A 118,800-nucleotide genomic window follows, 5' to 3' on the forward strand; every position below is an offset into this window, starting at 1 on the left:
GGAAGCCAAACGTACTTATCAAGATGTCCTCACCCTTGTGACTGTAACCACAATCATAGATTTGTTGTGGTACAGAGAGGCTTTCGACAGAGAAATCTGGTTACACCCTCTTCCTCACTCGTTCGCCTTAGCCTTGTAAATTATTCCTTTTAGTGCCAATCCATTCCCTTATTGAAAGCTCTGCCACAGTAATTTCAGTTGGTTAAAGCCAGCTACACATTTTTAAAGTGGATTATTGATCTCTAAACTTCAAGGAACCTTGTTTAAAAAAACTATTTGAAAATTGTGTGTCGATGTGGCAGAGATTCACCTCGTTGCCTTTGCAAGAGATGTTATCATAACATTTCAGCTACACCCAATAGCTGGACCTCTTGACTCTAGTCTCTCCACGTTTTACAACTATTTAATCAGCTTTTAAATTAATCATAAATGTTATGTGTCAATGCGATAGAAAAATTACTAAATCTAACCCTAACCCACCTTTCTGGCGGAAAGAGAGTAGTAAATTTGCATCTTATTGTAACTTGCCTCCAATATAAAGATGTAAAAAAAATTACAGAATGGTGTTAATAGCACAGGCTAAACACTAATAAACCATGCTGTTTAGAAATAAAATGACCCTTTATGCATTTCAACAAGACAATAATCTTCCATCGTATTAAACCTCAGCTTATCTCTGTGAAACTCCAAAAAGGATGCAAATGATATGAATTTTAATAAAGACCATAAGCAAGAGACAGGAATTATATCATGTGTACGGTCAGTGATACAGGATTTAAACTCTCAGAGCACAAAGTTATCCCATTTTTAATGTATTTCTCAAACTTAGCAGTGTTGTGGGTTTCCTCCCGATGCTCCGGTTTCCTCCCACATTCCAAAGACGTACCGGTTAGGAAGTTGTGGGCATGCTATGTTGGCGCCAGAAGCATAGCGGCACTTGCGGGCTGCCCCCAGAACACTCTACGCAAAAGATGCATTTCACTATATGTTCCGATGTACACGTGACTAATAAAGATATCTTAACATTGGGCAGATCCTCACTGAAATTTGTAGTAAGTCATTTCATGCCCAAGGTGTTTATTTGTATGTGAATGCAACTCAAAACAGGAAGTTATCAAAAAAACCTGGTCTACCCAGACTTTAGGTTTGAGTCACACATCTATAATTATCAACACAAACAGGTGATGCATCCTGCTAACTACAGAAAGTAGCACTACTGGTTCATCAGGAAGCACCTTTATTGGGGTCTCCCACTTGGAACAGAGGCTATAGCGTATACTAGGTCCTCTCAAAATAAGTTTCTCCTTAATTCCCATTTAGATTCCTTTGTGACCATCTTGTATTGATAGCCTCCAGTCACGTCAGCTCCTCGAAAAACTCAATTAGGCTCGTGAGGCACAACCTGCCCCTTACAAAGCCATGCTGACTATCCCTAATGAGACTAGGCGTCTACAAATGCTTGTAAGTCCTGTCCCTAAGAATCCTCTCCAATAACTTGCCCACCACTGGTGCAAGACTCACTGGTCTATAATTCCCAGGATTATCCCTATTACCTTTTTTGAACAAGGCATCCTCCAATCCTCTGGTACCACTCCTGTGGCCAGGGAGGATGCAAATATCATCGTCAATGCCCCAGCAATCTCTTCCCTTGCCTCCTGTAGTAACCTGGGGTATAGCCCCTCCGGTCCCAGTGACTTATCTATCCAAATGTTTTTCAGAAGCTCCAACACTACCTCTTTCTTAACCTCAACATGCTCCGGCACATTAGCCTGTTCTACACTGACGTCACATTTGTCAAAGTCCCTCTCCCTAGTGAAAACTAAAGCAAATTATTCATTAAGGACTTCCCCTACCTCCCCTGCCTCCAGGCACGTTTCCCCCCTTTATCCCTGAGTGGTCCTACCCTCACTCTAGTCATCTTCCTGTTCCTCACATACGGGTAGGACGCCATGGGGGTTTCCTTAATTCTACTCCCCAAGGCCTTCTCATGTCACCTTCTAGCTCTCCTAAGTCCCTTCCTGGCCACCTTATAATTCTCATAAGCCCTTTCTGATTTTTACTTACTAAAGCTTGAGTATGCTTCCTTCTTCCTCTTGACTAAATATTTCACTTCTCTTGTCAACTATAGTTCCTTCACCATACCATCCTTTCCCTGTCTCAGTGGGACAAACCTATCCAGAACCACATACAAGTGTTCCCTAAACAGCTTCCACATTTCTTCTGTGCATTTCCCTGAGAACATCTGTTCCCAATTTACACTCCTAAGATCCTAATACTGTCATAATTAGCCCTCCCCCAATTAAATACTTTCCCATATCATCTTCTCCTATCCCTGTCCATGGCTGTGCGAAAGATCAGGGAGTTGTGGTCACTATCTCTGAAATGCTCGCCCACCCAGAGGTCTGTCACCTGACCAGGTTCATTGCCTAGTACTAGATCCAGTATGGCCTCTCCTCTAGTCGGCCTGTCCACATACTGTGTCAGGAATCCTTCCTGGATACACCTAACAAATTCTGCCCCATCTAAACCTCTTGCACTAAGGAAGTGCCAATCAATATTAGAGAAGTTGAAGTCCCCCATGACAACAACCCTGTTATTTTTGCATCTTTCCAAAATCTGCCTACTTATCTGCTCCTCAGTGTCCTGGTGGCTATTGGGGGGGCCTATAGAATACTCCCAATAGAATGATTGCTCCCTTCCTGTTTCTAACTTCCACCCACACTGACCTGGTAGACGATCCCTCCAATGATGTCCTCCCTTTCTGCAGCTGTGATACTATCCCTGACTAGCAATGCCACTGCCCCCCCCCCTTTTTACCTCCTTCCCTGTCCCTTTTGAAACATCTAAACCCCGGAACATCAAGCATCCAATCCTGCCCTCCTTGCAACAGCCATGTCTCTGTAATGGCCACAACATCGTAACTCCACGTACTGATTCGTGCTCCAAATTCATCACCCTTATTCTTAATACTTCTCGCATCAAAGTAAACATTTCAACCCATCCAACTGACTGCATTTATGACCTATCCACTGTCTATCCCTCCTCACAGTCTCTCCACATAATGCATCTACCTTTACACCAACTGCTCCATCATCTAACTAATACTCTGGTTTCCATCCCCCTGCCAACCTAGTTTAAACCCTCTCCAACAGCTCCAGCAAACCTGCCCGCTAGGACATCGGTCCCTCTTGAGTTCAGGTGTAACCTGTCCCTTTTGTACAGGTTATACTTTCCCCAGATCCCAGTGATCCACAAATCTGAAACCCTGCCCCCTTCACCAACTCTTCAGCCATGCATTCATCTGCCATATCTTCCTATTCTTACCCTCATTGGCACGTGGCACAGGCAGCAATCCAGAGATTGCCACCCTTGAGATCCTGCTTTTCGGCTTCATTACTAACTCCCTATATTCCCTCTTCAGGATCTCATCCCTTTTCCTACCTATGTCGTTGGTACCAGTGTGTACCACGACTTCTGGCTGCTCTCTCTCCCCCTTAAGAATGCTGTGGATTTGATCCGAGACACCTCTGACCTTGGCACAGAATCTCCTATCTGTTCCCCTAACCAATGAATCCCCTATCACTACCGCAGTCCTCTTCTTCCCCCTTCCCTTCTGTGCCTCAGAGTCAGACTCAGTGCCAGAGATCTGGCCGCTGTGGCTTTCCCCTGGTAGGTCGTTTCCCCTCAACAGTATCCAAAACAATATACTTGTTATTGAGGGGAATGGCCACTGGGGCACCCCGCACTGACTGTCTATTCCCTTCCCCTCTGCTGATGGTCACCCAGCTACCTGCATTCTGCACTCTAGGTGTGACTGCCTCCCGGTAACTCCTACCACCTCCTCAGTTTCCCAAATGATTTCTATGATTCATCCAGCTCAAGTTAACACGGTCTAATGACTCCACATTCTTTGTCAGTGATAAGGTTCCCAATAACAGATCAAAGCCTTCACTTTAAAGAAAAAGGGTGGCACATTGCTTATTAATAACCATTTCTCTACAGTTGTAAATCACACTTTCCCTAGCAATTAAGTTTGGTAACTTCCAACATTCAGATATAAATATTTCTTAACCCATTGGTAAGATGTTCATCCATGTGATGAGTGCAAGAAACTGCCAGCACTTGGAAGAGAAGGGGATAATGTGAGGAAGGAGGGCTTCATTCCTATAATGAAATAAAATTTACTTTCTATAAGCTTAAAAAAAAGCCATGCATTCATGATGTTAACAGTGCTCCCTGCGATAGTGGATTTGATTGAAAGAAATTAAAATCTTGACTGTTTTCTGTTTTTTTCTGTTGCTAATATGCCAAAATGTGCATTAATTAATTTCATTAAAATGTTCTTGCACTGAGAGGGCAAAATGCCAATGGTGTGTTGGAGTAGCAGACCAAGAGAGTATACCAGTCAAGAACGTGAGGGGGTTCTGCCATACAACAGCCAAAGCAGACTTTGGTTTTAGTTTGGATGGCAGAGTGATCAGCCAGTCAGCTGCATTACAGAGATCCTCAATTCCATGTTGTCCTTCAAATTGTTTAGAAGGATTTCTGAGAAAGTAAATCTGCTTAGCTGAATTACAAGAAGATTACAATTATGATTAAGCAGCTTTGTGTCTAATTGTCAAAAATCACTCTCCAGCTCCTCAATGATCAATTATTCCTGAATTAAACATGGGATAATCCTTTGGGGTGGGAGCAAGGTCATGCAAATTCACAAAATCCTATAAGTATACAGCTCCTTTCATGACCTTTGGACATCACAAAGCACTTAAAAGCCAATTTCAACACAGTTATTGTTGCAAAATAGGAAATATAGCAGCCAGTTGCCATACAACACACTCCCACAAACAGTGATCAGAATCAAGTTTATTATCACTGACATATGTCGTGAAATTGTTGTTTTTCGTGATGTGATAACGGCTAGATGATCTGTGTTTGTGTTGTTGGTTGACCAGGCACTCAGGAGACCTCTCTACTTTAATATCTCATCTGCAAGTTGGTACTTCCAACAGTGCAGAAATCCCACCAACGTACAAGGTTGTAAGGCTAGATTTTTATTCTTGTCAAATAAAAAATAAGGGGGACGTTCCTAGGTTGCCCTTGAGCTGAGGAAACTTGGTTGAGGAACTGAGTAATTTTTTCAAGGGGTTGAGGAAGTAAATGGCAAGAAATATGGTCATGAGTAAGCAGATTGTTGCAGTGCCACAACAGATATGTCACAATGTCCAGAGAAAGTAGAATGACTAAAAAATCCACAAGGGTAGTTTCTGTAAAATATAAAACTATTGTTAAGTAGTTGCAAATTAAAAAGGGGAATAAACTTTTCCACCCAAAAAAAAACATTATAGTTGGACTAACTTTTTACCTTCACAGTGGTCAGCACACTGAGTGACTCGATCATGAGAGTCAGTGGAAGCTCCAATACTACAGCTTGTTTAACAAATTGTTTAAATAAGGTCACAAGTTTTAATCCAAATATATTGCCAGAATAAAACTGTTCATTTTAGTCATGCCAGTAATATAAGGATCTTAAGACTGCATTCTCTTTTTAATATTGAATCCCAACATCATCGATAATGTGCACAGGAATATTCTTTAACATATAAAGAATTAACACAGCTTTAGGATTCCTTTTTATTGTGTCTCATTGATAGAGCATCGAATAATACACATTTATTACAAACACACAATAGAAACAAAAATATACAACAGTTAAACTACTTTACTCACAAGACACATAATATGCGGACAGTGAGAACATTTTCTCCAGTGTGTGCCATCTGTTTATCTTTAAATATAACTAAAAGTATAGAACTCTGCTTTCATCTTGCATTTTTTTTTGCTTCAAGATAGTAGCAAAAGATCACATTTGAATCAAATACATGCACATGTCGAGAAGGTGCAGCTCAGGAGTCAGGCTGCACCAAGTAAATACAACATGATTCACAAAAAAATCTTCATTGGAAAAAACTTAAAACAACTTTCTTGTTGCAGTTATTTTACATATTAATTATTGGCCACTTTTAGAACTTTGGAAGCAGAAAGCATTGTCAATACTACAATGTCCTCGTGTTATTTGGCCAGTAAGAATTCTAATTAAGCTGCCTTTTGTTTTACTTATTTTAAAATATTTTAGCCAAAACACATTTAGACTTTAACAAGACAAATTCAAGTGACAGAATATCAGACCAATAACATATTAAACCAGATCTACATGATGATTTGATAGTCACTAAATCTTTATATCAGAGAAATTTCACACAAGTCAAAAGTTGCTTCTAAACAGAAGATAACAATAAGTAAATGAATGATGAATTAACATGATGCAAAAAAATGTGGCCACAAGCATAAAAAGCATCTTTAATAGTCTCATTATTTGTCATAGCCAAATCAAAACCTATCACACGAAAAACTTACTTCCTTTACATAATGAAAATACAAAGTATATTTGGCAAAGATATGAATATCAAAGCATTTACACAAAAAAACCTTGCTTATTTCAAGTATCTACGTATAAAAATGTAGCAGCGTCATATGGCTAAAAGAAAAGTGCGTTATGCAGCACAATACTAATAACCATAAACTGTGTGAACACTTATGGTTATTGTGTTGAGAACACAACACACTTTTCAGCTTCTAATTTCTACATGTTTTTCTGGGGCACAACATTAAATTATAGCTGCTAGTAATTTTACAACTAAAACTGTTTCTCTTTCAAAGAGGAAACACATGGGGAATATTTAAGTTAAGTTTATCTTTTATTTTCTTAAAATGATACTTAGCTGCAAAAGTAAACAATTATTTTGTATGCGCACATACTAACCTGAAAATAAGTGAACTAAATCAGACCACATTGTAAGATATCAGGTATCATGCTACAGGTTTTAGTAGCAATTCCATTAAGAAAGAAAATCTGGATACAGACACAAACCTACCTTAATCTTCAGGATTCTGTCTTGAATGTCTCCTGGTAGCTGTGGTTCACTCACATCAACAGAGCATGCTCAATAGTCTCAGTGCACTGTCACCACTCAGTGTTCCAGGCCATGTTGTATCAAATTGCAGTAAAATACAGTAGGTGTGCTGGATCCTCATAATTATATCAAAAACTATCAAAGGGATGAACTATAAGACCAAAACTAGTACACATGATTAACTAGAATACACAAAATGGAACACAATGTCACGGGCAATTATTCATATTATATATAGATATATTTTTATACATATTTGCTGCCAAGAGATAATTTATAAAACTCTTAAAATGACACCCTTAACATCTGGGTGTTTCACTGTTACATAGAATGAGTCAAAAAGCTTCTATTGCTTTTTGTTGTAAATGCCCTTTTAGCTACTTGTTTATAAATCATCTTTATACTTGTGTCCTGCTGTGTTAATGTTTTATTCACAACACTGTTACTACACTCTGACTATGGAACAAGCGTCAACTACTGAAACAACATCATTCTGCAGATACAAGAGTCTGAGAAATTTTTTTGACCAAAGAGACTGATGTTTGAAAATGAAGTGCTTCAGTTATCCTACACATAAACACAAAGAAAACAGTCTTCTTCAGAAGCATTGGCTTCAAAGTAAACCATTAATTTTCTCAATTTTCTAGTATTCATCAGTGGTCTTTTCCAGGAAAAGATTTCGAACGTCCAAAATGGAAGCCAGTTCCAGAATGTGATTCTGAAGAACAGGGTTCTCCACACTGTCTTCTTTCTGCAACTGTGGGTACGTTTCTGGGTAATTTCGAGTTTCCTTTCAATTGATGAGGGAAACAAAAGCAGGAGAGTAAATAGCTGTGCAAAGAATCAAACTTAATGTTTCCCTTTGAGCTCCCCATACTGTGACATATCTGAGGCAGATGGTTTCAAGTTAATTAATACAAGACTCAATTTCATAACTAAAGGATTCAAACAAAAGGAGAAATGCAAGTGAATAACTAAATCCAGAGTGCAAAATAGGATACAAGGCTTGATAAAATTATCAAGTTTTAATACAATCAACACAGAGGTAAAACTGAAGAAAAGTAACATGGGTAAAGGCACAAGGATCTAACATCTTGAGCAACATTGGCAAGGAAGGCTGCAGCAAGTAAAGATATGGCTCACGTGCAAATGATCAGAAGCACTACATACATTCTCAAGATCAATATGCCAGCAATGTGTACAGTGGAGATAGATTGATGCTGACAAGACAGAGTGGAAATAAAAACTTGGTGTGAAGCAGTTCCATCATGGTGAGAAAGATTCATCTGTGTAAGTAACTCGTTTTGAATGTCCACCAAATGCCTATCTAACCTCCCACCCTTTATTTCGTTGCAATGAATGTCAATCATGTTTGAGGAACAGCATTGTATTTTTCTATCAGACAGACTGACTAACATTGATTTCAGCATCTCAAAGCCTAAACCAATGCTTCCACTTCCTTACTGCAGGAACTGTTGATGATGCAGGGTGCCAGCATTTAGAGGGTGAAAGGACATCGAGGGTGGGAACCTCTCAGTAGAAGGTCTAGCCAGTAGCCCACGTCCTCCTTTATCAACCCTTTATTCCTCAGCCTCTGATGTCTACTCTATTTGCAAATACTTCCTTTGAGCCTTCCTCTTACTGCCCATGTTTTGGAGGAGGAGATTTGAAAAGAGGTGAGTCTCCGTGCTTGTGCTTGGGAGTTTTATCTTGCCGGAGTCTAGAAGAGGCACATTTGCAAGGTGTTAACAGTTGATTGGCTGGTTAACAGCAGCCAATAAAAGAAGCAAGGGTCAAGCAGAGTGGCCATTTTGGAGCAGCCGTTGTGTGGGTGGGCCAGCATTAGAGAGGAGAGCTGAGGCTTTGGCTCAAGAGGTGGCGGCTAAGAAGTTGGTGACTTAGAGCAGGAGAATCGAAAAGAAGTGCATCTCCTTGCTTGTGACTTTCACTTGCAGGAATTTAAGAGGTAAATCAGCTAATTAATAGGTTAGTTAGTTAGTTAAATCAGTTAGTTAATAGGTGATTGGCTAATTATCAGCAGCTAATAAAAAGAGGTTAGGGTCGTGAGGTGGCCATTTTGGAGTGGCCATTTTGGAGCTGCCATTTTGAAAAGGGCTGTTGTCTAGTCAAAGTGCTGCTGGTTGTCTAAGTGTGGGTTTTGGTGAATTCCAGGCTTCAGTGAGGAGGGTGAGCAACACTAAGGGAAAGTGAGGGTAGGTACTTATTCTTTTTTTTCTGTCTCTTTATTTTCCCTCAAAGCTTTTTAGTCATGGCAGGTGAGCTCAGACCCGTGTCATGCTCCTCTGCGCAATGTGGGAACTCGGAGGCTGTCAGTGTCCCTGATGACTATGTGTGCAGGAAGTGTGTCCAGCTGCAGCTCCTGAGAGACCGCATGACAGCACTCAAGCTGCGCATGGATTCGCTTTGGAGCATCTGCAATGCTGAGAATGTTGTGGGTAGCACGTTTAGTGAGTTGGTCACATCGCAGTTTAAAGGCCTAGGGAAAGATGGGGAATGGGTGACCAACAGGTAGAGCAGTAGCAGGAAGGTAGTGCAGGAGTCCCCCTGCGGTCATCTCCCTCAAACAGATACACTGGAACTCTGTCTAAATGCATGGTTTCAACAAATGCAGCAATTCAAAGCAGCTCACCAGCACTTCAAGGGCAATTAGAGATAGTATTAAATATTGGTGTTGTCAGTAACACTGTGAATAATAACATTTTATAGTGAATGTTGGCAGAATCCCTGATCACAGAAAATATCAGAGCTATCCCTGTTCTCATGAGTGAGAAACTCTCAAATTAATGGGACAGCATATATTTTATAGAAGCTATACCTGACTCAGTTTCAACAATCAATTGTTGTTGTATTCCTGAAGTCAAAATTAAAGAAAAAAAATCTTACCCTAAACATTTTTGTGCAGTCTCATGGTTGCAGAGCAGAGAACAAAGCGGGTCAAAAGTAGTCGAAGAAATCATCACCAAAAAACTGAAGAAATGCTTGATCTGCAATTGGAAACAAAAGAATGGAAATTGTTCTGAACAGGTAATTTGTGATGTTCAGTCAGCATTCAAGGTTGTGAATACAAGAACATAAAAAAACACAAGTAGGTAGTAGCCATTTGGGCCTTTTATTCCTGCTCCCACCATTAAACAAGATCATGGCTGATGTTTTTACCTCAGCACCACTAACCAATACCTGATAGGAGATGCTAACAGGACTAGACTACAACTTATTTTGAGTGTTTAATGCAACCATGCAATGATGAGATTTGTTGAAGGCTTGTTGCATTTTTATCCCCTCTGATTAATTTTTGTAGTCATGAAAAAGGCTTCATTTTACAATCCAAAATCCTTTGAGTCCAACGTTTAAACAATTGTAATCTCAGTCTCGTGGGAAAAACATGGTGATGTGACAAGAGAGTTAAGACACTGTAACACAGGACAGCATTCATTGTGTAGTCATTATGGAGAATATGAGACAGCCTTTGCTTTTTTTTATCATTTCAAATGTAAAAAGGTGGTTTAATGTTGTATGAGAGCTCTGGCGTACGACACTTGTACTTAGCTCAGTGAAAGTGTCTTTTTTTTGATAATTTACCACAAAAAACTGACCACTGACCACTTAACCACTTGTAGTGTCAATGTAATTTGTCAAATTAAATAGAATTGCAGCACAGATGTTTAACCCAGTTTGAATGCTCAGTGAACTTATTAAATTAGCTTCTGTAAGGAAATAAAACTTAAAATACCACCAAGCACGAAGTTAGAGTCAAAGAATCATACAGCACAAAAACTGGCCCTTTGGCCCATCATGTCCCTGCTGACCATTGTACTTGCAGCCACATGTACCTGCTTAAGGTCTATAGTCTTCGATGCCTTGGCAATTCAAGTGCCTAGATGCTGCTTAGATGTTGTGAAAGTATCTGCCTCCTCCACCTCCTCAGACAGCTCAATCCACATTCCAACCACTCTGCATAAAATTCCCTTTCAGATCCCTTCCAAACCCTCTATCTCTTGCACTTATACCACCTTGTTTTAGATACCCAACCAAGGGAAAACGATTCTTACTCTCTACCTTATTTATCCCCCTCATAATTCTGTACATCTCTCAGGTCACCCCTCAGCTTCATCCACTCCAGTGCATCCAGTCTCTTCTTACAACTGAAAAGCTCCAATCCAGGCAACGTCCTGGTGAATCTCCTCTGCACCCTCTCCAGCATAATCGCATCCTTCCTGTAGTGTGGTGACCAGAACTGCACACCATAGTCCACCATCTGCACAGCAGTAGTTCAACTTCCTACAACTTAATCCTTTTGAGGGGTTATCCCTGAAACAATTGCATTCTTTACAGACACTACCTGATGTGCTGTTTGTTTCCAGCACTTTGTGTCAGAGTTCGAAGATGGGTGTATTTTTGGAACAAGGGTACTTTCCACCAGTAATCAATGGCAAAATCTTGATTCAGGGTATGCAAAATACATCATGGGATCTAATCAGGAGAGCTGAGAGACTGAAGATGCTGGAATCTGGAGCAAACACACAAAACGCTGAGTCGGGCAGCATCTACGGAGGGAAACGGACTTGAGATCTGAGTCCAGATCAAAAAGTTGCCAGTCCGTTTCCCTCCACAAATGCTGCTTGCCCCGCTGAGATCCTCCAGCGTGCTGTGTGTTGCATGGGGTCCATCAGTTTTAATAGCCTACATAAGCATTACCCAACCTACTCTTAAAATGTGTGAAGTAAATTATTATTTATTCTGAAATGTTATTGAGCATTGTAGTGATGAAAATGCTAAAGCTTTACAGTGGCACAGTACAGCAGCAGGTGGTATTGCTGTCTCATAGTTCTGGCAATCAGAGTTCATTCCTGACTTTTGGCGCTAGGTTAACTGACTACTGTAAAGTACCAGTAGGTTGGTGGTAGAACAATCAAATCCAAACTGATGGCCACATGGGAATAATAGGTTACAAGAAAGTAAGTTGGCGAATGGGAGTGATAGGAAAGCAAGGAGCCAGCATATACTCCAAGGGCTGAATGGCCCTGAGTAAACAGCCCATGAGAAATGCACGCATTATACTTATCAACAGAAAAATCAGATTCTGTCATGTACAAGTTCCCACTCTGGAACTAAAGTAGAATTCAATGCCCAAGAGAAACAAAACCATGCAGAAGTTAATTTGGGCTATCAGTACCGAGAGTAAATGATTCATTTCATTGCCAAGTTAAATGTGTCTGCTTCCCACATACCCATCACCCCCTGAACCCTGGAATGAGCAAGTAAACCTCCCAGATATCTCGCAAGAAGAGAGTCCATGAAGACAGCCAATCACCACACCTTAGAACAGCTGCAGGTAGGGAATAAGAATAGTTTACCAACTTCAGCTACATCTGAAGGACAAATTCTAAATGCAATAACTGTGTATCATTGGGAGTTGTTGGGAAAGGAATGAAATTTCCCTCAGTTCAAAGAACCCCAAATTTATGTTTCCTGTACAGAAAATGGCTCATCAATGTATCAAAATGGTACAAGCACCAATGGACACGTTTCAAATACCTGTCTAATTTTGGGAAGAAAAGTACAGGCTTTTTAATTAATTGCTGTATTCAGGTCAGGTGGAAAGCTGTATTATACCATCGAGTCACAATATAATTGAGTTCAGTTTCAAATTTTGAAAAAGGGAAGCTGATAGCAGGTGCATCAATATTTCAGTGGAACAAAGGAAGTTACAGTGGCATCAGAGAGGAACTGGCCCAAATTGATTGGAAAAGTAAGCTAGTTGGAGGGACGGCAGAGCAGAAATGGATGGAATTTCTACAAGAAATAAGGAAAATGCAGGATAGATATATTTCAAGAAAAAAGGTTATGAATAGAAAAATGGCACAAATGTGGATAACGAGAGAGGTGAAAGCTAAAATAAAAGCAAAAGGGAGGGCATACAAGGAAGCAAAAATTACTGGGAAAACAGAAGACTAGGAAACTTTTAAAAACACAAAGAAACTAAGAAGGTCATTAGGAAAGAAAAGATGAATTATGAAAGGAAGTTGGCAGATAACATTCAAAAGGATACTAAGAGTTTTGTTAAATATATGAAGAGTAAAAGAGACACGGGTTGATATAGGACCAATTGAAAATGGTGTGGAAGAGATCGTAATGGATAACAAAGATATGGTAGAGGAACTAAATGAGTATTTTGCATCGGTCTTCACTGTGGAGGACATCAGCAATATACCTGATAGTCAGGGGTCTCGGGATAGAACTGAGTTCAGTCAAGATTACTAGAGAGAAGGTGCTCGAGAAGCTAAATGCACTAAAGACAGATAAGTCTCCCGGACCAGATGAAGTGCACCCTCGGGTTCTGAAGGAGGTGGCTTTAGAGATAGTGGAGGCAATTGGTGACAATTTTCCAGGTAATCAATAGATTCCGGCATGGTTCCAGAGGACTGGAGGGTCGCAAATGTAGTTCCGCTGTATAAGAAAGGTGGGAGCAGCATAAAGGGAAATTACGACCTATTAGTCTGACATCGGTGGTTGGAAAGTTATTGGAATCGATCCTCAAGGATGAGGTTATGGAATATCTAGAGGTGCAAGCGCAAGATAGGTGGCAAGGCAAGATAGGTCCAAGCCAGCATGGTTTCATGAAGGGAAGATCCTGCCTGACCAACCCTATTGGAGTTTTTTTGAAGAAATCACAGGTAGGGTGGATAAGGGAGAGGCTGTGGATGTTGTGTATTTAGACTTTCAAAAGGCCTTCGACAAGGTGCCGCACAAGAGGCTGATTAATAAGATGAGAGGTCATGGAATTACAGGTAGGATATTAGAATGGGTGGAGCATTGGCTGCTAGGCAGAAAGCAAAGGGTGGGAATAAAGGGATCCTGTTCTGGTTGGCTGCTGGTTGCCAGTGGGTGTTCTGCAGGGGTCGGTGTTGGGGCCGCTTCTTTTAACATTGCTACATCAATGATTTAGATTATGGAGTAAATGGTTTTGTGGCTAAGTTTGCAGACGACACCAAGATAGGTGGAGGAGTAGGGGAGTATTGAAGAAACAGGAAGGTTGCAGAGAGACCTAGATAGTTTAGGAGTATGGGAAAGGAAATGGCAGATGAGATTCAATGTTGAGAAATGTGCCGTTGTACACTTTGGAAAAGAAATAAACGGCCAAGATTATTATCTAGATGGGGAGAAATTCAAAGTACAGAAGTGCAAAGGGACTTGGGGGTCCTCGTGTAGGACACCCTAAAGGTTAACCACCAGGTCAGATTGGCGGTTGGAAAAAAAAGCGAATGCTATGTTGGCGTTCATTTTGAGAGTATAACGTACAAAGTAAGGAAGTGTTGATGAGGCTTTATGGGGCACTGGTGAGGCCTCATTTGGAATAATGTGTGCAGTTTTGGGCCCCATATCTTAGGAAGGATGTACTGATGCTGGAGAGGGTTCAGAAAAGATTTACGAGGATGATTCCGGAATGAAAGGGTTTACATACGATGAGCGTTTGTCAGCTCTTGGACTGTACTCACTGGAGTGCAGAAGAATGAGAGGGGACCTCACAGAAACATTTCAAATGTTGAAAGGACTGGACAGAGTAGATAAGGCTAAGCTGTTTCCCTTGGTGGGTGAGTCCAGGACTAGAGGGCACAGTCTTTAGAATTAGAAGGTACCCGTTTAAAACAAAATGAGGAGAAATTTCTTTCACCAGCCTATAGCGAAATTATGGAATCCTTTGCCACGTACAGCTGTGGAGGCCCAATCATTGGGGGCGTTTAAGGAGGAGATTGATAGGTATCCTAATTAGTCAAAGTCATCAAGGGATATGGGGATAAGGTTAGAAATGGGGGCTAGGTAGGAATAGTTCTAGTTTAGCTCATGGAGCAGACTCGATGGGCTGAACAGCCTACTTCTGCTCCTTTGTCTTGTGAGTCTTATTACTGGAAATAATTACTTTATTTGATCATGAATTCATTTGATCATAAAATATCAGATTGTAACTTACCCACAGTCCGTGACTTAGTCAGCAGGTGAGCTATGTCTCTATAAATCTTAAGAAGGTATTCCTGACATTTATCCCACAATCCCTTTCTCATACTTGTGAGTCGGCACATAAAGAGAAACGCCATCAAAGGATTATACAGGAAGAGGGTGAAAAGACTGCCTCGTTGAGTTTGATCTGCAAAAAGAGGTGCAAAATTTAGGGAAGAATTTTTCCATCATGAATTCTTAACACTACCATGACCATGAAAATTAAAAATGAATCCATCACTTTCAGTGCTTATAATGTGACTAAGACACAGTTTCATTCTGTTTTCCCAGTTTACTTGACTTTACTATAATTGTCTAGTTGCCAAATAAGTTCCCCAAATATGTATTTCAACATTTATTTATTTACAAAGTAACCGTGTCAGGTAGTGCACATCTGATAATCACAAACCCCATTGATTGGGAAAACACTGGTGGTTTGTTGAAGCCCACTGAGCAACATCTTTCCCACCTCTTCACCATCCTACATAAACTCAGGAAATTACAAACCTCAAATTTCTATTTCACTACAGGGTTAATTGGATCATACTACCAATAGCAAATAGTAAAATGGTATACACTATTTGTGAGCCACAAATTTCTTAAGATACTGTGGGAAAATAATGGCAACTGAGAAAGGTAGGTACTGCTCTGCATTAGTAACCATGTGCAATAGCTAAATGGCATAGTAATTAAGTTGCGTTTTAAACAGCGTTTAAATGCATTCATACCTTGTAAACCTTTGGGATACGCTGTTGGCGAAAGTAGGCAAACTAAAGGCTGACCAAACAAGTTGATAAAATTCTGAAACACAAAAGGGAAATCAGAAACTTCAACACGAATACCTGAATATCCTTATGAAATTGCACTGGGCAGCAATGGTCAGCACATTTGACTAGCAAGGATATAGTGTTATAAAATAACAGCAATTTATTTGAGCTCTTCATATTTAGTATTTGTAGTTTCTCAATTAACACCATGACTAATAAGTGATGTCCTACAGCATGGTTATAAAGCAGTATGTTCAATACTCAAAACTTTCACACTTATGAAGTTCCCAAATCAGAATGATTTAAAATTTTATTTGACCTTTTATGCATCATTCTCTGTTCTCCCCCCCTAATGTGGGTCAAAATTCTACTTCACAACCCCACTTAAGCTTAGTTTTTCCTCTTTTTCTTTCTGAAATAGGCTGCATTTTCTTCTTCATTCCCTGGAAATGTTTTTATTCTCTTCTGGAAATGGCATCTTTTAACTGTTTTGCAGTGCTTTTGTTTAAAGCCCTGTTATATTGTACTGTGTGCCATGTTCTGTTTAACAGCATACAAACGATGGAAATTCAGTAAATGGTAAAATGTATGACGTAGACAAGAACACAGCAGGAGCAAAAGCTGAACATGAAATAGGTGAAATGATGGAATAATGGCTTATGAAAAAGATAGAGGCAATCAATATCAGCACGCTTTATAGAAAAGCAACAGGATGACATTTTTTTATTCTTAAGCAACACAAGAAATGCACCAGTGCTCAGTACCATCTCCGTAACCTAATTGAGCTGCACTGTAATGTGCAAGGGCTTTTATTCCTTGAGGTGCCCATCTTTTACAGAGCCTCGCTAATCATTTCTCCAAGTGGTAAGTTGCCAGAGTCAGCACAACTGCCTGTGCACATCTGCTTTTCCCCCTCCCACTGTTCTTGCAATGAAGCTCTATTGCTCCAACATAACCTCTGCCTCGAAACAGCCTCCCTCTTAAACATGTGTCGGCCACATCCACATACATTTGGTACTTGGATTTAATCATCATTGACTGTTGAGATTTAAGCTCTGAAATCCCCTCCCTAAATACCTCCATCTTCCTCTTCTTTTCTAAGAAACTTTGAGCCAACTTTTGGTCATCATTCCTGCATCTGCTTTTGTTTGAAAGGTGCCTGTGAATTCTCTGCAGAATTACATTAAAGGTACTGTATATTCACAAAACAGAAGGTACAATTATTGAAGGAGGAGCTAAACCTCATCTCTGCAGTTCCCAGAAAACTTTGACTAATAAATCCTACATTGATATCGAAGAGATAGTGTAATCAGTAAATGAAATAAACTCATAATATGCAAAAGCCTAACCAATTTTGGGAGTCGACTGAAGTAAAATTATGACCCAGGTTTAAAAGTAACAACAAGGTTTGGTCCACTGACCTCTTATCCAGAAACTCAGCATTTGAGTACACAAAACAGCAAAGCTGGGTATGTACTAGTAAAAGTTAATTACCACTGTAGAATCTCTCGCAATTTTTAAACAAACACAGAACCTCATTCTTTTTGATTATTAATTATTGTGGGGAAGTTAAAGAAATTGTTTTTAAACCTAGACTGTTAACTCTCTTAATTCCATCCTTCTGTCCCTCACTTTGCTATTTACAGTGAAGAAAATAATGTTACATTTCATGGTTTTGTTTCCTATAAAGGATTCTGCAATCTGAGCAGTTGAGAAGAAACACTAACTTTTTGCTCTATTGTCACAGATCTCTTGTAGATGACTCCATGCTATTGTGCATTTCCAACTACAATTAATCACGATCTAAAACTACTGCTGCAGTTACCCACCAAGGCTACTTTGACAGCGTGAACACCGTAGAACAACTACACCAAGCAATGGGAACACCTGCGCACTGTAATTTCCTTCCTGACCCAGACAGCATTCTGAGCTGGAAATATAATCAACAGCCCCTAATTTCACTGGGGTTAAATCCTGGAATCTGCTTACCCAACAACACTGTGGGAATATCTCACCGGAAGGACTGCAGTAATTCAGTAGTGCACTAGATGGCACAGTGAGTTGGCACACAGTGCTTGGACTAACATTTCATATGTAATTAAATGTAATGGTTCAGTGTCTTCCCCCAACTGGACCTTAAATGTCCGACATGGAGCAAACATTTTGGAGACTTGAACAAATTTGCAGAACAAAGGACAAATGATCCACAAGTCAGTATTAAAAGGGGAAACTACCACAAAGTTGGATGCTAAATAGAAAATTTACACTGACACATATGGTGAGTCCTTCTTTTAAAGCTGTGGTTGAGAAACGTTAGAGTTTTTACTCTGCATCTTGTCTCACTGTGCTTCACCCTCCAGTGCTCAACATGTACATGAGTGATGAAAAGAAAAATATTTCTCCTGCAAGCCTTTGACATTTTGCACCTTAATTCTGAAAATTTATCAAAGATTTAGGAAAATTTAAGGAAGAATTTTTGTCATTTTTGCACTTGCAATAGAAACATTATGACAACAGTCAAGGACCAGAGGAGCTTCAAATACTGTCTCACAGCTAACAAAATATATGGAATGTGCAATGAATCGTCCAAATGTGCCAAGATTAGAAAGATGCAAAGTGCCTACATTACCAAACTAATTACTAAAGGAATGGACTAAAGATATGGAGATGTGTTTAAATTCCACTGTGGTGGCTGAAGTATTTTAAATTCATTTTAGGTGAATTAAATTCTGGATTAAGAAGCTAGGATCAGTTACAGTAACTACAAAATACTAAATTGTTGTAAAAGGAGATAGATATCTGAAATCGTGAGCAGCACCAGCTTTTGTGATTGCAAAACCACAGTAAATGTGTTTTGACCCTTAATTGCCCTTCTACAGCAGTCTATCAAGTTATTTAGTTTAAGCGTAATTGGGAATGGACCATAAATACTAGCCTTGTCAGTGATACCCATATTTAGTGAATGAATAAAAGTTAAACAAAACACCATGGCCATTTACATTTAGACATAAATCTTTGAAACAGCAGTTACAAAGTGCATAAAAATCACTATATAATAACCTTCCTTAATGTAATCAAAAGTTGATTTCAGACAAGACCAGAGTACATTTGTTCCTTCTATTTTCTGAACAGCACTTTAAGATTTAAGGACTGAATGACACCATTCAATTTATTTTTAACCAAACAATGTAGAAAACTACAAACAATCCTATCATGGGTGATACATGGTATTAAATTTTAAATTAAAATAACGGAGTATAGCTCTGCACACAATTAAATTCTTGCAAAGCCACAATAAACTTGTTCTCAGACACCATGGCTTAGATTTAAATTTTAAATTAGGTACCACTAGCACTAATTTTAGGTCAGTGACCAGTTTTATGCACGAAACTGAAAAATGCTGGAGGATTAAAAGCCCACATTTAAATAATGAGAAGGTATCTAAATACAAATGAAGAAATATTTTTTTTCATAAAATTTTAATTAAAATTATTAATTTTTTTAAATAAATCGCACTTGGAAAAATGGGATCAAAACATGGAAGATACACAAGTTCCAGCAAGACTAATAAATAATCTGAAAAAGTCTTACTACCCATTCAGATCCAATCATCAACCTCTTTAAGATAAGGTAACCTTATTAGTCACATGTACATCGAAACACAGTGAAATGCATCTTTTGCGTAGAGTGTTCTGGGGGTAGCCCACAAGTGTCGCCACGCTTCCAGCGCCGACATAGGCATGCCCACAACTTCCTAACCCATGCGTCTTTGGGATGTGGGAGGAAACCGGAGCACCCGGAGGAAACCCATGCAGACACGGGGAGAATGTACAAACTCCTTACAGACAGCGGCTGGAATTGAACCCGGGTCGCTGGTGATGTAATAGCTGTAATGATATTACCTGATTTACAAACTATAGTTGCCGTACATACATTTATGATTAGAAATATGCCATGAAATTGAATACATCATTCACAGAAGAACAACACAGAGTTAGAACACAATAGGCTTTGCAAATATAGACTCCATGGGCCAAATGGCCTTCCTCTGAGGCTTTTAAACTGTACTAACTCAATGCACTGTGTAACGAATTGACCTGTATGATCAGTTTGCAAGACAAGTTTTTCACTGTACCTTGGTACAAGTAACATTAATAAACTAATACCAATAAAGTAATATTTTGAATGTCAAAGCAAAATCCTTCAAATTTCTTTGCTGTGTCCAAATGCTGGAGTGTACAATTTTTGAGTTGTTCTGGTGATATTAGAAAATTCCATTACAATGCTTTGGTAATCATGGGTTAAGATTAGGTTGAGGACGTGATATAATCAGCAGCTGTGGTCACATTATAGCACATTGAGTGAAGGAGAGGCACAGTGGTGCAGCTACAAGAGCTGCTGCCTAACCGCACCAGAGACCCAGGTTCAAACCTGATCTCCGGTGGTGTGTGTGTGTGGAGCTTGCACCACACTCTGTGACTGCATTGCACGAGTTTCCTCTGAGTACTCTGGTTTTCTCCCACATCCCAAAGATGTGTGGGTTGGTAGGTTAATTGGCCGCTATAAATTGCCCCCGGTACGTCAGCAAGTGGTAGAATCTGGGGGGGAGTTGATGGGGAGAATTAAAAAAATCTGGGATTAATGTAGGATTAGTGTAAATGGGTGGTTGATGATTGAGGTAGACTTGTTGGGCTGAAGGATCTGTTTCTCTCTCTCACTCGAAGTGAAGATAGCAATGCTTACTTGGGAATAATGTAGTAAAACACTTTCAATTGAAGCATAGGAATTTACACCATAAAAAGAGTGTTAAAATGGAAATTAGAAATAATGGAAAGGGATTGGCTAATTGTTAGTTTTAACACACAGACTCATGAAGCTTGAAGCTTTTAAACAATTAATAAGAGATCTTTGCACAATATCCCAGCACCAAGAAAGACGATATAAAACATTCTTTCCTGTCAAAAGTTAAAATGCATGTTTTCCCTCCCATAGCAGTTAAAGTACATGGCACAGAAAGAATATAATGTCATGAGTACAAGATGGGAGAATGGAAAATTAAGAAGTTTAAAAAAAGAAAAACTTATCCACAACTGTTATGTTATGTTACCTGGCCCAAAGGGTGAGGGACCATAAACTGACAGTGGGACACATTGAAAAGCTTTAGGGATTCTTGAAGGAAGTTGTTATTTCTAACAAGTTTAAGTTCTTTTGAAGTAGGTATTGGAGAATTGGAATAAGGATATCAACTGATGATGAAATAATCAATAAACATCAAAGACATTTAGACCACATTGTGATTTATAATATCCATTGGCCGTACGGAACTACAAAAAGGGAGGGCATAATAGAGCAATAGTGGTCCAAAATTCTTGTTAAGTATCACAACAGAATCAGTTATTTGCAGTCAGTAGAAGAAAGAAAAGATCACCAATGAGCTTGCCTTCTATCTGATCTGGTGGAGGACGGTACTTTTAATATATACTTATTTCAGATGTGCTTCCACTTTACTAAACTGTTTGCTTTTTAAACTCCCTTAACAATACAATCATCGTCAAACCTTTAGAAAGTCCCAGTAATGAAACTGGACCCTTTATTTTTCTAAAGTATGGTTTTGTATGAAGTAATAAAGTGGAGTCTCATTCCTTCAGATCTTAACTATTGGATATTTACATTTATAGATGTAATTCTCTCTCTTAACCAAATCTTTTCTCCTCTTCACTATTTTATTTTCTATATTAACTTGACATTGAATTTAATATTCTGAGTCTGAATGCTGTAATGCTTATTAACAGTTCTTTAATCTGTGGACACCATTGACCTGTTTACACTGATCCCAGATCCCTAATAGAGGTCTCTAATTACTTAAATTCCAATGCAATTCCCAGAAAATATGTGCAATATAATGAATGCTTGTGTCCTTTATTCAACACAAAGACCAAATCTGGTTCTTTATTTAGTTTAAACCCACATTTTTTTTTTAATGGAATCCATCACTCTTCAGGTAAAGATTCAAACCTGTTACCCCTCTAATTTTTTATTTAATATTAATCATCCCATAAAATATGATGATAATTTCCACGCTCTAAGTTACATGTTTTGGAAAGGACAAATACGAAAGGAGCAATTATAACTTCCTAGAGTTTCGATATCTGTATCTGTAAAGAAGTTATGAAATGTTGGGAACTGAAGTCAATGCTCAAGTCTCTTCTGCTTAGCAAGTGACTTTAATTTTCCATCCAGAAACACGCTTCCAATAGACTTCACGATACAGCAGCCCAGCTGTTCATTACAACAGTTCCGTTATATCAGAACAAACCGAGAGAAATCAGATGCAAGTATTGTACATCCAAGCACATGGGCTTTCTTAATCTCAACAACTGATGTCTCTCAAGGACTAAAGGGCACAGAAAAAAAACCCAGTTCAGACCTATCCCTCACAAATGAAAGTCATAAAAAATCCACCTCTGTGTCTCAAACTGAGCTTGCACTAGAAAATAAAAAACAAACAAAATAAATCAACATTCACAGGCAATCCATCTCCCTATGGCTTAATACAACATACAGGTGTAGGACCACTCAGCCTCTCAAGCCTGCTCCACTACTAAATAAAATCAGGGCTAATCTGGTTGTAACTTTCAGCTCCACATTCCCACCTACCCATGGAAACTTTCAGCCCCTTTTTTGATCAATAATTTATCTGTCTCTGCCTTAAAAATATTCAAAGATTCTGCTTTCACAGCCCTTTGAGGAAGAGAGTTCCAAAGACTCGCAAGCCTCTTGCAGAAAAATGAGTGCCCCTTAGTTTTTTTAAACAGTAACCCCTGGTTCTGCAACGCCTCTCAGACTCAATGCAAGACAAATAATTAGATACATTTTAACCTTTAGGCTCCAGAAACAATACAAGGTCCTTCCTGATCTCCAGTTAACATGCCTACATCTCAGGCTACAGCTATGGATTCAAACAACAGATAAAAGTAGCAGAAGCAAAAGGAAAATCAATGGCATGATTTCATGGTTCCTCTTATTTACCTTATAAACAGTAAAATAATCTCAAGATTAGATCATTACACTTTTTACTTGAGACCAATGTCAATGTACTTACTGTGATGCCCAAACATGTACACAACTGTTTGCCCAATGAAGGTTCACACAACCCTCAGCATCATCTCCTTGCATTCAAAGTTTCTAAAGTAAATTATTGAATCCACAAAAGGCAAAACAGGTCCAATGAACCCAAACTGGTGAGAAATTGTCCTTTCCTCCTCATCCTCTCAACTTTTCAAATTATAAAAACAGCAGTGCTACAAGAACATAAGGAAATAGACATAAAAGTAGGCCACTCAATGTGATCATGGCTGTTCTGCCCCAGGGCTCATCTCCTCTTCTGTGCTACTTCCCATAACCCTCAATTCATTGTTATTGCAGACATTTATCTATTTCCTCTTTAAATATCCACACTGGTCTAACCTCCACAACCCTCTGAGGTAGAGAGTTTCAGAGATTCACTACCCTCTGCAATAAGATGTAATGCCTTTAACATATACAGTACAAGTAGCCTGTACTTCACAGAAGAACAAGTAAAATATAAACATTATAGGGACACATTATTCCAAAAAGATGGAAGTGATGGTCAGAGGTGAGTTAGTGCCTGTTGTGAATAGAAGTGGTTTAACACACCTTATGACAAACTAGTTGACCTAAAATAAGAAATAAATCTCCCTCCCTTGGTGGGAATAGTGTGTATTAGAGGGCTTAGTAATGCGGAGAGATTGAATAGGCTGGGACTGATTTCTCTGGAATGAAGGAGGCTGAGGGATGATTTGATAGAAGTTATGAGGGGCATAAACAGGGTAGATATTCATAGTTTTTTTTCCCCAGGGTAGAGGAGTCTAAAACTAGAGGGCACAGGTTTAAGCTGAGAGGAGAAATATTTAAAGGGAACCCGAGGGGCAAGATTTTCATACAGAGGGAACGAGCTGCCAGAGGAAGTGGTAGAGGCGGGTACAATACCAACACGTAAAAGGCGTTTGGACAGGTACATGGATAGAAAAGGTTTAGAGGGATATGGGCCAAATGCCAGCAAATGGGATTAGCTTACATAGGCATCATGGTCAGCAAAGGGCCTTTTTCCATGCTGTATAACTCTATGAATCTATAACTGAGATCAAATTAGAGAGATCTGTTGCTCATCCACTCATAACCACATTTGTCAAACTGAGAAAGCGCAAGGGTTTTTATTTCCAGTTGAGAAATGATATGAATAATAACACAGCAAGAGAGTCGTGACTCATTCAGTCTTAGTTTTGCATGTTCAATTTATCCTCCCCAGAATTGTGGGAGGGCGGAGGTGGAGATGGCAGAAGTGATGATTCAGCATTAGCCTTCCAGAGCTCTTTATTTTGTTAGAATCTGACAGCATTGCATAACAAAACTCACGACTGAAAACAAGGAGGAAAAAAAACTTGCAGAAGATACACAAATTCAAATATATGGTCACCATAAGTTGGTACATATTTGAAAAGTTTTGAACATTTTTACCACAAATTACTTCTTAATAATTCTGCTTATTAGAAGTAGAAGCAAGGATTACAGTGTACAAACAGGTCATTCATTCCAATAAAACTGCTTGTGTATATTTTGCTAATATACATTATCTTGTTTAAACTTACTCTTCAATGTCATTCCATAGTCTGTAGCGAAAAGAAACACATTCTGATCACTGTTTAAAGATAGCTTTCCTGCTTCCCTCTTATTGACCTGCCCTGTTTCTAATGGAAATAATTCATCTTTATTTACTTTATTGCACTGCTTCTCAGATCTTTGAAATTTTCTCAAAAACAGAGTAAAAAGTCTTAATATCTTAAGTTTCTCTTTATTACTCTTGATAACATCCTAGTGAAACTGCATTGCATTTTTTCCCATTAATTTTGTAAATTTCCTACAGTGGATACCAAAAATTAAGGTTTAATAGCATTACCTTCTTGTTTTGTAGTTAGGTCTCCAAAATATAACAAAAAAACAAGGAAAAGCAGGAGGAGAGATCAGAAGGAGCAGAAATTGAAAAAAGGAAAAATAAAAAATCCAAACCAGATTTATTAGGCTTACGTACATGGTTTCTTGAAAACTTTATGTACATTTAGCAGCAAGAGCACATTACTAACATTTTGAAAGTTAGAGCACCAGATATTCTTTTTAAAACAATAGCATGTAAGTGCATCAACTCAAAAACACGGATTTAGAAAGATTATACCTGTGCTGACAGTCATTCCAGCAATTGGAGTTACATGCAAGAATCACTTATGCAGATTTAGTTTCCGAAAACAATTTAAAGAAGCATTTTTAACTTACCTTATATGCTATACTATTTGAAGAGTCCACAATTAGAAACAATGGTTTCCGTGTAAAAGGGAAAAAATCACCAGGATGAAGGCTAATGAGGAGAGAAAATACAGAAGCATTACAGCAATCTGAAAAGTAATTTTACCAAGAAATTATGCCTTTATATATTAGGTATTCAGTGTGCCTACAATGGATGTTTTGAGGCCCAAATGAAAGAAATAGTTGTGGATTTATCTTCATTTTAAAAGACTTGCAATGAAAATTAAACAATTAGTGAACAGATTAATTATTACAATGCACATGCAATACAGAAAACAAACCCTCCAATAAAGGTAATTTTTACTTGCATTCATGGTAAATGTCAACCACATTGATACCTATCTGGAGTCACCATACTGGCCAATCATTAAGGGCAAGAATTCCTTCCCTAAATGACATTAATAAACCAATGGTGCTTTTTAGCAACATTCCCCACAGTTTCAATTTCAATTCGCGAATAATAAGACCAGCTTTTCATTCCAGGATATATTTAATTAACTGAATTTAAATGCCTCAACTGGGATTTTGAATCCTTGTCAGTCCAAGCCTCCAGATTGCTAGACCAGTAATTTAACACCACATTCAAATCATAAAACCCTGCCTAATGCAGATTAAAACATTTGGGTACAGGGGACAACCACTATGGAAATCATGACAAGACTCAGATGATGATTCCATAAAAATTCTGTCAGAACAAGTCACCAATGGTTTAAGAAATGAGAGGCAAAGATAAAGCTGTAGATGCTGTAGCTTTTAATATTCATTGACATAAAATACACCAGTGCACTAAAAATTGTTAGCAGGTTTCCTTATTTGGTCAGGGTATTTTAATTCATAGGCAATTCTGGTCCAAGTCTATATATCTCAATTATACGGAAACTAGTGATTGCTGTACACTGCAGTAAAGACTTTTTTTTACCTATATAAAGTTTGAACTGCTCAATACCTGCACTAAGATTTATTAATATTGTCCTGACATACCAGTGCATTTCTTTAAATGAATTGCTGCGTTTTTGTATTACTTCCATGCTTCCTGTGTCACGATTATTGTTGGTGAGCACTCCACCAAAATCATACGGGCCTAAACGGGAAAACAGACAGGCATTTATGCGAGATGTAGTCAGATTTTACAACATTCCAGTCTGATCCTTACTTCCATTCTCATTGCACACAAACCCTGTTGCATTAGATGTTTGCTCATCACAACATTAATCAGAACAGGGCTTCATGGACAATTTTATAATTACTACATTCTTCATTTACAAAATGAACCCCTGGGCTCTACAACAGTGTCATTGATGACTTCACTACTCCCCTTCTCCACAATTATTTAAGATCTCTCTGTCCATTTAATTCAACCTTTCGAGTTTCCGTCATTTCCATCATCCATCACTGGAGCCTTGCCTTCCAATCCAAAGGTCCCAAGTTCTGGAATTCCTTTCATAAACCTCTCTCCTCTTTTAAGACACTCCTTAAAATCTACTTTTTTGACCAAGCTTTTGATCACCCCTTCTAGTCTGAACCTCTGGCACTGCTTGATAACACTGCATTCTGGATACATCAAAGACACAACATAAATGAAGGCTGCTGAAAGAAAATAGCTTTAATGACATTGATCTTGAATGCAATACACAATCTGAAGATAGCAATGCACTTCAGCTAGCATGATCTGGAACACACTGCCTGAAAAGTTGGCAGAAACAGTTCCAGTTAGTGATTAAATACATAAAAGGTTGCTGCAAAACTGAACTAGAGCAGAAAATAGTGGAAATACAAAGCAGATCCATGAACAGATATAAAGTTAACAATTTAAGTTGACAACTTTGCACCTGAGTCATCCACCTAAACCATTACCTCTCTCTCTCTCTGTAAAACTTAAGACACAACAGGGAAGAGCAGGAGAAATGGAAAAATTGCACAGTTCTTTCAAACTGCCACCATAAGTAAAATGAGCCAATGACCCCATATCACTTTATGGTTCCATAAGGGATGCTTTATAATATTCTCTCAAACATGAAGAGAGCAGGAATAATCAGGATATGCACCATGGTGTCACAAAGGGGGGCCACTTCTTACCAACCTGCTTAAATTCTTCAAATAGATAACCAGAGTGATGGATAGAGGTAGCTTTATAGCCAGAGTATATTTTGAGCTTAAAAGATTTTGATGAGGTGCCACACTAATGTAGGTTTAGAATAGGGCTAAGGACACATCCCATGTAGGACTCGCTGTGGTCTCTTGGACAGGAAGAGGTCATTCATTCTAACAGGTCTGCTTTCAGACATGCTACACATGGAAAATAAAAGGCATTCTTTCTAGTGCATACCAATATTCTGGATGTAGACACTGGATGGCTCTGGCGTTGTTTGACATGAATGCGTATGCTGGTTTCAGAGCTCCAAAACAGAACAATTACAATCTAATAAGTGATGGAGAATAAGCTTAGATCTGACAGATGACACCTTTCTGACAAGTATTGTGTAATGTCCACAGGAAAGGCTACTATATACGTATATCCTCAGAGCCCAACTACATGCTATGTGAAAAAATTCTTGTCTCTTTTGGTTCTTTGGCCAATCCCCTTCATTTTTATGTCTCCTAGTTCCTGACCCTTCTGCCAATGAGGTCCACCTACTGTCAGTACACCTCATGGTTCTAAGTATCTCTCTCAGTTCCTTCGCAACCTCCTCTGCTCCAAGGAGAACCACCCCAACTTCTCCAGTATATTCACATAACCAATGTTCCTCATCTCTGGAAACATTCCAGTAAGTATCTTCCACACACTCTCCAAAGCCTTCTGTTGCCTCTGGACAGGGGATACCAATTTAAGGTGAAGATCAAAGATACAGGGGGATACAAGGAAGAATTTTCTTTCTCCTGCAAAGAATATAGTGATCTGGAAAGTATAGGTGGTGGGAACGGTCAAAGCTTTCAAAGTGGAACTGGACTGGCAGTTGAGAGTAAATAATTTACAGGGTATGTGGAAAGGGTGTGGGGAAATGGAACTAAATGGTTTCCTCTAACAGAACTCCAGCATGGACTTGATGAGCTGAATGGAGTCATTCTGTGCTGCAACTATACCACGAACAAGCCAGTACAAATTTAAGAGTATGAAAGTGCCCCTACTGGAACAACATCATATGATTGCCATAGAAGCCCTTGAAAGGGGCAGCATGGCTCTATAACTTTAAGACCAATACTAAGGATAAAAGTCTTAGCTCCCACTATAGTGTTAGGGACCTTTTATTCTTGACAAAAAAAAAACACCCAGGGAAAAATTAGTTACAGTTAAAAAGGGATCATAATGGTCTCTTCTACAAAATGAAAAGAAAATTCTGGTCCAATTTCAACTCAAGAGTAGACTAATTTAAAAAAAAGTCAAATTTTCAGCAGATTGATGGAAATTATTTTTATGCTATTTGTGCAATACAAGTATCTCCTATACATAGAGATAACGTTTGAAAATAATTCTCCTGGCCCAACCACATCTCCTACAGTTTAAAATGCCCTCAAAGCAATTCAAGCTCGATGGATGACTAGAAACGATCCTTTAAAATACCTTCATAATCACAACGACCTGTGGGGAAACACACCAGTGGCTGACAGGTAAACCAGCAGGACACTATTTCCAGGCAGCTCCTGAAAATGAAAATAAAGGAATGGTTCATGTAGCATTACTGTCATTGACATGCTCCTCAATTGATTACTGGACGGTTACAAAAAGTAAGGACTTGCAGTTAAGAGCCACCATAAATTTAAACAGTTGGGAATAACTGTAATAGCACAACAGGTTGAACTGAAACAAGAGATTTTAAGAACTTTCTTGACAGGTTTAAAGACATTTCCATGTAAAATCAGACGTTCACCACTTCCATTTGATTTTTGCATATTCTTACAATCATTTAATTCAGGTTTCTGTGATAATTACAGATTGTTGTCAATTATAACCTTCCCATTTTAACCAAATTGAAACATATAAACAGACCTTAAATGATGCAGAAAGGAACGTGTAAAGTTGACTGAATGTTGGCTTGTATAGCAAATATTTGTGTGGATTTTCTCGTTTTGATGGTTTCTCTGTTGGCTCCTGGAGAAAAAAGAAAAATAGTAGAAATTCTGTATTGTCATTTTTATTGAAGTATTTCATCACTTTTGCACCTCTGACAACATCTTTATGATTGCCTGTACACTATTCTCAATTCATATAACCTGCTCTCAGCCAAATAAAAAGTAATTTCTACATTGAAGAGTTTAAACACTGATCATTTTGCAGCGAAATTTTAAAATTAAAATATTTTTTCACCATACTGAAATAACTGTTTCAATACTCAACAGGACCGGTCAAGATTTTGTGGAGAAATGCCGGAAGTTTGTACAGAACTTTGGGCGTTTCCTGCATGGGGTGCAAGTTTGAAATTCTCAAACACAGGTGCATGAACACCAAAGGCCAGCCTCTCCATGACTGCATTTGACATTAGATTCCCCATGGAGTCCCATTGCACAGCGCTAGGTTGGGCAGCTGTGCTGGAAATTCAACTGAAAAACCTGCACCAACCTAGATTTGGCAGAGGAATAGTATCTCCGCTAATCTGAACAGAGAGGAAAAGCAGCAAGTCCCAAGTATGCAGTAATTTACATATTTCAGTTAAATGTTCTCAATCTGGTTTTGTTGTCCTTGAATGCTTGTGCTCAAATTTATTTTTAAATTTCTTAATAATTTCAAATGTTTTAATTTAGTAGCTTTTAAATATTTCTGAATATATCCAAATCCAATTTCTTTCAGTTATTCATTTTTCAGGATTTCTATTTTTGTTTGTGAACTCAACATTTCTTGCCCATCTCCATTACTGCCTTTGAGAAAATGGCACAGAGTGGCCTCCTTGCATCGCTTCAGTCCTTCTGCTGAAGGTGCTTCCTCAATGCTGTTGGGAAGAGAGTTCTAGGATTTAGACCCAGCAACAACAAAGGTAAAGTTAGGTCAGTGTGCAGCTTGGAAGGGAAGCCGCAGATAGTGGCATTCTCATGCATTTGCTGCCTTTCTTCTTGGTGGTAGAGGTTGCATGTTTTGGAAGAGTAGCCCATGCCTGAATGTTGTCTATGGCTTGCTGCATGCCAGCATGAATTTGTTCATTTGCCAAGGAGCTGCAAATGGAACTGAACATTCTGCAATCATCAACAAACATCCCCACTTCTAACATTATATGGAAGGAAGGTCATTGTTGAAGTGGCTGAAGATCAGCTCCAGCGACTTGGATTCAACTTTGACCTCCAGTGCTGTCACATTTTCCCTGTGACTGGGTGGGCAGGGGAGAAACAACAGGTTGTAGGGAAATAATTGGGAGAATGGGGTTGATGGCATTGTTCTGAATGACTTCCTTCTCTTTTGTAAAGAAGTAATATGGTTGGGCCTAGGACACTGCCCCAAGGAACTCCTGCAGAGACATCTTGGAGCTGAGATGATAAAGACTTCCAACAACCACAACCATCTTCCCTTGTGCAAGGCATGACCTCAACCACTGGACTATCATCCCTTTGATATCCATTGACTTCAGTTTCACCAGGGCTCCTGGATACTACTTTGGTCAAGTGCTGGCTTGAAGTCAAAGGCAGTCACTCTCACCTCACCGCTGGGATTCAGCTCTCTGCTCCAGTCTTGGACTAAGGCTGTGATGGAGCTGTGGTTCCTGGAGGAAACCCCAAACGGGCACGTGTGAGCAGATTATTGGTGTGTAAGTGCCCCCTGAAGCTAGGTGGCTTCTATCATTTTACTCATGTTTGAAATTACCTGGATTGGATACGTGTATGTAAGTACATTCTACATGACTGCATTCATGATTAAATGACACTGCTGTATTAAGGCCATATCACATAAGACTAGGCTGTGACTTTTCAGGATATTAACACAGTGGATCAGCAGGAAGCAAATCTAGACCTGGTGCATGGGGTCAGGGGTGACCACGGGAGACTTACTACTGGCAAAAATATCAGGCTATTGATAAAGGTGCACAATGCCCAATTGTTACTCTTGGGACTCAAAGTACATTCACTTGAGGTGAAACGTCAATGGTTTCAAAGAATGGTAGTATTTTTTGTTAGAAATATTGGGGGAGTCTCACCCAATGAGACCAAACAAGTTTACTAATGGATTTGAAGCCAAACCCACTTAAACTACTTACTTAACAATCTCTTTTTAAATCACCAATATTGCCAGCTGAGCTCTTTTGATTTTTCAAGTGGTACATAGTTGTGACTCATAGCAAACCTGGGTTTTTCCTGGCCTTCTTTCCTTTTGAAGGGGTTGCCTTAAAATTAATTTGTCAGATCTCTCCACAGATCCAGACAGGCCTACAGAGTTTCCAGTATTTTCTCTTTTAGAACTTAGTCAATCCATTCGGCACCACCTAAACATTGTAACAGTGTAAGAGATTGGAACTTGCTTTAGATATTCCAAGCAAAATCAACGAGAGTTATATTGGATGTGAATCAATCATTTCTAAAACAAAACAACTGTTTTTTGCCTCAAACTTAAGAAAAAAAATGTATAATATTAAACTGGAATCATCTCTCACCTGTGATCCAGTCTTGCCTAATTGTGAGGTCAAATTAATAGGTTCTCGTTCCAGGGCCTGCAGCATTCTGAACATGTCAATAGTCAATTCGCTGAACTTAACCTGAAGTTTAAAAAAAACAAAGCAAATCAAAAATTCATAGAAGATGACACTTCTACTTTATAGCATAGATGTCCACAAACACAGAAGATCACGCAAGTTTTAAACAAGAGCCCAAGCTCAGTTTTCCATTGGCCCAGAGCAGTGAATATCACACAGGCTGCCCAGTTTCTTCAATAAGAAGATCAAGTACAAGTTACAGCCTATCAAGATCCCACTATGTGTTCTTAAGGAACTAAACATCTAACAGATCAAAGTCAACTCTACAAAAAAAATCATTTTGCACATCAAAGCAGGCACTGCACAAGGGGCCTGGGGCCAGTTCTGTGCAAGGCTCCTGTATCCTAAGATGTGACATGCAATCCCTCATGCTAATTGGAATTGTAAAATTCAGGGCTTCTGTGCATAACAACATGCAGGCAGCAGAGTCTCAGGTGAATGAAGGGAGGAGCACCACACTGGCTACAAGGAAGCAAATGCTACCGGTGATGGCCTTCCAGAACAGGAAATAGAGGTGGTTGAGGTCTCACGATCATCTGGGAATCAGGCTGATGTTCACCTCAGCAGATGCATTGCACTTCACAATATCACAGCAGTGACCACAATTGCGCACTGCACGAGACACTAAAGCTGTATGACAGACATCAGTGCTGCAAGCTCATCAGCCTCTATCAGCAATTGCATCACCTGCAGAGAGGACCTCAGTGTATCCTCCCAAAATATGCTGTGCATCTAGAGTTGCTGATTGCTTTTAGCAGTCGTGGTTTCAAGTTAAATTCTACTGTGTAGCAGATACAAATGACTTGCTACTCTGCAGAAAATATATCTTAGTGTTACATGTTTCCAATATCCTATTAAATAATAAAGATCAATATGTTAAGAAAATCAAAAAAAACTGCAGATGCTAGAAGTGTGAAATATAAACAGAAAACATTCAGAGGGTCAGCTAGCATCTGTGGAAATAGAAACAGAGTTAATATTCCAGTTTAAAGATCCCTTGTCAGTTCTGATGAAGAGTCTTCAATCTGAAAGATAAATAGGTTGTAAATTTAAGCTCTTAGAATATTCCATATGGGCCAACCAGATCTCTTGCAAAACCTGATACACTTATTACCTTGGCTGGCTGTAACAAAATAGATTTTCTAATTTGCTTCTATTTACTGATTTCTTCACTCAGTAGGGGAGGTGTGATAGCGTGAGCTACTGTCATTTCCTGGCTTGTGAATCAGCAGCAGAGCTGCAGAGCAAGCTAGCCCTGGAGGAGAAAACAAGTAGAGGAAATTGCTCTACTACCATGGGTCACACAATGCTCCTTACAATAAAAACAGAAACATCCAGCAAGGATAAAGGCTGGAATTTAAGGCTACAGCAATTGATAAGGTGGACCGTGGGACAGAAACTCCATTGCATAAACGTGCACCATCGAATCAGTTGTATGAATGCAGAAACCCAAGACAGCAAAAATACAGAAAGATGGAGGAGGAATACCTGACTGCTGCAGTTTCCAATAATTAGTGCATCTGCTAATGCCAACTGGCCAGCTACCATCCCTTGTTCCAGTGGTGGGACGACTCCCTCTGCCAGGCGATTGGAGGTTACCACAATGCTGTTGTCATCATTTAACACAATTGCGGGATCTGCCTATAGACAATGTTTAAAAACTGATTATTGTGCATATCCTAAACCAAATAGGCAAATTACCCATGTATTCCATCATGTGAAACTTGTTAACAAGATTTTCCTGGGAAAAGAACCAAAGTTATCCAGTTCCAAAGTTTAACTGTCATAATCAGTTAAAAAATAAAATGCCAACAAAATATCTAACAGTTTTACAACACAAGAACTCAGTTAAAATATAAACCAAATGTGACCATCAACGCAAGTCAGAATTGTAGTAGAGGGCTATCAGTATGGTGCATCAACAACAACTACAATTTACAATTAGAAAACCCTCGTGAAAGGATGGCACAAAAGCAAAAGTGAAAATAAGGTGCAGGATGACATGGATTTGACGTGAGTAAATGTGATCTACAAACCTTCCAAAAGGTCAGCTGGTAAATGCACCATCAAATGTGCAACTAAACCATTCAGATGAAGAAACTTCTGGGCAGCGCTGACTGAATTGACCATACTGTATCAACAGCTGAGAGAACAACTGGCATTAGTATTTCTGAGTATGAGACAGTGAGGCTGAAAAAATGTGTGTGGGAGGGGACACAAAGGGCGGGGAGGCAGAGGAGGAGAAAATTGGGAAAAAAATAACTTTCTTTCCTTATAGATACTGCCTGGGCCTGCTGAATATTTTCTGTTCATATTTCTTGTATTAAACGTTATTTTAAAATTATTTCCATCAGTTAAATAACCAAAGGATAAAGGTCAGTTTGGACAGACACCCAAACACCCTCAGTAGTAGTTCCGGTATTATAATTCAGACTACTGCTGAAGGCATCTCTCCTCAAATAATGACAACACTTTCAGTACCTTTCACACTTCAAAATGACTTGGGAGGCAGCAGCTTGTTACTGTTCACTCATGTGCGAACACATTACACATTGGAACTGAAGGGTGAAATGGCAGGCTACAAATTTCAAATGCCGGATCTACTGCAACAGACGAGGTCAAGAGGAAAATTCAGACAATTCCCCATCGGGAAGAAATCATGGAAACAGGTACCCATGTAAAAATGACACAAATGCCACTGAAGATGCTTCTCAGATACAGCAGGAGCAAGTAAAGGCTTACAGGCATTCAGAAAAATGTTATGTTGGGCTTTATTTAAAATGGAATCTTAGTCAACCATCTTATTAAATTATCTATCCAAGCTAACAGTTTTATTTTACTTCCATCATTTGCACAGATTTTCTAACCAAGCTGCACGCTCCAATTTTTCCAGTTTTAGGTATTATGAAAAACGTTTATGCTATTAGTTTAGAACGAAAAAAAATTAGTAGATGAGAAATATTACTATGGCCCTATCTAAACAGTGGGTGCACAGGAGCTGGGGGTGGGGGGGGGGGGGGGGGGGGGGGGGGGGGGGGGGGGGGGGGTGGGTGGTGGTGTCAGAGGGTGCCATGAGAGAGAGCAGGAGTCTAAGAAGAGTGAGGGAGAAAGAGATGGTCAAGGTTCTGCAAGAGCGAGTGAGAATGTGGGGCAAACAGAGTTTGAGAGAGACAGTGAGAGATCAAGCAAAGGGTAGTGAGCACAATGTGAGTAACAGTAATTGGGTGAAAGCCAACTGACTTCTGTTAATCGCTGTTATTAATAAATCAAAAATTACTTTTCCATAATTTTGCTCAGTTTCTCCAGAATGCAACCGCAATTTTTGAATCTCATCCTATAATTTACTTGGGCTTCCCAATCATGTCCATTTAATTTGGCTAAATTAATAATTAATTACAGTTTAATCAAGTTCTTTGTATAAAATGTGATTGGATAATCTGAAGGCGACTGCCCATCTCCAACTGAGAACAAGCAACTAAAAATAATAGACCACAAGCTTTATCAAATTTAGTGATATTTCTACTGCAGGTCCTCCCCAGCTCATGAAACACCTGACTTATGTACAGCGCCATAATGTACAAATGAGCGTTTTGGGAGACCATTACGATGGATTTGCCGGCTGCCTGCAGGGCTACAGGCATCCTCTGTTGTGTGGGAACCTCTGTTCACAGCCCTATTTCCAACTTGCAAACTGTTTTGGGTCACAACCAGTTCAGAGGAATGGAACCCTGTTGTAACCCAGGGGAAGACCTGCATTTACAAAAAGGAATTTTCCACTATTTCTGCTCTTCTCCCATTTTACTGGGTTTGGATTGTGCCACAGAGTTCCTTAATAAAAAGCAAATTCTGCCAGCTAAATAGACAGGTACATTTTGCACCTTTGACAGTGACAGTAAATACTGCACATAAGCTTGCAGAAAACATTACTTTTTTTTTTAAACAGGTTACCTAAGCAGGTGACACCAAACAAGGCAAGAACCAAAAGGGTACTGCTGAACAACAAAGGGGATACTCCACTATGTGCAAAATATTTTATGACAGGGTGTACAAAATTACCATTAAGTGATTCTAATTTCTTCATGGTATGTTTGAAAAACAAAACTGATGAAATAAAGGTTTCTCCAATGCCTGTCTCTACCTTTGGACTTGTGTTAAACAGTGAATTTATTACAATAAAGACATCACATATTTCAGCAAACAGATGAAGTTCCAATTTAAGTTATTTTTAGGACATAACCAATTTTTACCTTCACAATCCTCCAAATGAATTTAGAATGAATGTACAGAATGAATCTTGTTCATAAATCACTTTAACTAAATGGGAATTAATATATTGATTTAATGAGGAAAAAAATTTGTACTTTATTTTACACACACCATTTGGTCTCCGCTACCATTACTTAATTAACACACTTCCTTCATTAAATAAGACAGAACAAGTAGTGGTAATAATTGATAGCTATCCAAATGGTTTTCTATTACTGGAGCAGTTCAGTAAAAACCTGTTCTTCCACTTCTTCCCTTTGGCAATCATCCAACTAAGCACTGATAAAACTCTATCCAGCTTCAATGGACGAGTTTGATTATTTGTCAAGATTCCAATACTCTGCCTTAGGACTTACCACTGCCATAACCTGCCATAACAGGCATCAACTGCATTAACATCTTTACTGCTACAGCACTATCAGCACTAACAGAAAATATTGCAGTAACACGTAGCAGTAGATGATAATACTCATGTGATATTAAACAAAGAAATGACACGGTGATGTAAATTCTTATGTTATACCAGTTACGATTACCTCAACAAAAGCTGCCACTTCTTGTAGTACAAGATTCCACTCTAACTGATCTTCAGTGTTGAAGCGATGTGTATAATCTTCAATTTCATCTGACAATTCCTGTTAAAATTAGAAACCACTTTAGTGTATGCTGTAGCACCATAATAACGAGATTACCATTTTCAAAGCGATATGTGTAAACTTAAACCAGCACAATGGGAAAGAGCAGAAACAATTGTAAACAGATCACTGTGCCACCTCTTTCCCTGGCAAACAGCATCAGATAGTAATTGCACTCAGGAACAAAATGGTAATTGCAGTGGTGTAATGAAATGCTGTTCTGCTTAGATTTGTTTTGTTCAAAAGGCTGGCAGTGGTGGAACATTATCAATTCAACCATGAACAATTCCAAATTTCCAATGAGAGAAGGCTTTACATGTTAAGACTGCTCTAAAATTTAACTGCTGCAAATCTGTCAGATAAAACAAATTTTATGTCATTTACAGAAGAAACTATGAGATTGATTTTTTAATCAGTATAGAAAAATCATGGAGGAAGTGTGTTGGGGTAATTCATGGAAAGCTTAATCAATTCAAACAGGTGATTTTTGAAATCATTTAAAAAAAAATGAAGGATGAAAAGCTGAAAGATACCAAAGAGGGATGGTCCAGGACTGTAAGGGGATTTAAAGTTGAGGACATAGGTTTTAAATTCAGTACATCAGCAACGACAAGGTGAAAGATGGGTGGGTGGGTGGGGGAGCGGACCCTGAAGAATGGGATGCCTTTGACCGAGTATTGTTCTTGCTGTAAGTTACAGGTAATGGAGGGCAGGGGAGAATAGATAGAAGACTCACTGAAAACTGGTTCCCAGCAGGGGTATGGGGTGAAGGAAGGACTGATGAAGAAATAAACTTAAGCTAGAAATTTATAGTTTACATGAGGATAGCACAAGTTTGAAATTCATCTATTGGTCAAGAAGTATGCCAGGGTTTTGAATATTTTGGCTGAGTCTTGGCAAGAAGCCAGGGGGAAGGGGGCTTGCAGAGTACTGGGGTCTGCAATATTGGAAAACAGAGAAGAAATTGAATCAAAAGACAAAGAAACAGATCTAAAGAAATAGATCAAAAGGAAAAGACCAAAAATAGTTCAAAACTATAGAGTTTAGTTAAAAAAAATTAAGAGCATGATTAATAAAAGCATCATGTACAATTCACAAAAAGAGCATACCTTAACAAGATCTCTGACGAGGTCCATTTTGTTGAGCAGAAGACAAACTACTATGTATCGAGCATAATACCGAAGCTTTTTAACTACAAGCTCAGGCCTACAAAAGAGTAGTGCAACTTGAAAACTCAAAACCAGGAAACATTGGTGACTCATTCAACCAAGAAACAAGTGAAAAATGTTTATAAGTACAGATAAAATTAACAAACTGAATTATCTGCAAGTAATTTAGACTGTTTCCAATTCATTACTCTAATTCAAGAGTATTTGTTAAAATTCTAAAAGTTACAATCCATAATGGAAAACAAAGACGAAGTTCTGTAAAATGAACCACACGAAAAAAATCAATGTATAACCAAGTACATAACAAATTATGCCTGTACCACTTTGTGGTTATAAATATGCTGAGGTTACTTATGAAACTAAACCACAGATCTAAGCCTCCTTATACGTTGTGAGGAAATTGCAGAAACAATACAGGTATGAAACCTTACCTATCTTCCTTGGTGACCTGGGAATAATAGGCCCTTTGCCTTATTGCAGAGTAGAAGGAAAATGCTTCATTAAGATAACTGGTCTCAGAAGTACGCAAGCTAGGTAAAAGGGTGGCAGGAAAACAAAAGAGAGACCAGATCATATTGGAAACAGAAGGGAAAAGTTAAAGTTGTGCAAGAACATAAAAGTCATGAGAAAAAAAAATCAATAAAAATGTTAACTCCCCTTAAACTTGGTCTTTCAAGCTAGACTATTCACCATTCGCTTCTAAGGAAACAAGTACTGTTGCATCTGGCAAAGAACCTCTTTTTCTTCAAGTTCTTCCTCCTACCCTCCTCCATATCCTCTAAGTTTTATGTTAAAGAATCTGTAACAGGGCACTCAGAAAAGTCAATGTGGATTTGAGAGAGGGAAATCACATTTGACAAATCTATTGGTGTTTTTTTGAAGCTGCAATTAGCAGGATAGATAAGGATGAACAAACAAGATAATGTGATACATTTGGATTTTCAGAAGGTTTTCAAGAAAGTTATTACAAAAATATTAGAGAGTATGGTAACAGAGTAGAGAGATTCTGCAGATATTGCAATCTGGAGCAATACACACAAAATGCTGGAGGAACTCAGGAGGTCAGACAGCATCTATGAAGAGAAATAAACAGTCAACGTTTCAGGTCAAGACCCTTCACCAGGACTGGAAAGGAAGAGGGCTGGAGCCAGAATAAAAAGATAGGTAGCTTGTGGACTGTGAGGAGGATGGTGAGAGACTTCAGGGGAATATATAGACGAGGACATAGTAGATAGATTATAATGCGGAAAATTGTGAGGTCAACTACTTTGGTAGAAGGAAAAGCAGATTATTCCTTTTAAATGGTGAGAGATTAAAAGGTACTAGTGTTCAGAGATCTGGGTGTTCTTTTAAACAAATCACTGAAAGCTGACTTGCAGGTACAATAGCCTTATTGGGTAAGAGGATTTAAATACAAGAGTAATGATATCTTTTCCAAATTAGAAAAGTCCCTGGTGAGATTGCATTTAGAATACTGTGGGATCTGGTCTCCCTGCCAAAGGAAGAATATACTTGTAATAGAGGTACAACAGATTGATTTCTGGGATGACAAATTTGCTGTACAGGGAAAAATTAAGCAGAATTTCAAAGAACTCTCTTGAAGAATGAGAAGTGATCTCACTGAAATTCACAAAATTATTCTACTGCTTGACAAGATGGACGCAGAGTTGATTATTCACTGACTGCATGTCTAGAAGCAAGGGTCACAGCCTCAGCATATTGTCCCAGTGCGGGCAGATGTAGGGTAAACAGGTTGGCATGGAGGTGATGGCCCAAAGGGCCCATTCCCTAAGACACAGGCAAGAAGAAATTTCTTGACCCAGAGTGGTGAATCTTTGGAACCAAGAAGACTGTGGAAGCTCAGACACTACTGATATTTAAGACAGAGATCAATATAATCTTAGATATTAAGGGATATGGGATTAATGGAGGAAAATCACAATCAGGCAAAAGGTTATGAATTGCCTGAAATGCTGCCTCTGTGCATAGAACTCAACAGCAAAATTCAGGCATTTAAAGCACTAACAGAAAAAAACAGTGCTTTAAACAAGTGATTTTTCCAAAGTTTCATACTCTTTGATTTGCTTTTGAACAATCCAAAACTCATGCTTACTAATAATGGTAGTAGAGTTGTCCTATTTTCGAAGCAATTTCTCCAATTTGCCACCGCTTCAGGCCGTACCTATTATCCAGGATTTGCCTAGGATGAAAGGTAGACAAATAAAATATCCCATGCTCATTGTGAAGAAAGCATTTGATACATTTTATGATCTAAACCTTCAAAACAAACTCCATAGATACTTTTAGCTTGAGCTATTTTTATGGTCCAATAATTATAAGACCAAAATGAAAACTGAGCAGGTGCAATAATGAACAAAATACAAATAATTGTTTGATCATTGTAAAACCCACTCAATATATTGATAGTATATATTTAAATAGGCATAAAACATTAAACAAGGAAACATTATATTTTAATGAAAATGACTAGTTTGTTACTGATACAACAATGCAAGTTGGACGGTATGCAACAAAGACCCTCATATTGGTATGACAGTATGATTTAAGTGACTCTTTGAATGAAATGGTTGATTTTCCATCTGTTTCTTTTAGACATTTCCATTATATACATTATGGTATCGGGAATTGAAGTAACAAGCTTCTCACACACATATTCAGAATGCAAAGAACAAATCCTGTGGGTAAACAAGGACAAACATTTTACCATTGCTGATTGGTCTATTTAATGGGTCTTTGGACAGTTAAAATTAAGCCCTATAAATCTATTTCCAGACAAACTGACAAAATACAGAAAATTGCAATAAAATAATTATGTTCTGATAAAGATCCCCTACCCAAACTTTCACACCATCTTTAGAAGAACGTCTGAGATACACAAACTGAGATCTGAGATCTCTAAATTACGTTAACTGGGAAAAACTGCAAGGATGGGACTCTGGTTGGTGCCAGTACAAAATCACACGCCTTGAGAGATTGACACAGGCCAGGGCAGCACACATTTGACCCGAACCATCAACAATTCCTTCCTCCCAACCCTCCCAACAAATGCTGCTTGACCTCCTCAATTCCTCCAGCAGATTGTTTATTGCTTCTAAAAAAAAATTGTGACAAATAATCCTAGATGCATGATGGTGGCCATGAAACACCACAGCTCAAAGATCTGCACACCAATGGTAATTTCACCAAGTCTTTTATGCTAGAATTACTTCATGCAATCAAACCCACAAAAAGGGTGACAAGATTATCAATTATCAATTTTCTCTATGACAATAATTTGTTGAAAACAAAATACTGAAGAGTCTGTAAAGTAAAATTTCTCTCACCTGTGCTGCTGTTGAAACTTCCAAAGTTTGGTGTAAACATCGAAAGTCCGTCCAAAATATGACTGCCACTGCTTTTGCCCATATTGCGGTAAATCCCTGTTAGAAGTTAATGATCTAAATTTAATGGGTTGAAACTTGAGCCAGTGGACAATGACAAGTGATTGACGAAGGCAGAAGACAGATTTAAAACTAGAACTGTGCACTTATGCTATCAAATGAGTAACTAAATTAATATTGTTAATGTCATAACTGAGTCCCAGAGTTATATAGCATGGAATGAGGCTCTTTGCTCTATCGTATCCATACCACACATCAAGACCCCATCTTATTAATCCCATTTTCCAACCCTCATCCCATAGCCTTCTGTGTCTTCAGTGCTTATCTAAATACCTCTTAACTGTTGCGAGAATACCTGCCACCATACCCCCTCACGCAGCATGTTCTAGACTTCAACCACCCTCTGGATGAAACACTCTTCTATGGTTACCTTAAAACTATTCCCTCTAGTTATAGAAACCTCTACTATGCATTAAAGTCTCTCACTATCTACCTCGTCCAAGCCCCTCAATTCCACCGTCAGTTCCCTCAGCCCCCTCCACTGCAAAGAAAACAAACCAGTCGATCCATTCTCTCCACACAGCCGAAGCTTTCCTTCCTGGTGAATCTTCTATGCAGCCCCTCCAGTGCAACTTATTTGGGAGCCTTGCTCAAAAAAATCCACACTGCCTTCATCAGAATTGCTTCAGTTTCATTATATTTGTCCATTATCTCAAATGTACAAGTTTGAGATAATGTAACCAATACATGAAAGAATTAGAGTTTAAAAGATTACCAAATGATGAAATTAGGAAGAAAATTTGATCCATCTGGTTAGATTTTGTTCCTTGGTGAATCTACAGCTAATTTGCTTTCCATTAAATCTGCACCTAGTTGCTTTGTTCACTTGACCATTCCAATAGTCACTTTGATTGTTTTCAATTAGACGGGGATAGTTCTTAATAGTTCATTTGTTTTACCCAACTCAAAATGGAGAGAAACAGAATTGTTAAATATGGATAAGTATATCCAGTATAGGAAAAAAAACTGCAAACTGAACTGTTACAATTATTTGCTGGCAATTTTATTTCAAGTTATTCAATGCACTCATTGCTAACTTGCCGGAGCCAACATTAAGTCTACGAATGTCAGGGTTGATGGTTTCCTGATGGAATGCAAGTGAATGATTTCAGAAATTCTGAGTAAAATTATGATTTAATGTACTGAAATTTTGCCTCCTTCTAAAGACAATTACCAAAGGACAAAAAAAATTTCCAATCTTTGTTTGTTTCCTGGAAACCATACTTGGTATTTGAGGAGCACTGAAGTTCACTTAGTTTGTGTAGTTAATCTAACTCGAGCATTATTCCCTCAGGATTTGGGAATTACGGCAGTTGAAATATTATAAATTTCAGTGAACAATATAGCATACTAATGCAGAAATATTGAAAAATAAATGCTGGAATTTGGGTATCTTGGGTATATTTGACTTTCTCAGAGTGGTCTGAAATGCATTTGAAACAGTGCAATGAATACCAAAAGGATACGGTACAAAAGAGGGAATAATCTTTCTGTTAAAAAGGAATATATAATGAGACAGAGGGTGAAGATTTTGATACACAGAAGGAATTGGAAATGTTTGCAATGGTCTAAGATCATATTCTTTGGTGCAACATTGGTACTTAACATGCCACCCCTCAGGGCAACTGCCCGAATCCCCAATTAAAAGACAGCAGACTGGTGTTGTTGGAAATCTGCCACCAGCCCAGAAAACTAAAGCAGGAAATGAAGTTCAGGCAAAAACACTTCTTGATGCAGGCAACAAATGTTTCCTTGTTTTTTCAGACAAAATACCAGAATAAGTATTTTTTTTTTAAGATTAAGCAATAATCCTGGGATAATAATCTATCTGGGCAATGCCCAACGTTGTACGGACAAGGATTACATGTGAACAAAGTAAACCAAGTGAAGCAGCAGTTTCGTCTCTGCTTTGTGGTAATCTTATCCTTTTGGCATCTGTACCTTTCCAAATCACTCATTAATATTTCAAATATATCCAACGCCGTGGCAACTTTTGACACCAGTACTGCAGCATTGGAAAGGTACAACTACAGACGTCTATTTGGCTGATGGTGCTGAGGGCAAACATGGGACTTAAAAATCACAATCAACTGAATCTTGGGTTATCATCATTCCCTCTGGAATCCCAACAATGGAATGGAGGGAAATCAGCAAGTTCAAAATGTCTGTGAAATTATTCCCCATGGTAACACAAGTATGAACAAGGCAAGATTAAAATTTACAGCAAAGAAACCTTTAATCACCAGAAAACTGTGAACAAACATCATTGCAAATCCAGATGAGCAGAAACAAAACAGATTTTCATCCTCAAGCATAAAAATGTTAACTCAGGGTCCTGCCAACTCTATCCACGCCACCCAAATTATTTTGTAGTCTGCTCTTGTCGTCCATTCCCTTCAGTTATCGTCTTCTCCCGGGCCAAGAGAGTTTGCAGGTCATTGCCTCCAAAATTCTGCAGTTGTTTTGTTTTCCACCCCCGCCCCCCACCCCAGAGATATTACTGTAGAGGAATGTAGTAATTACTTAGTACTACACTTCACAAAAGACTTCTAAATTATTTTTTGAATATGTTAGTATCTTTGCAAAAGTTAGCATTTGGTCTTTACAGAGGTTGCAAGTCAGTCATCATCAGCTTGTAAATCAGTCATCATCAGCTTGTAAATATTTCCACATGGTTAGTTGCAAGACAAGTGCTGGTCATGATTCTTCACCAATTTCATTGCAATACATTTTCTCTGCCATTAACGGCACCATGTTAATGGTGAGTTTTAAAAGTACAAGTAACAACTGTTTCCAAACCTATCAACGGCACAGAAAATTGCATTACTAGTCAGAAAAGAATATTCCTCTAATGCTGTCGTTTTAATTAAATAATTTAACTGCAAGAATAATTGGTATATTTAATATTTCAAACATCAACTGAAATATTAACAACTTAAATTTATCAAATTGGTGGTGGGCAAAACACACTAATAAATTACATCTGTTTTGCAAGCAAGTTATTCGGCATGCCGTGTGCAGTAAAACGCACACAGCACGCTGAATCAAGGCAACAGTCATGTTTTTTTTTAAGAAACTGCACTTCTGTAAATATAAAACCAACCAAAAAAAAATCTGAAATTCTGCCAAATTACAAGTGGCATCTCATACCAGTGAGGTACCAAGATAGTGCAAAACAGTTGGAGATGCTGTCTTTCAGATGATATCTTAACAAAACCCTATTGTGCTCTCAGATATACAAAGGTCCGATGGAACTATTTCATACAAACAAAAAAAAGCAGTAGGAGCAAGAGCAGGCCATTCAGCCCCTTCAGCTTATTCTTCCTTTCAATGAGATCACGGCTGACCTTTCTCCATTAAAACTAATTTTCGTGCCTCATCTCCATACCGAAGATTCCGTTAACAGTTAAAAATGTATTGATCTGTGTTTGGCAAGGGAATTATTCTCAGTGTCCAACTCAATGTTTTTAAAATGTCAATTAATGGGGCAAACATGATCTGCTCATTATCAGATTACTGTTTGTGGGAGCTCAGTGTACAAATCTTCACAAGTGCCTACACTTCAAAGTACAACTGTAAAGCACTTGGGGAACATCTAAAAGTCATAAGAATCACTTTATAAACACAAGACTTGATAAATGTGCATGTTAATATACAAAACTCCAAAGCGAGGTAATTTGAGAATTGCATTGTGACGACAGCCAATTGATAAAAAACGGTGGGTCATAGTGTGCAGAAACAGGCCCTTCAGCTCACCATGTCCATGCTGATCATTAAGTGCACATACATACATACATGCATGCTGGATGAAAACATAGATGGGTGGGTTGGCAAGTTTGCAGAGGATACAAAGATTTGTGGTGTTGTGGATAGCGTAGAAGACTGCCAAAGGATAAAGTGGGATATAGATCAGTTGCAGATATGGGCAGAGAAATGGCAGATGGAGTTTAACCGGGCCAAATGTGACATGGTGCACTTTAAGGGATCAAATGTAAAGAGACAGTACACAGTTAATAGCAAGACCCTTACCAGTGTTGATGTGCAGACGGATCTTGGGGTCCGAGTCCACAGCTCCCTGAAAGTGGCTACACAGGTTGGTAGGGTGGTAAAGAAGGCATACGGCATGCTTGCCTTTATTAGTCGAGGAATTGAGTTCAAGAGTCGGGAGTTATGTTGCAGCTTTGCAAAACTCTGGTTAGGCCGCATCTGGAGTATTGCATTCAGTTCTGGTCACCACAGTATAGGAAGGATGTCAAGGCTTTGGGGAAGGTGCAGAAGAAGTTTACCAGGATGCTGCCTGGATTAGACGGCATGTGCTATAAGGAGAGGTTGGACAAACTTGGAATGTTTTCTCTGGAGTGGTGGAGGCTCAGGGGAGATCTGATAGAGGTTTACAAGATTATGAGGGGCATAGATAGAGTAGACAGCCAGTATCTTTCTCCCAGGGTTAAAATGTCTAATACCAGAGAGCATACATTTAAGGTGAGAGGGAATAAATTCAAAGGAACTGTGCAGGACAAGTTTTTTTTTTTACACAGAGAGAGATGGATGCCTGGAATGGTGATGGTTGGAGGCAATTAAGATAAAGGCAGGTGTTCATAATGCTCTTAGATAGCCCCATGAATGTGCAGGAACTGGAAGGATATGGACATTGTGTAGTCAGAAGGGATTAGTTTAGTTGGGCAGTTGATTACTAATTTAGTTAGTTCAGCACAACATTGTGGGCCGAAGGGCCTGTTCCTGTGCTGTACTGTTTTATGTTCTACTATGCCTGGCCGATTCAAATGCTCATCCTGACGCTTCTTCAATTTTGTTAGAGTGTCTGCCTCCACCAAACCCTCAGGATTCCAACTACCCTCTGGGTGATAAAAATTCTTTGTATGCATATGTTATAAGCGAATAAATACCAATGACACCAAAAAAGCTTTTTTCAAAATACAAACAATGGTAGAGTATTAATTTATCACTGTTTTTATTTTACAAAACTGAGTTGAAATCTTTTTCTCAGTCTCCAAATGCTAAATGTTCAATCTTTGTCTGTAACGTATGTAATCAATATCAACAACGGGAGCAGTGGCTTGAGAAACATAAATGGATTCTTCTTTCCCAGTAGCCAAGCGGATGGAGGACCTGCTGAGTTCCTCCAGTATTCTGTGGGTGGTACAGGGCTGTCAGTATCTGTATCTTAAGCACAAATCCATGTGTTTATGAACCAAAAACAATTATTTTAGGACTTTAAGTTTCCAGTATCCACATGTTATATGTTGTTTTAAATGTGCTTTAATCATCTCTAGGAGAGAAGCAGGATAAAGAATAAGCAGAAATTACTCGGGTATTCTATTCTGGTTCTTGTGCTACCCATGTTCCAATCTGCAATAGAAAGTTAATTTATTAAACATACACTTGGATCTCTCTCTTAAGGTACTGAAGGACCCTGGCATGAATGGAATCAGCAATTTTTATTCATCTTTAAAATGGGAAAAATTGCCTCCAGTCACTATTAACTAGAAATTCATCCCAATCAGTGGGACTGAATTTCAGAGGCGGAGTGCACGACCCCCTTCACTACTATAGAACAGGTCTACTGCTGCCATCTGGGGAAGAGTTTCTAGATCCACATGTCCATGAGTTCATAAACAGAAAGAATTTCCTGGTTACTTCAGAAGAAATCACAAATGTTTTAAAGACATCGTTTATGATCTAGTTTGACACACCAAACTGAATACTAAATTAATGCTATTTGCAATGTCACTAACACAGTGAGAAATTTCTCTCTGACTCTGAATTCTACGGCAATAAAATGCAAACAAAATAAATACTGTAGAATCTCTTAATTTTTTGTAAACATAACCTAAATAGAAGCTGGTGAGAGAGATTTAGGACTGAGACAGATTTGTAATATCAGACTATACAAGGAGGAAAAGAATCAACGATCTCTCTCTTCTTTGTGCAATACAATAAGCAAATAAAAATGGCACCCAAACTCTCAGAAGCTGAAAACAAAGCAACCAATCTAGCTTTTCAATTTTTAAGTTATTGGCAAGTTCACTTTTTGTCAGTCACTGTGTATATCATGTGCGCATTATTGCTGTCTGAAAAGATGGGAAATTAATGGGCCGTGGAATGAAATTAAATCCTGTCTGATGATAGCCCATCAGCTAAATGACCTTGTATTTCACATCAAGCAAGGACGTCTTTGTGATGAATTCACTGTATTACTCAGTCCTCTTCCAAACATTTTCTTGTATTTCTATTTTATCCTGCACCATTATGCTAGAGAAAGCATTGAAGACAAGGACCATGCCATCCAACTGGGTCATTTCAAAAACAGGCTTTATATTTGCTATGAGTGACAAGACAATGGCTCAGAAATTCTCTGCCACAGCACAACATTTTTGTGCACCATGCAAAGAAATGTAATCAACAGTTCAATTGCTAAATTGGAAAGGGCACTTAATGTACAGCTATCAGGAGGTTAAATTGGCTCTGGGTCAGCCTTGCACAGAAGGCATTCAGACATGTGCAGAATGGCATTGCACGGAACTCTTTCATGGATACATGGTCCGCAAACAATGCGGGCCACTCATGTAGAAGCACGCCTGCACAAGGTCTGCTTCAGTGTGACTTACAAGGAGACCAGCCTAACGTGATCAGTTATGGCATTTGACACATGGACCTTCCTACTGGTAGAACTCTTAAGCTTTCTGCTTAACCTACACTCACCAACCCTCATGACTTGTGGGCTCTCACTAGTGGCCTCTGTGCTGATCCTACAAAGACGTCACCCATTATCTTAACTATTCAAATGATACATCTGCAAACCCAACTCCCACCACCGATTCCCCCCACCCCACCAATTCAACTTAATCTTCCAGGTCCCAATTCCCAACTGAAACTTCGTCCTTCCCTACATTCATTCCCCTAGTAACTGTAATCTATTAAATTCCTCCAGTAGCTCCGTAATTACATTCCGAATTACATTAAGCACAATGCTGGGGCGGGGGGAACGCAAGCATAAAAGTGGCAGGAACCAACTTCCACAATCAGTTTATCATGCCTCTTCAAGCCAACATTATTTCACTGCTTTCCACGTTTTGTTGCCATTCTGGAATAATCAAACCTACCATGTTACGGACTAGGTTACTATTGGTGAATGTCCCTTTAAGATAGAGCATAGTGGTGTGTGTGTGTGTGTGTGTGTGTGTGTGTGTGTGTGTGTGTGTGTGTGTGTGTGTGTGGGGCGTGGTTACGACAACAGAAAATAAAGGACATAATGACGTTTTTGAAGCAGTCAGTCGCAGTCAGTGGGAGGAGAGAAGAGAGAGAGGGAGACATCAGCCTGCTAGTCTCTATCGATGGATGAAAAAAAGTAACTGTGTCTGTCACTAAAATCCACGTATGGATTATTGGAGTAATCCGGTGGAGTCCACTTTGTCGTTAACCTGTAGAGGGAAACAGGTATTTGTGTGGACGGCCACATCTCGGATGCCTTTCGGGGTGGCAGATACTTTGGAACAAAGCAGTGGAGTTCACTTTGTTGTTGACCTGTAGAAGGAAACAGGTATTTGTGTGGATGGCCACAATTCAAGAGCCTTTCAGGGTGAGGCAGATGCGGTGGAGTGGTCACTGCTGAGTAAACACTGAGGTGTCCTTTGGGTTCCAAAGTGGAACATTTAGATTTCATAATTACTCTCTATTTTCTCTCTACATTTCCTCTTCAGTCAACGGTGGTTGCTGAAGAAGCCTTTGCTCATGTTTCACCTTATGGTTTGCTGAACTGAACTTTAAGAACCATTCCTGGACGTGGAGTTTGGGGAGTTGCCACACACACACTATGAGTTTAGTTTTTGGGGTTAATGTTTAAGATTCTAACATTATTACTTCTAACATTCTAACATTTTTACTTTTATTTTTCTTATTATCATAAGTAGTTATTAATAAAGTAGTTTTTAAACACTGAATCATGACTCGGTGTGTTTCTTTTGTTGCTGGTTCGTAACAACCATATGAAAGTAGCTCACATCTGCAAAGCACATTACAAGTCCTGGGGCAAATGACCAATTATATAATGGAAGTGCAATTCTCCAAATTAGTGAAATTCACAGGAAATTTGACTTCATTAAGTCTTACTGAACTGCATTTGGCCCGTTATCCATTAGAGACCCAATGTGTTAACTTTTTTTAAAAAAATGATAGTCTTACAATTGGCAATGAAATACGCAATCACATAGAATTTCAACTTAGATTTTAAGCATGTACTTAAAGGTTTAACTCATCTGTTAAATCTCAGTACTTGCATTAATAAATAAGTGTTCGATGTTTTATCTAACACTATGCTACAAGTTATTTTACACCCACTCTGCCACAGGACTCCTTAACAAAGCACGTGGGTAATCCAATGCAAAATGTTTGGGCACATGCTTGCATCTTCAAATTCCATATAGGTGGGAGCTCAATGCAAAGGCAAAACACTTTCACAAGGGAGAGCTAAAATAAACAAAAAGTGCCCTATATAACTTCCTGAGGAAGAGGCAAAAGTTATAAGAGTATTAGCAATTTTCTGTACTTTCAACCCATGCAGGGTCAGAGGAAGAAACAATGGAACATAATTTTCCTGTGGCATGACATCTAACAGTATTTCCATTAGTTAGACCTGTCTATTTAGGTTTTTAATTAGAGTGTGTGAAAACAATTACAAAAGCAAAAGAACAAAAAACAAAATTTAAGGAAATACTAGATAGAGAGAAAGGTCTACAAAACACAAAACTGTGTACTTTTAAATAGGCTACAATTAAAACCTGAAGAAATAAAACATTGCACTTCCAGTACCGGAGAGGTTGGTTGACTAATTAATACATGTTACATCATTAAAGGGCACTCAAGACTTGAAAATGGTCAAGATTTAATTTTACGTGGCAAGTTTAGTTTTCAACCACTGCACAAGTACATTAACTTCACACCACTAGACAAACTACAACAGAGAGCTCTCTCCAGTTCTCAAAAAACCAAATAGTTCAACCTAAGCAACATATTTTGATTTGAGTGTTACGCCCCCTTGTAAAAAGTGAATGCGCTTTTTGCCCATAAACAATGGTGAACCATTATTAGCCTCAATGATAGCAAACTTCTTTTTGTAAAATATAAATTAACGATACAGCAGAAATATCACATTCCAAACACCTTTGATGAGAAAGTTTTTAAACAATCAAGGAAATTTACTTTAGAAAATCTTATCAAAATTTTAGTTAAACTAAAGGTTTTAGAAATTAACTTAAGTACTTAAATTCTACCAGCTTTACTAAAAGCTAAGTAACTAGATTCTCAGGGACTGAGAACACGTGTTGTGTGCTTGAACATAGAACAGTACAGCACAGGAACGGGACCTTCAGCCCACCATATCTGTGCTGACCATGATGCTAAATTAAATTAATTCCATCTGCCTGCACATAGTCGATATCCCTCCATTCCCCACCTGTTCATGGGCCTGTCTAGATGCCTCTTAAAAGTTGCTATTGTATCTGCTTCCACCAGCTCCCCCGGCAGCCCATTCCAGGAACCCGCCACTCCCTGTGGGGAAAAAAACTTGCCTCTTAAATCTCCTATAAAACTTCCCCCCTCTCACTTTAAATCTATGCCCTCTTTTGACTTTTCCACCATGGGAAAAAGACCATCTACCCGATCTATGCCTCTCATAATCTACCAAATCATTCTGGATCCCACGTGCCTTAATCTTCTGGATCAGCCATCATGAGGGATGTTGTCTATGTAGACAACATCCACTGCCCTATCCTCACCAATCAGCTTTGCCACCTCCTCAAAAAAAACTTGATCAAGTTCATAAAGTATGACCTCCTCCACACAAAGCCATCCTTAATAAGTTCATGCTTTTCCAGATGTGGGTATATCCTATCCTTAAGAACCTTCTCCAATAACTTCACAACCAATGATGCAAACTACGAGCCTATAATTTGCTGGATTATCCCTATTGCTCTTCTTAAACAAAAGGGACAACATTGGCTACTGTCCAGTCATCTGGGACCTCACTATGGCTAAAGAGGATGCAAAGATCTTTGTCACGGCCCCAGCATCTCATTGCTTTTACAACTTTCCATGGTCTCATATTTGTTCCTTCACCTCCCGGTAGCTATTGGCAGCCCCAAAATATATCATATAGTAGAATGTTTACATCTCAAAAATTGTACTAAGGTCTTTTAAGACACATACAGCCTTGAGACAATTCCTCACAATGTTATGCCATCAACCTCATTAAAGCCTTTGATTCTATCAGTCAGAAGGGATGTGGAACATCCTCCTCAAATTTAGCCGCCCATAGGCATTGATCACCATTTTGTGCTCACTTCCTGACGGTGGGCAAGCAATGATCCTCACAAACTGGGTTACAGGAGTCAATATAGTATGGAAACAGGTTCTTCAGCCCACCTCGTCCATGCAGAACAAGATGCCCCCCTCAGCTAGTTCCATTTCCCCACATCCCTCTAAACCTCTCCTATCCATGTACCTGTCCAAATGTCTTTTAAATGTTGTTATTGTACCTACCTCTACCACTTCCTCTGGCAGTTCATTTCATATACGCACCACCCTCTGTGTGAATAAATGACCCCTCAGGACCCTTTTAAATCTTTCCCCCCTCACCTTAAACCTATGCCCTCTAGTTTTTGATTCCCCAATCTGGGGGAAAAGACTGTGCACATTCACCCTGTCTATGCCCCTTATGATTGTATACACCTCTAAGGTCACCTCTCAATCTCCTACACTCCAAGGAATAAAGTCCTAGCCTGACCAACCTCTCCATACAACTCAGGCCTTCGAGTCCTGGCAATATTCTCGTAAATTGTCTTTCCTTCTTTCCAGCTTAATAACATCATTCCTGTAACAGGGTGACCAAAACTGTACACAATATTCCAAATTGACCTCCCAATATCTTGTACAACTGCAACATAACATCCCAACTCCTATACTCAGTGCCCTGACTGATAAAGGTCAGCATGCCAAACACCTTCACCATCATGTCTACCTGTGATGCCACTTTCAGGAAAGTATATATTTGTACTCCTACGACCCTCTGTTCCACAACACTCCCCAGGACCCTACTGTTCACTGCGAAAGTCTAACCTTAACCCTGATTTAACTTCCCAAAATGCAACACCTCGCACTTATCTGAATTGAACGCCATTTGCCATTCCTCTGCCCACTTACCTAGTTGATCATGATCCCCCTGTAACTTTTAATAACCTTCTTCACTATTTTAGGTGTCATTGGCAAACTTACTAACTATGCCTTGTACATTGTCATCCAAATAATTTATATAGATGATGAACAACAATGAGCCCAGCACCGATCCCTGTGACACACCACTAGTCGCAGGCCTCCAGTCTGATAAATTGCCTTCCACCATCAACCTCTGCTTCCTACCATCAAGCCAATTATGTATCCACTTAGCTAGTTCTCCCTGGATCCCATGCAATCTAATCTTCCAGAACAGCCTTCCATGCGGGACCTTGTCAAAGGCCTTGGTAAAGTCCATATAGACAATGTTCCCCACCCTGCCCTCAATCCTCTTGGTTAGCTCTTCAAAAACTTTAACAGGAGAGTGGACGTCAGTGGGCAACCAAACAAAGCTGCATACATGGTCTGACATTTTCTTGCCACTATGTTGCACCTCAACTTCAACAAACTTCCCGTGGGAGCAGAGCTAATCTATAACCATACTGCACCTCAACTACACTCCAAAATCAGTAGTTGAGGTGCAGTAGGCAGGCGATGCTTGTGTTTGTTCATGCCCGGACACTAAACTCCAAGCCATCGTTGACTCATTCAATGAAATATGAACCTTGCCCTCAACATCCACAAGATGGGCCAGCTTGCCCCACCACACAGCACTGCCTTCTGATAATGAAGATCGTGGCAAGGCCTTGGTATACCTGGACAACTTCCTATATCTCAGGAGCCATCCCTCAGCAAGTGCAAACATTGATGATGAAATTTGCTATTGCCTTCAACATGCCAGCACAGCTTTTGAACAACTGAGGCAAAGCATCTTTGAAGATCAAGACCACAGACCTGCCTGAAACATATTAGTCTACACTGCCCTCCAATGTACTTCTGAGACTTGGACTTCCCAGAGCAGGGACTTCAAAGTAGTTGAAACATGGTACCAATGCTGTCTCAGCAAAACAGCCCAAATTCACCAGAAGGATCAACAATCTAACTTCAGTGACCTCTACCAGACCAACATTCCTTATATTGAGGCCTTAATTACACTCTGTCACCTTCACTGGACAGGCCACATTGCTCACAGGCTTGATACCAAACATCCAATACCAGATGCCCAAAACACTCAATCCAAAGAGATTACCAGGCGGATGTGGAAAAGATTCAAAAGAGCTGCTTAAAGCCCCCTTGGGGAAAAAAATTGCAATGACCCTCACTGATTCTTGGGACTCTCAGCCCCACAACTGTTCAAATTAGAGGAGTATTTAGGATAGTATTGAGACCTTGCATTTATGCACGAGGAACACCCAGAAGCCCTGCGTAAGTGGTGGGTGAAGAACACCGCCTCACAATCTACCCACCTGCCCAACCTCCTGTCCCATTTGCGGAAGAATCTGCAGTTCCCACATTGCTCTCAACAGTCATCCAATCCAGAGTGGAAACAAATCATCCTCAGTTCCGAGGGACAACCAAAAAAGAATTAGATCTGAACCTTGAACATGTTAGAAGCTATCAGGACAAAATGTCTTTCTCTCCCACATTTGGTGTGCTCCCCCTTGCCCCCCAACTATCTCTCCCACCATCCCATTCCCTACAAATCCATCACATTTCTCATCAAACAGAAACAGCTCCAACTTTACTTTTTTAGTTCATTAATACTAAATTTGATCTACTGAGATCCTGACTGACAGCTTCAGTTGATGATTCTTTGATGTGGATGAACTTTAGGAAGAACAGATTTACTTGTGGAATACAGGTTTTACTTCAACACACAGCTGAAATATGCAAGGTAAAGCCAACTCCAATAAATATTTATTGAAAGTTCTCAGTAGCTTATTTTAGTTGAAACTCCACAATATCATTTTGAGTAGTCAACACATTACAGTTCAGGTTTTATTTGTCAAAAGAGTTACACATTGTATGTTATAACAAGGCTAGACAGTGGGGGGTTAAAGGGTACAGCAGTCAGCAATAATTTACATCAAGGAGATGACCCAAGGGAATTTTTCTTCATTTTTCTGTGCTCTCATTGACTGCGATTATCTTTGTGCCAGCACTCTAGCTGATCTGAAATTTGGTTTTCAAGATGAATTACAATTACACTCCTTCACCTCACTTTATTTCAGTTTTCTATCATTTATATGTAACATACAGATTTCACAGCTGGTTGGCTAAAAGTATCAACTATAATAAACTATATTTATGTTGTCCCTGGAAGAAAGATTAAGAAGGATTCACTAAAACCCTAGTTATACCGACAGGGTTTAAAACATGTTCAAGAGGAGAAGGGGGAACAGGGAGGAAGGGAATGAGTTTGAGCACCTGGGATTGAGGTACAAAAATGCACAGTTCTCAAACAAACTATAAAAAGGACAAAGCCTCAGGAGAACCAAGATTAAGATCATAGAGGGTTGAAGAAATAGACATGCCAACGGAAGATGATGAGAATCTAAAATAACTGCAATCTACAGGATGCACCCTTTTGAGCATCAGAAAGACAAGTAATGATCGTGAATTAAGGCAACAGGCTTTCAGGCTTTGCATCTTCTGTCTCATTTTTTTCCCAAAATGTGATCTATTTTAACATATTCCTTGTCAGCCTATATCAGCTTTTTCTGCATATTTAGGCATCAAATAGTGAATGTAATTAATTCATCACAACCTCTAACTGCAGCTACTTCATTAGGCCTTGTGCTGCAAACCAGTTTTCAGCAGAATTTTCTAATGTCCAGTAAGAGATGTGCATGTGCACTCCATCAAGTCTGTATTATTGCTACACTAGATATTTACTTCTTTTTTAAATTGAGAGTCTAAACATAGTTTTGATATTAATATGCCAGACTTCAGATCAGCAGTTCCCTTTATTCTCATAATTCCATATATAGATTTCTTATATAAATTATTTCATAAGGATGAACAAATCACCAGCTAACACATGTATGCAATAAAGTGTGATAATGGGTGGAAATTTATTTGAACATTTTTGAAGCAGTATTGTTACAGAATTAATTAGGGTAATGTTGATACTGCAAGATGAACAGAGTATACAATGCAGTGCAATTTACCCCTGGAAAACTTCTGAAGAGAAAGCAAACTTTTACATAAACTATAAACATTAATGGCCACAAAGGAAAAGAGCCATTTGGAAATTTAAAGAGAAACCTCCCGATTTAAGCACTGACCTTAAGCCATTGAAGAGCTGTTTAGATTTATCAAGTAGGTAGCAAAAATCAGTTACAGTCTTCCTCTCTCCCAATGGAATATCATCATCAGTTCCCCCTCCTGCTGTCATGGCTCCTTCCAGATTCAATACTGAAAACTAACAATAAAGGTTAAATTAGGAGATTGAACTATAATTTTTGCCTTACAATTCAAGGTTAAGTATTTAAACCTGCATCCATCAAATGATTGAAAAGTAGTTCCAAGCATTCCATCCATGTGAATGGTAACAAGTAACCAGGAACTTGATTGTTTGGGAGACATTGCCCATTTGTGAGCCACACCAGTACAGCTATTGGATAGTGAATACACTGTTTTAAACCGAGTTATACAATATTTTCAATTACATTTAATTTCCCTGGACGTATAGTTACTCTGCACCATAGGTTAAATAGGTGCAAGTACTATTATTTAAACATAAAAGCCCATCATTTCTCAACTGTTCAATTCTATTTGAGCCACCTCCAATTTGCAGTATATTAAATAATGAAACTATATCTTATTCCACATCTACTTTTATAAAGCTTTCCCTGATGGCTCAGTTGGCTTTTCCATTAAGGAGCTAAATCAGAAAGAACAATGGGATCCCAAGTTTAGTTCCTGGTTGTTGCCACTTTCACCTAGGGATGTCGTGGGAAGACTGCACTTAGACTGGCGAGGAGATTAAAAAACATAATACTAATTCCATAACTGAACACTGTCCAGAGACCTGTGCCAGATCTACCATATGAGCACCATGAAAGGATCTGATTCAACTGTGATGGCATCCTTCACTGTCAAACAGTCTGCCACCACGTCAAGATAAGATTTAAAATATCTTTATTAGTCACATGTACATCGGAACATACAGTGAAATGCACCTTTTGTGTAGAGTGTTCTGGGGGCAGCCCGCAAGTGTCGCCACGCTTCCGGCGCCAACAGAGCATGGCCACAACTTCCTAACCTGTACATCTTCTGGAATGTGGGAGGAAACTGGAGCACCCGGAGGAAACCCACGCAGACACAGGGAGAACGTACAAACCCCTTACAGACAGTGGCCGGAATTGAACTTGGGTCGCTGGCACTGTGATAGTGTTATGCTAACCACTACACTAAAGCATTAGGGCCATTCTTGAGAAAAGTTTCAATATCTTTTGTACAAATGGGTACCCATTATCAAGCAGAACACAATTAAATTAAACAGTGAATCAGAAATTTTAAATTAAAAAACTTTGAAATTAATTTCAGAATACAACTTGAAAATAAAATTGCCATTAAAACAGCACTATCAACTATCACCAGCCTGTTATCAAAATAGCACAAACGTAACAAAAACAGAATCCAAAGATGTCATGCATGTTAATAAAAAAGCCATTACTTCCACATAATGATGTTGCACACCACTGCAGCTTTTAATATTACATCATGTGTAAAACCCAAAAAGTACTGTTTGCTGGGTAGACCACGTACCCAAGTAGACACAACTAATATCATAATGCTCAGCTTGGCATAGCATGCTGAGTGTCCATAAACAGGATTATATTCATTTGTTAAATTGCAAACCAATTTCAGAAAACAAAATAGAATTAATCTACTCTCCCACATAAAAGAGGCTATTTAAAAATAAAATCCATGAAACAACATTAAAGAGCATATGGTGACAGGATGCCCCAATGCCAATGAAATCTTTCTTGCTGTAATTTAAGAAATAGCCAATTTTTTTTTTCACAAAGCCCCACAAGCATAATGAGATAAATAATCAGAAGATCTTTTTATTGCAAGTAATGTGTCAATCTTTTAAAATGTGTCAGGTTCCTTTTAGAAAATTAAGAATAGACCATTTAATATGATCATGCCTGATCCCCTGCCTCAATACTATGTTCCCACTCTTTCCCCATACCACTCAATTCATTTTGTGTTGAAAAAATTATTTATCCATCTCTTTCTTAAATACATTCAGCCACTTGGCCTTTATAGTCTTCTCTGGTAGAGAATTCCACAAGTTCGCATCTCAGTCCTAAACGTCTTAGACCAAGATCCCAGATTTTTGACTCTCTCAGCCAACGGAAATATCTTTCCTGCATTCAGCGGGTCAAGCCGCATAAGAATGTTGTACTTTTCAAAGAGATCTCATTCTTCTAAACGCTAGTGAATACAGGCCCAGTGAACCTAATCGCTCTTCATACAATAGTTCTGACCTCCCAGGACTCAAATCTGTTGAGCCTTCATTGCATTCCTTCTATAGCAAAGATATCTTTTCTTACTTAGTCCAAAATTCACACAATATTCTGGGTATGATCTCACCATGATCTTGTATAATTGTGGGAAGATATTCTTGCTTCTGTACTCAAAACATCTGCATCTACGTATCTGCTTTTAATAACTGGTATCCAAGGACACACAGATCTCTTTGCACCTCAACATCTCCCAATCTATCACCACTTAAGTAATATTCTGCCTTTGATTTGCCACCAAAATGAACTAACATTACATTTAATGCCGTCATACTACATTTGCCATGCATTAGCCCACTTACTTAACTTGTCTAAAACACTTTGAAAACTCCTTATATCCTTCTTGCAACTCAGTCCTGCCCAGTTTTGTGTCATTGTCAGATTTAGAAATATTACATTCAGTTCCTTGATCCAAACCACTGGGACCCAACCACAAATCCCTGTAGTACCTGATGAGTCACCGCCTGCCACCCAGAAAAACAACCATCTATTCCTACTGTTCCAGGTCAGTCAACCAATTCTCAATCTTTGTCAGTTCCATGTACTTTAATTTTTCATACTAAACTCTTACACGGGACTATATCATAGGCCTTCTGAAAATCCAAATGTACCATATCCACTGGTATTTCCCTTACCCGTTCTACTAGTTACATTCTCAAAAAACAAATTCCAGTAGACTTCTCTAATACTAGTTCCTTTCATAAATTGATGCTGTTGTTTAATCCCATTCCATAATCTATGGAATTTTAGAAGATGACAACCAATGCATCCATTATTTCCATGGCTGCTTCTTAGTACCCCTGAATACTGATTATTAGATCCAGATTCCTTTGCCATTTTTATTGTTCCACATTATACATTCTGTTTGTAAGGGACCTACATGTTTTCAGCAAACCTTTTCATACTTGTAGGAACTTCTATGTCCCAATCCTCAAGCTTGCTATTTTTTCTACAACTTAGTATGACTACTCTTTGGATCTAATACTATTCTTAATTTTGTAAGTATGGTTGGATTGCTTTACCTTTCATTTTTGCATCAAACAAAAAAGAATGTGCAACTGTTGCAGTCCCTGTATTTGTTTCTTAAATGTTAGTCACTGGCTATTTACTGCCATGCCTATCAATGAAGCTCCCGAATCTACCCAAGCCAACTCACTCAGCATACCTATGTGGGATCTTTTGTTTAGATCAAGGATCCTAGTTTCAGATTGAACTACTTCACTTTCCATTTTAATGAGGGTTGGAGGCTGAGGGGTGACCTTACAGAGGTATATAACATCATGAGGGGCGTAGATACGATGGATGGTCACGGTCTTTTTCCTAGGGTAGGGGAGTCTAAAAATCAGAGGACATAGATTTAAGGTGAGGGGGTAAGATTTAAAACAGGACTCGAGCAGAAACATTTTCCCCACACAGACAATGGTGGGTATGTGGAATGAACTATGGTGGTATGGAGGGTATGGGGCAGATACATTAGGGACATTTAAGAGACTCTTAAATAGACACATGAATGATAGAATAATAGGGGGCTATGTGGGAGGGAAGGGTGAGAGAGATCTTAGAGCAGGATAAAATGTCAGCACAACGTTGTGGGCCCAAGGGCCTGTACTGTGCTGTAATGTTCTATGTAACTACTAGAGGAAGCTGTAGAGGCAGGTACAATTATAATGTTTAAAAAAATATTTCGATAGGTACATGGATAGGCAAGGTTTAGAGGCATAAGCCTTTCCTATCCATGTACCTGTCCATGTGTTTTTTTCTAAACATTGTAATTGTACCCACCTCTATAGGGCCAAATGCAGGAAAATAGGACTAGCTTGCACAGACTTCTTGGTCGGCATGGACAAGATGGGCCAAAGTGCTGTATGACATTATGTCTCTATGACATCTAAGGATTCCGTGTATGTGAAATACTTCTTGAAGAATAGTCATTGCTGTAACAGAGGAAACAAGGCAACCTGCTTGTGAGAGCTGCAGCATGCAAAAAGAGACGATGATCAGATAATCTGTTTTAGGGATCTCAATGAGGGATTGGCCAGAACACAAGGATCAAGTTCCCTGATCTTTTCCGAAATGATATCATGGGGTCTTTTGTTGCCTGTAGAGCTGGCAGGTCTCAGTTTTGATGTGCAGCTTCTGCATCACTTGAAAATCCTCGATGAGAAATTCTAAAAGGAACTCAAACTCAAAACCTTGCAACTCAGAGCCAAGAATTCTACAGCTGATGCTAAACAAGATCACTCATGGAGAAATGAAAAAATAAACAGGAATAGAAAGAGATGTTGGAAGGCTAAAATTAGGTGGATGGAATGGAGACTCATGTTCAGCATAAACATTAACAGAGACCAAACAGACTGTTTCCACACTTTTATTCCTTGTAATTCTGTATATAAAAGCCAATGCAAGCTGATGTAACAGTGTTTTGGTTTTGAGCAGACAGATTGATAAGATTGAGGAATGAGTAGAACCTGTGAACAATACAGAGGTCAATACAATTATTGCACTATTTTGGAAAATATGGAAAGATTTTTTTTAAACTTTAATAATTCATGAATATTTTAACAACTCCTCTACAATGCTAGGGAAAATAATTTGTAATTTTGTGTGTGATAGAAGAAAAACATGCATTAAAAAGCATCTAAAGGTCAAAATGCAGTTTAGTAAATCATTCTTTTTCTTGCAAGTGCCAACACTACATGACTGCTCTGTGATGTCACAATATTGCAGTCACTAAGAGACAAATGACTTCAAAATCATATTAATTTGAGCAAGTTGCCCAGCATTTTTTAAAATAAATATACATTGTCAAAACAGGACTAAAATAAGCACTCTGTGTGAAGAGAGGTAGTTACTTTTGAAAAGAACTTCTACAAGTTCCTCTCAGGCTTTACAAAGACATTTTTTGGTGAAGCATTAAGAGTATAAAAATAAGTTTAAAACCGCTATTGATCTTGGATCAGAATCCACCAGGGCAAAAAACTGAGGCCATCTTAGCACACAGAATAAGTTTTGAAAAACTTGATCTGCTGCTTCATTATCTTAGAAGATCCTCAACCGCCACAGATCAACAAACAAATAACTGGGACAACCAAAGCACCACAATTTCAAGTTTGACCATTAGCCCACACTAAGTTAACAGATTTCAGCTGAGACAACACAACTTAGCTCAACATTCCAAAATTTAGGGAGATTAGAGAGATATTTATATCTATTATCATTAAGTTCTAACTGCAAGAAGATCACCTTGTTGAACACAAAATGAACCAGCCAGAATCATCATGCTCCATTGGCTCATTAGCTCAAAACTCAAACATTAATAAAATGATTGCTAAAATGGAACAGTAATCCAAGCAAGTCGATGCCTCAGTAGTTGGAAAATGTGGCAGTAAATGAGCAATAATTTCTTTACCTTGCATCAAGGTTTCGCAATCTTGGGCCATGATAAGGGCAGAGAGCAAGAGAGAATGGCTGGGCAGGCAGGGTGAGAAAGAGAGAGATGGTGACAGGCAGACAGAGGGAAGGGCAGTGACTAAGAAAGACGGAAAGTTTGTAGAAATTCACCGCAAAAATTCTTTGATCACTCAATTGTTTTAAATACTTAATAGATCATATTGAACAACTACATTTTAATACATGCTTATTTTGCTGCCCTAATGCACAATACAAGATACAATCCTTCAAAAATATTAAACGGATGAAATATCTAATACCAAGATGCAATAATTTGCTCCTTATACAATGTGAATTGAGGATTGGATACATTGTATGTAGATCAATTGCAAGCAATCTTTCCTTCAAGTTAGAATAGTCAGGTTCCATTCTACAGCTCAGAATATTAAGAAATGGACTAACACTCCAGTGCAATGAACACTTGCCATCTTCCAGATGAGATGCCATTGCCTTCAAGTAAATGCTAAAGAGCCCAAGGAAACATCTTGAAAAAAAAGCAGTGGAGTAATCACCTGTGCCCTGTCTAATATAATCCTAGAATCAGCATCTTTAAATTTGATTTTTTGTCATTATCATATTGCTGCTTGTGAGAACTTACTGCGCACAAACTGTCCACTGCATTTCTTTCATTGGAACAGTGACATTTTGGCTTTAAAGTGTGCAGGAATGCCCTGAGAGAGAATTGACAAGTGCCACGGAAATAGAAATCTTTTCTATTCTTTCTGAACATAGTATTGGGTGATAAAATGAACTTTTTCACGTTCTTCTGTGTTTAATAGATGACCATCAATTTGAAAATGGTACAAGTGAGCTGAGTAATTTCCAGGTTAAAAACCAGGAGACAATAATCGAAAACACGAGAACAAAATACAATCAAGTTGGATCTAACATTGGTACAGTTCAATAACTGGAAATATTGCACTGAGCTTGCTCAAGCCCTTATTTTAGGCACATTTATAGTGCTGTGGCAGGGGATATAATCTTGGAGATAACTCCACCAGAGGGGAGCAAATAAAAAAAACATGTTTTAGGGCTTTTATAAAGCAGTGTGGGGTCAAGAAATAAGGAAATTACTATTCAGAAAGCCCTCCTCTTCTTCTTATTATCATCATCGGGTTGTCCCTTGGGATCAAGGATTATTTACTCCATTACAATTTTGAGAGTTCTGGAGTGGCTTCTGAGGCCAATGTGGGAATCACAGACTCATCCACAGATGGGGCACGTGGCAGCTGATGAATTAGGCAGGTGGGTAGTTTGTTACGGACTAGGTTACTATTGGTGAATGTCCCTTTAAGATAGAGCAGTATGCATGTGTGTGTGGTGTGGTTACAACAACAGAAGATAAAGGACATAATGACGTTTTTGAAGCAGTCAGTCGCAGTCAGTGGGAGGAGAGAAGAGAGAGAGGGAGACATCAGCCTGCTAGTCTCTATCGATGGATGAAAAAAAGTAACTGTGTCTGTCACTAAAATCCACGTATGGATTATTGGAGTAATCCGGTGGAGTCCACTTTGTCGTTAACCTGTAGAGGGAAACAGGTATTTGTGTGGACGGCCACATCTCGGATGCCTTTCGGGGTGGCAGATACTTTGGAACAAAGCAGTGGAGTTCACTTTGTTGTTGACCTGTAGAAGGAAACAGGTATTTGTGTGGATGGCCACAATTCGAGAGCCTTTCAGGGTGAGGCAGATGTGGTGGAGTGGTCACTGCTGAGTAAACAGTGAGGTGTCGTTTGGGTTCCAAAGTGGAACATTTGGATTTTGTAATTACTCTCTATTTTCTCTCTACATTTCCTCTTCAGTCAACGGTGGTTGTTGAAGAAGCCTTTGCTCACGTTTCACCTTATGGCTTGCTGAACTGAACTTTAAGAACCATTCCTGGACTTGGAGTTTGGGAATTTGCCACACACAGAGTTTAGTTTTTGGGGTTAATGTTTAAGATTTAACATTTTTACTTTTATTTTTCTTATTATAAGTAGTTATTAATAAAGTAGTTTTTAACCCTGAAGCATAACTCAGTGTGTTTCTTTTGTTGTTGGTTCGTAACAAGTTCATTAGGTGACCTGCTGTCTATGCAGGGCCTCTGTGTGCCAGATGCATGGTCTCAATACTATTCTGAATGCTCCTTCTCTACTTTGAGCAATAATGGGCCAGGAGTCAGTGGGGAGTTTGCATTTCTTCAAGGCAGAATGAGCTTGGACCACAGACTGAGTTTGTTGGAAATCTGGTGTCAGGCGTTCAAACAAGATGGCCTGCCCAACATGACTGAATGAGTGCATTTTGACCCTCAGTACTGGGAGAGGACACTGCCATCAGTTTGCTTGTCCTTCCAGTGAATTTGCATCAGTGTCTCCAGAGATCTGGTAAGGAATTGATGTTTCACATGGTCTTGTGAACCTTTATCGTCAGAGGGCAACGTGGTACAGCAAGGGCAGATTGGTAGAAGGACCTTTGTCTCACAGTTGTTGAATGTTTAATCCATCCTCTTTCACTTAAGCATCTGAGAGTCAATGGCTTGCACGTCACCTTCAATGTATACAAAAGCAAGTGCTGTCTGCACTCTGCAGCTCAACGACCAAGTTCGGCTAACCTTGCTTCTAGAGCATAGTCACTATAGGTCAAAATGCTTCCCAGGAAGTGTAGACTTTCAGGTATATAAATGAAGTTTCTAAAATAAGAGAAAGAGAATCTCTCTGAGTTAAAACTGGGGCCACAAGTTAGGTAGAATGCCAGGAAGTATTTATTTTCATGAAGATTCACTGACCTATGGAATAGATTGCCAAATTAAGTGATATCAATTTACCATTGTCCTTCAAGGACAAAAGGCAACCTGAGAGCCAAGGGCAATGAATTACAAGGTAGTAGAGAGACAGCTAGGCTTCTTAAGATGGTTACTCAGTTGCTTGCTCAAGATCCTTATGAAAGAAATTTACCCAGTCTTTTCCTTAATGGTACAAAGCACATTTCTTCTCATCAATGGACAGTGATTGTTGGAGCAATACATCTTAAAATGAACCAGTTTAAATGTGCTATTAGTTCTATTTGGTCTAAAATGTCACATGGTTACTAATTTTCCAACTAGTGTATCCTTTGACAATATCCTTTTGCAGCTGCCCCCTCATCAAACACTTGAATAGAATTCAGCTTGAATGAAAAGTATCCAAATTCATAATTTTCCCTCACCTGAGCTTCAGTAAAACATTTAAATCGATCACTTTACTCATCCACGTACAAGGAAACTAGTCTAAGCTTACAATGCACAGTATCAAAAAAGTTAAGAGTTCAGAATTCTACAGGTATTTAAAGAGAGGAGAGAGTTTGTGAGAGTGTGCACATGTGTGAAGAAAGGTGGTTAGAATAATGTTGAATGCAATTTTAAAGGCCAATTAGCAGCAACTTTTATTCAAAAATTTCAAAGACAATTATATCCAGAGAGAAGTATGGATGTATGCATTTAATCTTTTTTCACATATACAACAGGAAAAAAAAATCCACTGATTTGGTCATTAAGACTGAAACATGGTAATCAATTTAAAACAATAGTCCAATACAAACTGTGGATGCTTGAAATCTGAAATAAAAACTAGAACCAGGTTCTGAGAAAGGGTCTTCGACCTGAAGCATCAACTCTGTTCCTCCTTCCACAAATGCTGCCTGCTCCCTGAGGATTTCCAACATTTTCAGTTTTTATTAAGCAATTTATCCAATCTATCCCATCTCAGTTAGAAGGAACAATTTAAGTAAAAACAAGCAGTGAAAATTAACACACAATAAAAGGAAGAGAGTACAACACAAAGTTAAATGAATGACAACATGAGAAAGATAGTTACATACAAGGAGAGAGTAAACAATATCAGACTGATGAAGAGGGAAATCAATCTGGTACCAACTCTTGATTGCACCAGATTGCACCTGCTTGTTAGCAAGGATGAGCATCTGACATATTCAGCATTTTTTTCCAGCACCACTGGGTGCTTGGAAATAATTGTATGATTAGGAGTCAAGATGTGTACTTCAGCTCCTGTTTCCTTAATACATGCCCTTTTTGCAATTAATATGAATATGAATACGACTAGAGAGTTGACTGCGTTCACTGCAACTGTTGTGTAACTTAGAATCCTTTTGGTTATTGCAGAATAAAAATGAACAAAGCTTAACAACTACTTGAAGGCTTGTCCCTGGACTTGAAGCAATTTACTTTCTATAAACCTGGGTGTAGAAACAACAAGTGGAAAGGAATAGTTACTCCGAGACCACTGTATGTCCAGATAAACTTGAACCACAATAAGATGATGTCCATCAGTTTGCATGAAAATTTCCAAAACCAGTGGAGTCAAGAGCATTTCTGCCTTGTCGAGAAAGAATCAAATATAGGTATTTACTATTACAGCAATTCATCTTAGATAGTCCCTCAGAACCAAGGATGATTTCCTTCCACTCCAATTCTGAGAGTTCCGGGGTGACTGCAAGTCGATGTGGAAACCACACTCTTCCATAGGTGGGGGGGGGGGATTGCCTTATTAGACAGGCTAGCAGGCACTTTAAAGGTGGTATACTCCTTCCACCATTTACACTCTTCTTCACTGCTAATCAATGGGGATATTGCACATTTGAGGTGGCTATGAGAATATCCTTGACTCATTTCTTCTTTCTGCATGGTAACCTCATGACAGGATACAGCTGGCAACGTCAGTTTCAGGAGTGGGGTGCGTGGCATATGAATAACATGTCTGCCTAGGAAGCTGACCCAGTGTATTTAGTGATCAAACTGTTGGCCTGCGACAGAATGCTGACATTGGTTCACTTATCCTTCCAGTGACTTTGGAGGATTTGGGGGACACCGTGTTAATGGTATCTGTCCAGTGCCTTGGCAATGCTTGGTTATGGCAGTCCAGGTCTCAAGAGCACATGGAATCATCATCTGGGCAGCAGCATCACTACTACGTGTTTTGAGCCAAGTTTGAAGTCTTGATCTTCAAAAACTTATTTTCTCAGCTGCATAAAGTTTGTGCAGGTCAAATGAAAGTACAGAGAATGTCTTCGATGTCTGCCTTTGCTCCAGAGATATGAAAGGTGGTCCACATTTTCCAGGGCAGTCCCATGTACCTTTACTGTCAGACAGCATAGTTGTATAACAGAGTTAGTCTGGTGGAGAACCATGATATTTTTTCCTCTCTCAATGAAACAAACTCAAGGGATTCCATAATTACACAAGGTTATTTCTTTGGATTAAAATGCATTGGATATAATCAAAGCATAGTTGTACAGAATATTCTCAGTAAAAATTCAAGCCAACTTTTCAGTGCAACATCTGCTTAAATTTCTAGCATGGAGATTAAACCCCATATAATGTTGACTTAACTGCAACATTTTACTATTGACCCATGACTAAAACCTAGAACTCACAAAAGATCTCACAATCTACCTCATTATGACCTTACACCTTATTGTCTACCTGCACTCCACTTTCTTTGTAGCTGTTACACTTTATTCTGCATTCTGTTATTGTTTTATCGTGTGCTACCTCGATGCACTGTGTAATGAATTGATCTATATGAATGGTATGCAAGACAGGTTTTTCCACTGTACCTCAGTACATGTGACAATAATAAACCAATTCCAATTTGTGAACGAGTTGACAATGACTTGGAGTTTGGGCTTTGGGCTTTGACCTTCCCCCCCCACCTCCTCATCTTTCTCACTGCAATGCTGTACCTTACCTCCAACAATTCCTTGACAACAGAGCAATTCAATCCTTTTGAATTAGTGGAATATTTTCACGCTTAAAGTGCATACTTTGCCACAGTACAAAATCAGTTTCTGTATATCAATCACTGCAGAGAAAGGTCTTAACATTAATTTTTGAAGGAGCCATTGATCAGTCTCTAATTTAATGAAACCACAGAGAGTCAAGGGCTCCTCATCTGGGTAGCACCAAGACTTTATCTATGCCACAACATATCAATGTAATTAAGTCCAAAGAAATAACCATCTGTAATTATGGAAAAGCTTAGATTCATTTTTTTTTGAGTGACAGAAGTCTAAAAATCAATACACTTTTAGATTCTTGAACAAAAACGAGTCAATTAAATGAAAAATTAATAAGAAACAGCAATTATGAACATGATCCCTTTTCTTTTTCTACTCAAACAAATGCCAAATGCAATATTTCAGGTAAAATTTTGCTCATTTACAATTGTTCCTTTTCTGCATGGTCCTATGCATTTGCTTTTGAATCCAGATTTAAATTCTGCTAATAATCTGGAATCTATTATAAACTCTTATCATTAGAAACAGCCATCACAAAACTACCAGATTCACTTAAACACCCCATCTGGTTCACAAATGTCCTGGAGGGAAGGAAATCTGCCAGTTCTACCTGGGCTGGCCTATGTGATGCCAGACCTACCAATGTCATTGACTCTTAATGCCCTCTGAATTGTCCTAGCAATGGGGAAATGGACAATAGATGCTGGACTTAGCAGCAATGCTCAGGAGCTGAAAAACTGAAAAAATAAACATTACTTTCTCTATTATTATATTGCTTCCTATTCACTAATGATAGAAATTAAACCTACACTATTCCACGTATAAAAGTAGCTCTGCTTTACAGAAAGCAATTGCTATGCAGTTATGATACTGTTAAGTTACATTTGGAAAATGCCATGACTGATGCTAATGTATCTGCTTCATTGCACATTAATGACCAATATATCAACACTGTAAGTGTGCAGCAAAGATGCTGAAACCTTAATCAAATCTTCATACCATTATTCAAAACTCTGCTAGCAATCCTCCACCCTCTAATCTACATCTCACCCAGACCTGTGCAGCCTGTGATTAATATTACTCACCCATCATAGTCTTACTGGCATTCACTGGCTCCCAGCTCAAATTACAATTGTAGTCTTGAGGTGTTTAACACTTCATGGTCTCAACCCCCACAACTGAAATTTCTCCCCCTCTGTTCCTTCAATTCTGATCTCTCCACTATCCTTATTACACAACTAGAGACTATTCCTTCAAATACTCCAACTCAATGCTGTGAAATTTCTTTATTAATCCCTGCATTCCACAGCATCCCCAAAACCAACTTCTTTAAGCATGTCATTCAATATCCACAGCTCTGCAAAGCACCTCATACGTGCAAGGTGCTTTATAAATATAAGCTGCTTTAAGGAAGCAATAAGCAGGGGTGGAGTCAGGCTGGTTGGGAGCTGGATAAAGGGGCTAGGAGAAACAACTTCACTTCCAGGTTCATTAACGATTGATCTAAATTTTCCTCTTTCCATACAGACATTAACAAATCAGTCTAAACCCAGTTAGATTCAACATGCTATACCACATAGAATTTACAGCAGAGTAATAATTAATATTCGTCAATTCAACTGCTCCTCATGGCACTAAATTCGCACCACTATGATGTTATATTTCAAAAACATAACTTGCATTTACGTAATGACTATTATGCAGTGCCTATTTCAACTTCAATAAGGATTTTACTGCCAATTAAGTACTCTGGATAATCACAATTGTAATGTGGTAAAGAAAACAACAATGAATTTCACATTCACCACCTCTCAAATAATAGAGGTGAAATGGCACATTATCAATTTTAACAATGTTATTTCATGGATACATGGTAAACCTTTGCACATAACAACCATCACCCACACACCATATCTTGAATAGTGCCATGTTATCATTCACAGTCACCCGAGTGAGAAGACAAGATCTTGGTTTGATATCTTATCCAAGAGACAGCACCTCCAACACCAACATTTTCTCAGAAAAAATGCAAGCTGAGTTTTCAGTGCAATATGTGCTAAAATCTCTAACATGGGGATTAGACCAACAACATGGTAGCTCAACTACAAATAGTTTGAGCTAAGGCTGATACTTAAAACTCAGTTAATTTTTAAAATATTTTTGTTCATGTCTTCATTGTCATCCTACTATTCAAAGTCTAAGCAAATGCTCAATGAGTCATTTTGCAATAAACTTACAATTCAATTGCAATGGATTTTGATTTAAGGTAGTGGCTCAATTAAAATCAGTTCATAATGACATCAGCACAATGAGTTCAGTTGTGATCATGGGAACAAAATTATTCTATTGATTCAGTTCTTTAAGTTGAACAATAGTGGCCACCTGACACTCTCAATCACTTGCATTCAGGATGGTAACAAGGAAAGCAGAAACCACATTTTTTTTCCCCACCAGAAGTACATTTCCTTTTGAATTTGTAGTAAAATCATAGTTACCTTTTCTAAAATATGACATAAAGAGCCATCTAGTGTATGCAGAGACAATTTAGCAAAATTGACAGCAATTTAACCTCTTAAAGCAGACCGCTGTGGGTTCAAATACTTTGATGAATTTAAGCACAGTCTGGCTTGACAATTCAGCACAGTAGCCAGCAATGTTGCATCATAAAGGCATTGTGCTACAAATAAACTGTTAAAACAAAGTTCTAGTGGTTAAATAAAATCTACAGCACTGTTGAAGTAAGGAGCCCCCAGCTGTTCCTCCCCCGCACCCCCAAACATTCTTCCAATACTCATTAACAAAAAACATTATTTTCATTTGTTCATTTATAGGATGCGGTTGTCAGTAGCAAAGACAACAGATATTATTGTCCCTTATTGCCCTCTGTACTTAGTAGTTTGCTAAGGCCATTTAACAAAGCAGTTAAGCCACAACTGTGCCACAGCTGGTCTGGAGTCACATGGGCCAGAAGAACAAGTGAACCAGATGGGTGCTTATGATCAGAGTAGTTTTATTATCACTGTTACTGATGACAGTTTCTCATTCCAAACATTACTTGATTTTGAATTCCTCAGTTGCCACGTGGGATTTGAATTCATGCCTCCAATGGAGTCTAGTCATGCAGCTATGGGTCCAGTAACAACAATACTACATACCCTGTCCAATTATTGGTTCATGCTGTTTATGGGACCAAGCTGCTGTTTGTGTTTACAATACAAACTGTAAAAGCAACACTTAAAGTTTATAAAATACTATAAACATGATGAATACTATACATGTCTTAAATTAATTTCGAGTCAACAACTGAAATGCTTGATTTTATTTCATAATCAAATTTTAAACATTAAGAGTACTCCAGGCTTGTAAAATGCTATGACTGTTTAAGATTTTGTCTTCTACATAGATTAATGGTTTTTACAAAAGATTAACAGCTTTAACAGTTGTTTTTCATTATGTTTGACACTTACAATGAAAACAGCAGTGTTGTGGTTTACCTGCAGTCACTCTGTAGCACTGAACTGGAAGTTCTGTTTTATATACAATGACAAGTAAAAGAGAGCTTCTCAGTTTTCACTGACCTTCTTGCGCCAAAATGATTAGCAGGCAGACATAGAGTGCAGCATTCTCAATGGAAGGATGCAGGTGTGAGCAGCTGATTAAAATTCACCAAAGTAGAAACTGCACAAAATAACATAAATGCTGTTTGCAATAGAGGTAAAGCCACAGGAAAGGTCAGCATAGTATTACACAAGTATTAGGAATCCAAACAGGATCCCGGTAACTTTCAATGGAGAGTCCCAGCACAATATTTGTAATAGGCCTATATAATCACAATCCCCTTGTCACAACAGAGCACGGAATTCCCTGTTGGGGCCACAATGCAGCTACAAATAAACCTCATTATACTCACATTCCAATCAAGTCCAATGACATATTAAAATAAAAACAGAAAATGCTAGAGTTATTCAGCAGGTCAGGCAGCATCTGAAGAGAGAAACACATGGTTATCATATCAGGTCCAAGACCCACCATCAGAATTACTACCTGACTATCCCCAACATTCAGTTTTTATTTCAGATTTCAATCACTGCAGTTTTTTTTTCTTTTCAATTACACCGTAAAATGGCAATCCCTGTTGTAACAACAATGGATTGAGGAGATAATTTTTTTGATGCTCAACTACTCCCAATAACCAAATACTAATCCCTAACCATTAATCCCAATTCAAACACTACCTCTAAAATTAAGCAATATTTACAATGCAAGATGGTTCTGGCTACAAGGTCATACACAAGGCAATCCAGCCACATTGTCGATGCATCTGTTATTCTAGGCTGGCTTGGTCCTGTATAGTTTCTTGCACTGTTGACCAGCTCAAATCCCACAAAAAAAAAATCACTCTCTAATAAAAACAGGCAGGGTTTTCCTTATAAATAAGACTGCTTTGGTCAAGGTACAACTGCCATGTTTTTAATCACTAAACACAGTTACATCCATCAACTTCATTCTGAGATTATCTTTTCTGCATAGGTTGATCAATTGTTTTCACCCCAATTCTGTGGATTCTGAAGTAGTTCACTACCAACTGAGACATCCAGGGAAACATTTTTCTATTGCTTTTCTGTGGAATGAAAATCACAGTCAAAATTGATAAATCACGCATCAATTTTCTAGAGACCAATACTTGTTGTTCACAAGATCACAAGGGAGCAGAAGTAGGCCATTCGGCCCATTGAGTCTGCTCCAAAGAAAAGGGAAAAAAATGAGAAGTTTGGGGGGGGGGGGGGGGGGAAAAAAAAACTATTCTAACCTCAATTTCCGGCCTTATCCCCATATCCCTTGATACCCTGACTAATTAGATATCTATCTCTTCCATAAATGCCTCCAATGATCTGGCCTCCACTGCTGTACCTGGCAAGGAATTCCACAAATTCACCACCCTCTGGCTAAAGAAATTTCTCCTCATCTATTTTAAACCTGTACCCTCTAATTCTAAGATTGTGCCCTGGTCCTGGACTCACCCACCAAGGGAAACAGCCTAGCAACATCTACTCTGTCCAGTCCTTTCAACATTTTAAATGTCTGAGGTCCCCTCTCATTCTTCTGTACTCCAGTGAGTACAGTCCAAGAGCCGACAAATGCTCATCATATGTAAGCCCTTTCATTCTGGGAATCATCCTCGTAAACCTCCTCTGAATCCTCTCCAACATCAGCACATCCTTCCTAAGATATGGGGCCCAAAACTGTGCACAGTATTCCAAATGAGGCCTCACCAGTGCCCCGTAGAGCCTCATCAACACTTCCTTACTTTTATACACTATACCTCTCAAAATGAATGCCAACATAGCATTCGCTTTCTTTACCACCGATCCGACCTGGCGGTTAACCTTTAAGGTATCCTGCACGAGTACCCCCAAGTCCCTTTGTACTTCCGTACTTTGAATTTTCTCTCCTTCTAGATAATAATCTGCCCGTTTATTTCTGTTTCCAAAGTGTACAACTGCACATTTCTCAATCTGCCTTTTCCTTGCCCATTCTCCTAAACTATCTAGGTCTCTCAGCAACCTTCCTGTCTCCTCAATACTTTCTACTCCTCCACCTATCTCTGTGTCATTCGCAAACTTAGCCACAAAACCATTTACTCCATCATCCAAATCGTTAATGTACAAGGTAAAAAGAAGCGGCCCCAACACCAACCCCTGCGGAACACCACTAGTAACCGGTAGCCAAGCAGAACGAGATCCTTTTATTCCCACCCTTTGCTTCCTGCCAACACTCCACCCAATCTGTTATCCTACCTGTAATTCCATGACCTCTCGTTGTATTAATCAGTCTCTTATGCGGCACCTCGTCGAAGGCCTTTTGAAAGTCTAAATACATAACATCTACCGCCTTTCCCTTATCCACCCTACCTGTGATTTCTTCAAAAAACTCCAATAGGTTGGTCAGGCAAGATCTTCCCTTCACGAAACCATGCTGGCTTGGACCCATCTTGCCTTGCACCTCTAGGTATTCCATAACCTCAACCTTGAGGATCGATTCCAATAACTTTCCAACCACCGACGTCAGACTAATAGGTCTGTAATTTCCTTTATGCTGCCTCCCACCTTTCTTATACAGCAGAACTACATTTGCGACCCTCTAGTCCTCCGGAACCATGCCAGAGTCTATTGACTCCTGGAAAATTATCACCAATGCCTCCGCTATCTCTAAAGCCACCTCCTTCAGAACCCGGGGATGCACCTCATCCAGTCAGGTTGACTTATCTGTCTTTAGTGAATTTAGTTTTCCTAGCACCTTCTCTCTAGTAATCTTAACTGAACTCAGTTCCATTCTGTGAGACCCCTGACTAACTGGTATATTGCTGACATCCTCTACAGTGAAGACCGATGCAAAATACTCATTTAGTTCTTCTGCCATCTTTATCATCCATTATAATCTCTGCCGCACCGTTATCAATTGGTCCTATATCAACCCGTGTCTCTCTTTTACTCCTTATATATTTAAAAAAACTCTTAGTATCCTTTCGAATGTTATCTGCCAACTTCCTTTCATAATTCATCTTTTCTTTCCTAATAACCTTCTTAGTTTCTTTCTGCAGGTTTTTAAGTTTCCCAGTCTTCTGTTTTCCCAGTAATTTTTGCTTCCTTGTATGCCCTCCCTTTTGCTCTTATTTTAGCCTCCACCTCTCTCGTTATCCAGATTTGTGCCTTGTTTCCATTCAAAACCTTTTTTCTTGGAATATATCTATCCTGCATTTTCCTTATTACTTGTAGAAATTCCTTCCATTTCTGCTCCGCTGTCCCTCCAGCTAGCTTACTCTTCCAATTAATTTGGGCCAACTCCTCTCTCATACCACTGTAATTTCCTTTGTTCCACTGAAATATCGATACACCAGTTATCAGCTTCTCCTTCTCAAATTTGAAACTGAACTCAATCATATTGTGATCACTAGTTCCCAATGGTTCCTTTACCTTTAGTTCCTCTACCTTTTGTTTGCTGCCTCCTCAAAACCTACCTCTTTGTTCATGTTTAGTGTTGTAATGTCTACTCTTTGATTTGCCCTCCACTGCTATCTGAATACTCTTGGGAAAAAGTCCACCCACACGTTAACTGTTCTACATAAATGCAACTTGTTATTAATTACACTTTCCCCTGTTGCAGGACCACTAAAGCCAAACTCCGAGTTCACTGTGACATCACAATAAAAGGGTGTTGGGCAGCAAAACAGACAACTCCTGGCAACAATAGTTAATGTCAGCTGAGTAGTTATATCATTCACCTGGATTCAAAAAGGCAACAAGTTTGTGGCCTTGCTGAGCACACAACATAGGTTGATCTTCCATCACAATACTAAAGATGTGATACTTTGTTAGAGGTATTGACCTTATTGAAACCCTTTAAACAAAGATAATTATCCACTCATTTGCTATGGGAGAACCAACATAGAACAGAGTTCTTTGGGGATCCTCTAATGTTGTCTGTTGTGGAAAATAAACTGTTACATGATTCCTCGGGTGGAAAGGAGGAACAGAAAAATCAGAATGCTACATTCAGGACCTGCAGTTAGCCTTCTGGTCATTTGAGACTTCTCCACCACTCAAAATCGTTGACTCCATTTCCCTACCCTATTGTTAATGTCCAAAAACATTTAGGCCTCCTTCGAATGAACAAACTGACTGAGCCACCGTAACACTCTGAAGTAGAGAACTCTGAAAACTCACCACTCTGGGTGAAGGGATTTCTTATTATCTCAGTTCCATATTGCCTACTCCTTACAGAAGAGAAGGAATTTTACATTAGCTCTAACTGTGCTTTAAGTTGACCTGACCCAGATACTCAAGTGGACACTAGAGTCAAAAACACAATGCTCCTAGTCATCCTACTCATCCTGGCTCTCTGGGATGCAGCACATTAGAACACAAGTATTACTTCCCCATCAAGAAATTTATGCCTCGAATAAGATAAAACTAACTCCCAACAGAAATCTTATAACTGCTGTCTTCAAAATGTATCATTTCATATTAGATTTTCTTCCCCCATTTTGTGACATTACTCACCATTCTGCAATGCAAATATAGAACAGTTTAAAAAAGCCTCCTGCATGATGTCACTATTTGATTAGGGGAGCTGACACTATGATTTAAAAATTAGGGCAGTGTGGTCTACATTATGTCAATGCTTCTTGGGAGATTTTGAGCCAAAGTTTGAATAGCAGTAATCAAGAGGATGGAATTCTACCACAGCATACCCAGATACTTGCTATACCAAGCAGCAATTAATCAGGCTGATAAATGGACTCTTAAAATTATCATGCTCTTTGGTGTCGGTGAAGGCACATTAAATGTTGTTCCTTACAATTTCCATAGAAGCTATAATTACCTGTGGTGTACATTTTAGTGAGAGACAGACAGCTAAAATTAACTTTTGCAGATTGTTTGAGAATTGTGGCTTGCTTTTTGCTACCCAAGGTAATTAACATTCCAATACATTTAAAAAATATCATTAGCTAAACTCCAAGTGTACAATATAAAACTGTTTTTATACACTTTGCACAAACCAATTTCAATTTAGAATTGTTTCTCTGCTTCCAAGTAGTCAAGCCCACCTAACATTTTTGGGCTAAAAAAAAGTTATCTAAGCTATGTAGGAGCACAGCACTTATTCACAGTGGAGGACAACAACAAAAAAATGCCTGGTGTTGTCTAACTGCATGCAAACTCTAGATTTACTTAAACTGCAATAAGGTTATGTTTGTAACCATCTTGTCTGCTCTTAATCTTCAAGTATGTAAAAACACAATATTAAAAGTAGAAGATGCTGGAGATACTCAGCACATAAGGCAGCAGTTATGAACAGAGAAACAGATGATACTTCAGATCAATAGACCTTGATCAGAAAAGATTAATAATCTTGTAGAGAGAAAGAAACAGATATTATCTAACTTGCTCAGCATCTTACTTTTATTTCATATATTTAGCATAGGCAATATTTGCTCACAATCCTTCTTCAATACAAATTCAATCAATGGTACATCCATTTCTTCACCCAACCTGAAGAATTTGAAAGCATCCTGGCTCTTGAATTAGTATTTTATCTGCTTTCCAAGACTGCTGTCAGTTTTGATCAAAAATTCTGATCAAAACCTCAGATTTCTCATGTGAACTGCCTTATTAATTAATGCTGCAAAATGGCACACTCACTGCTTGCCTGGATAATTACATCACATTTTTCTTGGTATCCGCAGTCTCTTACCACACTAAAGAACTCTCAACCTTTCCACTATACATCTCACACAAACAGTTCTTCCCATGGATGTGTACTACCTGCATTACTCTCAACTCTTCATTTGCAAAAATGCTAAAAATGCTTCCAAAAATAAATTTAATTTCCCTTCATTACAAGTGGGGGAGGTGGACGGGGAGGCAAGAACTCTTTCAGGTATATAGCATGACAGATCACTTCCCAAAAACATTGTGATTGATCATCAAGTTGCAAGTAAAATTGATCAAGCGCAAATCCTCCGACTTTCATTGATTGGCACTGCTGATATCATGGAGAAAAGGAAAATTTTGTATTTCTCCTTCTTAAACAGTATCTTGGAATAGAAGATGACTTGCTTCCAGTCTAGTTCTGTGGGTTATGGGATGGCTAATGAGGTCATAGTGGCACCCACAGGTGGAGAGGGATAAGCTTGACAGGGCAGGCGAATAGGTAGCATAGGCTGAATCAATTGGTCCATGGGAGATTTGGTCTACTGTGGACCCACTGATTAAGATCACAGCTTGCATGACATCATGTAGCATACACAAGATGGAGGTGAATTTCTGCAGGCAATTTTGAGAAAGATTTTCCACAATCACTCTCAATCGATGAAGTCAGAGGTTTGGAGAGATCAACAAAAAAAAGTCATATTATTAACTGCATTCATACATGCAGACTATCCACATAGAGATAAAATTATTAAAAGTCTCCAAATCTGACCCAGAGTATTGGATACATTAGAATAATTACTGGGACACCAGAGACTTGCAGGTCCCTGTCTTCTCACTGAGGGAATTATGCATATTGCTTCTAGACTACACACTGGCTCTCCTGCTATTCACCAAGGACCCCAAGGAGGAGATTTCCTGCACTCCGCTCGTATGTATTTACCAGGTATAAAGTATTTTAGTTTAGCTCACAAGTATTTTATGAAAGGACAGCTTGTTACAAATAAAATTACATCAAATTTCTTGAAAAATCAAACCCTTCCAATAAATAAATTCCCCTTCAATAAATCTTAAAATACTATTCATAGTTTGGACACTTATAGGGAATTCTGTTGATTTCAGGCTTTGCATATTTAAAAGTGGTCCACACAATTAAACATGTTTTGTTTTAAATATGTTACATATAAAAGGCTCCAAGATGCAACAAGGCTCAAGACCTCTTCACCATCAGAAAGGAGTCAGATACTACTTCAGTAACAGGGCATAGTTCTGGTGTTGCAGCCATATCAAATGAGAAAATAGGAAGGGAAGCATCAACTACACTGATGAGATGCGTTCTTCCCTGTATAAATATTTTCCTTCTGCTCCTTCCACCAGGGGAAGTGGTGGAGGCAGATACAACAGCAACATTTAAGAGACATTTAGACACACATCTGGCAAGTAACAAGTAGTTGAGCCATGCAATTAGTCCTGTGATCAACAGTGAAGATGTTGTAAATAGCTGCAGCTCTTTACTATATCCTCACAGTTGGAGGATATGGACATGGAGGGATATGGACCATGTGCAGGCAGATAGGATAAGTTTAGATCAGCATCATAGTCAGCATGGATATTGGGGGCGAAGGGGCCTGTTCCTGTGCTGTACTGTTCTATGTTCCATCTTGCTGGGCATTTACCAAGCTGTGGCAACCATTCCTTGTGAAAACAACAAATGTCAGCAGAGTCTTAAAACAATGGAGAAGCTAGAAATATGGATCTAATCAAATGAGATATCTCAACATCTGTCAGCAATAATAAACGGGGGGGGGGGGGGGGATTGGGGGGGGAACATGAGCTGCAGCTATTTACAACATGCTCACTGTTGATCACAGGACTAATCGCATGGCTCAGCTACTTGTTACTTGAGCTCACTGACCCATCCAAGGAATCAGCAAAACAGATTTTAGAACTGTTAATTAAGAATCCTATTCTGATTTTTTTCCCCCCCAAGTATACAAACGTAAACCACTCAGAATACTTCAGAAGCTGCAAGTTATATATAAAAAATAAACTGGATGTATTAAATCATTTAACCATTTACATACTAGTAATACAGGAGGTACAAATGAAAAAACAGAATAATTCAAAGTGTACCGAAAATTACAATGGCCGAGATTTTGCTGTAAACATCTCAATGAAGCTGTCGGCACTCAGTTAATTCCTAGCATGTGCATATGCAGGTTCACAGATTTCAGGAAGCTGCTGTCCAATTTGCTCTGTTCCTCCAGAAGCTTAACTATATTGGTACCTCATCAAGAAATAAGGCAATGAAATACATGGAAAAGTGTGGCATCACAGTACCTATTTGGTGGCTACCCTCTGAACAAGGCAGAAAGAAAAGTTAGGGCTTGTCCAATTTAAATAAGAAGACACTAACTAACATTTAATGTCAATCAAAGTCTATTTTCAAGTATGGGCTTCATTCTGAAATTTTAATCATTGTTGGAGTCTGTGACCAAGTACCAGTGCAACAGCAGACCCAGGATGTTCACTGCTGATCTCAAAAATCTGTGCCATTATCTCAAAGTAGCTCATAAACTAGGTCATCTTAATTATTTTAAAAAAAACGCTTTATCTCCCTCACTAATTTTCAACCTGATCATAGGATTTGTTAAGCTTCTGGAGGAACAGAGCAAATTTGTTGTTAATTTAACATTAAAAACGGAAAAGCTTTACATTTGGAGTATTATTCGCTATTATATCATCCCAATTACTTTACAGCCAGTTATAAAGCAACAAACACAATCATTCAGAAGTGGGAAACAAAGGACTACTGTCCCGAGGAAGGTCCTGACCCAAAACGTTGACCACCTGCTTTTCTCCACGGATGCTGCCTGGCCTGCCGAGTTCCTCCAGTACCATCGTGTTTTTCATTCAGAAGTGGAGATGTTCATTGATGGTTGCACAAGTGAAGCAACCCATGCCTACATATAGCAAGACAGAGGCAACGTTCAAACGTGGACTAATAGGTAGTAGGTAACATTCACACCCGAAAAAAGTCAGGCAATTACCATCTGCAACGAGGGCAAAATCTAACCACTTACCCTTGATATTCAATAGCACTGTCACTCCACATCCTACACTATCAATACCCCAGGAGTCATCACTGACCAGAAATTCAACAGAAGCAACTACATAAATACCATGGCTGCAAGAGCAAGTCTGGATATCTTGCTATTGAGTGACCTTCCTCTTAACACCCCAAGGCCTTTCCACCAGCTACAAAGCACAAATTAGCAGCCAGTGGAATACATACCCCTTACAACTCTCAAGGAGCTCAAGACCATCCAGGACAAAGCAGCCCAGTTGAAAGGTATCCAAACAACCACCTTAAATACTCATACCCCTCCTCTTTCCACCACTAGCACAGTAGCTGCTACAAAATCCACTGCAGTTACTTCTCCAGTCTACTCCAACAGCACCTCCCAAATCCACAATTCTATCACCACGAAGGTTAAGGGCAGTAGGCAAAAGGGGAATACTGCCACTATGGGTTCCCATCCAAGTCACACATCAAGATTTGGAAATATAACAACCAGTTCTTTACACCATCACTGGATCTAAATCCTGGGATTCACTTCACAACAGCATTGTGGAAGTACCTCCACTAGTAGGACTGCAGCACTTCAAGGTGGCGGCTCATCAAGGGCAATTAGGCATGGCCAATAAAACACTGGTCTTGCCAACGATGGCCAGATCTCAAAACTGAATAATAAATAAAATGAATGTTAGGCAGGCCACATGTCTGAACTAGACTCCTGTAATAGACATTTGTCTGAGCTCTGACATGGGAATGTATTATCAGAGGAAAAGATTCAAGGATGTTCTTAAAGCCTCCTTGAAAAAAAATGCAACATTCCCACCATCTCCAGGGAGTCACTGGCAGATGCCCGCTCAAAGTGGAGAAGTAGTATTTGGGATGGCACTGAGAATCCCCAAGTCCACATGTTGGGAGCGCACAGAATAAAAAGCAGAAACAGCATCCCCCACAACCCAACCATTCATCCTGTAAGGTGCCTCATAACCCATCTGCAGAGGAGCATGTGGATCCCACATGGCCTCAGGCTATCTCAGAACTGGAGTGGACGCAAATCACCCTGGATCCCCACGTACAGCCAAGGAGAAGGTAGCCAATTAAGTACTTTTGAAGCACAGCCACTTTTGTAATTTAGGAAAGTGCAAGAGCTAATGTTGAACATTGCAAGGTCCCACAAACTGTAATGAGATACATGCCTAAAAAAGAAATGTCTGGCTCTGCTGTTGGATGAGTCATCGGTAAGAACAAGGACAATGGGACAACTACTGTCAGGGGATCATTTACATATTCCTCAGAGCAGAAGGACAGTGCAGAAACCCCCCACAGTACTGCACTGCATTATCAGTCTGCATTATGCACTCACAACAAACTCAGTGATTGGATCAATGACCTTCCCACTTGGGCAGGCTTGACATCTTTAGTACAAGTCTGACATCCAAGGGGAAAGAAACTGCAAGCCAAACCACTTGACCAATCCCGCAGTAAGCATCTTACCTTCCGCCTTTCCACCATCCACAATCAGGGGCATAACAGAATTTGCATGGATCTCCTACAATTCTCAAGTTCAATACCATCCAGAGTAAAGCAGCCTACCTGACTGGCACCCCATCCATCACCCTAAATATTCATTTCCTCCTCCATCAGCACACAATAGCTGCAGTGTATCAACAAAAATATGCTTCAGTTTCTCAACCAGGAGACTCAAACAGCACTTCCCAAACCTATGATCTCTGCCATCAGAAAGGACAAGGGCATCATCTGCAGGTTTCCTTTCAAATTGCACAGCATCCTGACTTAGAAACATGTTGCTGGTTCCAAATTCTGGAACTTCCCACCCAACAGCACTTTGGGAGTGCCTTCACTATTAGCGCACACTGCTGAAGTTCAAGGCAGCAGCTCACCACCACATTTTCAGGGATAATTCAGGCTGGGCAATAAATACTACTCTTCCAGCAATGCCCAGATCCTGAAATTAAAGAAAAAAAACACATACGATCCAAGATCATATCAAATCAATCAGCCATTGCACATTACAATCAAATCTTCACACCAATTAACACAGAAGCGGCTTGTGCTGAAAAACAATACGATGTGCAAATTACCTCTCAGTAGATCACTTGTTCAGTTCACTATGATATTCATGGCTAGGCTACTACTGTGCAAACATCAGATCATTTTTAAAAGTGGTTGAAGTTCAGTAAATGTTCTTATTTAGAGATATTTGTGTGCCTTTTTACACAAATTGAAAAATTCCATACAGGTTGTAATTATGAAGGAATGTTGCCTTTAACACAGCGAAGTTGAAGTACAAAAGTAGGAAGCCTCACTTCAAATATAAAGGACTTTGGTGATAGCACAAATGTGCATCAAGTTTTGGATTCCTTACCCAAGGAAGGATATACTTTCCAAAGGAATGTTCCCAGATTGATTACAAGAACAAGAGGGGTAGCCTACTGGATAAGATTGAATAAAGTCACCCTATATTATCTAGAGTTTGGAAAAATTAGGGGTTCTAAATCTGGACAGTGCACGTGTTGCGGGGCTCATCTCAATTTCTTCAACTCTCATTCTACCACCTGTTACCCCTCAAATCCAATTCCTTTGTTTTGCAGCATTTAAATCAAATACTTTTGTGATTTCTTATGATCAAAAAGCACTGATGTTTTATAGAATTTTCCCTTTCAAGGTAAAGCACAAACTAAAATATGAAACTGTAAAATACTAAATGAGAAAATAACATACACCTTCCTAAAAACAAAAGTTTATTTAATCTTAAAAGCCTTTGGATGTGGAATAATTCCAGTTGCCTTCAATTTCAGCCTACACCTTCTCCAAACGAATCAACCTGTTTCACTCCAAAATGAAGTGTTATCTAACAGAAAAGTGTTGCACAACTGCTTCTAAGCTGAAAATATCACTCTTTGATGGAGCATTAAATTTGACATCATACCCCACAATACTGCTTTGTTACAAAGTTGTTTTTTTAAAAAAAAATCAGACCAACTCTATTAAATAATGATCATGTTTCTCCAAAATTCATATCATGCCATCCCTACCTAACATTGTGAACATAGGCACAATACTTCTCTCAAAGCAGGACAGTATTGCCTAGTCATTTATTTTTATAGTGTTTTGTGTAGTGTGATATTTCCTTCATTTCTAGTCGTACATTTCTAAAATAAAATTTAATTACTTGCAAAATACTTAGTGATAACATAGTATTTGCACCACACAGTTTATTGACCTCACATTTTACATTTAGCTTCAGAATTTCCAGAGAGAACAGGCTCTCTGCACCCACCCTCTCATTATATTCCTGTACCTATGAAATCATCTCTAATTCATTTAAACTCCAGGGAATTGTAGGCAAATCCTACTTACTTTCAGAGTACAAGAGTCACCAACCACCACCATTCATCCCCCTATGTCCCAGGAATGAACTTAATAAATCTATATCTCTTCACCTTTAAGACAAGTAGATCCTTTGGGAAGAACAAAAATTCTAAATGTGGTCATGCTATTGACCTGTACAATCTCAGAAAATTTTCCTTATTCTTGTACTTGAACCTCCTTGTAATAATGCCATCCTAATTGCTTGCTGACCCTACATGTTAACTTTGTGTTTTATGTACCAGTGCTCCTAAACCCTCATGTACACCGACTGCATTTCCACCATCTGAAAGAGGTCATGTTTTACTATTCTTACCAAAAGAAATAACCTCACATTCTTGTACTTTGTTTACTGCCTGCCGACTTAACTTGCCTCTCTTTTCAATCTCTACAACCACCTCACAACTCATTTTTCTACCTAGCTTTGTAATGTCAGCAAACTTGAATACATTTCAGTTTGCTTTTTCGTCAGTCATTAATGCGGATTATAAATAGCTTGAGGGCTCAACACCAAGTCACGCCATTAGTAACAGCCTGCCAACCCGAAGACATTTATTCCTATTGTTTTTTTTAAAATCTATTAACCAATCCTTCATCCACATTACCTACTCCATAAACCCTTATTCTATGCATTAGTATTTTGTATGGTAATTTATCAAAATCCACTTGAAAGAAGAAAATCAGATTTACTGCATTCATTGGTTTCTCTTTACCCATGCTGCTAGATATCCTCAAAGTCAAACATAATTTCTCTTTCACAAAACCACTACGATTCTCCCCAATCATATTATGATTGTCCAAATATCCTTTATCAGTTTATTAATAATTTGCTCAACAACAGATGTCAAGCTGCAAATCTAACGTTCCAAATTTTCACTCTGCCTCCTTAGAGGTGTTACATTAGGTATCTTCTAATCCAATGGGACTGTTCCTGAATCTGAGGATTTTTCAAAAAGGCAGCCATCTGTTTTAGAGTCCTGGAATTAAAGCCATATGACACCAGGGATCCGTTAACTTTTAGACTAGTTAACATTTCTAGCACTCAATCCACTCAAGTTCTTCACTCTCACTGGACCCTGCTACCTCAAAGTTTATGGTCGGTTTTCTAGCCTTCCGCCATGAAACTCAATGTGAAATGTTTGTTTAGAAATCTCAGCCATTTCTCTTCATAATTTCCCATGTATCCATCACTACCTCGCCACAGGACCTGCAGTTAGTTTAACTACAATTCTTTTATATATACCAATTTTAGAGGAAAAAAATGTATAAAAGATATGCATCTGGAAACTTAAAACATTACACTCTATAAATATATGTGTGTATGAAGTACAGTGTACTCTGAATCAAAAGGTAAGTTTAAAATCAAAGGTAAATCTTGACTCCCTATCTGGCAACACTTTGATATTAAAGTTTTCAATTTGCCCTTCCCAGACTTGCTAATGCTCTCCAGCCCAACTACTCTCAGATATTTGCACTTCTCCAACTTCTTACAAATCCCCAATTTTTACCAGCAGCCATGCTATCATATGACTGGGCAACAAGCTTTGGAATGCCTTCTACAAAGCCCTCTACCTCTCTCTACTCTTTTCAGATGCCCCTTAAAACCAGTTCTATGAACAAGGTTAGTAAATCTGGTTTTTTTCGTGAATTTTGATAAATTATCATACAAAATACTACTGCATAGAATAAGGGTTTATGCCCCAATATTACTTTACATGTCTCAATATTAACTGCTCAAATTACCTGGGAGCATTTTATTACATTGATGAACAATCACAATATAATTTAGTAAATTCTCTTGCAATTCCCTGCAGCCCACAAACCTCAGAACTTTATATTCCTCCAAATTACGTTCAAACTCCCACCTCTCCAACGATTCTGTGTAGCTCTAATACAAGATTAAGTTAGATTCATTAGCAGGTGGTAGGGGGAAGAGTTCTAACACGATCTGAGTGTAGAATTGTTTCCTAACTTGAATGAGTGAGATAGCACATGAATGAGAGGAAAATAGAGGGATATGGGCCTTCTGTAGGTAGGAGGGAATAGCTATGTCGGCACAACATTGTGGGCCGAAGGGCCTGTTCTGTGCTTTACTGCTCTATGTTCTATATCTTCATTGTTCATAGAGAGTTCAAACCCATAAACCACTTTGCAACTACTGCACTGTGCATTACTATCAAGGCTACATTTAAAAAAAATAAAAGCCAGGGATGCATGAGATGTTAGTAACCAACTCAACATATTGGAGATAGGTTTACACTAAAGCAGCGAGTAATGAGGTGACAGGCTGGTAAGAGCTGCTCAAGTTTGGTACAATGGAGAAAACTTCGAGTTTGGCAGCATGTTAAAGTGGAGGAATGACATTTCTATTCTAAGGAAAACCTTGGTAGTTTGGTTTACAGGATCTGCCCTAAGGTTAGGCAGCACCATATAAAGATGTTGAAGAGCAATGAGGCTCTGGTGAGGAGATATATGCGCCTAGGAGCATTTGGGGGTGTGGAAAATAGGTGGGAGATAGAAGTAGTCACAGGTTACTGGAGCAAAGCAGATGACCCACTGTTATTTTGGAGGGAGATTTAGTAATCCAAAAAATAAGCTTGAGATCTTTATCTACTTGACACACAATTCAAATGAAAAATGCCATACTTCATAATCAACAAGCTATTCAGGACTTAATCCCAAAATATTCTTCCCCAGCCCTCAACAATGTTTATTCAAAACAGAAAGTTTTGTAAAAGGCAACTTTCCATTAGCTAAATTATTTGGTTTATTTTTTTAAATTACCAGGGACAGCAGTAATTTTTCAGAGAGATAAAACACTATCAATTGCTGAATAATTTTGCTAGTGGTTAAAAGTGAACAAACCCACCCACACCAAAAAAAGTGGACTTTACAAATATGAGTAACTAAGGGGATTAAAGCAAAGAGGACTTGATTTTGTTTTCTTTAGAAAAGGAAGAGTTTATATTATTCACCATTTTTTTGGCTAGTGTTCAGTCAAAATCCCGAAGAATAAAGCTGCAGCTCAAACAATGCACTGGATCAAATCTATTTCAATTAAACTGCCGTCATTCTAAGGTCAGAATTTCTAAACTTGGGTGCAATTTATGTCTTTTTTTATATAAAAAAAAAGGTGGCCCAAAAGGTGCTGTCTCAGCGCCAGAGACCCAGGTTCAATCCAAATGCTATCTGTGTGGAGTTTGCACGTTCTCCGTGACCACTTGTGTTTCTCCCGAATGCTCCAGTTTCCTCCCACGTCCCAAAGATGGTGCACTTTGGTAGGTTAATTAGCCCTGGTGTGTAGGTTAGTGGCACAATCAGGGGGTGAGGAGGAAATGGGGGAGTTGTTGGGAATGTGGGAAGAATAGAAAGAATGGGATTAATGTAGGATTAGTGTAAAAGGGTGATTGAGGGTCAGCACGGACTGGTGGGCTGAAGGGCCCATTCCCATGTTGTATCACTCTAGGACTCTAAAAGGAGGTACATGTCAGATTATAGCAGGAATAGAACATTTTTACAAGAGAAAAAGGTAAATCTTTAAACTTCTCTACTTGGATAGGAAAAAAAAAATCTTCTATTCACAAAATAACCCTATAACAAAGAAAACTACCTACATTTTAGATTTATCCAAATTCTTCCAGCATGAACTCTAATTTAGAGTTATTTTAATTCCATTTCCTTACTTTTTAAATAAAAGCAATGTGTATGATGGCTAATATTAACCAACATCTTAACACCAAACAAATAGCACCATGACTTGCTTGAAAAAAAGTATGCTTTTTAAATTGATGAGTAATTTTAATAAAAAGAATTGATTGCTCAATTTGGAAAACTGGATAAAATTGAGTTTTAAAGGAGTTAGAGAAAAAAAATCAATAAAACTCAGGCAAATGAAAAACTACAAACTGAAATCTGGCTGCTGCCCCTGATGTAAATTGATGTCAATGAGAACAATTCTGAAAGATTTTGCATAAGCTATTGGACTGAAAGTCGAATTGCTAACTGAACTGGCACAGAAATTAAGGCATTCAACATTCTCAGCAGGGTCCATGAAGCTTGGGCAATACTGGCTTCTATTTATCTATAACAATTTAGCCAATATATTTAGTAAATTAGCTATGCAACTTAAACCCTCTCTAGGATGCAAAGGCTGCGAATATACTTTCAATTATTTTACATATTAGTTGTGTCTAATTTTAGATTGCCATATGATGGTGTAATTTTGCATCACAATTTGTGTGTTTTTTTTTAAAACAATCTCAACCAGTATGGATTTTGCTGCACTGCAGTACTTAATATAGATAGGTCTGTAACCAAGTGGCCAGACAAAGCAGAGCCCGTACTCAATTTTGCAAAGGGCCACCAATACAGAATGCTTGCCACCATGGTAACCATCTATAATTCCATACATGAAACATAACTGAACATGCTAGAAACAATTTCTGGTCATATTTTCAAAATACAAATACAGAGGTAGTATACTACTGGATACAGTAATGGTTTAACTTTACCTGAAGACATATAGCACAGAGACAGGCCCTTTGGCCCAACAGCACTGTGCCTGGTATGTAATTCCGAGCTATACTAATCCCATTTTCCAGCACTCAGCCCATACTCTGTCATGGTGTTTTTTTTAAAGTGCTCATCCAAATCCTTAAATGCTGTGCAAATATCTCCTTCTACTGCCCCCTCAGGAAGTGCACTCTAGATTCCAACTATTTTTGGGTGAAAAAAAATTCTTCCTCAAATCCCCTACACCTTTCCTTATTCCCTCTGGTTATAGATATCTCTGCTAAAGCAAAAAAATTCTCAGCATCTACTCTGTCTGCACCCCTCAAAGACCTTGTATACTTCAAATTAAATCTCCCCCTCAGCTCCAAGAAAAATAAACCTAGCCTATCCACTCTCTTCATAGCTGAAGTGTTCCCAGGAAACATCCTGGTGAATCTCCTCTGCACCCACTTTCAGCCTCAGGAAAGCTGCCAACATAATCAAAGACCCCTCCCACCCCAGTTATTCTCTCTTCTCCCCTCTCCCATCAAGGAGAAGATACAAAAGCTTGAAAACACGTACCACCATACTCAAGGACAACTTCTATCCCGCTGTTATCAGACTCTTGATCAAAGCAGGAGCAATACTGATCAAAAAGTTATTTGAATAGCTAATTCACATTGAAGAATTATTACAGACAGCACATCAAAAAGAAAAAGAATTGATTTTCAAGCCAATATATTAATCATTTTACAGAGTACAAAATAAAGATTAGAACATACACAAAAGTTTAAGGGAATCATATTCCACATGGAATTTGGATATTCTGTACCTAGATGTTATTAAGGAGCAAGTATTACTTAAAATGCCATGAAGTCATTTACACCACATGCAAACTGTAATGTTTTCCGTTGTAAAGGGCTCTGCAAAACCACATCTGGAGTGCTACTTCCCTACTTACGGAAGGATGTTGATGTGTTGAAAGACGTAATATACACGACCAATATCTGGAATGGGTGGGTTGTATTATGAGGAAAGGTTAAACATGGAATTTAGAAGAATAAGTAGCAACTTGACTGAAACATACAAGATCCCAAGGGGGCTTGACAGGTTTACTAAGGGGAGGATACTTACTATTGTGGAACTATCTAGAACCTTGGGGTGAGGGCTGTTAACAGTTTTAAAATAAAGGATCACCCATTTAAGACAGACAAGGCTAAGTTTCTCAGAGGTTCACCCATCTTTGCAATTCTCCTCAAAAAGGGCAGAAGACAAGGGTCTTTAAATATTATTGAGGCAGATGTAGACAGATTCTTGATAAGCAAGGGTGTGAAAGTTTGCCAGGGTACATGGGATAAACAGTGGCACACAGTTAGTTCTGGTGTTTCATGGCTCCAGGGAGCTGGATTCGATCTGGAACTCAGGTGGTGTCTCTGTAGAACTGGAACTTTTGCTCAGTGACTGCATGAATTATGTTGATTAAAGCTCCACCTTCAATATCATAATTCCAAACAAACTCAGCTCCAAACTCCTAGACCAAGGACTCTGCGTGCCTCACCCCCCACCCCTGCAACCAGATCTTTGACTTCCTGACCAATATACTGCTATCAGCAAGAACAGGGGACAATACCTCCTCCATGATTATCCTCAACAGTGGTGCCCCGTAAGGCTGTGTTCTCAGCCCCTTATTATACTCCCTATACACTCATGACTGGGCAGCCAAATACTGCTCCAACTCCCTTTACAAGTTAGCAGATGACGCTACCACAGCGGGCCAGATCTCAAACCACAGCAACACTGGAGTACAGGAAAGATAAAAGAGTGTAATGGCATGGTGCCAAGACAACAACTGCTCCCTCAATGTCAGCAAAACAAAGGAGTTGGTCTTTGATTTCAGGAAGTGGGGTGAAGTATACACCCCTGTCTTTATCAATGGCACCGAGGTGGAGATGGTTGAGAGCTTCCAAGTTCCTAGGTGCATGGACCAACTATTTGTCCTGGTCCAGCCACATTGATGCTACAGCCAAGAAAACATACCAACACCTCTACTTCCTCAGAAGGCTAAAGAACTTTGGCATGTCCCTGTTGACTCTTGCTAATAATTTTTTTTTAAAAACAGATGCACCATAGAAAGCACCCTATCCAGATGCATCACAGCTTAGTACGGCAACTGCTCTGCTCAAGACTGCAAGAAATTGCAGAGTGTTGTGAACGCAGCCCAGTCCATCACACAAACAGCCTCCCTTCTATTGACTCTGTCAACATTCCATGCCGCCTCAGGAAAGCTGCCAACATAATCAATGACCCCTCCCACCCTGGTCACTCTCTCTTCTCCCCTCTCCCATTGGGCAGAAGATAAAGCAGCTTGAAAGCACGTACCTCCAGTCTCAAGGACAGCTTCTATCCCGCTGTTATCAGACTCTTGAATGGACCTCTCATATGCTACAGACGAATTCTTGATCTCCCAATCTACCTCATCGTGACCCTTGCACTTTATTTGCTTACATGCATTGCACTCTCTGTAGCTGCTACACTACGTTCTGCATTCTGTTCTCTTTCCACTACCTCAATGTACTTGTGTATGGCAATGACCTACCTGGATGGCACACAAACAAAAGATCTCAGTACACCTAACAATAATAAACCAATTCTAAGTTGGAATGCTCAGGTTTTTCCCCCTCACCCCAAAGACAACTGGTAGGTTAAATGGGTACTGTAAATTACTACTTGGTGTTAGTAAGTGGCAAAAGAGCCAAAAGGGAAGTTGATGGGCATGTCAGAAAGAAAAGGCTGAAATGGAATGGGATTGATAGGGCTGCTCTCCTAGGAGCCAGCATGGACTGAATGGACCCCATTTGTGCCTTAAAAGCATGCAAGAATATCGAGACAAGGTTACAATCAGATCAGCCACAATTTTATTAAATGGCTGGGCAGGCTTGAGGGGCCATGTGACCAACTTCTACTCCTAATTTGTATGTTTGCAGGTATATTCAGATGTGGTTCTACATTAAATATCTTTGACTGATTGTTTGTGGGACAAACTCCACCAATACCAGATTGGCAGACCTTTGAGCAACTCAACAGGTAGGTGATTTATGCATTTATAATTGGAAATTCTGATGTGCAAAATATTCAGCAATTAATGACTACAATGAAGTCTATGTGTTAATTCTCTTCCCTTTTTCTTTATAAAGATACAAAAGGGAATATTTGACTTGACATTCCACCCATATTGCATATTCAAATTGTATTATTTGATTGAATAATTTTCCTTCTCCTGGATAAACATGAGGAATTTGAAACAGAGTTAATCATGAAATTTATTACATAACTAACATTTCTTTACCTCTGCATACCCCAAAGTGTTTTGCAACCAATCAAATACTTTCACAATGTAATCTCAACAGCGATATGGGTAACACGTCTTGCACGCAAGATCTCAAAAATTTGCAATGTGATAAAGACCAGATAATTGATTTATGTTTGGTTTGTGTGAGTAACAGGGATAAAACTGTTTCCCATGGCACTTAACTCCTGACAGCCCAAAACTTGTTTTGACTTTGATGATTTGCCCTCACAGCAGAGAATTCCAAGGATTTCCAAACATCGGAGGAAATTCTACCCCCCCCCCCCCCATCTTAAATAGGTGAGCTTATGCCCATTGGTTCTGGATTCTCCAATGTTCTCTCAGCATCTGTCTACAACCCCTCAGAACAATGTTTCAATCAGATCACCTCTCATTCTTCTGAACTCCATGCAAAAGCCACCCCCCCCCCCCCACCGAGGTGAATATCTCCTGGGCAAGGCCGGCATTTATTGTCCATCATGAATTGTCTTGAACTGAGTGGCTTGCTAGATCATTGGAGATCATTCAAGAGTTGACGAGAGTGGTGGGTCTGGAGTATCAACCAGTCTGGACCAGGGAGGAGCTTTTGACACTTAGCAGTGTTTGTGATCATCATTACTAATGAGTAAATTGTTAATCTAGTTTTAAGAAATTACATTCTACAACTGCTGTGGGATTTGAACTCGAATTACTGTGTGGTAACATCATGCCCTCTGCTCAGTCTTTTCTACAACTCAGATTGGACTTTTTGCTGCTGGGACAACTCAGTGGGTCAGGCAGCATTAGTGGAGACAGAAGGATAGATGACATTTTGGGTCATCTTGAGCTGAAATGTTGACCATCCCTTTCCCTCCACAGATGCTGCCTGACCTGCTGAGTTCCTCTAACTCCTTGTTTTCTTTACTCCAGAACCCAGCAGCTGCAGTCGCTTGTGTCTCATTATTGGTGCGCTCAGAGCAAGGGAATGGGATTGACAAGAGTTCTTCAGACCTAGTATGGCCTCACTGGGCCAAATGACTGCTTTGTGTGCCAGAATGTCTCTGACCAAACCCTTCATCCTGGGCGTAGAGGGATATGAGCCAAACGCGGGCAAAAGGGACTAATTGCACCATAGTCTGCATGGACGAGTTGGGCCGAAGGGCCTGTTTCCATGCTGTATTACTCTATGACTCTCTATGATAACTCCAGTGCTGTTCTTTGAAATATTACAGTGATATCCTTTACATATGCAGAGACTAGATGGGACCCTGGTTTAACATGATCAAATTGAATAGTTTCTTATTTGAACAATTGTGCACAAAATAGATATAGGAAAAAGTCACATTTTAGGGGCAGTGCTTTAAAGAAGATCCAGGCACACAAAATGGAAAAAAGGGGAACTGATCGGCCAAAAAGTACAAAAGCCTGAAGATACAGAAGTACCACTAGGCTCAACGACAGCTTCTATCCCACTATTGTAAGACGATTGAACGGTTCCCTAGTATGATAAGATGGACTCTTGACCTCAATCTACCTCATTATGACCTTGCACCTTACTGTCTGCCTGCCCTGCACTTTCTCCGTAACTATAACACTTTATTCTGCACTTTTATTGTTTTGCCCTGTACTACCTCAATGCACTGTGTAATGAATTGATCTGTATAAACTGAATGCAAGACAAGTTTTTCTATTGTATCTCAGTACATGTAACAATAATACCAATTTTTCACAAACTGTAAGCACAAGGCATTTTTTTTTTGGCTTGTCTCAGTATTGACAAACACATTACAACCATTCTATTGCAATACCCTGGATAGATCTTTCTCTCTGGTGGCAAGTTCAGAAAGGATTAGCAAAGCGCAAGTCGATCAGGTTTTTAAAAGCTGCTTGAAGGTTGCAAGAGCAGTTTTATACCATACGGAAAATGAGGATAGTTAGGACTAGAGTCAATCTGATGAAGTTACAATTATTTTATATTCTGCAAAGAAGGCAGTTTATATGGACTGAACGATACAAGACCCATTTTAACCATTGCTCTATATGTTCACTTGTTATAAAGAAACCACTGCACTGTATGTTCACTTGCAATTTCCTCAGTATACGTTGGAAAAATGATAAGTACACAAAAAAAACAAGAATTTCTGCTTTAGATTACAAGCTGTTAAATACCTGGGTTCCACGGTCCTGCAAGCAGAAAATGAACAGAAAGTCAATTCCAGCAAGCAACAGGAAGGAAGCCACGTACAGGAGGGGGAAAGACTTCACTGAACTACAAAAGGTATCCACAGCAAACCAACATTTTTAACAGGTCTCAACAAACAATTTGAATATGCAATAGAGGTGGAAGGGAAAAGCAAAATACTTCCTCTTCTAACTTAAAAAAGAATTAACACATTACAGACTTCATTAATTGCTGAATACTTTGCACTTTGGAATATCCAATTATAAATAAATGCATCACCTGCTGAGTTCCTGAAAGATCTATCAATCTGGAACAAGCTTTCTTGGTGTTCCTCAAAGCAACAGCTCAGTTAGTTGCACACCCTCACAACAAACACGAGCACAAAAGTGCAGAGTGCTGCGCTGAGGGAGTCCCACTAAAGTCCCATCTGGTCTTTGCATACATAAAAGATCCACTGGCAATATTCAAAAGAGCAGCACTGGAGTTATCCCATTTTGACTACCCTCTGTCTTCTACGACCAAGCCAATCTTGGATCCAATTTACCAAACTTACTGTGAATCCCATTTGACTTAATCTTTCGGACCAGAAGGGACCTTGTCAAATGCTTTACTAAAGTCCACGTGGACAAAATCTACTGCCCTACTCTCATCAATCATCTTTGTCACTTCATCAGAAAAAAAATGAGACAGAACCTTCCCTCGTGCTTTTGGAAATGCAAGATTTTCTCACATTTTGAAAAGCACGGATATTAGGGATAACCATGCTTTTCAAAATGAGAGAAAATCCTGTCCAAGAATCTTCTCCAATAATTTCCCTACCACTGATGCAAGGCTCACAGGACTAAAGTTTCCTGGTTCATCTCTTTTGAACATTCTTCAAAATATCCTGATCTTTCTATTGTTTAGCACCTTGGTAATTTGTCTAATCCAAATCTATGGAGTTGCAGAGTAAATATCCTGTTGTGCTTTTTAAAGGCACCGCTTTGATTTTAAATAATAATCTTATCAATAAAATACATCACCTGACACAAGCTTCCCCAGTATATTTGCTGTGTAGGAAACTGCAAGCAATTTACTCTGGTGTGTGGTCTAAGGCCAAAACATCTGCACTATTACACTTAAAGCAAAATAAAATGATGATTGTATTGATACTGCTTCCTGCATTCATATAGGACTATATTACCTTTGTTGCCAATTTCCACCCTACTCTCACTTTATCCAACTCTACCCTTTCCTTTCTTGACATCCCTCTCTCCAGTAGGGGATAGGTAAAGTAGCAATATCTATTGCAAGCCTTCCAACTCCCACAGTTGTCATGATTCCACCTCCTCCCACCATGCTTTCTGCAACAACAGTCCATGCTCCAGTTTTTCCATCCTGGTCATATCTACTCTGATGAGACTTTCCACATCAGGTTGCATAGAGAATTGGCAAAAGAAGGGGAGTGGTTGGTGTAGACAGAAAACCATGGTGTCATTGTAAAAATGAGTTCTGCCAGAGAACGGAGTGGTTGTAGAAGGGGAACAGTTAGAAGTGAAGGGCACTCAGATCATCCTGGTGTGGGATAGAGACATAGTGGGACTGGGTGTCCACAGTGAAGATGAGATGGCCGGGACCCAGAAACTAGAAACTGTTGAAATAGAAGAGGGCTCCAGTGGTGTCATGGATGCAAGTAGGGAGGAAGAAGAATCAGGATAGGAAGAAATAAATTTGCTGGTGCAAAAGTAGTCTGAAACAATGGGCACAGCATCCAGATTCATGGTCCCCAAACCTGCACAGCCCACTTCTACCTCCTCCCCGCAATCCACAGGCAGGACACACCTGGTAGGCGCATTGTTTCCATCTGGGTATATTGCAGGCCCCACAACCTAAGAGTGAATTAAAGTTTTTTTTCAAATTTTACAGATGTGGCTTTACTCCTCCATTTTAAATGTTTCTTTTTTCCTTTTGTCTCTGCTGCTTTTAAAGTAATTGTTTCCTTGAGACCTTTAATCACAGACATCCTTGTATTCTCCACATCCTTCTGCCTCTCTGCAACTTCAAAATCACTTCTTTTCTCACATTTCCAGTCAAAAAACTAACTTCCAATAAGTTGATAATCTGTGGACTTTACATTATCCCCGAGACTAGGTTTCAAAATTGTACAAGGACAGAGGTATCTTTCCTGAACTTGGTACTCACCTTCAATCAGAATTGGCTGAGTAAACAAAAAAAGAGCAAGCTAGTAGCCTGTGAAAATGTAAGCAAATATTTACACTAAGACAGTTGTGTACCAGAAGTACCAATCGCTTGTCCAGAGTGCAAGATTTAGGATTCATACTCTGGAAAACATACATGCAAAACTTGGGAGTTACTTATAGGCAAATCAATGATTTGTGACTTAACAACTGTGCTTCAAAAAGGCAAATAACTCACTGCAGCATTGCTTGGCCAATAGTAGTTTAAAGTCAAGCAGTGTTAGATCAGAGGTTATCCCTCTGATCCCTTTCAAAATTAACTTCATTAAAAGGAATATTTAGAGGATTAAATCACCTGTGTGATGCTTACATTGATCAGCTCTCCAGTATTAGCACAAATGACAAAATGACTCTGCTGTCTGATTTAACAGTGCCTTAAAAATTCAACTCTGCGCACATCAGTAATTTATCATCTACATCACAAGGTCCAAATTCTTTGCCTTACAACCTTTTATAGGAATGGAATTAAGCGCATGGGAGGGTATTAATATTCACATTTGTGAAATTTGTGTTTTACAAACTTACTTAATTACCCATTTTGAGAATAAATTCTTTTTTCCTTAGTCTCAACAAGCACTCCTGCTGTGGCAACTATTATTGGCTGATAGTAGGTGGGCAGTTTTTCTACCTAGTCATGCCTTCACCCATCATGAGCTGAGACACGAACAGCTTCTGGAGCAGAGAAGGTAATCTGCACCCCATCGCCCACCCCTCCCCCACCTGCATTAATTGTTACCGTCACAGCCAATACAAGCAAACTCAGCTCAATCTAGTAGAAGAATCTGTGACCTAATTATTTTTCTGGGCAGCAATTTCTTTGTCCACTAGTTCATCAGGACAGAGATCAATGTTAAATTACTAACACTTCAATTATAGTTCTTCATATCCCTAGGGATCTAATCCAGAGGTTCATTACTGACACATCAGTTACAGCTCAACTCCCAAACTGTTCAATCCCAAAGTTCTCCTGAATTGCAAGAGTGATACACCATGAAAAATGAAACACTTCACACAAAACTAAAAATCATATCAACATTGCAAAGAACTGAGAAATGGTTTCTTTTAAGATGGACCTAATGTTAACTGTAAACTACTATTCAACACATTGGCCATAAGCATTAAATTAGGATTCATTTTCATGAGTTCTTTCTGGCAAACTTCACAGGAAGGGTGAAACTATAAAGCAGAATATTGATATTAGAAACAAAAGTTAAGCATCAAACATTTAGCTGTTCATTAAAATCAGTGTAGCTGTGAAGGCCCGCGACACACAAATCTTTGTTCTTTCCACAGAAAAAGATTTAACTAGCTATTCCCAGCATCTGTTTTCTTCCCCCCCCCCCACCCCCCACCATATCCTCATGCTTTTACTATAGGTTTTATTCACTGAGGTACCACTCTGCATCAATGGCAAGTTTATTTGGGCTGAAGCTCTAAATGAATACCCCACCTCTCTGGAAATCTGAAATAAAGAAAGAAAATGCTGGAAACACTCAGCAAGTCACGATTTATCTGTAGAAAGAGAAACCGGGAGTCAAAACTTGAAGACGCTTTGTCAGTTCTGCTGAGTGTTTCCAGCATATTCTGTTTTCATATTATACATACTCAATCCTTTGCATAACATAGGCACCTCTGGAGAATAAAGACCAAACCTACTTGATCTCTTCTCATGTGACAGTCCTGCCACCCGAGGAAACAGTCAAGGTTTTTTACCTGCTAATAGTGGCCCTATATGGCTGTAGTAAGACATCTTTCCCATTGTACACAGTAAAAGCCTTCACACCTATGTTAGCTTTCAGTGACCATATACAGGGGCACCCAGATCCCTTTGAACACCAACATTTCCCATTTGTTACCATTTAAGAATCTGATATTTCTGTTTTTATTCCCCTACCAAAGTGGATAATCTAACTTTCCCCACACTGTACTCCATCTGCCATACCATTGCCCATTCACTCAGCTTCTATGCATCATCACAAGATATTTTTATTAGTCACATGTACATCAAAACACACAGTGAAATGCATCTTTTGTGTAGAGTGTTCTGGGGGCAGCCCGCAAGTGTCGTCATGCTTCCGGCGCCAACATAGCATCCCCACAACTTCCTAACCCGTATGCCTTTGGAATGTGGGAGGAAACCGGAGCACCCGGAGGAAACCCACGCAGACACCAGGAGAACATACAAACTCCTTACAGACAGCAGCCGGAATTGAACCCTCACTACTCACATTCCCAATTAGTTTTGTATTATCATCAAACCTAGAAATGTTACACTTGATTGCCTTGGCCAAATCTCAACAGCAAATAGTTAGGACTCCAACAATCAATCCCTGTGATCCTCTAATAGTCACAGCCTTCCAACCTGAAAAGGATCTATTAATTTGTGCTTTCTTTGCTGAATTCTAAAACTTTCCCCAATCCTAAAGTAACAGCTCTTTCTGGTAACTTGATAAGCCCTAGATTTAAATACAAATCTAAGGTTTATTCCTGAAATCCATGTTTGGATCACTTTTTTTTATGCCTTAGCTTACTTGCTGCAAATTACATAATATTTCTCTATTCTAGCCATTGCTTGTGCACTGTCGTACCCTTCAATTTAGTTTCCCAATCTACCATACTCAGGTCTCCTCTCAATTTCAATTTTGGAGTTAAAACCCTGGTTTCAGAGTTAATTACATCACTTTCAAACATAATGTGAAATTCTATCATATTAATGGTCATTTTTTCATTGGGGCCCTTTTACAAAAAAGATTAATTAAACCTTTCTTACTGCACAGTACTAGATCCAAAACAGCTTGTTTCCCAGTCAGTCCTTCAACATACTAATCCAGAAATCCATCGAGTATACATTGCAGGAATTCATCATCTACATTCAGACATAACCATCAATTACGCAAGTTATTAATGGGCCCAAACTTCTTATACTTGATTCAATTAAATCCTAAATCACAGAGAATACTGGCAATGACATTCCCCCTTTCCGAATCACATTTGTAACGTCAGTGTAGATGAAAACACAAAGACACTCTAATCCTGGACAAGCAAATGAAAAGGTAATTTCTTCACTCTGATTTTTGATATGTAAAAAGGGCTCTTACCGACACAAGAATAAGTACATTATAATCCTATAAGTATTTTATTATAATTCAGACATTTTAATTTTATTTCCCACTTATTAGAAAAAAAATGATAATATTTACTGAAATAGATTTTGAAGTCAGGACTGCTCAATTGAAAAATGTAATGGCTTTTGACAGAGAATGCAAAAATCTGCTCATTACTCTCATTCAATTTTTTATTAATGAATGGCCAAAAAGCTTCCAAATTCAATAGATATTCTAAAACATGATTTTTCTTACTTCTACTATTATTTGCTCCTTGACCAAAATAAATCCCCAGACCAGAGACTTGGGCAAATAATTCAGTCTACTGGATCTCCACCATTGTTCATACAACGGGCTACCTTTCAGATGAGATGCTGAACCAGAAACCAATCTACCTGCTGAAGATCCTATAGCACAGTTGAAAGGAGTGCAGGGAGGTTCTCCCACTGCTCCCAAAAATAAAAATCAGTGAAACAAGTGTTATCTTATTAGCGATTGTGGGACACCACTGCACACAAATTAGTGCTGCATTTTCCTGCATTACAATAGCAACAACAGCATATTACACCTTTAACATCGTAGAACATCACAGTGCATTTTATTTTACTGCTACCAAACAATATTTGATACCACGCTACATTAATATTTTCTGGGTAGATGACAAAAAGCTTCACAGAATTTTAAGTACCACCATTTGGAGAAAGAGAGAGGTTCAAAGAATTCAAGAACTTAAGTCAGCTGAAGACATGGGTACCAATGCAAAGAGCAAGAATGTTCAAATGGCTCCAAAATATCCACATCCCTCCATTTGAAGAGTTGTAAGTTTAAGAAACTGAGGAAAGGGAATGTCCAGGAGAAGTGAAAAGAGATGACAATTTTAAAAATGATATGTTGGTCAACCAGGAACCAATGTTGGTAACCAAACCAAGGAGTGAAGAATTTGTAACCAGGTGCAAATTGGGACACAGCAAAGATTTTAATGAGACCAAGTTTACGGACAGCAGAACAAGCTGGGCTTCAAACAATTATCAGGCAGAGGGATGGAGTGCCCTGGGAATGAAGTTTGTTGAAGGGGTCAACAATGGCTTTATTTTTCGCAACGTTTAGTAGGAGGAAACGTCGGATGTGCGCGTGAAAATTTGAGGACATGAAGAATCGCAATTGTATGTGTGGACACAAGTGATGTTTACTTCAATGGAGCTGCTGAAGGATTGAAAAGGTGCAGGTTTAGAAGGAGATAGGCCAAATGCAGACAAATGGGAATAGCTTGGATAGACATCTTGGTCAGCATGGACAAGCTGGGCCAAAAGGCCTGTTTCCATGCTGTATAACTCAATGACTCATGTAGATGAGAAATAGGTGGTGCTAAGGATGGTTTTTTTTAGGGGGAGGGAAAAGAGATGGGGAGTAGGTAGTAAAGAATGAAAGGCAGGAACACCAGAGCTAACGTTGTTAGAGGAAATGAGAAACTAATGTAGGTGATTCTCTGGGTATGATCAATTGGACATGGAATGCAAATGTGTTCCCACTGCTGGGTGACAGGAGAGCAAGACATAACATGGTCCACCACATCAAGGCTGCAAATAAGCAGAGAAAGGTTATTTTCACCATCATAGTCACAAAGGATGTCATCAATGACTTTGATAACATCTACTCCAGTAATGATATGGGGGCAGAAACCTGACTGGAAGGATTTAGAGACACCAGAGAGACTACAGATGCTGGAAATCTGGAGCAACACACGAGATGCTGGAGGAACTCAGCTGGTCAGGCAGCATCGGTGGAAGGAAATGAACAGTCAACGTTTCGGGCTGAGACCCTTCCTGTGGGGCTCCAAGAAAGATGGACCAAAAGTTATTTGGGAACAACAAGGCGTGTGAAAAGAGAGGCTGAATAGGGGGGGCTGACGGTTTGCGAGGGAAGAGGGGTTGAAAAGTTGATAACTGCATTTATAAAGCACAACGCCTTGGAAAGAAAAGTACTTAACTGTATGCAAATCGCTTTGAGACAGCACAAGAGGTCTGACAGAGCACTGCTAAAACAAGAGTGAAACAGTGAGTGCCGAACACAATCACAAGCGTGCACTTTGAGGCGACCTGGTCACAGGCAACCCTAAAATATGATCCTGTCACATAGGAATACGCAGAATAAAATGTATCTCCAGTCACCACCAACCCTCCCCGGCCCAATCACCCCACCACCCACTCTATGCTGGACTGAGGGATGATCTACAGGCTGACATCTGGGACCCAGCCCGCGTGTAGGCGCCGCACGTTATCTGTATTGACCTCACACACGGGCAGGTGGGCAGAGGGGCGGTCGCAGGCACGGCGGCTGCAGCAGCTCCCCGGGCTCCGGGCTCACCTGACACGCAGCAGCCCGCGACCCGCGGCCTACCCCCGGCAGGGACCGGGCAGCCGAGCGCTCACCCGACGACAGGCTCCGAACGGCTGCCTCCAGCAGCCCACCGCCCGCCCGCCCGCCTCCACCTGGGGGCTCGTCGCACCGAGGTTCCGGCTCCGTCCCCGTCCCGCCCGCTGCTCCTTCCTTCGGTCGGCGCCGTCACCGGGAGGCCGGGCCGTTTACTTGCCCCCGATCGCCGCGGACATCGGCCGCCGAAGCCCGGCGACCGCCATAAAGCCCCGCCGCCTCTTACTACGCGCTGCTCGCACTAGCTTGATGGCTTGGCGCCGCCTCCCACCGGGCCGCTTCTGCTCACCCATTGGCCCGCGCCTCCGACTCACCCGCCCCTTCCAGTCATCCTTCCGTGCCATTCGATCTGGCGGACGTCGGTCGCGTGACGTCACGGAGGATGGGCGGGTCGAACTCGCTTCGGGGTTTGGTTGACTCCGGCGTTACGGCTGGGGTGCAGGGTGCTTGGAAACCTTCAGCCAATCAGAGGCGGCCGGTCGTGCAGCGCCACCGAGTGAGAGGCGTCGTTCATAAAATGTGCAGGGCTGATGCCATCTATTTACTCATTTCACAATTCTTTCCCTTATGTAACGCGCTGCAAAGATGCACAAATAGAATCCTTACCAGAAGACCTTGCAATTGCAATGCGACAAATCCAGAAAATAATTGCAAGCCTCACCCTGCGTGAAGGTATGAATTCTCTCTGCTTCTCCCATCCAGTCCCACAGTGTAGCAGATCTGAAATTGCCTGTCCTCTCCAACAGAGTAAAAAAACTGGCACGTATCCAAGTTTCCATTTTACCAACAAAGGAAGGCAACGGAAGACAAAACAAAAGCAAAATGCTGCTGATGCTGGAGATCTGAAACAATTTTTTTTTAAGAATGCAGGCAATTTCTCTGCAGGTCAGGCAGCATCTGCGGTGGGAGAAACAGGGTTAACATTTCAGGTCAGTCACTTTTCAACGGCAGGGGAAGAGAGAATTCGTGGTCACGTTCACAATGTTTTCTCCTTCCATTACCGGATATTCTCCCCAGTTATCTGTCCATCAGTTCAAGGAACAGCGAAAGAAAACCACACACGCATACAAAATTGTATAGGTGAAAATGTTTCTTTTCGCTATGGCCCTGGACGCAACATCATCACCAGCACAAGATTGCAAACGAGAAACTTGCATTTATCTCTGCCTTGTTTTAAAAGGCGGGGAGGGATATAAACTGAGTACTGTAACTGTAGACCAGTTAGTTTAACTTTGGTGCTGAGCAAATTATTGGAATCAATTCTACATGATAAGCCTTCATGTAAAAAGCACGGATTAATTAAGACCAGTTTCATATATTTCCTTACAGCATAGAAGGAGACTATTCGGCCCATGCCGACTCTCAGAACAATCTCATCAATCCCATTAAGTACCCCCCCCCCTCACCCCCCGACTCCGATACTCCTACCATCCGCCTACCCATGGGGTAATTTACAGTGGTCAATTCACCTAACAACAAGCATGCCTCTGGGATGTGGGAGGAAGCTGGAGGAAACCCATGTGGTCAGAAGGAGGACACGCAGACTCCACATAGACAGCAACAGAGGTCAGAAGTGGACTTAAGGTTGCTGGAGGTGTGAGCCAGCAGCACCATAGGGGAGATGAGGGAAGGTCCTATCTGATTAACTTGGCTGAATATTTTCAGGAGGTAACAATGGGAATTGCTCAGGACTGTGTGTTTAATGTAATCTAAATGGGTTTTAGCAAGGCTTTTGACAAGATCACACATGGCAGGCCAGTCAGAAAAGAAAAACAAAATAAATAGGATCCAAAGAAGTGTAACAAACTGGATCCAAAACTGGCTCAATGACAGAAGGCAAATAGTTAAACAATATTTTTGCCAGCATAACTCTGTTACCAGTGGAGTTCCACAGGGCTCATTGTTCAGTCCCTTGCTTTTTCTAATATATATCAATGATTTAGAGTAAAAAGCTCAGGGAGTGGATATAGAAGTTTGCAGAGCTGTGTGGATGACAGTGAGGAAAAATGTTTAGAATGCAGGAAGATACAGATGTTCTGGTCAGTTGGGCAAAAAAGAGGCAAATGGAACTTAATCAAATAGATGTGAGGTGATGCACTTGGGGACATTCAACAAGGCAAATGAATATACAACAAATGGGAGAATATTGAGTAAGAGGATGAAGGGGAGAAACAGACTTGGAGCATATGTACTACCTCAGTGTAACTGCACGGTGCAATGAACTGACCTGTATGACCAGTGTGCAAGACAAGCTTTTCACTGCACCTCGGTACAAGTGACAAAAATAAACCAATACCAATACTCCAAACATTAAAGCAGGACAGTTAAACAGGCATATTGGATTTTTTTTTTGTAATTAGCCAGGTAATAAAATATAAGATCAGGGAAGTTATGGTAGAACTATACACACCAATTAGACTACAACCTAAGTACTGCATATAGTTCTGCTATTCACACTGCAGGAAAATTATGACTGCATTGGAGAGATTGCAGAGGAGAGGAGGTTTACAAGGGTATTGCCAAGACTAAAAAAGACCTATGAGAAAACATTGGCTGGAGTTGTTTTCTTCAGAATACATGCAGTTCAGGAGAGACTTCATTGAGCTGTGTAAAATTATGAGGGGGCTTGAAAGAGTAAATTGGGGATCAAAAATCAAGAGGCATAGATTGTTAGAAGGATTAGAGAGGACATGAAGAACATTTCTTTCACCCAGGGCTGGTAGGGTCTGCAACTCACTGCCTGAAAGAGTGAGAGAGGCAGAAGCCCTCATCACATTTACACTGTACTTGGATGTGGACTTGAAGAGTCTGACCTGCAGAAGGTGGGAGTAAGCTCAGTAATTCTTGAATCAGCAATGGAAACAGTGGCAGAGAGCTTTGTAAGCAGTAATTATTGCTTGGTACACCATTAAAATCTCATTCATACCTCACGCCGCAAAGCAAATTTTCAGGGTATTTGACAAAACATAGTTATATAAAAACCCAGTTTTTGTCATTTCACCAGTTGGGATTAGACTGCAAAAAGCTTAAAAGCAGCGGAGCAGCTGGGAATTACTGACACCAACCTCTGGATTTCCAGGTACAAGTACGGATGTGTTGCTGTCACTAACACAATTATGCAAAGAGTTCCGGTGACATTTAAAACGCAACATCCAAGGTATTCATCTGCTATTATTGTTTTCCCATTAAACTCTTTCACAGTGGATTGTGTGCCATAAGATCTGAAGACTGCATCAATGCTGTTGCTGGCCTTGGAGAGTGTTTGGTCTCAGTCTAATAATTTTTCCACTGAAGGTATTGTTATCAGTGTAGCCGTGATCTCATACTCTGTTCTGAAAGTTAACTTTGGACAGGTTCATCAGTCAAATGCAGTTACTTTAAGCTGACACAAATGAATTCTGAGACGTGATTCTGATTGAATTCTACAGTTGAAAAATTAGACACACCTTTAAGCCATGTTGGAAGAATACAGGAACTATAATTTTAATTTTAAAAATGAAATACCACAACATACAAACATGTGATTTGAGCAGGAGTAGGAGTAGGCCTCTTGTCTCCTCAAGCCTGGTAAGTCATTTAAAAGACCTTGCTGATTCTGCATTCCTGTCAGTCTGTGATAACCTTTCACCCCTCTGCTTGTCAAGAATCTACCGACCACTGCCTTAAAAATACTCAAAGATTCTGCTTGCACTGACCTTTGAGTAGGACAATTCCAGACACACACGACTCTGAGGTGAAAAAGAATTCACCTCATCACTTTCTTAAAGGACAACCCACCGTTTTTAAACAGTGAACCCCTAGTTCTAAATTCTCTCACAAGAGGAAACATCCTCACAGTATCCACTCCGTTAAGATCCCTCAAGATCTTGCATATTTCAGCCAAGTCACCGCAGAACTCTGAGAGATATAAGCCCAGGTTGTCCAGCCTTTCCTCAAGAAACAACTCATGCATTTCAGATGCTAGTCTCGTAAACCTTCTCTGAACTGCTTCCAATGTTTACTTTATATAAGGAGATCAATTCTGTAAGCAATATTCCAGATGTGATATTACCCAAGCCCTGAAGCACAACTTCCATACTTTTGCATTCAATCGCCCTAACAATAAACAACAAAATTCTGTTAATTTTTCCAATTACTTGCTGTACCTGAATACTAGCCTTCTGTGAATCTTGCCCTCGGACACCCAGATCCTTCTGCATCTCTGAGCTCTGCAATCTCTCACCATTTAGATAACATGTTTCTTTTTTATTTTTCCTACCAATTTCACATTTTCCCACATTAAACTCCGTTTGCCATACCTTTGCTCAACCTATGTCCCATTATCCCTGTCCAGATGAAGAGTCTCGACCAGAAATGTCCATTTCCCACCAGATATGCTGCCTGACCTGCTGAGTTCCTTCAGTGCCTTTGTGTGTTGCTCCAGATTTCCAGCATCTGCAGTCTCTTGTGCCTCCATGTCCCATGATAGTCTCTTAATGTCCTATTCATAATTTACTTTTCAACTAATTTTTGTGACAACAGCAAATTTAGCAACCATTCCTTCAGTGCCTTCAACCAAGTTATTTATAGAAACTAGATAAACTTGTGGCCTCTGTCCCAATCCCTGTTCCAACCACTCATTACATCTTGCCAACCAGGTAAAGACCCTTTTGTGGCTGCTCTTTCTTTCCTGATAGCCAATCAGTCTCCTATCCATGCCAATGTGTTACATACACCACAAGTGTATATTTTCCACAATGACCTTTGACGTGGCACTTTTAGAAAAAAATTCTTGAAATTTTTAGTGTTATTTAAAAGATCGGCTGTGGCTGAGTTGGCACTCTTACCTCTGATTCAGAAGGATGTTGGTTGGTGCAACTGGGATTCACTTAGACGAGCATCTTAGTCATCATGGACAAGATGGGCTGAAGGGCCTGTTTCCATGCTGTTTAACTCTATGACTCTCTGACTAAGTCCAACTACAAAGAATCTAGGCTGGTTTTGGAGTACAGAACTGAGTTAGTGCTGTATTGTCAAAGATGATTATCCCAAGTGTCCTTGCCAATATTGACTCTTCAAACAATGATTCTAAAAACAAATAGTTATTATTACATTCCTGTTAACTAGAGCTTGTTGTGTGCAATCTTGCTACTGTCTTTCTTATATATAAAACTATTTTAAAAGCATAAGAAACTGTAGATGCTGGAAATCTGAAATAAAAACAAAGCTTTACCCTTCAAGGCAGGCAGCAAATGCAGAGAAACAGTTAACGTTTCAGGTCAATGGCATTTCGTCAGAACTAGAAAAAACAAGGATGTTTTAAGTTGCAGACAAAAGGGAGAGTGGACACAACTGAACGGAATGTCTGTGATCAGGTAAAGACCATGAGAGTCCAGATGACGCAGACGGTGGAGGTGCAGTCTGACAGTGTGTGATGAGGGCTTGTTAATTGCAGCTGATCTATCCAACGAAGGTGTAACTAGAGGGAGATGGATGAGGATTGAGAAGAGAAACAAAAATAACACTGGACTGTGAGATGCAGAACACAGCAATTGCTGGCAACCTCGGGAAAAAAATGGAATGCTGGAAATTCTCAGCAGATCAGTTGTCAGAACGGAGTTAACATTATATGTTGACCTTAACCTCAGAACTGGCCAGTTCTGACACTAACTGGAAAGGCTGATTCTCTGCAATTGTCAGATTCGGTACTGAGTATTGAGGGTTGCAACATGTCCAGGTGACAGATGAGCTGCTGCTTCTTCACCTCAGTTGGGCTTTGTTGGAATAATGTAGCAGGCCAAAGACAGAGAGGTCAGAGATGGGAATGAGATAGAGAAGTAAAGTGAAAGGAAACTGAAAGCTCAGGGTAATCCTTGTGGACTGAATGGAAGTGACCTTCAAACTGGTCACCCGATCTGTGTTTGGTTTCTCCATTGTAGAGGGGACCACGTCGTCAGCAATGAATGTAGTACACAAAATTGGAAGAACTGCTTCACCTGGAAGGAATACTTGAGTCCCTAAGAAGCGAAGAAAAGGAGTCTGAGGAGGCATGGCATTCATAAAGACAATGTATATTGATTAAATACTTCATACATTTTGCTCTGTGTCCATCTCTCAATGCAACAACTCTATGTGTATCTTTTAGAGTTGTATAGGAAAGAGATGTGAGAAAGAGTGCTGGTGAAGTAAAACATGAAGTCACAGAGGGAACATCACTTTGGAGTGCTCCCTTCTGAAGGGGTGGGAGAGTGGAGAAGATGTGTTTGGTGATCTCTTTGAAGGTGGCAGAAATTATGCGGGAATATCTGTTGAACATGGAAGTGGAGGGGTGGAAGGTGAGGATAAGGGAATTTTTGTCATTGAGGAGGGGGTTGAGAGCAGAAGTATGAGAAATAGAGCAGGTGCAGCTAAAAGCTCCATCAGCTATGGTAAAGGGGAGGCCTTCGTTAAAGAGACAGGAAGACACCTCAGAAACTCTGGTGATGGGAAATTATCAAACTGGTGGAGGTATCACAAATGTAAATGGGAAAGAACCGGACAAAAGGAGAAAGAGTAAAGTCAAAGTAGGAAGAAAGCTGAAATAATGGGTCTACTAGGACACTTCTGCCTGTGTGTCTTGAGAGAGAAGAATCTCACTTTCCCCCTGGATACTTTAGACCCCAGCTCTCAACTTTGAATTTCAGATATTTCAGGTAACCGGCCTTTCCAATTTGTAAGGTCATCCACCCATAATGTTAATTCAGTGTTTTTTTTCTCTCGATGAATACTACCTGGCCTGTTGAGTAGATCCTTTCTTTTAGATTGGATTTTTAGCAATTTCTGTATTCTGTATCTCACAGATCAGCAGAGGATTTTTTCTTTGCCTCTAATTCTATCAATTGCAGTTAACAAGCCTTCACCGCCCTCTGTCAGACTGCCCCAACACCATGTCACCTGGATTCTTGAGATCTCCACTCTATCCATAGAACCATAGAACACTACAGCACAGAAAACAGGCCCTTCGGCCCGTCTAGTCTGTGCCGAACTTTATTCCTCTAGCCCCATTGACCTGCACCCAGTCCATAACCCTCCAGACCTCTCCCATCCACGTATTTATTCTCAAAACTTGAGTGAGCCCGCATTTACCACGTCAGATGGTAGCCTGTTCCACACTCCCACCACTCTCTGAGTGAAGAAGTTCCCCCTAATGTTCCCCCTAAATCTTTCCCCTTTCACCCTAAAGCCATGTCCTCTCGTACTTATCTCTCCTAATCTAGGTGGAAAGAGCCTACTCGCATTTACTCTGTCTGTACCCCTCATAATTCTGTAAACCTCTATCAAATCTCCCCTCATTCTTCTACGCTCCAAGGAATAAAGTCCTAACCTGTTCAATCTTTCCCTGTAACTCAACTCCTGAAGACCCGGCAACATTCTAGCAAATCCTCTCTGCACTCTTTCACAGAATTTTCCGTTGCTCTCTCCATCCCTCCTTTCTCTGAAATTTAAATCACACTTGTTTTCTCACCTTTCCCAGTTCTGATGACAGGAGATCCATCTGAAATGTCAACTTTGTTTCTCCCTGCACGTTTCCCACCTGACCTGCTGAATATTTCCACCATTTTCTGTTTTTATTTTAAAGTATTTTGTTGGTTGCAAATACTTTTAGACATTGAGGTTATGAAAAGCGTTACATAAATGCAACTTTAACATTTTAATGTTAAAGCATATGTGCTGTTTTCTTCTGTAGGTTTAGGGAGTATTTGAACTTTACTCTTTGACAAGCAACATATATGGTATATTATAGGTTGATGAGAATTGAAAATGAACAGGAGAGGTATGACTAAAGGCCATAGGCTCAGAGCAGGACAGACAATCTCTGCTGTCAAGGAGTTATTGATTGGCTGGATATCCTGTGGCAAATTGACTCACCCATTGACTTCCCATAGCCTTTTAACCATCTATAAGGCATCGATGATATAATACTCTCCACTTGCCTGGATGAGAGTCTCACTACTCAACTTGAGTCCAACGGAACCCAACATGTGTCAGCTTCGGCTAAGGTACGTAAAAATATTAAGTCCTCCGGCTCGGATTGGGTTTTTATTTTATACCCAAGAAGATCATTAATCAGTGCAGCTCCAAGAACAGTAAAGAAACTCAACACCAACCAAGACAAAGCTGAACACTTAATTGACACACAATCCACCCCGTTAAACATTCACTTCCCTCACAACCACGGCTGCAGTGTAGATCATCAATAAAATGCACTATACTTGCTTAACCTGGCCACTTTGACAGCACCCAAACTAACATGCCTGTTACTACCAAGAAGGACAAAGGGAGTGGGTGTAAGAGAACACACCACTGCCCACAGGTTCCTCTCCTAACTGTGCACCGTCCTGACTTGGAAGTATGTTGTCTTTCCTTCAGCGTTGCCGGTTCAAAACCTGGACCTGCCTCATAAACAGCGCTATAGGTCCATCATCACCACAAGGAATGCAATGGTTCTGAAGGGCAGCTCACCACCACTTAAGGATAATTTAGGATGGGCAATTAGTTTTGTGACTTCCAGTAAAAGAATAAACGAATGTTAATCCAAACAATCCTTAATACTAGGAATGGAACCTTAAATAGTGCATCATTTATTCTGAAGGTGATTCATATTTTGATTATGAAATGTTCTTAAAGCAGACAATCAGCAATGATTCACTACATTTGAGGAGTACATATTATTCATAGGGAACTTAACATTTTGCACAGATTGGCTGCAACCTAATGCTCCTATCAAAAGAATCAACAGACTGCACAGCGATGATAACCACAATAGAAATGATTCTGCATACCTGGTGGATATGAAGAATAATTACATTTAGCTGTAAAATACATAAATAATTAAATAGTGAATCATCACACTGCATTGAACTCCCGTTCTAAAGTACGCACTTTAGAATTCTCTTCCCAAGAGGACAGTGGAGGCTCAGTCACTGAGTATATTCAAGAGATCAATAGATTTTTAGACATTAAGTGAACCATAGATATAGAAAGTGCCACTGAGGTAAAAACAATCACGACCTTGATGAATGGCACGGTGTAGAGAGGGACTGAACGGCCAGTCCTGCTCCCATTTCTTATGTTTAAAATTATCCGCCGACTGTAAAAGTCGATTGTCCCATTTTACTTCCTTTCACTTACTCAGGTTCACAATGTCAAATAATATTTATCACCCAGCAGATAAGAAAGCAATCTCGCCCAGGTCACTTCTAAATGTTGATTCTGATTTTAATAATAGCAACAGTGCACTGCAATGGTAAATTATTGACCCATCCCCCAATCTGGACCAAGAACTCGACACGTTACAAGTAGGGATAAGCACAAGTTTGAGACAAGTGGATCAGAAGAGTAAATCTTTGCACTAAAAACAGTTTGTTAATCACAAAGGCCAAAGTGTCCAAACTTTTGAGGAAAGCTCGATTGCATATCACATTTCCATTTCCCAAACATGCTGTAGTATGAAAGGCCAGGGGTCAGATGACAGTGACAACACTACTGACCCCCATGGTCGGATGATAGCATTTCCTATCAGGTCGGAAGCTGCACCACTGTCAATCAAGGGTCCAGCTCCGCCCCACCCATTAAAGAGCACACCTGAGGATTGGCTCGTAACCCACCTTTGTTCTTGACCCTGAATCATTGGCTTGCTTCACCTGAGCGGCTCCACCCCACTACAGCCCTATAAAAGATGGCATGCGTGGGCTCTCGTCCTCTTTTCTGATTGCTGCTGGGGTCGAGACCACAGGTGAGAGGGTGCAGTTCCACAGGGGTCTAGGAGCGTCCTGAGTAGATTCCCAGTAGCGTAGAGCCGTTGTTTGTGCCGTTTCAGGGGGTCCAGACAACGTATTTGTTCGTTCCCTGATAGTTTGTTGTGTGTGTGTGTGTGTGTGTGTGTGTGTGCACTTCACCCGTTGCGATTTCCCCCACGTTTCATGATCACCCTAGTGCAAGTGTGTAACACATACCTAATGAAAAAAAGTGTTAAGTTTTCTTCGCCTATGATTATGCACATTTTAAAACGCAATATCATTCAATAAAGCTGGGTCCATTATATAAGAGTTGCAATGTTCATGTTACAGCTGTACAAGATGTTAGTGAGATTGTACCTGGAATATCGTGTGTATTGTCACAATATAGGAAGGATGTGATTAAGCTGGAAAGGCTGCAGAAAAGATTCACAAGGATGTTGCTGGGACTGGAGGGCTTGAGCTGAGAGGCTGGATAGGCTGGGACTGTTTTCCCTGGAGTGAAGCAGACTGAGGGGTGACCTTATAGAGGTTTATAAAATCATGAGAAGCATCGATAAGTTGGATTGTCACAGTCTTTTTACCAGGGTGAGGGAGCCTAAAACTAGAGGGCATAGGTTTAAGGTGAAAGGGGAAAGATTTAAAGGGGACCTGAGAGGCACATTTTTCACACAGAGAGAGGTGGGTACATGCAACAAGCTGCCAGAGGAAGTGGTAGAGGTGCATACAATTACAACGTTTAAAAGACACTCGGGCAGGTACATGGATAGGAAAGGTTTAGAGGGGTCTAGGCCAAACACTGGCAAATGGGACTAGCTCAGGAAGCCACCTTGGGCAGCATGGACAAGTTGGACTGAAGGGCCTGTATATAACTGTATGACTTTCCAGAACAAATAAATGTGCATTTGTAGGACCTCCTTAGCAACAATATTGGTTCTTTAAAGAGCAAAGATTTGATTAATTGCTCTCTGGTTTGCTGAATTTGGAAAGCCAAGTTGTTTTTGTAGCCAAGTTAAACTTTTGCATGACATGACATTATATATTATCATCATTGTATTTATAAAGGAAGATCTTGATGTATTCATTTATCTTTAAAAATCACATCTTGCCATGTGTTTGTATTTTGGATAATTGGTGTGTACTGTGCAGTATCTTTCCTTATCCATAGAAACTGTAGTTCTATAATTATCATTAATACATGCCATTTGTACATTCCTTTATGATCAAGTTAACAGTAGAAGGCAAACTACATTGCTTCAGCTTTCAGCTTGTACAACGTAACTCAATTATTCTTTTTCTCTTTCAGTGCATGACAGCTGCATAGGTCACAGAAAAAAGATACATTTTCCAAGTTGTCTAGTGTAATTATCAGACTTAATACCAAGCTCTATTCAAATCTGATAATCCCACAATTCTGGTTAAATGCTAACACAATGTCATGTATTAGTACTTATTTTAAAGTAAGATATTTTCATAGCAGAGGCTAACCAAGTTCCATTTGTGGAGGAACCGGACATGCACATCTGGATGGCAACTCTGTATTTACAGGATTGTGAAAAAAGAAACATTTCTCTACTGAGTATTAAAATTCAGTGTGAATATCATATTGTAAAAAATATTTCCTCATTGTTTATTTATTGTTCTTATCACAATGGCAACAGTAATCTTCAACCAAAATGTTTTCTCAATTTAGATAATTAAAACCATGCAAGGCATGGTAGTTGCAAACCAAGTGCTGTTAATGGGATTAGTATACTGTGGGTAGGTATTTAATGGTCAGCATGGACACAAATGGGTCTGTTTCTGTGCTGTATGACACCGAGACTCTAAAACACCACAGAATACGTCTCATTAAGATTTTTCCCAATTATTGCAGGGCCTCCTTGATTTCGGTGCAGATAATGCAAATTGTTTAAAACTGAGCATAATTAATGATGAAATTGTATTTTATTTTGGCAATGAAATATGTGTTCACTTGTATCATCATGGGTGCCAATGACTGTGATCAAATCAGATATGGCCCACATCTTGGGAACTATTTCCGAAGGCAATTCAGCAGGCTGGAGACAGAACACAATTTTCAATTAATTTTACATGTCAAAGATGCAATTTTTTTTGAATTTTAGGCCTTGTAAAAGAGATGTCAAATTGCTCTTTATTCTATCATGTCAGAATTTTGCACAATACCTTTTACTTGAGTACTAAAATTGTCTTTGGAATGCTGTTTATGAGCTGTGATTCTGCTCAGGATCACAATCTTCGCTATTTCAAGGCCAAGGGGTGTAAACAAAAGCATTGAAAGGTTTCCTTTTTATAGTTCCTTTCATCCCAAAGGAATTTCAGTCAAAGTACGTCTGAAGTGAATCACTGTGCCACATATGCCATACATTTTTTGCACAAGTAGTTCTCACAAACATTAATGGAATGACCACAAAAAGTTGAAGAGAGACAAATATTGGCCAGGATGCTGGGAATAACCCCACCATCCTACCTTGTGGTGCTATGTCTACCTGTAAGAGCACTCAGGGCTTTGGTTTAGTGTCCCACCCAAAAGATGACACTTTCAATCACACAACACTCCCTCCATTCTGAGCTGAAGTGTCAGCCAAGGTGTTTGTATACATCTCTGGACTGGGACTTTTACTCATAATGTTCTTAACTCAAAACATTCTCACTCAAAGTGCTACCAATTGAACCACAGCTGACACAGATTAATGATGATTTAACATTTCATCAGAGAGTCAATTGAAAGATTTTAGAGAATAAACAAATATTATGCCAAGCAAGTGTTTTATTGAGAAGTTATTTGCAGCAGCATGTTCTCCTGTGCAAACATCTCAGCTGTAAGAACCATTACTTGTATTTTTTTTCTAAATAATAATGCAAAATATGCCTATATTTTTCTGATTCTATTATTCTGATTGGATAGAAGAGCATGTTTGGCAACCCAAATTATATACATGAAGGCTTGTGACAGACAAGACCACAATTTTCAGTTTAAAGGAGAACTATGTCTTCTAATGGACAGATACTATTTGTTAAAAGGAGTTAAAAGTTTTGTGAGAAAGCCCAATGTGTAAAAAAAAAATTCTCACTGCTGTATTAACTGAACCAGCAACTGTGGCTAAATGTAGTAGACAGATGTCTTGCTTGGAAGACTTGAAAAATGGCAACAGTTAATGTTATATAACTCTTAACACATTAAAATTAAATTGTACTTCATTTATTCTCCTGTTAAATTGAGATCATAGGAATGTTATAAAATTCATAGATTTTGAAGTGAAATGCAAATTGTTACTCCCAGCCTGGAGAAAATTTGCTTTAGTTTTTGTGCAGCATGCAAGTAAATGAGTTTATCCAGTCTCCATACAAGATCTGCACATCCAATTAGTAATGTGGAATATTTGTTGAATTATAGTACAATAAATGCATACACTGAGTGCTACCCACACAATGCTAGCCAGGGGTACAGTGGATTACTATTCTCCAATTTATAAAGGACAAAGTTCTATTATATGCTGCTTCATTCTGTGTGGGTGGAATTACATTCTATACCTGGGAATACACAAACATCTCTGGCTCCCTTAAAGGCCACAATAGATATCAATTTTCCACAGTATATTAACTGTACCCTGAAGCAAACCAGACATGAATTTCTTTTCCAAAATTAATTTATGAAGTGATCAGTGGCATTTCCATTATTAAAATACAGGTTATTAAAACGTTAAAAAATATTAAACAAAAGCAGACTGATTCTTTTATTATAGCTGCCAAAATAAATGGAAGAGTGGAGTAATGAAAGGGTCAGGAGATTCCAAGCTTGAAGGGATGAGGTACGGGCTTCCTGATGGCTGAACTGATGTGGCAGCAAAGAGAATGGGCAGGAGCGATTCCCTTGTGTGAGAAAGTAAAGTGTTCTTTTGTTGTAGAGCTCTGGAACATTGCGAGGATGCAGACTGTGGTATTTTGAATGTGCTGCCAGCACAGAAATCCTTTCAAATTGCTAGAAAGGTTTTGGGTTGGGTTTCGGCTGGGAAAAGGCAGCAGGGGGAAGTTGGTGAGAGTCACTGAGCTTTGCAACAGAGTATTAAAGCCCAGTAATGTAAAGCTGTGTATCACAGCTCCAAACTTCCAGCCTGTGAGGTTAATGAAGGAACATAATTACTAGTTGGAGCTAAAATCACTGCTTTTGGATTGGTCAACTTTAAGCAGGAGGGAATATTAGATTGTTTGACTCTTAATGACTGTTGGGGTGGAAACAAAATCAATCAGAGACTTAAAAAGGGAATTGGTAGGCATTTGAGAGAGAATCTGAGGAAAGAGTGGGGAAATGGGACTGACAAAATTGCTGTCCTAGAAGGATCAGCAGTTAGTTACTGCTGCACAGCTTCAGTAACCTGGGTTTGATCCTGACTCGGGTGCAGTCTGCACATTCTCCCTGTGACTGTGTGGGTATCCTCTACGTGGTCTGGTTTCCTCTCACATTCCAAAGATGTGCTGGTAGGTTGACAGGTTATTTATATTGCCCCAACTGTATACAGGTGACAGGAGAATTAGGAATTAATAGACGTGGGAGAATCAGTTGCAGGGAAAAGGAGGAATGCTCTGAGAGCCAGAACAGACCTGATGGACCAAATAGCCTCCTCCGGTGCCATGAGGAAATACAGAGGCAATGGGCTTAACAGCCTCCTAACAGTAGTTATGCTGCAAGACCAAGTATAGATCGACAAATAATGGGGACTTGGAAGAAAGGTACTGTAATAACCATGGGCAATTTTAATCAGCATATAGATTGGACAAATCAAACTAGCAAAGTAGGAGTTCATGGAGTGCATTTAGAATGGTTTCTCAATAATTGCTCTAAGGAAACCAATCAGGAAGGAAACCATTTTTAGATTTGATATTGTGTAATGAGACTGGCCCAACTTATGATCAGTGGCCAACCAAGGAAGTTAAGGTTCATATAACATCGAAAGAAAAGACATTGCATGTTGCGAAAATCAGTGGTAGGCTAGAGGGTATATTGTAAGAAGCCACCAAAGAATGACAAAATACAATATAAGGATGTAAAAAATAGAGTGAGGGTAAACTAGCAAATAATGTAAATAACGAGAGCTTCTACAGATAATGAGAAAAGCTAAAGGAAACATTGGTCCCTTGAGGAATGGGACTAGTGAATTAATAACAGGAAATAGAGAAAATGGCAAAGATACTAACTAATTATTTTGGATCAGCCTTCACAGTACAAGACACTAACAACAGTCCTTGATAATCAAGGGATTTATGGGAAGGGTGGATATTAAATCAATGTCTATCACAGGAGAAACAGTGCAAGGCAAACTAATGAGGACTAAAGACTGACAGGTTTCCTTGATCAATAATCTACATTCTAGGGTATTAAGGAAAGTGGCTGCAGAGATAGCGGATAGAACATTACAGCACAGTACAGGCCCTTCGGCCCACAATGTTGTACTGACATTTTATCCTGCTCCAAGATCTATCTAACCCTTCCCTCCCACATAGCCCTCCATTTCTCTATCATTCATTTGTCTATCTAAGAGGCTCTTAAATGTCCCTAATGTATCCGCTCCCACAACCTCTGCCAACAGTGTGTTCCACACACCCACCACTCTCTGTGTAAAAAAAACCCTATGTCTGATATCACCCCCACCCCCCCAATACCTTCCTCTAATCACCTTAAAATTATGTCCCCTCATGTTAGCTAATACATGGATGTATTGGTCATGATCTCCCAAACTTCTTTGAATTCTGGAAAAGTCCCAGAGGACTGGGTGGATAAAGGGGCACCAGTAAGATGTGGTCTACTTCAGTTTCCAGAGAGAATGCGCTAAGTACCAAATAGACTAAAGTCAAGAGCATATAGGGATGGGGGGGGGGTGGTTGTGGTGGTAAAATGGATAGGGAACTAATGAACAGAAAGCAAGAGAGATAGGATTAGTAACTAGCCAGGTAATCAGTGTTGGGATCTCAACTAATTACAGTCCATGAAAGGATCAATTGTACTACAGCCAGATTTAAGCAAATTGAGGGTAGTACAAAGTGCCTTTAGAGATATAAATGGGTTGTGAGTATACAGATGGACAATAATATGGCAAATGTGAGGATTTACACTTTGAAAGGAATTTTTAAAAAATCATTTAAATAGAATGAGACTACAAAAGGATGTGGTGCAAAGGGATTTGAGCATCCTGGCACATGAAACACAATGTTAGCATGCAGGTAGAGCAAGTAATTGGGAACATTGTCCTTTATTGCAAGGACTATGGAACATAATGGTAGGAAAATTTTGATGCAATGGTTTCAGGAGTTAATGAAACTGTACCTGGAGCACCATATACAGCTTTAGTCTACATATAATGGAAGGATATACCTTTGAAACACATGTATGAAAAGGAAAGGCAGGGTGAATGCAGAAAGAATATTTCCTCTGGAGAGGGTACTAGAACTCAGAAGCTTCAGAATAAAGGTGTTGCCCATTTTAGACAAAGATAATGAGGAACTAAGGTGCAGAGGGAAAAAGTTTAAGGGAGATGTGCAAGGCAAGTTTTTAAAAAGATTTATACACAGTGGCAGGTGCCTGGAACTCACTGCCTGGGAGGAGGGGGATGATTGAAGCAGATACAATAGTGACATTTAATGGGCATTTAGACAGGCACATGAAAATGCAGGGATTGGGGGGATATGGATTAGTTTAGGCAGCATAGTTGACACTGACATCCTGTGGGCTTGTTCCAAACTGTTCCATGAATTTCTCAGAGGGTCACGGTTCTGGGATTCTTTAACCTTGAGCTACAAAGGCAGAGTCATTGACATATTCAAGCCAGGGAAAGACGTGAGCTAAAGAGGGCATGAGTACAGAGAGAGTGGGGGAAAATAAGTGCAGACCCAATCTTGTCCTCCATCTTATTGATTGATAAACTGGTTTGAGAGACTAGTTGACTTGCATTATGCCATACTTATAACACATCATATTATTAGGAGTCAAAAAGGATAAACCTTACAAAAGGTTATTCTGTAAATTATATTGTTAAAAGAGATGGAGTTTTAATGAAAGTGAAGATGGAACGTGAAGCTATGGATGCATCACTTCAGAATATGAAGTCTTGGAAGAGTTACAAGTATTAATGGTTGCAGAGAGACATCTCTTCTCAATAAACATTTGTTGAAATATAGGGCTTCAGCACTATAGTTTCAAATTCTCTCTGCAACTCTGATTTCTACCAGGTGTACATCATTGTATTGTTAGCAGTGACAGCCGAATACCATCAATACCGGTCACCTTCATGTCTTGAAGCATGTTGTAATAACTAAACAATTTAAAAACTAACATTAGTCTATACTTTCCACAACTACAAAAAAAAACTGGTTACTTTTGCTAAATTGTTATATTACTACAAGACAGTCGTACAATGTCTTGCCACAATACAAGTTATGGATACTTACAATTTAAAAGTAGATCAAAATTTGGCTTCAAGTGCATTTCCTCAAACCCATTGCAAATCCAATACAAATGTACAATTAGCAAGTTTTAAAAAAAGGAACACAAGCAATTTCACACACCTTGAAGAAAGTTATAAATAGTCAACCAACAAAAATCAAAGCAAAATTGTTTCTTTATCCATATCCATTTTATCCATGGCTAGATTAGAATAGCAAACTTTTTTTTCCAAAATTCCAGATTGTTTGAAAATACAGCAGTCATAAGTATGGGAATCTGTAGAATGGTTGGTTCAACCTATGCACAATCTTAGTTCTTTTACTCAGAAGTCTCCCCACCCCAAATTTCTTCCCTTCCTGCTGGGTTATGATTCAAATAGCTCTTCAACATTGCAGCTCAGCAGTCATTCACTGAGCCAGGGCAGGCAGAAAGCATCAAACTGTTCTGTGCTAGGGTAGACCACAACATGCTTTGCTCCCAGCACAACTCTGTAAGACTTATTTGTAGATGCCAATGACTAAGAGTTTACATTTACCTTGGACATCAGCAGAAGGTGCCATTTCCTAGGCTGGGTGGCTACTGCTGCATTCTCAATAGTAAACTGAAACAATCAGCCAATATAATACGCTGGTTTGGGAACGATCCTACAGTTACACGGCTAAAAAGAGTGCCAGCATACAGCCAAGCTTACAAGTGCAAGAACATAGCACATTGAAGGGAATTAAAGTAATCCAGCTTTTGTAAATGCACAAGATTTCTTAATTCCACCAAAACAAATACTCAAGTTTTCTAACAATTTTTCCAAAGTAGCTTTCTTAAACAAAAAAATTGGGTGGAGGCAGGTGAAGTGTCTCTCAGCGGGAGAGATTGCCAGGACTCACTAATCACAACTGTGCAAAAAGGCAATCTGGTCAAATTAGAGGAAA

General features: G+C 39.4%; 1 protein-coding gene across 1 annotated transcript; it reads right to left on the reverse strand.

The window, feature by feature from the left end:
* Positions 1-5,623: 5,623 nt before the first annotated feature.
* On the reverse strand, positions 5,624-100,887 carry scai (suppressor of cancer cell invasion). The gene is given in 19 exon segments (XM_052036997.1): positions 5,624-7,761; positions 9,883-9,947; positions 9,950-9,976; positions 14,962-15,135; positions 15,716-15,788; positions 25,103-25,184; positions 26,114-26,213; positions 28,692-28,719; positions 28,721-28,771; positions 29,118-29,219; positions 31,702-31,803; positions 33,289-33,441; positions 36,603-36,701; positions 37,811-37,907; positions 38,302-38,400; positions 39,984-40,070; positions 41,215-41,310; positions 55,746-55,882; positions 100,595-100,887. Coding segments are annotated over 18 exon segments (1,692 nt in total). The 5' UTR covers positions 55,856-55,882; positions 100,595-100,887; the 3' UTR covers positions 5,624-7,614.
* Between the last annotated feature and the right edge of the window lie 17,913 nt (positions 100,888-118,800).

This window comes from Pristis pectinata, chromosome 23, assembly GCF_009764475.1.
Source record: "Pristis pectinata isolate sPriPec2 chromosome 23, sPriPec2.1.pri, whole genome shotgun sequence".
NCBI classification, from domain to species: domain Eukaryota; kingdom Metazoa; phylum Chordata; class Chondrichthyes; order Rhinopristiformes; family Pristidae; genus Pristis; species Pristis pectinata.